Raw genomic sequence first — 144179 nt, 5'->3', positions numbered from 1 at the left:
CAGTACTATTAAATCAGGTCTTGTACAAATATAAATAACTAGCACAAAGAGAAAACCTAAAAATAACCATACGGAAACTACAAAGTTAAAGAATCACAAAATTTGACATGATATCGAAAAAGTCCCTAATCGAACAAGCCGAATCCCATATCATCATCACTCTCTTCTTCAGGTTCTTCCTATAAAATTTGGTCGACCGAAATTTGGCCGTATTTTTTTACCAGTATGTTTTTACCAGTATTACATGTATGTTTTTACCAGTATTACATAGGACCAGTATTGCTCCCCTCCTCCATTACAGGAGAGTCAAAACTTTTCATAAGGAACCCAGTCGGTCGGACTAAATCACTGTAGATCAGACTGGGTTAATAATCACTACAAATCATATTACTTCAGTTAAGATGAAGCAAAAACAGGAATCTTAACTCCTCATTTTATACTGCTTCAAAAAATTCAGTAGTTAGAATTCAGAACTATATCAAGAGACTTTCTCTCATTTGCAAAATTGAAGGAAATGTAGCTCAAATAGGTTCCCAAATACTCAGCTATGATGTCCTTTGTAATGAGACACTATCCAGAGAATCATCACCCTCATCTCCCATATCCACAAAATCGTCACCCTCATCTCCCAAATCAACATCAGAACCTATATCTGACGTCAAATCATCCTCTGCATCCTTATCCAGATCATTACCATCTTCCCCCTTAAAATCTTCACAAGCATCCTCCACATACGTCCTCGTTACCTGCCCCATTTCGTCCTCTAATCTGCTTCTCCTGTACCCAACCAACTCCTGATTAACCTTGGCTTTCCGAGGACTCAACAGCACAAGCTCAGCCAGCTTCCTCCGTGCCAAATACAACTCATTCGGCTCAATCAGCTCGCCTTTCCTATACGCCTCCCTAAGGAAAACAGTGTGAAGCTTCCCCTGATTCCCTCTGGTGGAGACATAGAAAATACCTTGGTGCTGGAGCAGGAAATCCTTCAACCTCTTGGGCAGGTTCATCGCCATCCGGAAATGTGCGATCCGCTCCAATGTAATCTTCTTCTCCACAGTCAACGACAACAACTCATGAATGGTGGCGACAGCTCTCTTCTCCGTCCTCTTCTGGGCCTCAATGGACCTCAAATCATACCCAGAAACATTCTCATAAGGGGACCAATAAGGAACCCTCTGCCACTTCCACATTGCAATCCTAAAATATTTACCTATCTTAAAACCAGGTGGAAAATCAATCACAAAAGAAAACCTAATATCCTCAGCATCACCACCTCTCTCTCTATACTCCCTCTCCCTAGCCTCCTCAATCGCACAAGTCCCTAACCTAGGGTCTCTCTCCACAACCTCAATGTACTTCATCCTAGTTTCATTGGCATCAATCAAACGGAAAAACTCAGGGTACCTCAGAACCACCGCGTTTTCGAAGTCGTCGGGAAGCCCTAAGGCGGCGCGTGCGATGCGTACGTGCTCGAGGCGGAGCCTGCCTTCATTCGACATCATGAGAAGCTTCCGAAGTCGCGTGACGGCGCGTGCTATCTGCTCCAAGAGCGCGTGGCGCTCCTGCTGGATCTGGAGGATGGCCTTGCGGGTGAGGCGGCAGAAGAGGATGCGCTGGACGGGGTGCTCAAAGATTTCGAAGACGTGTGGGAACTTGAGGATGAACGCACCCGCCTCGTAGCGCGTGAAGCCGAAGCGGCGCGCGAGGGTTTCGAGGCGCGAGATTGGGAGCGATTGGCTGGGCTCGGAGAGGATGATGCTCTGAAATTTGAGGACCTTGCGCGTTTTCTTCTCCACTTCCATGTAGTTGTCGTAGCCGTGGTCGCGAACCCTAAGTTGCTTTTTGGGGATTGCAGTGGATTGCGCGAATTCTCTGAAGAAGTTGAAATTGTATGGGAAATTCTCGAGATTGCGCTTGAAGAAGTTGGAGGTTCGAGAAGCGAAGACTCGCATTTTGGGGTTTAGGGTTTTGCTGGTTCGGCTATGGAGGATGAAGCAGTGAAGTGTGAAGAAGAAGGGGTAGGTTGGGAAAATAGCAACGTAGAGGGGTGATAATGGAATTATTGTATTTTTTTGGGTTTCTTTTTTCGAATGGGCTTATTAATTGGGCTTATTACCTGCAATTATAATTATTAATCAAATTAAGTGTACCGGTATGGGCGAGACGACCGAGAGGCCGAGAGACTAGAAGACTTGACCGAGAGGCCGAGACCTTGGAAGGCTTGGCCGAGACGGCCGAGGGGCCGAGAGGCCGATACCTTCGAAGGCTTGGCCGAGACGACCGAGAGGCCGAGACCTTAGAAGACTTTACCGAGAGGTCGAGACCTTGGAATGCTTGGCCGAGACGACCGAGAGGCCGAGACCTTAGAAGATTAAATAATGTGTACAATTAATCAATCTTCAAAATTCATTTTGTAGGGATAAATATGAGAGTACAATTATTTTTTATTCACAAACAATATTTATATGTATTTATTCCAACAAAGAGACACATTTTTATAGTTTTACCTTTAAACATAAATAGTTACTGTAGTTCAAATGTATAGAAAAATACATGAGTAATCTTCCTCTTGAATATCTTGTATAGAAAAACACATCAACACATTTTTATATGTATTTTATATTACTGTAATAGGGGTCGGTCGTCTCGGCCAAGCCTTCCAAGGTATCGGCCTCCCGACCAAGTCTTCTAAGGTCTCGGCCCCTCGGCCGTCTCGGCCATACCGGTACACTTATGATTTGATATTTAATGATTATGTAAGTGTTGATGATTTATCTATATTTTGTTTGATTTTTTAAAACACTTTAAAATCCACATTTTAGTTATTGTAATTGATTAAAAACATTTGTTTGATAGATTAAAGTGAAAAGATAAAAAACCAAACTTTGTTATCTCAAACAACCTTTATTTTATTTTTTTTTATTTTTTATTTTTTTACAAATCAGAACTACTTAAGGGTTGTAGTTTTAACAACTTTTATAAAATTAATTTGAAATCTAATAAGACAAAATCCTCCACGCATGATTTTAAATAACACGTCTATTCTTCTATTTTCTTAGTTTTTTTAATGAGAAAATGATCATTCCCTCTATAGTCACACAATTTTTATTAAAATTATCTTATGCTAATACATAAATAAGAACGAAAATTAGAAAATTAAAGAAGAGCAAAAACTATAAAACTAAAGAAAAGTGAAAAGAGTAACGAATCCAATAAAGTGTTCTAAGAGATGGTTCCAAACCCACAAAATACATTGTCGAAAGGAAAACTCACCACTAAACGCGTCAAAAGAAAAACACACCACTAAAAAGTAGGCAACAATTTAGGACGTGAGAAATAGGAAAAAAGTCAATGTTGAGAAATCAATTAGGACAAAAAGAGAGAGAAATACCAATTGGAAGTCCTAAAAATCTTTGTGTGCCAAAAAATAAAATAAAAAAAATCTGAATTTAGATTGAAAAAAAAAATGTGAAGAGTTGTTTTGAATTCTAAATAGATATGTTTTTTAGGCCTACATTAAAAGAAAATTTTCTGAAAAGGAATGTACTGTGCCTCCTAAACTCAATATATAAAAAACGCAAAAAGTGAAAAAATAAATTGGGAAATCAAAATACAAAAACTTTCGATAAGCATGTGGTAACGTCTAGTAAACCCATAAAAAAAATTAAAAAAATTACCACTAGAGACATATATTATCAATCTCACGTTTTAAATATACAACTATTTTATTAAAATAAACATATTATTATATTGGTTGATTCTTAAAAAACATCCTTGAAAACATATAAAAAAAACAAAACGCTACATACGTAAATATATACTGAATACGTCACTAAATGCATATAATAAATAGTTCATTAAATGCATCTAATAAATACAATATTTTAAATATTATTATTTTTCGTTTTTTTAAGTGTATTGAATTTTTTATTTTTTATTTCTATTAAACTGCTAAAAATTTGTAGAAGACCGCACATCAATTAGATATCATAATATATAAGTGAGTGCAAATTTTATCTTGTAAGAAAATTTTATAAGGTTGAGTTAGTCTTAAATTACACTTCTTAACATGCATCATAGTCATTTAGAGTCTATGGTAGCGAGTGTATGTTGGACCTATCATAACTCTGTTATTGGACCAGCCATAAATATATAGTCTTACGCACGAATTGACGGATCTCACATTTACTACAGATAGAGATTTTTCATAATATATAAATGGATACAAAATTTATTTTATAACTCGATTTTATAAGATTGAGTTACGTTTAAAGTTTATTTATTAATAATAATTATTTATTTTTTAATTTATTGTTATTATTTGGATTCTTGAGTTACATGTAGAGAATAATACAATGAACAATATAATAGGAAAGGGGTTTACAATAGAGTTATTTATTGATTAAAGTTTTTCCAATACAACAAATCATGGATATATTTTCTTGAAAAAACCATTTCTTCATTGCAATGTGTTATTTCTTCTTCTCACATTCTTGCAAACAATTTCAGGAAAAAACTATTTCGGGACAATTTTTCAGAAATTTTGTGCAAACCAAGGTTATCCTCTACCAAAACTTGTGAAATTTCGCCCTACTTTCCGCAATTTTATTCCGGGTCCGTATTGCGCTGAAAAAGTTCACACAAGTACTTTCATATGTTTTTTGCACCCAGGTAAGCAGGCACGTCCATAAAAAAATCACAATAGGAAGATACGGGGAAGAAAAGCCAGGACGTTTTGTTTTTGGAAAACCAGTTTTGTTTACTCTCGGTCTGGGACATACCACGCCTTACTCCTTGGGTATTTTGGTCTGAAATTTTTACCAGACGTTCGTCACTGTGTCGGCTAAGTTTTGGCTGAGATTTGAGCCCCAGATTCGTCCCACAAGATTGGCAATAAATTTTTTATTCATCACTGCCAGGGCTGAAAGGAAGGTTCGTTCGTGTGTGAAACTGTTTGATTTTTTTCGTGGGTGAATACTCATTTGTTCGACCTGACATCTGTCGCGTTTTGTCCCAAATTTAGTGGAGATTCATACGTGTATTTTCAGGAAAAAACTATTCCGGGACAATTTTTCAGAAATTTTGTGCAAACCAAGGCTATCCTCTACCAAAACTTGTGAAATTTCGCCCTACTTTCTGCAATTTTATTCCGGGTCCGTATTGCGCTGAATAAATTCACACAAGTACTTTCATATGTTGGTTGCACCCAGGTAAGGAGGCACGTCCATAAACAAATCACAGAAGGAAGATACGGGGAAGAAAAGCCAAGACGTTTTGTATTCGGAAAACCAGTTTTGTTCACTCTCGGTCTGGGACTTACCACACCTTACTCCTTGGGTATTTTTGTCTGAAATTTTTACTAGACGTTCGTCACTGTGTCTGCTGAGTTTTGGCTGAGATTTGAGTCCCAAATTCGTCCCACAAGATTGGCAATAAATTTTTTATTCATCACAGCCAGGGCTGAAAGGAAGGTTCGTTCCTGTGCGAAACTGTTTGATTTTTTTCGTGGGTGAATACTCATCCGTTTGACCTCAAATTTATCGCGTTTTGTCCCAAATTTAGTGGAGATTCTTACGTGGATTTTCAGGAAAAAACTATTCCAGGACAATTTTTCAGAAATTTTGTGCAAACCAAGGCTATCTCTACCAAAATTTGAGAAATTTCGCCCTACTTTTTGCAATTTTATTCCAGGTCCGTATTGCGCTGAAAAAATTCACACAACTACTTTCATATGTTGTTTGCACCCAGGTTATCAGGCACGTCCATAAAAAAATAACAATAGGAAGAGACGGGAAAGAAAAGCCAGGATGTTTTGTTTTCGGAAAACCAGTTTTGATCACTCTCGGTCTGGGACTTACCACGCCTTACTTCTTGGGTATTTGGGTCTGAAATTTTTACCAGACGTTCGTCACTGTGTCTGCTGAGTTTTGGCTGAGATTTGAGCCCCAGATTCATCCCACAAGATTGACAATAAATTTTTTATTCATCACTGCCAGGGCTGAAAGGAAGGTTCGTTCCTGTGCGAAACTGTTTGATATTTTTCGTGGGTGAATACTCATCCGTTTGACCTGAAATCTGTCGCATTTTGTCCCAAATTCAGTGGAGATTCTTACGTGGATTTTCAGGAAAAAACTATTCCGGGACAATTTTTCAGAAATTTTGTGCAAACCAAGGCTTTCCCCCACAAAAACTTGTGAAATTTCGCCCTACTTTCTGCAATTTTATTCTGGGTCCGTATTGCTCTGAAAAAATTCACACAAGTACTTTCATATGTTGGTTGCTCCCAGGTAAGGAGGCACGTCCATAAACAAATCACAAAACGAAGATACGGGGAAGGAAACCCATGACGTTTTGTTTTCGGAAAACCAGTTTTGTTCACTCTCGGTCTGGGACTTACCACGCCTTACTCCTTGGGTATTTTAGTCTGAAATTTTTACCAGAGGTTACTCACTGTGTCTGCGGAGTTTCGGCTGAGATTTGAGCCCCAGATTCGTAGCACAAGATTGGCAATAATTTTTTTATTCACCACTGCCAGTGCTGAAAGGAAGGTTCGTTCGTGTGCGAAACTGTTTGATTTTTTCGTGGGTGAATACTCATTCGTTTGACCTGAAATCTGTCGTGTTTTGTCCCAAATTCAATGGAGATTCTTACGTGGATTTTCAGGAAAAAACTATTCCGGGACAATTTTTCAGAAATTTTGTGCAAACCAAGGCTATCCTCTACCAAAACTTGTGAAATTTCGCCCTACTTTCTTCAATTTTATTCCGGGTCGTATTGCGCTGAAAAAATTCACCCAAGTACTTTCATATGTTGGTTGCACCCAGGTAAGGAGACACGTCCATAAACAAATCACAAAAGGAAGATACGGGGAAGAAAAGCCAAGACGTTTTGTTTTCGGAAAACAAGTTTTGTTCACTCTCGGTCTGGGACTTACCACGCCTTACTCCTTGGGTATTTCGGTCTGAAATTTTTATTAGACGCTCGTCACTGTGTCTGCTGAGTTTCTGCTGAGATTTGAGCCCCAGATTCGTCCCACAAGATTGGCAATAAATTCTTTATTCATCACAGCCAGGGCTGAAAGGAAGGTTCGTTCCTGTGCCCAACTGTTTGATTTTTTTCGTGGGTGAATACTCATCCGTTTGACCTGAATTCTGTCGCGTTTTGTCCCAAATTCAGTGGAGATTCTTACGTGGATTTTCAGGAAAAAACTATTCTGGGACAATTTTTCAGAAATTTTGTGCAAATCAAGGCTATCCTCCACCAAAACTTGTGAAATTTTGCCCTACTTTCTGCAATTTTATTCCGGGTCCGTATTGCGCTGAAAAAATTCACACAAGTACTTTCATATGTTGGTTGCACCCAGGTAAGGAGGCACGTCCATAAACAAATCACAAAACGAAGATACGGGGAAGGAAAGCCATGACGTTTTGTTTTCGGAAAACCAGTTTTGTTCACTCTCGGTCTGGACCATACCACGCCTTACTCCTTGGGTTTCAGTCTGAAATTTTTACCAGAGGTTCGTCACTGTGTCTGCTGAGTTTTGGCTGAGATTTGAGCCCCAGATTCGTCCCACAAGATTGGCAATAATTTTTTTATTCATCACTGCCAGTGCTGAAAGGAAGGTTCGTTCGTGTGCGAAACTGTTTGATTTTTTTCGTGGGTGAATACTCATTCGTTTGACCTGAAATCTTTCGCATTTTGTCCCAAATTTAGTGGAGATTCTTACGTGAATTTTCAGGAAAAATCTATTCCGGGACAATTTTTCAGAAATTTTGTGCAAACCAAGGCTATCCTCTACCAAAACTTGTGAAATTTCGCCCTACTTTATGCAATTTTATTCCGGGTCCTATTGCGCTGAAAAAATTCACACAAGTACTTTCATATGTTGGTTGCACCCAGGTAAGGAGGCACGTCCATAAACAAATCACAAAACGAAGATACGGGGAAGGAAACCCATGACGTTTTGTTTTCGGAAAACCAGTTTTGTTCACTCTCGGTCTGGAACTTACCACGCCTTACTCCTTGGGTATTTCGGTATGAAATTTTTACCAGACGCTCGTCACTGTGTCTGCTGAGTTTCTGCTGAGATTTCAGCCCCAGATTCGTCCCACAAGATTGACAATAAATTTTTTATTCATCACAGCCAGGGCTGAAAGGAAGGTTCGTTCCTGTGCCCAACTGTTTGATTTTTTTCGTGAGTGAATACTCATCCGTTTGACCTGAAATCTGCCGCGTTTTGTCCCAAATTCAGTGGAGATTCTTACGTGGATTTTCAGGAAAAAACTATTCCGGGACAATTTTTCAGAAATTTTGTGCAAATCAAGGCTATCCTCCACCAAAACTTGTGAAATTTTGCCCTACTTTCTGCAATTTTATTCCGGGTCTGTATTGCGCTGAAAAAATTCACACAAGTACTTTCATATGTTGGTTGCACCCAGGTAAGGAGACACGTCCATAAACAAATCACAAAAGGAAGATACGGGGAAGAAAAGCCAGGACGTTTTGTTTTCGGAAAACAAGTTTTGTTCACTCTCGGTCTGGGACTTACCACGCCTTACTCCTTGGGTATTTCGGTCTGAAATTTTTACCAGACGCTCGCCACTGTGTCTGCTGAGTTTCTGCTGAGATTTGAGCCCCAGATTCGTCCCACAAGATTGGCAATAAATTTTTTATTCATCACAGCCAGGCCTGAAAGGAAGGTTCGTTCCTGTGCCCAACTGTTTGATTTTTTTTGTGGGTGAGTACTCATCCGTTTGACCTGAAATCTGTCGCGTTTTGTCCCAAATTCAGTGGAGATTCTTACGTGGATTTTCAGGAAAAAACTATTCTGGGACAATTTTTCAGAAATTTTGTGCAAATCAAGGCTATCCTCCACCAAAACTTGTGAAATTTTGCCCTACTCTCTGCAATTTTATTCTGGGTCTTTATTGCGCTGAAAAAATTCACACAAGTACTTTCATATGTTGGTTGCACCCAGGTAAGGAGGCACGTCCATAAACAAATCACAAAACGAAGATACGGGGAAGGAAAGCCATGACGTTTTGTTTTTGGAAAACCAGTTTTGTTCACTCTCGGTCTGGAACTTACCACGCCTTACTCCTTGGGTTTCAGTCTGAAATTTTTACCAGAGGTTCGTCACTGTGTCTGCTGAGTTTTGGCTGAGATTTGAGCCCCAGATTCGTCCCACAAGATTGGCAATAATTTTTTTATTCATCACTGCCAGTGCTGAAAGGAAGGTTCGTTCGTGTGCGAAACTGTTTGATTTTTTTCGTCGGTGAATACTCATTCGTTTGACCTGAAATCTTTCGCATTTTGTCCCAAATTTAGTGGAGATTCTTACGTGAATTTTCAGGAAAAATCTATTCCGGGACAATTTTTCAGAAATTTTGTGCAAACCAAGGCTATCCTCTACCAAAACTTGTGAAATTTCGCCCTACTTTATGCAATTTTATTCCGGCTAGTATTGCGCTGAAAAAATTCACACAAGTACTTTCATATGTTGGTTGCACCCAGGTAAGGAGGCACGTCCATAAACAAATCACAAATTGAAGATACGGGGAAGAAAAGCCAAGACGTTTTGTTTTCGGAAAACAAGTTTTGTTCACTCTCGGTCTGGGACTTACCACGCCTTACTCCTTGGGTATTTCGGTCTGAAATTTTTACCAGACGCTCGTCACTGTGTCTGCTGAGTTTCTGCTGAGATTTCAGCCCCAGATTCGTCCCACAAGATTGACAATAAATTTTTTATTCATCACAGCCAGGGCTGAAAGGAAGGTTCGTTCCTGTGCCCAACTGTTTGATTTTTTTCGTGAGTGAATACTCATCCGTTTGACCTGAAATCTGCCGCGTTTTGTCCCAAATTCAGTGGAGATTCTTACGTGGATTTTCAGGAAAAAACTATTCCGGGACAATTTCTCAGAAATTTTGTGCAAACCAAGGCTATCCTCCACCAAAACTTGTGAAATTTCGCCCTACTTTCTGCAATTTTATCCCGGGTCCGTGTTGCGCTGAAAAACTTCACACAAGTACTTTCATATGTTGGTTGCACCCAGCTAAGGAGGCACGTCCATAAACAAATCACAAAACGAAGATACGGGGAAGGAAAGCCATGACGTTTTGTTTTCGGAAAACCAGTTTTGTTCACTCTCGGTCTGGAACTTACCACGCCTTACTCCTTGGGTATTTCAGTCTGAAATTTTTACCAGAGGTTCGTCACTGTGTCTGCTGAGTTGCGGATGAGATTTGAGCCCCAAACTCGTCCCACAAGATTGGCAATAAATTTTTTATTCATCACTGCCAGGGATGAAAGGAAGGTTCGTTTGTGTGCGAAACTGTTTGACTTTTTTCGTGGGTGAATACTCTTCCGTTTGACCTGAAATTTGTCGCCTTTTGTCCCAAATTCACTGGAGATTCTTCCGTGGATTTTCAGGAAAAAACTATTCCGGGACAATTTTTCAGAAATTTTGTGCAAACCAAGGCTATCCTCTACCAAAACTTGTGAAATTTCGCCCTACTTTATGCAATTTTATTCCGGGTCCTATTGCGCTGAAAAAATTCACACAAGTACTTTCATATGTTGGTTGCACCCAGGTAAGGAGGCACGTCCATAAACAAATCACAAAACGAAGATACGGGGAAGGAAACCCATGACGTTTTGTTTTCGGAAAACCAGTTTTGTTCACTCTCGGTCTGGAACTTACCACGCCTTACTCCTTGGGTATTTCGGTATGAAATTTTTACCAGACGTTCGTCACTGTGTCTGGTGAGTTTGGGCTGAGATTTGAGCCCTAAATTCGTCCCACAAGATTGGCAATAAAATTTTTATTCATCACTGCCAGGGCTGAAAGGAAGGTTCGTTCGTGTGCGAAACTGTTTGATTTTTTTCGTGGGTGAATACTCATCCGTTTGACCTGAAATTTGTCGCCTTTTGTCCCAAATTCGGTGGAGATTCTTACGTGGATTTTCAGGAAAAAACTATTCTGGGACAATTTTTCAAAAATTTTGTGCAAACCAAGGCTATCCTCTACCCAAACTTGTGAAATTTCGTCCTAGTTTCTGCAATTTTATTCTGGGTCCGTATTGCGCTGAAAAAATTCACACAAGTACTTTCATATGTTGGTTGCACCCAGGTAAGGAGGCACATCCATAAACAAATCACAAAACGAAGATACGGGGAAGGAAACCCATGACGTTTTGTTTTCGGAAAACCAGTTTTGTTCACTGTCGCTCTAGGACTTACCACGCCTTACTCCTTGGGTATTTCGGTCTGAAATTTTTACCAGACGTTCGTCACTGTGTCTGCTGAGTTTCTGCTAAGATTTGAGCCCCAGATTCGTCGCAGAAGATTGGCAATAAATTTTTTATTCATCATTGTCTTGGCTGAAAGGAAGGTTTGTTTGTGTGCGAAACTGTTTTATTTTTTTCGTGGGTGAATACTCATCCGTTTGATCTGAAATCTGTCGCGTTTTGTTCCAAATTCAGTTGAGATTCTTACGTGGATTTTCAGGAAAAAACTATTCCAGGACAATTTTTCAGAAATTTTGTGCAAACCAAGGCTATCCTCCACCAAAACTTGTGAAATTTCGCCATACTTTCTGCAATTTTATTCCGGGTCCGTATTGCGCTGAAAAAATTCACACAAGTACTTTCATATGTTGGTTGCACCCAGGTAAGGAGGCACGTCCATAAACAAATCACAAAAGGAATATACGGGGAAGGAAACCCATGACGTTTTGTTTTCGGAAAACCAGTTTTGTTCACTCTCGGTCTGGGACTTACCACGCCTTACTCCTTGGGTATTTCGGTCTGAAATTTTTACCAGACGTTCATCACTATGTCTGGTGAGTTTGGGCTGAGATTTGAGCCCCAGATTCGTCCCACAAGATTGGCAATAAATTTTTTATTCATCACTGCCAGTGCTGAAAGGAAGGTTCGTTCGTGTGTGAAACTGTTTGACTTTTTTCGTGGGTGAATACTCATCCGTTTGACCTGAAATCTGTCGCGTTTTGTCCCAAATTCAGTGGAGATTCTTTTGTGGATTTCAGGAAAAAAACTATTCCGGGACAATTTTTCAGAAATTTTGTGCAAAACAAGGCTATCATCTACTAAAACTTGTGAAATTTCGCCCTAGTTTCTGCAATTTTATTCCGGGTCCGTATTGCGCTGAAAAAATTCAAAAGAGTACTTTCATATGTGGGTTGCACCCAGTTAAGGAGGCACGTCCATAAACAAATCACAAAACGAAGATACGGGGAAGGAAAGCTATGACGTTTTGTTTTCGGAAAACCAGTTTTGTTCACTCTCGGTCTGGGACTTACCACGCCTTACTCCTTGGGTATTTCGGTCTGAAATTTTTACCAGAACTTCGTCACTGTGTCTGCTGAGCTTCGGCCGAGATTTGAGCCCCAGATTCGTCCCACAAGATTGGCACTAAATTTTGTATTCATCACTGCCAGGGCTGAAAGGAAGGTTCGTTCGTGTGCGAAACTGTTTGATTTTTTTCGTGGGTGAATACTCATCCGTTTGACCTGAAATCTGTCGCGTTTTGTCCCAAATTCGGTGGAGATTCTTACATGGATTTTTAGGAAAAAACTATTCCGGGACAATTTTTCAGAAATTTTGAGCAAACCAAGGCTATATCATCTACCAAAACTTGTGAAATTTCGCCATACTTTCCGCAATTTTATGCCGGGTCCATATTGCGCTGAAAAAATTCACACAAGTACTTTCATATGTTGGTTGCACCCAGGTAAGGAGGCACGTCCATAAACAAATCACAAAACGAAGATACGGGGAAGGAAAGCCATGACGTTTTGTTTTCGGAAAACTAGTTTTGTTCACTGTCGGTCTGGGACTTACCACGCCTTACTCCTTGGATATTTCGGTCTGAAATTTTTACCAGACGTTCGTCACTGTGTCTGCTGAGTTTCGGCTGAGATATGAGCCTCAGATTCGTCCCACAAGATTGGCAATAAATTTTTTATTCATCACTGCCCGGGCGGAAAGGAAGGTTCGTTCGTGTGCGAAACTGTTTGATTTTTTTCGTGGGTGAATACTCATCCGTTTGACCTTAAATCTATCGTGTTTTGTCCCAAATTCGGTGGAGATTCTTACGTGGATTTTCAGGAAAAAAACTATTTTTGGGACAATTTTTCAGAAATTTTGTGCAAACCAAGGCTATCGTCTACCAAAACTTGTGAAATTTCGCCCTACTTTCTGCAATTTCATTCCGGGTTCGTATTGCGCTGAAAAAATTCACACAAGTACTTTCATATGTTGGTTTCACCCAGGTAAGGAGACACTTCCATAAACAAATCACAAAACGAAGATACGGGGAAGGAAAGACATGGCGTTTTGTTTTCGGAAAACCAGTTTTGTTCACTCTCGTTCTGGGACTTACCACGCATTACTCCTTGGGTATTTCAGTCTGAAAGTTTTACCAGACGCTCGTCACTGTGTCTGCTGAGTTTCGGCTGAGATTTGAGCCTCAGATTCGTCCCACAAGATTGGCAATAAATTTTTTATTCATCACAGCCAGGCCTGAAAGGAAGGTTCGTTCCTGTGCCAAACTGTTTGATTTTTTTCGTGGGTGAATACTCATCCATTTGACCTGAAATCTGTCGCATTGTGTCCCAAATTCGGTGGAGATTCTTACGTGGATTTTCAGGAAAAAACTATTCCGGGACAATTTTTCAGAAATTTTGAGCAAACCAAGGTTATCATGTACCAAAACTTGTGAAATTTCGCCCTACTTTCTGCAATTTTATTCCGGGTCCGTATTGCGCTGAAAAAATTCACACAAGTACTTTCATATGTTTGTTGCACCCAGGTAAGGAGGCACGTCCATAAACAAATCACAAAACGAAGATACGGGGAAGGAAACCCATGACGTTTTGTTTTTGGAAAACCAGTTTTGTTTACTCTCGGTCTGGGATTTACCACGCCTTACTCCTTGGGTATTTTGGTCTGAAATTTTTACCAGACGTTCGTCACTGTGTCTGTTATGTTTTAGCTGAGATGTTAGCCCCAGATTTGTTCCACAAGATTGGCAATAAATTTTGTATTCATCACTGCCATGTCTGAAAGGAAGGTTCGTTTGTGTGCGAAACTGTTTGATTTTTTTTGTGGGTGAATACTCATCCGTTTTACCTTAAATTTGTCGCTTCTTTTTTCAATTTCATAGGAGATTCTTACGTAGATTTTAAGGAAAAAACTATTTCTGGAGAATTTTTCAGAATTTTTGTGCAAACCAAGGCTATCATTTACCAAAGCTTTTGAAATTTCGCCCTACTTTCTGCAATATTATTCTGGGTTCGTATTGCACTGAAAAAATTCACACAAGTATTGTCATATGTTGTTTGCACCCAGGTAAGGAGGCACGTCCATAAACAAATCACAAAAAGAAGATACGGTGAAAAAAAAACAGGACGTTTTGTTTTAGGAAAACTAGTTTTGTTGACTCTCTGTCTGGGACTTACCACACCTTACTCCTTGGGTATTTTGGTATGAAATTTTTACCAGACGTTCATCACTGTGTCTGTTGAGTTTTGGCTGGGATTTGAGCCCCGGATTTGTCCCATATGATTGGCAATAAATTTTTTATTCATCATTGTCTGGACTGAAAGGAAGGTTTGTTTGTGTGCGAAACTGTTTTATTTTTTTCGTGGGTGAATACTCATCCGTTTGACCTGAAATTTTTTGCGTTTTTCCCAAATTCAGTGGATATTATTACGTAAATTTTCAAGAAAAAACTATTTCGGGAGAATTTCTTAGAAATTTTTTGCAAACCAAGGCTACCAAAACTTGTGAAATTTCTCCCTACTTTCTGCAATATTATTCTGGGTCCGTATTGCGCTTAAAAAATTCACACAAGTACTTTCATATGTTGTTTGCACCCTGGTAAGGAGGCACGTCCATAAATAAATCACAAAAAGAAGATACGGGGAAGAAAAGTCATGACGTTTTGTTTTCGGAAAACCAGTGTTGTTCACTCTCGGTCTGGGACTTACCAAGCCTTACTCCTTGGGTATTTTGGTCTGAAATTTTTACGAGATGTTTGTGACTGTGTCTGTTAAGTTTTGGCTGAGATTTGAGCCCCAGATTCGTCCCACAAGAATGACAATAAATTTTTTATTCATCACTAGCAGGACGGAAAGGAAGGTTTATTTGTATGCGAAACTGTTTGATTTTTTTCGTGGGTGAATACTCATTCGTTTGACCTGAAATTTTTCGTGTTTTGTTCCAAATTCAATGGAGATTCTTACGTGGATTTTCAGGAAAAAACTATTTCGAAATTTTTTTTCAGAAATTTTATACAAACCAAAACTATCATCTACCAAAATTTATGAAATTTCGTCCTTTATTATTGAAGAAAGTTAGAAATAAGGTCACATACAACATAAAACAAATAATAAAGAATAATATATATACCACATAAATCATAAGAGAGACACATCACACATTCAACTAAGAATACATCGTACTCAATATTCTAAACTTTAAGATTGCCATTACTCTTCTCCATAACAATATTAACTTTCATGAGAAATATTTATAGTTTATACTAAACAAATATTGGTTGGTTTGAAAATGAGATATAAGATTTTTAATATCCAAAAATAATGTCCACAAATTTCAAACCTAGATTTTTACAGAGAGAGGAACACGAACATAGTCGTTTCGTTATCCACTTAAAATTCCGATACCAATTTTGTTTGTTTCATTTTGTCTTGATTACTGTAGAACCCTGTTTCTGCACGTATCTTACACTAATTTCGAATTGTATTCAATCAATTAAACTATAGAACCCTGATTTTTTTTATTTTAATTAAATTTTAAAAAGTCCTTTGAACAAATAAACACACCCCTAAATTTTAATTTGTTTATATATTGTTTTAAGAGGTGTTTAGATATTGTTATTCATAAATTTTTTTATTGATAAATAATGAAGTATAAAGTAAGAAAACATATTTAGTGTTAGTCAATTAAGTACATCTATTATAACTTGGACACTTTTTATTTGCTTAATCTGTTAAAAGTATATGATTAAATTGCATTCTTAATACCATCGATAAATAATATAATATAAAAGTGATCAAAGTGGCAAGGAAAGTGATGAAATTGCTTGTTTGTTTTGAAAAATGGAGTAAATTATTTAAGTGGGTGAAAGTGACATGGAAGTTGAAAGAAAAATAAAAGGAAAAAAATTACAAAAACTTTGAATAAAATGGTCCTTTTAGTTTTTGTCATGGAGAATCAAATTAAAGGGAAGAGACATTATTGAAAAAAGATATTATTAATAATTGTAGAATATAATATATATATATATATATATATATATATATAAACTAAATTAATGTTATTATAAACAAAAGAAAAGTTATACGTTTTGCGTACATCACACGAACACGTTATTAGTTTATTGTTAGGGGATAGTGTTAGCTGAGGAGTGCACTCCCAAATTTTAGAAAACGACGTCGTTGACACGTGTCAAAATTTCATTGGCCAAGCTGCTGTTAAATTTCCACCAATTCCATCTTCTCCCAATCCATTTCCCTTTGACTTCCCCATGGCTCGCTACACCCTCTGCGCTCTCCTCCTCTTCGCCGCCGTGGCCGCCGCCGCAGGTGGGGCCAGCACCGACGCCGACGACATCCTGATCCGTCAGGTGGTGCCGGAGGGCGAGGTGGAGGACCACCTGCTGAACGCGGAGCACCACTTCTCGACCTTCAAGGCGAAGTTCGGGAAAACCTACGCGACGAAGGAGGAGCACGATCATCGCTTCGGCGTATTCAAGTCAAACATGCGCAGGGCTAGGCTTCACGCGCAACTCGACCCCTCCGCCGTCCACGGCGTCACTAAATTCTCCGATCTCACTCCGGCGGAGTTCCACCGCAAGTTCCTCGGCCTGAAACCGCTCCGCTTGCCAGCGCACGCGCAGAAGGCCCCCATCCTCCCCACCAACAATCTCCCCAAAGATTTCGATTGGAGAGACAAAGGAGCCGTCACTAACGTCAAGGACCAAGTAATTATCATAACAATAATAATAATAAATTAGTTATTATTATTTGAAGCTTTTTTTTATTTTTATTTGGCGTGAAATTGAATTTGTTTTTGTCTTTAGGGTTCGTGTGGTTCGTGTTGGTCTTTCAGTACCACGGGGGCGTTGGAAGGAGCTCACTTTTTGGCTACTGGTGAGCTCGTGAGCCTTAGTGAGCAACAGCTTGTGGATTGCGACCACGTGGTTCGTTTCTCTCTCTTTATGCCTTTTTTTTTTTTTTTTAAGTTTAGCCCCTTTTGGATTTCGACCTTACCTTTTGGTTTTTGCAGTGTGATCGCATAGTGTTTGTAAGATTGATGGGGTTCAGATTAATTTTGAAAAGTGAGGTGTCTTGTGTTTGCAAGAAAATTTCTTCTAATTTAAAAAAAGTTGTCTGAGATTGTTTCAAGTCAAAATTAATTTTGGTCTTGAATGCATCAAACACTTGTGAACATTTAAAGTCGAGTTAACTGATATTTCAACGTGATTTTGTATAATTTAAATTGAATGCGAACATTGTTGTATGTGATTTAAGTGTGTTTATGATATGTTATTATAGAGTGTACGATTGGGAAGGTAAATCATAACTTATAGTAAATGATTGTTTTAAACTGTTTTTTATCACAGTAAGATAATCTGAATGCACATTAATACGATGAAGACATGATGTGCCGGACCGTAAGCTAACACACTTCGAAATAATATTCATATCCATGTTAGACATGATTCCAGATTGGACATTTCAGATAATTTATACTGTGTTTTGCTCTTTTACTTTACTTTCAACTGTTATATTAATACAAATGAAAATTCTATTATATTTATGTAATGGTGTTATCTGATGGAACATTGATGAATGTGATATGTATTCTAACCTTTCGAACATCGATATTCGTTTCTAGATTATGTTTTGTATTTTTTTTCTTGTTAATTTTACGGTGATTTTAGAACTTGTTATGTAACTATGTAACTATGCTATCCCCTTATACTCTACAATCTTAAAGTTTGTTGGAATCCTTTGTTTGTGTAATATGTCATTTGTGTCTAGATCATGTGTACCTTGTAGTTGACAAGACAGTAAAGTGCTATAATTAGCCACCAAACCACCCTGATATTTAACGATGATTTAATATGGCCATGAATCTCACAGTGTGATCCAGAAGAATACGGATCGTGTGACTCAGGCTGTAATGGCGGTTTGATGAACAACGCATTTGAGTACCTAATTGGGTCTGGGGGAGTACAGAGAGAAAAGGATTATCCGTACACTGGAAGAGATGGCACCTGCAAATTTGATAAAAGCAAAATTGCAGCTTCTGTATCTAATTACAGTGTGATTTCCCTTGACGAAGAACAAATTGCTGCAAATCTTGTGAAGAATGGCCCTCTTGCAGGTACCTTACTTGTCCCCTTCCCCCTCCACAAAAGGAATTATATAGAGATATCTGTTTGATCTTTCCTTTTTTGGTGAAAGAACTTTAGTGGTGAATTATATAAATACTGATCTTTGCTTTGCTTGGTACAGTTGCTATCAATGCAGTTTATATGCAGACATACGTAGGTGGTGTCTCTTGTCCATACATCTGTGGGAAGCATTTGGATCATGGGGTTCTTTTAGTGGGTTATGGTGAAGGTGCATATGCTCCCATTCGTTTTAAGGAAAAGCCTTACTGGATCATCAAGAACTCGTGGGGGGAGAACTGGGGAGAGAATGGATACTACAAGATCTGCAGAGGTCGAAATGTATGTGGAGTGGATTCCATGGTCTCAACTGTAGGTGCTATACATGCATCCACCCAATAAACACAAGGATATATCTCACTGTGGTTGTGTGATGTGATACTGAACTAGGATAGTTTGTATAAATATTTTATATTATGAATGAACTGTATCGTTTGGTACTGCTAAAATTATCTCCTTATAGGATCAGTAAACTTCTAAGATCATGTTGTTTATGTAGTATGTAATTCTGTATGTATGCTTGTCAGTGAAGTGCCTTTGTTCTTTGTTATGGCAACTGGCAGAGTAAATGAATTGGAAAAATACTTACTTCAGTGTAAAACTTTATTACTTTCTACTAATTTGCTGTGTATATTTGGACTGTGAAAACTAGCTGAAGACAGTAGTTGAGAATGAGATTATAAAATAATTTCTGGGTTAATCATATATGAGAGTAGAAACTAGTTGAAAGATTGAATGTGAGGTGCCTAAACCAACACCACCACCACCGTCAACCACCATTAACAACCACCAAACACAGAAATCACCACCACCAACCACCACACACACTACTAACCCTCCAAAGAAACACATTAGTACTCATCTCTCCACTTATTTCGAGAAGGGCAAAGTTATGATTTAAAATTATACAGGGGTACATGTTTAAAATATGGGGGTGGAGAATGCAGTTCCCTATAATACACTTCTAAAAGAAAAGGCCTTACTTGAAGGCCCATCTATAAAAGTCTGAACTGAAACATATCAAATGAGTGGTACTCTCTGTCAAAGAAAACATTAGCAAATCTTAATGAACTACACTGAATAAACTAATTAAATAGTAGCTCTTTTGTCAAAGAAAACACTGGACAAATCTTAACAAGCAATGAAAGAGGAAAAGGTGAAGTAGAAATTGCAAGTAAAGATGATGCATCTAGACAATGAATTTGTAGGAGGAAAGATATGACTTCAAGGCCCATCTATAAAAGTCAGAAAAACTTTTTGTAATACAAGTAGCACTTTGTCAAACAAAATATTTGACAAATATGAATGATGACTGAAACAAGCAAGAAATGTAGATAATCAATGCTAATGCTTGGAGGTAATCAACAAACACAATTCTTATGTCACTCAAAATTGAAAATTTGATTCTGAGTTGAAACAAATAAGTGATTTGTTTTTTTCCGTTGGATAAAAAAATGTATTGAATTTTATTATTTTTTTATAATTAAATCATTCTAATAATATAAACGCCATCACTTCAATATTAATATAAGTCTGGCTTAGCCATAAAATTAGGGGATACATAGATACATAGAGATTGCAATCCTATAAGAAGATATAGAACTTAACATTTTGGAGTTTTTAAACTCTATTATACAGTTTTGTCCTAAAAAGATGTCTCAATAAGTTAAAGAAGAAAAATATATTTAAAGTGTCATTGATCTCGATTCCTAAATGATGTGAGAGTATATTTTTGTCATACCCAAACACATACCATCTAAAACTTTCAACAAACATTAGAGACTACTCCCTCTATTTTTTAGGAGTAGTATTTTTTTAATTGTAATTTTATTTTATTTTTTAATTTTAAGACAACATTATTTACATTCTTATTTTTATCTAATCTTTAAATAATTTATATATGTATGCATTTATTGTAATCTAAAAATATAAACAAAATGTTATAATTATTTTATTAAAATCTAGAAAACTTACTGTTGTTTATCAGTTTCTACACAATAATCTTAAATTAGAGATAAAAAGTCAAAATAATGTTTCTGCCTGTGTAGACTTGATGAGTTGGCTTGTTAAAACATTTAATTAGAAATTCCACCGACAGAAAAGATTAAAATTTCATGTCCTAATGTCAACATGCCCTCACTAACACGCAAATAGATAATAATATGATCAAAGAAAAGCATGAGATTGTGAAAAAATATAGTGGAAAAATATTATATAGGTGAAAACAATAGTTATACATCATTAAGTGTAGTATATTTTAAAAAAATAACTAAATCTTCTTACAATATTATCTTCCTAATCCTCTTACTTTCTTTCTATTTTTTATATCTTCCTTTTTTTTATTAAAGATAAAAATAATTATTTTGCTATATTGATTAAATTATATATTATTTTATAAACTAAAAGATTACTAGTATTTAAAATAGTTTTTATCATCAATAAAAAATTATAAAATAATTTTTAAACTTATATTTAAGATTATCTACCAAATTTTTAATTACTTATTATTTTAAATACTAATTTAATATGTTTATATACCAAAACTACATTAATAATGTTAAATATTTTATTAATATTTGTATTCGAGTTATGATTTATATATAATAGCGACCACAAATAAGGATTTCTGAATGTAAAGTTAATTTTAAAAACTGTAGTAATATTTTTTAAAAATAGCTAAGAATATAAGTTAAAACATCTATATTAGAAAAAGTATAATTATATCTTATAGAGGTATTGAAGTTTTAATTAATTTTTTTAAAATTTATTCTCTTTACATAAATTATAATATTTTTTCTAGATTAAAAATATTTTTTTTATCATTTTAACGACATTGTTTCTGGGTATTTTTTCTTAGTCTCTTATTTGTTTTGATGAATTACTTTCATCTTCACTTCTGTATAAAAGTTTAATATTCTAGAAAAAATGAATTATCAATACCACGAACAGCCTTTAATTAAATTATTTTATGTAGCCTATTAACTGTGAACATATAATGATTGTTTATTTCTTTTATGAAATATTTATCTTTCTTTTGCAGTATTAATTATAAAATATTATTTCTTACTTTAAACAAATATTTAATTTGTCTTTTATGTTGAAGATATATATTTATATAGAGACAAACACACATTTTCATCCATTAGGTTCGAATGCGATATTTTCTTGAAACATTAATAGCATACAAAATGATATTTGTAATTTTAGTTTTTTTAAATAATTGTATTAGATATTTTTTGAATAATTTTAAAGCATACGTATTTATAAAAATATAATATAAAAGTAATGTTTATATATTTATTAGTTATATATTTTTATTGCTGACTCGTTCTATCGCCCATTAACAAAACTATTTTCTGTAACAGTTGAGTCAAAGTATAGTTTTTGCCAAACTCATCAGCGTGGGTGACAGATACCTAGCACTGTCCACTCCAATCACTCACCTATTCAAATAATAATAATAATAATAAATCAAGAAATATAGAAATATAAGAATGTAAAAGTGAGGAAATTGATTCTAAAATAATTTGTTATTGGATTATTAAATAGAAATGAGATTAAAAATAATTAGTTATTATATTGACTAAATTAAATACTATTTTAGAGACTAAAAAATTATTGATTTTTAAGTTAGTTTCTATTATTGATAAATGATTTTTACATTGGTATCTAATTAGCTACCAAAGTTTTAACTACTAATTATTTACATTCTAAATTTGGTTGTAAAAATCTTGATAACTAATTAAATACTAATTTAAAAACTATTTATCAATAATAAAAACTAATTTAGAAATCAATAATTTTTTTAGTCTCTAAAATAATATTTAATTTAATCAATAATTTTTTTAGTGTTTCTCCTATCATATTTGTGTCCGTATCTACACTACAAGAAAATCACTAAATAAAAACTAATTTTAGACACAAAAAATAATTAGTTGTTACAATGACTAAATTAGATATTATTTTAGAGACTAAAAAAATTATTGATTTCTAAATTAGTTTCAATTATTGATAAATAGTTTCTAAATTAATATCTCATTAACTACCAAGGTTTTAACTACCAATTATTTACATTCTAATTTTTTGTCTTTAAAATTAGTTTCTATTTAATGATTTTCTTATATTGATAGTTAGTCTTTTGAGTATATAGGTGTATGATTATTGTTGGTGGATGTGTATGGTATTTTGTGAATATATGATGATGTAAATGCAAAGTTTGAATAGGTAGGGGTATTGTTTTTCCAGAAGGAAGAAGGAGTTGTTGAAGATTTGCATCTCTCCCATATTCACATGTCACATGCAAGAAGCTTGGTGCAGTGTAGCTGAGTATGTGTTGGACCACTGTGTAGCTGAACAGATATCAAACAGAGGGAAAAACACCTCGCTGCTATGCCCCGCGCTATGACCTATATTCCCTTCTATTCATTGCACAAACCCTAGCCTGTGACCATCATATCAAACCCTAGCTACTTCTCTTCCTCTAAAATTCCACCACCAACACCAATAACCCTTCTTCTTCTTCTTCTTCTTCTTCTTCTTCTTCTTCTTCTTCTTCTTCTTCTTCTTCTTCTTCTTCTTCTTCCGACATGCATTCTCCTCCACATTCAAATCAAAATGCCCCGTGAACTATAATCATCTTTTTCTGAGGTGCTGAAATTAGCAACAACCTTAATTTGGCTTGTTCCTTTGCTCGGGTTGAATCTTGAATAAACCTTAATTCACGTCAACAGTGATTGATTTGTTTATCACTGCTAAGCGCAATCTTAGGACATATAATATCTATCATTTCTTGTCATTGCTGCATAATAATTAATATTCCCAACTGCATTTAAAAGTCAATTTCTTGTGGACAATGGTAGGTCGTGTCCTATCAAATAATTGTTCACCCCAACTCAAAGACAGCAAAGCACACATTCAAACAACTTAATCACATTCTTTCATTTCAAAACCACCCTCTTTCTCTGCATTGCAGATCCAACAAAAAAACTCAAAATAGTGTTATTTTTTTACCTTTATATTTCCCTTCTCCTTGTTAATTCTGGTTTTGTAATCTAGTAGATGTCTCGGTCAATTAGATATTAAAACATTTCATAGTATATAAGTGGATCAACGTCGATCAATTAGATATTAAAACATTTCATAGTATATAAGTGGATGAACGTTTATCGGATCATTGCGAGTTTATTGTTGAAAAAAATCAATTTTAGAAAGTATAAAGGGAGAATATGCATATATATGATTAAATTTCCTTTTTGGCCGTGATGAATAAGGAGTCACGAATTTCCTTTTACATAAATTAAATGAGGGTATAAAGCGTAGCAGGCATGGGGAACTATATTTTTCGAAGCACAGGATTTTGCACCCAAAAAAGAAAGGAATATACAATTGTATGACTAGGCATTTGACTCGACAGCATGTCGTCTAGCCATGAAAAGGTTCCTATTTATCACCGCAATCACAAACTAAATCTTTGCCCTAGCTACTCTCAGAACAATCAATAATCCTTTCATAACTATAAAACAATTTCCTAATAAAACATCATCTTCAATTATTTTATTTATCAACAAAAATAAATAAATATTACCCACTTAAAAATTATACAATCTTTCTATAAATATAAAAACTAACACTCCTCTCTCCAACCACAACAAACCTTTTGTATTCATTATTTTCCACACAATTAACACATCATATATATATTGTTTATTATACTTTCAATAACAAATACAAGTTAAATAAATAAACCCACCATGAATTAATGGACCACTCACTTGGTTGAAAATAAGTATGTATATATATAATAAGCATCAGTTCTATCTCTTCTAATTAGTTTAAATATAAAATCTTACCATGTTAAATACGTAAAACACACACTAGCTCATACCATTCTTGTCTCGCATATTGGCATATGCATTTATCGAGGAAAACTTCTTATGAAGAACTAAAATTAAAAATTGCATAACAATGTTTTGTTATTTACCAGATATAATGCATCATGGCACACTTAACATCATTCGGCTTTCTCTTAAATGTTTACAATGGAGTGAAGAAGTTTCTGAGACAGAAATGTTCTAACATCATAGCAACTACGAGATCTCAACACGCACAGAGATAGTAATAATAATAATAAATAACATGATGTTTTCACTCAGAATAAGTTGAAAAAGGCACGATCAAGCATTCTTGTTACTTGCTTGAGGAAATTAACAATCATCCAAATCAACAAACAACTATCATAAGCTTTTAATTGCATTACATAAACTGTTTCACTATTCAGTAACAACGATTTTGTTATTAAACTCATTCTCATCTTTCAGGTTATTAATTAGTTAGTGTTTTGAGAGGATTTATATATTTGGATGCTTCTTGCTATTGGATTGCGATCGAAAATACACTGTTTATACCATTTACCTTCACAAACATTGCAATTTAACAATTTTTGTATGATTTTCTTTCTCTTCTTCTTTGGGAGTGGTCACAAGAAATAAAGCTTAACTCTTTTTTATACCCTTTTGCTGTATGTCTCCTCAGAAAGTTATATGAGCAGAAGAGAACAAAAATTTGATTTGAATTCCCAGAAATGGAAGAAGGGGTGAGAAGAAGAGATGGGGAATAGATGAAGACGATGAAGAGTGATAAAAAGAATCTGGAAGGCATTGAAAGAAAGAGGTTGGTTATTATAAATACAAAAGAACAAAAGTGTAGATGAAGAAGAAAGAGACCGCTATGGTCTCAATCAGCTGAAGGTTGTGCAGCACATGTTATGGGTCAGTTATTACAAAACAAGGGAAATTTTCGTAAAGTTTTCTGGTTCTTCCTTATCAACTAAAACCAGCAGTCTACGGAAGTATCATTAACCCTATCATATCATATGTACCTTGACCTATATCATTGGTGGCAGTAGCCACTTGTATGCAATATGAACACACCTCACATGCACATACTTTGAGAAGCATTAAACATTTTGTGCCAAAGAAGAATGCTTTTCCATCTCTAGCATAAGGAATAGACGTCCATGGATGATGGATGTCTATTCCAGTGCCCAATTTTATTGTGTGTTCAGAGAAGTAGTTGGTGTAAATGCTACTTCTAATTCTCCATTTATACGTAATAATGCATTTACTCAACCAGATATATATATATAAATATAAGAGAAGAAAAAGGGTATAATAGAAAGAAAAAAAAAAGTGAGTGAACTGCATATCCGAGTGGTTTCACTTTTGGGACTGGTTTTCGAATGGCCAATGCATGGGAGACAAAGAAAAGACGCACCTGTTTCTCCCAGAAATCGTGCCAAGAGTTAAAAAGAATATATGCTTTTTAAATTCTATGCTTAACCAAACACGAAACCTATTTCGTTCCATTTTGATCCGGCAAACCAACGGATAAACGGGGGAAAAGAAAAGCAGCTTCGAGTTCAGCACCATCTACAAACCCTCACTCTTATTATTAATCCACACCAACAAAATACTATAAACAAATCAAATCAAATTAATCTCATATTAATAATAAGCAAGCACACATCCAAATGATGTTTGGTGTTACTAAAATGATTCTTATTTATATATTGTTAGAAAAACACATCCAAATAGAAATGCTGGCTGGCTGCTCGAAAGAAAACAAATAGTAGTATGTAATAGATTAGATTAGAGTGTATGATGTGCACAAGAATTGATCGAGAATGAGAAGTGAGTATTTCGATAACAACGAAACAACATGAAAATCTGAACTGAGATTCGGACAAAACTAAACAAAACAAACAGGTTCCCTTTAATTTCGTGAATCATCATCTTCGACGTAATCATTTGTGACGAACTCTTAACTAGCTAGCTAGTAGCAGCTACTTCAGCTGATGATGTTAAGAACTTAAGATCGATGCACATATAACACCCAACAACCTTAACCTTAATTATAAGAGTCCATGAAAAACAAATACCCGGTTTCAACTTTCAATCATTATTAGCTAGAGAGAAAGAGAAGAGAGAGAGAGAGAGAGAGAGAAGCGTCCTTAGGATCTTGGGGGTGGGAAGAATTGCGTACCAGCCATGAAAGCATTCATCGGAGCAGTGTAGAGTGATGCGTCAAAAGGGTTTCCAGCTGTTGTGGCGGTGGTTGTGGCGGCCATGAGAGTGAGTGCCCGAGCTTCACCGCCGCCACCGGAGGAACCCTCGCAACCTGCACTGGCGTAAGGACCGTCCATTCCTTGATCGTAGAGAATTCCCTTGAACACGTGCCCTCCTATGTTCACTGCTGTTTGGTACGCGTAACGCTCGTCCGGTGCATCCATTGCACTCACTTTCACACACCGGAACACCGCCGGAGAGTTTAGCTCCGGTGGAAATTGACCCACCTCCAACCCTAACCAAATCCATCAAAACCACAAATTAAATTAGACCATTCATGTAAATCAAAGAAGCTATCTGGCTAGCTACCTCCAATTTCTTCTCACATGGAATTAGATTAACTTGTTAACGGTAATGGAATGACAAAAAGAGAAAGCATGGTTGGATCACTGGTGAAATGATTCTATATTTATTTAACTTTTACTGCTGATTAAAAAAAAGCAAGGTGATGATGGGTAACTATGGAAGAGAATTTCATTTTAGATGTTAGGTATCAGACATAGAAGGCTACACTTCCTTGAGATCTCACTGTATCTTGATCTCTCTAGCAATAATATCTCATCTAATAGACTCGAATACCTATATAGTTGAACAATATGAAGAAGGATTCTCATTTTATGAACTTTTTTCAGTGTATGTCATGGTGTATATATGGTGCTTTGTCATAAATTTTCTTTCTTTTTTATACCTGTGGTGGTGATAGGAAGTGGAGCGCAAGCGAGAGAACCACCAGCTGCAGCACCTTCGATACTTTCTCTGTGTCTTTTAGAGTGATCTCCGCGAAACTGCGGTGGTTGATTTTGTTGCTGCAACGTAGCTAGTTGCTGCTGTCGTTCACGGCGCTTGGCGGCGGGAACCCAAGTGCTCTTAACGTGAGTTTGGCACTGAAACCCTCGACTCTTGCAGCAGGTTCTGCATCTGAGGTGCGAGCAGTCTTTCTTAGCTTGGTTCCCGCAGTCCTGACAGTTCATGCCGCCGCCTCCGCCGCCACCCACGCCGCCAGCGGACCTCATGACCGTGAAGCCGAAGCGGTTGGAGTCATCCGAGAAAGAGACAGAGACGTCGTCGTTTACGTTGTTGGAGGAGCTGTTGTTGGTGTTGGCGTTGTTCCTGCGACTAGGGCCCACTCCGAAGGAGTAGTAGTTGGTGAAGTTGTGGTGGTACGAGGATTGCGGCCATATCTCGAAGCCCTTGTTGGTGTTGTAGATCTCCTCGTTAACGTTTCTGAACAAAAATTGACTGTTGTTGTGGTTGGTGTTGTTGGTGTTGTTGTCCTCTCTCTGATCCTCCTCTTGTTCTGCTTTGTTATGCCTTCCTCCTAGAGAGAAGAACCCAGCCATGCTCTGTTGCACTCTACGATCCCCAATTCAGAGATAATATCCATATCAGAAAGAAGAAGCTTCGCGAATCTTGAAACAGTTCTTCAGAGGCTTATATATTATCAGACACACACCCCGCAACTGTAATACTAATATTTTTGGGTTACATATAAAGTGCATCTTTAATAAATTTTACTTATTAATTTTCCACCCACTCAAACCTTTTTTTTCTCTTTTTTCTTCTGTGGGTCTTGTTGACTCTCACTCTGTCACTGTGCCCAGACCGTGTGGGGGCGTCTCAACCATGATCTTCTGATCTCCTACCCTTTTTTTCTGACTAAATCAGAAATTAGGTATGTATCTCAATTTTCTAAATTCCCATTAATTCAGCAAAAATAACCACCTCCTCCTCTTAAATTTCGTTTCTTTTTCATGCTTTTCTTAACCCGCAACACACAACTAAAGTGACATGAAGCAGTAAACTTTAAATTATATGTTTATAGAATTGAAAACCCTTTTGAAAGAGAGAGTGAGTGATTAATAGGGTTGTGTGTTTGCAGGTTTTGAGGAAAAGTGTTATTGGTTGGTGTTTGTGTGGCGCAATTATGGCAGGGAATTAGAGTGACTGCTACGCCGCCATGAGAAGTGGAAGAATTAGAACAGAGAGTGGGTGGGTGTGGTGGGTGTTGTGGTTCGCAGACTCAGACTCAAACTGAGAGTGTTTGTGTTGTTGAGGTTGTGTGTTGTGTGTTGTGTGATGTGAGACGAGGGAACAACAAAATCTGCCACTGGCAAGTTCTGTGTTTGGAATTGGATAGATCTGCGTGAATTTTGAGGATCGGAGGGTGGAGGAGGGTCCACGTGTCGCGTCACTGGGTTTTGGTTATTCGTCCTTGCAGCGGAAAACCCGGTGGTACTTTGTCTGAGCGTGGCCATAATTAAGATTGTTTTCTTGCGATATTTATGGTGTGAAGCGACCACATATGATATTCTACACAGGACAGCAGAGGAAACCCAATACGCTGCGTCACGCACATGCACTTACCTTCCCTCACACGTCCCCATCACCGTTCAATTCTTCCCCATCAGACGCCTCTCCCACATCATATTCTTTTTCCAAAATCACCTCTCCTTCTCATCATTTCCTCAATTCATATCACTTTCCATCCTCCATAAATCTTTTTTCGATCCCTAATATTCCTTTTATCTTTCATCTCTAAACAAATTTCCCAATTATATTATATTACTCGGTTTTACACAATTAGTTTTTCATTCTAATGTACTTTTAAGGATTCATCTCTTTTATTAAGTTATAATGTTTATGGATTAATTCGTTTTTTATATATACACAATAATTAAATCAAAATTTTCATTTTTTCTGAAATAATATATTCACATTCATTGATCAAATTGATTATTTACATTTCATGGTATATTTGTGAAACATACAAAGAAAATCAATAAATAACAATTAATGTAGAAATAAACAATAATTAGTCATTATATTGATTGAGTTAAATATTATTTTATAAATTGAAAAATTATTGATATTTAAAATAATTTTTGTTACTAATACAAATTTAAAAACTATTTAGATACAAATATTTTTTTAGTTTGTAAAATAATTTTTAATTTAGTCAATATAGTAAATAATTAATTCTAAATTTTAAAATTAGTTGTTATTTAGCGATTTTCTTATAGGTATCTCGTTTAATTACTTAAAAAATTGTTTATTAATAACAAGATTTTAAAGAATTTCATAGCAAAGATATTACTACTTGCATTATGTGAATAAAATATTAAAAAATAATTTAATTTTAGAAATTAGAATATTATGCTTTGCATATGCTTATAGAAAAATTATATGAAAAGTTTATAACCAATTCATACCATTTTCATGAGTATAATTATAATTGTAATTACTTCACGTAATTTTTGAGTATTTTATGCCTTACACGTGTTTCTTAATTTTAGAAACTATCATATGTCTTTTTCTTTCTAATTTCAATGAATCACTAATTACAAGTGAATTAAGTGTTAAAATATATAATTAGTGAGTTAACTATAGTTTAAGTAATATGTTTACATTTAATTTTTCTAATAAACACTTGAGATGTGTCTTTTTCTCTTAAAAAATAGTGGAATACTTTTTAAGAAAAAAAGTCAACTCTCTTTTGAACTCATTTTTAAAGAGTATTGAAAAACTCTCTACTCTTATCTTGGTTCATATTTTAGAAGTTTTCTTAAGTGGTGAACTTCTTACCTTATCATTTGGGATTCATCACCTTATCATTTGGGATTCATCACAAAAGTGATGTGTTTTTTTTCATTTATAAATTTTAACTCATTTTCTATTAAAATCGTTGCAAGCTTTAACCATAAATGTCATAGCTTCCACCAATGATTTCTTATTTTCTCATAGTTGAATGGTACTTATATCTCCTAAGTTGATCAAAATCATTTCAACTTTTTAAGGTTCATATGAAAATTGGTGGCCAAAAACTTTAGTATGAACCCTAACTTCTTTAGGTTTCATACTTTTGGTGTTGTCTATGTTCCATGTTCCCTTGCACACTCTTCCTCTAACCATCTTTCATCTTTAATTTACATGAACCTAAAGAATTTGAACCTATTACCTTATTAGTTTTTTTCTCTTGTATAAACTTCAAAAACTCTCCTCCATTTGTGAAAAACTTTCCACAAATCATTTTCATCACATCGACCATTAAACCAAATGAAGAAAATGATAATATATCTTCTTTACCTTTTTAATAACTCCCTTTCCCATTTTTCTCTTTCCACACACTCTCTATCTCTTTCTTTCATCTCCATATTTTGGCCTCCACATTCGTGAAAATATGAAAATTAAATAATGATATTTTTTTTTTCAAAAATAAGTAATCAAGTGTTAAAATATAAAATTATTTTTTAATGCTGAATTTTCAACGAGTTTACTCTGTAAATTATTCGAATGTATAAATTAGTGACAATTTGTTATTTTAAGTAAGAAATTGTGACAATTGCATTCTACATTTAAGTTGAATAAAATCATTTTGTTATTAGTTGTAATATTTTATACTAAATTATATTGTCAATTTGATATTCAGGTATAAAGTTTAATGACCAATTTATATTTTTACACCATTTACTCAATATTTTTTAATTGACGCCGTCTAAAAATAAAATCATAACTATAATATTTAAGAGACAATATTATTATGTAGTAACTATTTTGGTTGTTGATAATAGATGAGACGTTGATGCACGATACCACCCACTTTTAATAAATTGCTTTTAACCTTTGTGAAATTGTGAATTTGATCACGTAAAGTAACATGCACCTGCGAATTTCTTCATGATAAAGTTGTCGGAATCCAAATAGGTAACAAGTTCATCCACCAAAACATTATTTCAGTTGAAAATTATGGTTATTAAATACAAATATTTAGCATTATAAGGAATGAAATCTCATATATAGTTAAAATATTGAGTCTAAAAGTAAATTAACTAAAAGCGTATTTGAATTGTATGAGATGATGTTGTTAGCCATATAAAAAGTTTTATAAGTAAAACAACAACTTTATGATCAATTAAGTCCCTGTTTTAAAGTTGGAAAAATAATTTTCTAATTTTCAATAATGTGTGTGCATATATAATTAATGAAATAAAATGAATTTAACATAAATTATAATTATATTCAACTATTCCAAGTCAATTATTTTGAATTTAAACTTAAGATGTAGTGAACCGGTCAAATTAAAGAGGTTTCGATTGATTTTATTTCCTTTAATTAGCTAAAAAAAATTATATAATTATTATAAATTTTATTTTGAAATGTAATTATCACTAAATTTCTTTCGCAAATTTTTTTGTCTGAATGATACTTGTAAAAGTTATTCCAACGCTTAAATAAAATTTCGATATTCTATGTAATTAATGTATGATGATGACCTACATTTTTTTTTAAAATTATGATTATTTATATGATTATTATAATTTTTTTTATTATTGAAGTAGATTAAATTTTCTAATCATAATTAAAAATATATTATCTAATGCTTAATCACTATTTAATCGTATTAATTTTCTTTATAAACTTTATTAATCTTCCATTTGAACTTCATAATTTTATACTCGTGTACCAAAACTTTGATGGTCATCTAATTCCAGCCAATATATAAGTAGACTAATTTTATTGAGTATGGAGCATTCTTTTCAAACTCAAATTTAAAAAATATAATTGCACTTTTTGTCTTAATTTAATATCTTTTGTGAATTTAATTTCCAATTTTTCCATGCATATTATCCCTCAGTTTTAAAATATCGCCAATTTTGTCCTTTTCATTATATCTCAAATATTAAAATTTGTCATACATGGTAAAAGTGTATGACAAAAACAACAATATATTAAAAACTAAGAGACAAATTAAAAGATAATTGGAAGAAAAAACGCAATGAGCCAAGGATTTAAAAGGGAATATTATCATTGACTTAAGTGAAAAATAAATAAAAAACTTTAAAAAGTTTATATGTGATGTCACTAATTTCTTGTGTACTTTTTTGTTTAAATTCTAAAACCAATTAATACCATAAAATAAAGAAAATTATTTCAAATCAAACCTCGTTTTCAACTCAAAATTCTTGGCGTAATCATGATATGATTGACGCTCAATTTCACACAATAATAATAATTCACGGCTTTCACACACATATTAAGAAAAAGCTAATTGATTAATTAAATTACTAAAATGTTCTCACATTTTACTTATAGAGATTTTGCGTTACATTTTTCTTTATTTTGTTATTCATAATAGTTGTGTCATTATTGAAGATATGATAACTACATTCTATAAATACACTTTTCACTGGATTTCTTTTTATAAATACATAAGATATTAATTAAGGGTTGTTTTCTCATTTAATTTAGTGGTTTGTAGCTTGCAATGTAAATGATTGTTGAACACTATTCTCTTCCACCTCATACGTTTGTAACCAATGTTGAAGTAGTTTAAATTAATATTTATTAAAAAATATTGAAATAAAATTATAATTATTGCATTTGAAAAATAAATGACAATTAATTTAAAAAATTATAAGAAAACTTAAATAACATATAATGTGAATTAAATACGTAGTTGTAAGTAAGGAGTTAGAAAATAGTTTTAATAATACTTATATATTTTATTAATAAAATAAAAATTGTATATATATAGAAAAATTAGTTATAAGTTTATTTTAAAATAATTATTACAATAAAATCATACAAACCAATTTTAGAAAAAAAATAGTTAATATAATAACTAAATTAAATATTATTTTAAAGACAAAAAAATTATTGACATTTAAATAGTTTATATTATCCATAAAATTTATAAATTAGTTTTTAAATTGATATCTAATTAGATATTAAGATTTTAGCTATTAATTACTTTATATTCTAAAATTTTGAAATTCTAAAGATTTTAGGGTTAATTATCATTTTTTTTTCTTTTTTCTTTTATATAATCTATATTTTAATACATTCTTTTACTAATAAAAAAGATGTTGTTTTTAAGTGAAAAATAATGTTAATATATCTATATAGGATAATTTAAGTTAAAATTACTAAAGATTCCACTTTTTTCAGTGTACTTTGGAAAACCTAATCTGCTTTAGTTAAACTGAGACTTCAATTATAGGCCTTCCATTGTGGAAGATGCATCACGCATAAACCTGGAACAATATGATTATATTTTTTTTTCAAGTTTGATGATTACCACATACATTGGACGGTGAATATATTTCTCCAAGACATTGTTTTTTCTTGTTTTGAGGAATCTCATTGACATTGTTGTTGCTTCCATCACTTCCACAACTCGGGTAAATTCATGGTTTTCCATTCCTATTTATTTGTCTTTTAAAGTATCACCCATGATCATTATGAGAGTGATGGATAGATGGAAACAAGAGTAACGTAACACATGCAATGGCTTTTTCAATGCTATCACACATCTTAAACAAACTTTAATGTGTTTAAATAATGCAGAATTTGTCATTTCATGTGGGTTGACATACATGCATCTAAGTAAATGCCAATAAAAGATTGCTAAACTCCTAGCTACCATAATTTCCTTTCCATTCTAAGACTCAGCTAAAGTTGTATGTCGTTGGCTGAACTCGATGTAATATATACACAGATCGTTTGTTAATTTTTTTTATATCGTATCAGCACATATAAGAGAATTATGAATTGTCAGATGTAAATGGGTAATGACATTTATTATTGAAAAAGACTGACAGCAAGAACCAGATACTTTTCGTCAGCCCTTTTAGCAGTGTCTCTGAGTTCTTTAGAGATCTACGTGTCTCTAACATTCACTTCATCATGTATAAGAGGAGATTTTAGTATATATCAGAGAAGACACGAGAAACAAAGATAGATTTACATCTGGTTAGGAATACACTTATTATTGACTATACTGGATGTTCCAAGACTGAAAGTTTACCAAATGTTTTGTCCGAAACAAAAATAAAAATAAAATCCATTTGCAACTGTTTGAAATTTATATTTTAACAATAATTGTGTCATTTCATGAGGGAAATTCTCTTTGACCTATTCCAAGACTCATTAATAGTTTGTTCAAGAATTCAAATTATGCAGTTTCATGTGCCAACTTTTCTGTGTTATTAGCAAAAGAACATAATGGGGAGAAAATTGTTGCGGACTTTCCCTTTTCCAATTGAACAGCATGAATTTGCATGGTGATGTGATGTGGCATGAGTCTTTGGTCACACACCCTACAGTGATCATAGCTGGTCACATATAGTTTCTCACCGAATTTCTAGAAAGAAATGGTGCAATAGTTGTAAAGCAAAGAAGGTAACAGAAAGATTGAGATGAAACAAAATTTGGAATTGGTCAATTTGTAAGGATGAAGCAGCTTCATGCTCAGCTACCTAAGCTAAGCTAGTTGTCATTTGCAGAAAGTGAGAGGCACTAACACCACAACACAACACAAAACAAAACATATTCACAATAACAGTTCAAAATCCATTGTTGTAGGGTTTTAATGTTGTGTGTTTTGTAAACGTAGAAACTATAGTAGAGTAGTTTTTTTTTTTAAAATTGTGCTGTTTTTTTTTAGAAACTTGTCTCTTGAATATAAGGAGATTTAGTTATGCTTTCTTGTTTAAGAGTTAAAGTATTTCTAAATTTTATTTTTCTGATAAAAAATAAAAATAACAGTTCAAAATGTGTGTTTATTAGAGAGAAAGGGAAGTAGCTAGAAGAGGAGGGATTAATTAATAGTAGCAGTAATTAACAGTGTGTGAGAGTTGTCCACGGTCTCAAAAATCAAATGAAAATTAAAATCCTCTTTCAAATGATTCACTAGCACGTGAACCACCCCAAAGTGTAATTAATTTAAGACCACTAATAATTGCATTCAATTATATAACATTATATAACTGGACTATGTAACAACAAAGGACAGTGTCTGCGTTGCACTGCCGTACGCTAATTCCTTTTCACATCAAATTTCAGTTTAAAATTAAACAATACATAAAACCTTATCATGTTCATCGTTATAAGATTCACTATTCATATTCAATGGCAGGGTTTTCGAACGTTGAAGAAGCTTAATTAGTGACAACACATCATTCCTTGGTGAAACATGCTAAACATGTAGAAGTTCGAACACACTTCTTCACGTTAACGTGTTTGTCTCAGACACACGTATCAAACATGTTAGCTCAAACACACTATTTGTGTCAAACACACGTATCAAACATGTTAATTCGAACACACTTCTTCACATTCACATGTTTGTATCGGACACACATATCAAATATGTTAGTTTGAACACACTTCTTCAAATTCACGTGTTTGTATCGGACACACTTATCATGTTAAAACACTAAGATGTGTACGACATTTAGTATTATATATGATTCCGAAAGCAAAGTTTGCATTATAAATTGAAATGTTATTAGGGGCCCGAGGAGAGAAATGATCTTTGTTTCACCAACTATTACTACTACCATTATTTGGCCGCCCCCTTTGTCCACTATGTCACATTCTCGCACTCTCAAGTAACTTTCTAGTGTTTCTTTCAACCATGATTGATTCATTTTTTTTTCCCTTTTTTCTTTTACTAACTTTTGGTTCTTTTGTTTTTGTTTCTTTCTTCTCTCTGCGGCATTAAAGACTCTTGAATCAATATAATTATGATTAGACCAATTAGTGGCCCAATTGAAAATGATGCTCTCAATCTTGATGGTGCATGAGTCTCAAACAGGTCAACAATACCTTTTTCGAAAGACCACATAATACTATGCAAAATCTACCCTCTAAACAAACTGCCTTAGCTCAACGCCTAGGCACCACTCACTTATCACACTTAATTAATCCCAATCACTCATACTAATATAATAAACTTATATCACATGACTCCCTCTAACTAATCTCTATTATTTCAATTGTTGGATTATAAAAACCAAACTATATAACTGTTGTTAAGTTTGCTGTGAGATAGTATAATTATAGTCAATTATCGTATTTGAAGTATTATTTGTTTTGGAGTTCAGAGTTTTGTTATAGTTTGTTCTGATTTTAAGTAAATTGAAAGGGTATTACCAAAGTCAATCATTGTATCTGAAATATTAATTATTTTGAAGCTCGAAACCCTATTACAATTTTTTTTTAAAAATATATAAAATCATTAGCGGACAATCTCAACAATATCTTAAAATATGATTATTGAAGTCAATGATACAATAATGTCAAAAACTTGAGTTCATAACAATAATGTATACAATAATTATATATTAAAATTAAATTATTATGATCACTAATAGTAATTGATATATATATATTGTTCATTTTAAAATTTGAAACTTTGTCCTAAGAGAATATCATGAAAAAATTATGAACTTCAAAAGAAACAATATCTACCCTAAACCCTAAAATATAGTGACTGAAATAACATTTCTAACAATGCATAAATTATATTTTATATATAATACATTTATTATTTTATTCTATAAGTGAATATTAAATCTTTCAAAGTTGGTTTTATAAAAATAAAATAAATTAAAATGTTTTGTAATATAATATCATATCTAAGAAAAGGAGATTTGTTAGATATATCTAACTCCCCGAAGGAGAGACATTACAAGTAAGTAGAAAAAGCAGATAAGATGTTTAAAGAATTGAAAAGACGTTTTTTTAGGGTTTCAAAATAGAGAGTGAAACTTTCCTCCTTTTTGTGTGTTGCAAATTTCCTCTTCCCGATTTAGTCTATATCATGATTGAATTATAGACCATTTTCAAGGTCGGTTTGGGCTGGCCCAACAAGATAACTTAAGATAACTTATTTAAGTACCCATCATTCTTCATGTCTTTTGTTCTTCATCATTCAACTTGGTTTAATTTTTAATTCAAAAATATATATAAACCAAATGCAGTTATATTTAGTTATATTTTGTTTAATAGAAAACCAAACTAATTTATTTTAATTCTGTTTGAATCAATTTCTATTATGATACAATCACTACACTTTTTTTAAAAATGTTAAATATTTTATAAAAAAAAATATGAAATAAAATAATAAATTTATTCTATTTTTTATAATTATTTTGATATTCATGATTTTAATTTTCTCTCATATTCATAAATAAAATCCATAATCTAATAGTTACAATTATAATACAAATATATTATCATGTGTTTTTGAAAAATGTAAATATTACTTAAACCTTTAAAAATTACATTCATATATATATTAAGTCCATATATAAACTTAAAATTCACTTCTTAATGTGGTATCCGAATATATTATAACAAGAGTTTGTTGGGTCTACTGTGTCATCCGTTATCGGTCGTTATCAGACCACCATAAATACATAGTCACACACACAAATTAGTAGTCTCGGCATAGTCTCGACGCAAAAAATATGTGTTGAAAATTTCACATTGACTAGATTTCATAGTATATAAATTAGTGTAAATATCACATTTTAAGTCGATTTTATAAGGTTGAATAAGATTTAAAATCTACTACTTAATACCAATTAAAGAAAAAAATTATAATTTTATTAGTGTTATTTCATTTTTTTTATTGGATGGTTTTATTTTTTTAAGAGGCATATATTTAACTTGTGAATTACTCATAAGGGATGACTATACCTAAAAGTCTAGTTACTCACCCTAGCTAGTTTCCTGTGTTTAGCATCTTAATTTTCATAAAGGGTTTTATTATCTCTTTCATTTGCTTATATGTCACTTTTTTCATTTATTTATTCTGAAAACTTTGTTGACAAAGAGTTGATAAAGCAATTGATCACATGGTCTATTAACGAAAAAATAAATAAAGCTCGAGTTTATATAGTGTTATATAATTGATCAAAAAATTTAAGGTAGTATTTTTCACTTTGTTATAGAATTTTTTACTTCAAGATATTACCGTTCGTCTATGTTATATAAAGTATAAAATATAAAATCTTTTAATATTTTTATTTTAATGATAGATTTAATCCTAATATTTTAAGTGAATTTTTTAGATGTTAAAATATTTATTTAATAGGAGAAAATTTTGAAATGTAATTTTTATTGTTATTTTAGAAATTTTGATTATTTTTTGTAGAAAAGCGTATTACCTATCGTGACTCTAATCAACATCTTATAAATAATAAGTAATAGATATTATTTTTAAGATCGACCATTAAATATGTTCTTAGTTAATTGTAATTATCACTTTAGTGTCTACATTGGAAAAAAATAATTATTTATTTAATAAATTAAAATTTTCATTAAATATTTTTTTTAAATATATAAGTTATATTGCAATTAAAATCTATATCAAATAAATATTTTTGAACATATGTATATATATACATATATTATATTTTAGATTACTGGTAAGTGATTTATATTTTAATTATTATTTGTCTACTTTAAATAATATTAAAATAAAAAATATTGAAATATGTAAACAGTTAAGTTCAATCGTTTAACTGATAATAAAAGTATTAGATGATATATCGTATGCGTGTTAGAAATAATGAATATAGAAGAAGAAAAAATGTGTTTTCCGAATCACTTTCTGATGTTTATTTAATTGCCTAGATAATATTAAAAATGCAAGAAACCATATAAGATGCATATTTAATTAGTAACATATTTGAATTTTTTAAATATAAAAATATATTTGAAGTAGGTTTTTTATATTCAGTTTCAATTTATTAACCAATTTAGTTGATATTAAAAATATAAGAAGATATATAAAGTGCATGTTAGGAAAATAAAATCTACTACCTTACAAAAAGAAAATATTTCAATGAAAGTGAATCTGCAGAAAATTGAAAAAAAAAGGAGGTTCGAGGAGACAAGTAGTTTTACAAGTGATATATATATATATATATATATATATATATATATATAACATTATCCAATATAATTAATTAATTGAAAAATATAAGCAATTAAATTAAGTAAAATTTCATACAAGATTAAAAAAATCATAATGACCAGTTAAATACAAAATAATTTGATAAAATTTTAAATATAAGCTGGAGATATTTTAATTTTAAAAGGTTTAACAAACATTTTTTAATCATAATATTCATAAATAATATATTTTTATATTTTAGTCTTTAAAATTTATTTTTTTACTTTTAATGACATCATATATTGACGTGGCATTTTTTCTATGGCAGTATTGTTGATTGGTTCACAATTTTATTAACATATCATATAAAATTGTCATGTTATTAGAGTTAATGTAATGAAGATAATTAACAACTAAAAACAAACTCAATAAAAAGGTAAATCAAACAAAAGAGTAAGATAAAGACTAAAACCAAAACATCATACATAAACTAAGCTATTTTTAAAACGTTTACAACTTTAAATTTAAAAAACTAAAAACAAAATTATTCTTGAAAAGAGTTTTCCAAACTAATTTTTTGACATTGTTTTATTGACGGCTTTGATCTATTTGAAATGAAAAAGTAATAAATAATTTTGTGTTTATTTTTCATTAATATTAGTATTTTGAAGTAGTAACGTTATCCTTACGATTTGTAGTAATGTTATCCTTTTGACGAATCCAAACGCGTCGCATCGCATCGCAGAATCCCGTTTTCCTCTCTCTCGAGCCTTGCGCTTATTTTCTTCCATTCAAACTTCAAATTCTATGCGCCAACTTTATTACATCCATGCATCACTCATATTTTATCACATGTTTTGCTTTTTTTTTTTTTTTATAAAAAAACTCATTTTAAAACGTGATCTGTTGGAGATTCCACATCGACTAGAGATTATGACATTTCATTCTATACAAGTGAGTGCAAACCTCATCTCATGAGTCGATTTTATGAGATTGAGTTAGACTTGAAGTTCACCTCGTAATATGGTATCAGAGTCATTTCGAGTCTTCCTAACAAGTATTTGTGAGGCTTATCAGGTCACCCGCTATCAGACCGTTATCGGACCACCTATAATATGTTATCCCACACACAAACTGTCATTGGATACAAACCTCATCTCATAAATCAGTCCGCTTAGTAATATGATCAAAAATAATCAAATTTACATAAACGTATAAACTTATAAGTTAAGAAAAGTAATTTTGATTTAATATATGTAATGTTATATAGAAATTTGACGTTGGATGGTCCCCATGTTGGAATAGATATAGTTATAGTTATGTTATAGGGTTGGTCCAAAATGCAAATGACCTTGCATGTGACTCAAATGATGGTACATGAGAACATAGATTATAGCAAAATTATTGTCACACACTAATTTTTTAGAGTAAATGAATAAATAATAGGATAATATTATGATGTGATGTGATGTAATTAAAGGGGAAAAAAGTGAAAGAAAAATAAGAATATTATTGAAAGTGTACGAGCGTTGGCCTCTCAGCCGTTAACTTGTCATCATGTCTCAACCAAGGTAACACAAAACTTTACTCACAATGTCTTTTCTCACTTTTTCCTTTTCCTTTTTTATATTTTTCAGTTAAAAATTCACAAAATAAATCTTTTCTTGTGTCTTCTTTACCTTATGATTTACGACAGAAGAAGAAAGAAGAATAAAATCAAATATTTTTTTTTCTCCCTTTTGATTTATGTTTAGGTGCTCTGCACACAAGTTACGAATTGGTATATATATATATATATATATATATATATATATATATTTTATTATCTAGGAAATTCAAATGTCTCCTATATATTTAATTTAAGTGGCTTGAACCATTTCAAAAGAAAATTGAAGAGATTTTAAGCCCATAGCCACACATGGATTTGTTGCCAATTTATCATTAACATAATAACATGAGTGAAGCTTTCCATGAACTAAAAGAGTAAAAAAAACAAATAAAAAGAGAATTTTGATGTCTCACAATGAACTAGTTTAAATCTTTCAAAAGATCAAAACTAGTTGGATTTAAAAGTCAATGAAATAATCAAAACAAGTCAACCCAAAATACTATAATTTCTTTTTTGTGGTGAATACAAATGAGAATTGATTTAATTGGAATTTCGAAATTTAACCATTTTTATTTGTTGTCTTTAGGAAAGCAACATATTAGATAATGTTATTTTATTTGCTTTATTATCTTTATTTATTTTTTAGTTTAAATTCTAAATGTAATTGTTTACACTACTCTTAGAAATTTCTTTATTTTTTTCCCACATGGGTTTGGTACAACATCCCTTGCTTTTTTTTTAATTTTATGTTATTTTTCATAAAAAAAAATGAAACAAGTGAAAAAAATTTATTAATTGGAAAGAAAATAAAAAAGAAAAACACTTTTTAGTTGAGGTTTATTCAAAACCAGATTAATTACTGAGTTTGGTAAGTGCCAAAAAAGTTTAGAGTTCTTGTAATTGGGCATGGTTGCAGAAAGCATGAGCATCTTCTGTAATTACTCACATTTGTCCAAAATTGAAGGTAACAAACACGTTTTGAATTTGTGGGTGATGGTCCTGCCATAACAAAGACCAATCTTTTGGACCTTACACACATATCAGAATTCACTAAATTTAGGGCCCAATCATGGGTGCTAACTATATTACAAAAAAAAATGTTCCTTAGTTAGTGATGTCCCAAGTTTATTTTCTGCATTACAAATTTAGCTTTGATACAAAAAAATTGCCCTCAATATATATCTCTACTTATCAAAATAATCTACACCTACAAATATAGCTTTAATCATTACCTTTATAAATTTGTCCTTAAATTTAAGGTTATCATTGCCTTAAACCATCCATAAGCCCTGATATAGCAAAGGAGATTTAAGTTGAAAGTTTATACAACAGTTATCATTTTTAACCAGTAATTATATCAAGACCCCACAAATGTAAGTATGAAACCCTAATCATAATGAGAAAACAGTGTAGGGTAGGGTGACCCTCCAATGATCTATCTATCTACTACATAAGGGTATGTATGGTGGGGAGAAGATTAGATATTTTCTTCACTGACCTTCATGCAAAAGCATGTCTTCCCATTCCTCCATCAAATGTATTATGAGAGTGTGCACTCAATGTTTTGAACCAATAAGTGCAAGGGCATAGTTAGAAAATAAAAATGTTTCGGTGATATATAAATCATAAACCCTAAACAATATAAATGCTGGTTTTTGTCATCAATTACTTCTACGTTTTAGTTTTTGCAGTTAAGTATATATGAAATAAAACTTCTTAGTAGTTAGTTATTCTTGTAGTTATAGTGAAACAAGGTTTTTGAGTAACGGTTCAAATGATGTTGGTTTTGAAATAAAGGGTATGTAGTTCTATTTTAGAATAAAGGGTACGTAGTTCTCTTTTAGAATAAAGGGTACATAGTTCTCTTGAGTTTTACAAATTTGGTTGAAAATCCTTTTCGTTGAACATTCTCTCTATATCACCGTTGAAACACTCTTAAATGTTTTCTTTAATAAATAAAATAAAATAAGATACTTCAAGAATGTTCAAACCCTTATAAAAAGAATTCAGACCAACTTTCATAACACTTAACCAATTGAGATTCCAACAAACCTTACAACGTAACAACCAGAATAAAATAGACATAACTATATTTATTTATTTATTTTTTGGATAACAAAATCCATGACTTTGAAGCTTTTATAGAACAAATCACATAATTTTAATGGTTAAAATGTCATGTAATGAATAGGAGAAAATGTGAACCCATGAAATAAAGATTCTGGATGAACCCGAACAATCCAAGTTGGTTTGTAGCTAATATTCCAATATGCAAGAGATGAAATTTGAAAGGGAAAGAAAAGTAAACCCCACCATTGAAGAAGGAATATTGAACTACTTGACCTTGCTCATTAACTAGGTATACTTCTTATTCAACTTCTTATTTTCATTTCACCACCTATTGATTATTGGTATATACAATCATTAGTTGTTGCTATCACAAAAATTTAAGAGGGATCATTTTCCTTAGTCAACCCTTTTTGTTTGTGCCAACCACTCAATTATTGCTAGACAAATTTGTGCCTTAAAGGGTTCAATTTCGGTAATCAAGAACAAAATCAACGATTGAAAGGAGAAGAGAATGATGCAAAAATATGTTAAAAAAATTTGTTACTCTAAGTAAAAAGATTATATTATAATTAAAAGTAATGGTGGTGGGTTTTTATAGTTAGTTTTTATGGAAAGTCTAAAAAGAGGATTATTTGAGAAGGCCTGAAGAGAGACACAGACACTGGCAAAGGTGGGCAAGTTGGGGGATGCTTTGTCTGAAGATAATAACCCTTTTTGTATATGTCGTAAAGTGTAAGAAAAAACATTATCCATGGCATAGTATAGTGTCTGATGTTTGAATTTTAAGATTGAAGAATGTACATAAACGATAGTGATGGAAGAACCAGAACAATGGAATTGGTATAAACTAGGAAGAACCTATTCATTCAACATTGCAACCACTGAAGAAGCTTGCTAGTCTAGTCCATTTCATCAAAGAATATTGTTTGTTTTATTATTCCTAAGTTAATCATTTTCTCATATATGTAGGTATGTAAGTTTATTTTTATGTTAATTATTATGCAACTTAACATCCTAATTAGACGGATATTTCGGAGTTTTTACTATGAGGTTATTTTTTTTGTTTTTTTTACCAAAATAGGATTTGTTTAAGAAAAAAATACAAATTTAGGCAAGTCGTATCAATTCGGCACGACTTCATATGCACAAATCGTCCCAATTATATATATATATATATATATATATATATAAAATTATGATAAAACTAGTGAACAAAGGTGAAGTAATCTAAAAATACATAATTAAAATAAATATGTACAATGAATCTAATTAAATAAAATAAAAACTAAAAATAAAACATACAAAAAGTACAATCATCATATAGTATAACTATAAATATTTGTACATATGTATCATGTTAACCAATTAAATAATAACTATATCTTGTGTCATTCTCACTCAAGTCAATTGAGGATTTAGTTCGTAATCAATTATAACACTTTTATAATCACCACCACTTGCCTATATTTGCAAAGTTACTTATCATGTAATTCTTCTTTTCACATCACAAATATTTAAACTTACAAAATCAACTTTATAATTTAAATTAATTAATAATTAAAATTTTAACAATTAACTAAATACCAATTTAAAAATTATTTTATAATTTTATTAATAATGAAAACTATTTTATATACCAATATTTTTTTTTTTAATTTCTAAAATAATATTTACTTAATATAATAATTAATTATTTTTTATTTAATGATTTTTTATTGTTATATTTTAATGTATATTTTTTATTAAATGATAATTTAATAGTAAAATATCATCTTATAATCATGTTTAATTTTTTATTTAGTTTATGTTACATGATAGTAAAATTATATTATAATCGTATTCAAATAATGGTTAAATATATTAAATAATAATTTGATATATAAAAAATAACATCTAATATAAGTAGTGTAGACTAAGCTACCTATAAAACTTTGTTAAAAATTGCTTTTAATAATAAAGTAGAGCAATAGAAGATTCTTTCAACTGCTTTGTTTATTATTAATAATTGCATATATAACACGTACGCATAATGTGGATCTTCAAACCTAACCCTAACTACGAAGGGATGAATTAAGACAAGGACGTGCCCTTAAGCCTCCGTCACTTCTATATAAACCATTCATTTACATGCTTTGGGGTATAAAGGAGAGAATATTCACAACACTTTTCTCTTTTTTTTCCTTTTTTTTTCTTTTTCTACACTCTTATTATGATTTTTTATATATATTTTAATGGGTTCTGTAAAAATATAAATTACAAAAATAATTGTTGCAATCATATCGGAATTGATAGAAATTGGTCCCAACAACAATAACGCTGAGTTTGGTTTAGAGTATTTATTTTGATAGAGCTAGGTTTACAAAATTTATTGGGTTGGTTTGGCAAAACTTAGAAAAAGAAAATTATGATATCAACATTCCTAATATTTGAACCATAGTGACACTACTTTTGTCTCAACATATTAATTACTTGATTTTTTCTTCCACAAAAGTTAAAAATTAATGTCTTAGTTTTTCAAATACAAGTAACATTTCCTACTAAAGGATCCCTTCATCTTCTTGAGAATCATGTAAAGATCCTAATATACTATTAATGATTATCACAATTTGATGATTATGATCATTTGATATGGTTTATGTTGTTTTAATTAACAAAAATTAACAATAAATAGAATATTTAAGGGATATTCTATTTTTTTATATAGAGAACTAAAAACAACACAAGACATATACATTTTAATAAATTTTTTAACATTTTTTTATCAGTAAGAAATAATAAATAAATATGAATTATTTAAGGGATGACCTAACTTTTATATAAAAAAAATGACTTTACTTTTCATTTTATCTCAAACTTTCAATAAAAACTACCCACGAATCCATACTCCATAAACAATCAAAGAGGTTTACCCTAATCAAGGTATAACATTACATCAAAAACTTCTATCCTTACATCAATATGTCTATTCCTACTCTCACTACCCATAGTATTGCACACATACTTGTTTTTATAACCCTATTGATACAGACCCACCAACTCCTTCAACAATAGAAATTTTCAACCAGTTTACACAAAAGACAAAACCTATCTCGAAAGAGATAAAACAAAGGCAAAGCAAATACATATACCTATTACCATGTTAGACAATCTATCTAATCTTCCTTCCCTCCTTCTAGAGAAACCCTTGCACGAGAAAATAACAAAGAGCCATAGCGGATCTTTAGGGGATTGTGTGTTTGCGCAAAACCAACTACAAGCTTGATGACTCCAACTATTCCATAACATAAACCTCCTTACTAGGTCGAATAGTTTGTCTAAAGGAAATTCCGCCTTCTCCAAATTTGAGAAGTTTAAGCTGAATATTCTTTGTTTAAGTCACTCATGGCTCAACCTAAGTATTCTTTGATCAAGTCACTTCTACCTAAATCTGAATATTATTTATCTTTAGTCACTCCTAACTTAACTGAGTATTCTTGACAATAGTCACTCTTAGCTCAACTGAATATTTTTTGCTTAAATCTCTCCTAATTAAATCTAAATTGTGTCTAGCTATAACTAAGTACTCTTTCATATTGGAGTTACTCCTAACTAACCTTCTCATCGCTCTTAGCTGACTATGAGTATTACTCTTAGCTGACTATGAGTATTACTAGCTAAACAACCATCTTAATTGAAATAATTGAAATAAGAAGGTTTACTTATTTATTAAGACTAAAAACCTGTTGACAAAAAAAAGTCATAATTCTTGTAGAATAGAGTTAAAGGGTCGCAAATGACAGCACATAAGAGAATAGTTCCAAGTTGAAGCTCGACATTATTGATAATCATAGACATTTTTGGGAAAGTCAAGGTGAACAGCTTGATAACATGAAAACAAAACGATCACTGAAATTCTACATTAATATAAAGCTAACCCACGTTCAGAAGGAAACATATCAAATGGGATTATGACAGCAAACCCAAATAATTATCATAGTGTACCTACCATTCACTGTGCTCATATTATTAAAAAGTTTAAGATCAAATTAAATAATACTAGTGCTAATTTGATTTGCCTCACGGATTTAGGAAAGTGAGGTGAAATTTTTATTTGAAACGTGACACTCATTGATTGGAGAGACAAGGATCGAGGATAAAAATTCCAATCTTAGACTGTTTAGGTGTCTAAAAATCAACAACACTCAAATCTTAAAAAACCATGATGTTATTTCCAACAAAAGTAGTGTTTTCTTTCTCTTTTGAGAAAAAAAATCATAAGCATGAAGAAGAAAGAAAAAGAAGATCTTGGACGGTGAGTGAATGAGTCCGAGAATCATATACAACTCTTCTTCAAGATAAATTTAAAAATAAATATATATAATAAAATATATTTTTAAAATGTTAAAGATTTGTATCGACTAGAAATTAGAGTTTTTCATTGTATATAAATGGGTGCAAACCTCACCTCATGAACCAGTTTTATGGGGTTGAGTTAAGCTTAAAGTTCACTTCGTAATATAGAATCAGAGTCATTTTCAAGTCTATTTTATCGATTGTTTGATGGGCTTATCAGATCACCCACTGTCATACCGTTATCGAATTATCCATAATATCGATGAGGGGTATTGGAGAATTATAAGATAATTGTAGAAAAATTGTGAGTTGTACATGTTTTGATCATTTTGACCATATTTATGCATCTCAATCACTTGGCACTTTTCATAACCATTACACAACTAAACCCCACGCTTCCTTTATTCTCCTTCTTCTCAAAACTTCACTTCCTTCTCACACAAAACCTTCAACTTCAAACCATGAAGATCCAATGCGACGTCTGTAACAAACACGATGCATCGGTCTTTTGCACCGCCGATGAAGCCGCCCTCTGTGACGGCTGCGACCACCGCATCCACCACGCCAACAAACTAGCCTCCAAACACCAACGATTCTCTCTTCTTCGGCCTAAACAACACCCTCTCTGCGATATTTGTCAGGTTAATTAGTAACTGATAGAAAAAACAAACTTTTTTCAGATATTTGAATTTGTTTTGAATCTGCTGAAGATGGATTCTTTTTTGTGTTGTAGGAGAGAAGAGCCTTCACGTTCTGTCAGCAAGACAGGGCGATTCTGTGCAGGGAGTGTGACGTGTCGATTCACTCTGCCAACGAACTCACCCTTAAGCATGATAGGTTCCTTCTCACTGGTCTCAAACTTTCTGCTTCTTCTTCATCACAAGAAACTACCTCCACTTCAAACTCAGCCCCTGATTCTCTTCTTCAAGTTTCGCATCAAAAAACAACACCTTTATCTTCTTCCACCCTGAGCAAGATTGGTGTTGAAGCAGCGCCTTCCACAAGTGCTAGCAGCATATCAGAGTATTTGATAGAGACTCTTCCTGGGTGGCAGGTTGAAGACTTTCTCGATTCATATTCTGTCCCCTTTGGTTTCTCCAAGGTTTGCACTTTCTTCTTTCAATCAATCATTGAAATCAATTGATTCTTCCATTCTTTCACATTGAAAACATAAAGATGGTAGATTTTCTATGGATCATCTGGGTAATTATCTAAATTCATAGTTGATCTTTGATGTGATATTGCATATGTTATCGGATGAAAAATTTCGATTCTGAAAGCATATCTAAAACTGTTATGCAGAATGAAACTAAGTAAACAGCAGTAAAAGCCCTTATGAAACTGCATGAAAAAATTTGTTTTTTTTGTGTTGTTTGTTGTTGGATCTGAGATTTGATGAGCTGCAGAGTGATGAAGTGTTGCCACGGTTTGATGGTGAGACGGAGGCTCATCTGGGGTCCTTCTCAACAGAGAACATGGGGATATGGGTTCCTCAAGCGCCACCACCTCTTCTGAGTTATTCACAGATGGATAAAGGAATTGGTCAAAGCGAGAGCAACATGAAAGGTAGCAGATCGAGGTTGAAGGATGATAATTTCACTGTGCCACAGATTAGTCCTCAGTCCAATTCCAAGAGAGGAAGGTTTCTATGGTAGAAACAAACAAGCCTCAGTTTCTTTTCATTTGTCCCTTCCTCTCTCTTTTTTTGTTACCTCTGTCGATGTTTTTAATGTAGTCCTGTTTTGTTTGACCTTTTTTTGTTGTCTCCTCCTCCTTCATCTTTCCCTGTTGGGCTTTGTTTTGATAAATTTGTGTACCTTTCTGCTACTGACTGTAAATATAAACTTTTCCAAATGAATGTTACTTTTGACACATGTTTAGAACAGAAAAAAAGTGTGTTATGCAGAGTATAAAAGACATCACTATCATACATTTCAAGACAATAGGTAAAAAAAGCTAATAAATTTGTTTTACCTACTACTGTATAATTAAATGACAATATACCAAATATTTGGAGAATCATAAATAGCCACTGAAGATATTTATAAGACAGTGGTAACTATCTTTGGAAAGTTGGTGGACATATTAGTTATTTGAGGGTTTTGTTGTTTGAAATGAGTGGCAATGAACAAGAGTGTCTTTTGAGTAGGGAAATTATGTTTTGAGCTATATAACACAGATATCAGTGTTGAAGATGATTGAAGGGATGAATTTGATGATGATGGTGATGGGTTTGGTGAAAAGGGTTTGAATGGAGGCACTTAACATATGAAATTTCAGTAGAGCAAGGTTGGAGATCTAAGTTGACTAGAGATTAGAGCCTTTCATTATATATAAGTGGGTACAAACCTCAACCTTATGAGTCAGTTTTATGGAGTTGAGTTAGGTTTAAAGTCCACTGTAACATCTCCAACCACCTTTCTTCTCACTTTCTATTCTCATTTTTTATTTTTACAAACCCAAAGTCAATGGAATTCAACTATTCATCTATAAATTATATATTTTTCTCTATTATAACATAAAATTTTAATTTTTTTTAATTTAAATTTTAAATCAGAGGTACTTGGAATAAAGAAATTATTAAAATGAATTCTTATCATAATTTTTTCATACTGAAAATTTATTTGTGATAAAAAGAATATGACAAAATCACATTTTAATAATTTTTTTATTATACAAACATGTATAAAGTGTAGAGTTTGGAAAAATTAATTTCGTATAAAAATAATTGGAAAAAAATAATTTTATGTGAAAATAGAGGAACAAACTTATTAAAAAAAATCAGATTAGTTCTGTTTGATTATCAAATTATTAAAAACATAAACAGATCTGAGCATCTTAATTTATAATATTTTTATCAATCTTTAAATCTAACTTTCATGCTTTAGTTCAATCTATTTATTTTCTCTATTTTCTGTTTGAAATTTCACAGATAGTTCTTTTTATACTATTTTAATAATAAATCTTATTACCCGATCCAAACTGTTTGATCAAAGTTAGAATAATTCTCTTTGGATTAAAACATAGTTCTATCCATATAGAGAAAAAAATAAAGCAGAATAAGAAAAAAAAAGTATTATTTTTATAAATAATGAACATATATAATACAATCAATTAAGATGTGACTCTCATCTAATTAGAGATCATTGTATATTAAATGCTTAAATAGTTTCAATATTCAAAGGCTGTGTAGGGTTTATTTTTGTGATAATAAATAAAAAAAGTGTTATGAGTTATATTTTTTTTCTAAAAATATTTGAGAAGATTAAAATCCCTGCAAGTGGACACAGTGTGAGTTATTGTATCTGCTGTGCTCCTACCATCAGGACAATCATTACTCTATGCTCAGTGCCCAAACCAAATTTATCAACTTTTATTAATTCACAACTTCTCTTTTAATTAATATTAATTAGTAGTGCTCAAACAATATATGTTCTAGATTTTTAAACTTCAATAATACTCACTTTCTTATAAGTTATCAAACACATCACATAAAATAACAATTTATTTAATAAACTGTATAAGGGTAAAATCCATAATAACAAACATTGTTGATTGACAAGAATGGAAAATGCAACAAACAATGAAATGTGAGTAGTACAAACCACACTCCCTTACAAATGCAATGCATATACTTCTAATCTTCATCAACATCATTCAACAAATTACAAATGAGGAATTAGCTTTCAAGAGGAACTAACTATGGGGTAATCTTAGATCATGTGCTCCAAAATAATCTCTACCTCACATATACTCAAATTTTATCATTGAATATATATGTAATGTGGGAGAGATACAACATCTACAAAATTGTTATATATATAGAAATGATATATTGACAACTCACAACAATTTATAATTCAATTTTTCTGTTTAAAACTTTCACTAATTTATGAAATGACGAAAATAAACTTTCTTCGTATTATCAATCAGAAATTGTATATTGAAGCAGGTTGTCAAAATATCATTATTGAAATATTGTAGATTGGAGCAGATTGTAAAAGTATCGTATATGTACATGTATCAAGGTCGACGACAATGAGACTTGCACATATGAAGGCAATCATAAAAACAAGGTCCACCACAATGAAGAGGACAATCCAACCTCATGCCATGGCATCTTGTTCTTGCCATGCATTGTGCAAACTCCCCTATTCTATACTCTTCCTTGTTGGATGTGTGATGGTGTCTATGTTTCCCTTTACCATGTCTTGCTTCCCCTCCACAACCCCATTTCCACCATCCACCTCCTCCACCACCCCACCCCCATCCACTCCCTCCTCCTCCTCCACCACCACCACCTCCCCCACCACCCCATCCCCATCTAAACCCTCCACCACCACCACCTCCACCTCCTCCTCCTCCTCCACCTCCACCCCCACCTTTATAATACCAACTATCCTTGCTTGTGTTGAACAAAACTTCATTCGAGGAAGCGTTGTGTTTTCCTTTTAGTTCATGGTTCTCACCTTGATGTGAGAGAGTTGCTAAAGTGGCATTGCCTTGCGTATGATGAGAAGTGCCATTTTTTACCTCTTCACCTCTATGACCAACCATTGTCACCACAAAGAGTAAGAAGAGAACCCCAAAACTTCTCAAGTTTGTTGCCATCTTTTCTTTTGACACGATGTAGAGAAAGAAAAGGGAACGTTATATGAATTTGTAGTAGTTGTCACCATTCAATATATGTTGTGCCATCAAAAGTTCCCCACTCCCCCACTTGCAACTATAAAAAAAAACATATTTTAATATTTTTCATATTATTTAATTATAAATTTATCTTTTATTATATATATTTATATATAAATCAGTTATAACAAGAATAAATTGTATCCAACTCTCGAGTTCTAAAATCATTATTTTCCTTCGAAAACACTTTAGGTAGTAAAAATTGAGATGACTTAGGCTTCACTTTGTCCCCACTGCTAAATATGGTAGCATTGAGTTGTTCAAAAACTTGGTCTCTTTGCTTGGGCTTGTTTCTCTAATCATATTCTGCCACCTTTGCCCCATTCTCCAATGGAGTAGACATATTTCGAATTCCCTCAAAAGTTGCACTGCAAAATGCTTAACATATCTTTGTTAACAGCTTTAAGAAGGCACTTTTGAAAGTTTGGTCAAATGTATAATAACAAAAACTTCACAGTAATAATTGTAGCCGTTTAGATTTTCTAAAACTAGTGCAATTATTATCAGGAAAAAGAATACCTGACAGAGAAGGGGCATGCAGAACTAGATTGTTCGTTTCGTTAGCATAATTCTGCAGTAATACTGTGAAAACGATCTTTCTGGTTTAATAAAAAGGGAAGTTCAAAATTAAAATAAAGTGGCACCTTTAGCATACTGTTGTTACTTTTCCTTTTTACAAATTGTGCCCTTTGATGGTAAAGTTTCCTTCCAATGATCAAAATTATACTGCAAGAATTTATCGGTTACTCCAAAAGACTTCAATAGAGAATGTTCCAAAATCATTATTCAGTTCATTCAACCAAATAATTTAATGGGATATGTGTGATGATAAAGAAGTAATGGAACCAAAAACATAAATTGATTCTCAGTCTTGCCAATCTGAACCATATAAATTAAAAAAATATTAATTTCACTATTACAAATTAAGACACCAATTTATAATTATAATTTAATTAATATAATTTCAATATTATGAGTTTTATTATAAATTGAAAGATACCAATTTATAATTATAATTTAATTAATACAATTTTAATATCATTATGAATTTTACTAATGTATGTTTGAATGTGATTCTGTCTTGTCTTGGTTAGTGATGCAGACGGCTAGGATTAAGAGATAATATCCTTACATCTATTTTACTTTTAGAATTTTTTATGTTTTTTATGAATATGTATAAACTACCTAAGTATCGTTTTTGTTAATATATGAATTTTGTTTTAATCTTTTCATATTTTATGTATTTTTTAATAATATTTTTTTATGTAATCACAATTTGGTGTAACCTAAATGAGTTGTCTAATAATGTTTAAGATATGAAACTTTTTATATAATTGTCCATGCATTAAGGAATATAATTTGGCAAATAGAAGAATCGAGAGGCATGCATAATGTGCAAAAAGCATTTGGATAACAATGGAGCAAACAATGGACCCTCTCATCAGCATATCATGCACCATTAACATACGTCCTACTGCTATTGCTTATGCTTTAAGTCTACGACTCCGAGAACGTATATTAAAAGATATTGTGCATATACCATACTTCAACATTATTACAAAATACATGCTTCATGCCTCCCACCATCCACGTGATATGTATTATTATATCAAGCCAACCAACTACATCATCAATTCTTTTTGCTACAAAGAACTATATCACTCACACTCCTTATAATCTGCCGTTAAAAAGAGCGATTAAGAAGATAAAGAAAAGTAATCGTTGATGATTGATATCTTAAGAAGATACAATTTCATAACGTAGTGGCTACATATCATGACTCTACATCCTATCTTTGAGAATTCAAAAAATAACTATAAAAGATAAGTATTATAGTATCAACATATGTTAACCATTTTCTATTTTTATTTTCTTTTGGGACTCTTTAGACATAACCTATTATTAGTTAAAAGAAGTTTCAGTAGAGCATTAAGTCTCACTTCTACTTTACAGAATAATGAAAATTTAATAATACTCTTTTCCTTTTTCACATTCTAATATCTTATTAACACAAATCATAACAAAGTTATCGTGTACCAGACTGAATAATCCATCTAAAAGAACATAAAATAATATGCGTAAATATATGTTTACTTGTATCCCCACTTTGTTCATTTAGGAATCTTAAGATATCCTAGATGAATTATTTGCACCACTCGTGATTAAAACATTACCTTCCAGCACACTCTTAACGAAGGAAATAGCAGTTGCAGACAAGCTCGTCATAACAGTTTGCTTGCTGATGCAATAGGCACATGTTCCTTTGTTAATTTTTATTTTTTCCATGTATAAAAAAATATTGGTTTATTTTAATTTCAAGTATGAATTGAAGTCACTATCTCGCAAAGTCAAATTGTAACTAGTGATTAAAAAGTATAAGGCTTGGTTTAATTATTGTTACATTCATAAATTAATTCCAGGACCCATAAAATATAAAATCAAACATCCAGATGGTTTTTGAGTGTTAAGGATTACAGTTTTTCTTTTGTGAAGTTACACATTTGTCCAAGTTCGTTTTTGTCCAACATTCGTTCAAGCTCTCGAGTAATTATCGATTGACATAGTGAGTAAGGAACTGAAATGATAGGAGCTAATGTAAAATTTGAATGAAATTAGATACTAAAGTGATTCATTTCAATCTCAAGCTTTAGATTTATTCAATTCCTAATTATCTAAACATGAACATAAGACAGTTTCCTTTTTCATTTCATCATCCGTTTCCAAACAAATGCAAGTAAAACGTAAACGTAGTGGATAAAGGGTGATCGATTGAAATTGAAGTGTGATTACCTGATAGATATACAAACGAGTTACACAAGAATAATATACTTACGACTCAAGGACAGATCCTTCAACAATTTTCCATCCTGGATCTGAAAAAGACATCTCATATCTTGTTGTGTAGGTTCTGCTGTTAGAAGCATCATGTTGTGGATGGCCTACGGCATTTAGGTGAGTAGACTCTGTGAGAGTTGTTTCCACCACTGCACGCTGCCCATTCTGTGATATGGTCACACTATCGATGTTGAGGTCCTCCAAGATGTAGTCATAGGACCACCCACGCTCTGCAATCTCAGCTGCACGATCAGTCCATACCTTCAACATCTCACCGTCCAAAACCTGTCAGCTCATAACTTTCAGCAAAACTTCATACACAAAAAATATAATTGCCTCAAGACTGTTGCTAGCAACAAAATCAACAGAAGCTTTTTACTGGTCCAGGAAAAAGAAAATCCTACAAATAATAAAGTACATTCTGAAGTTTCCTCTCAATATCCCATAACATGGGACTTTGCCAAAATGTACTGATGATCCGCTTAATCGCGTCTAAGGGTTCATGTTGTAGTTAATGGTATTTGACCTGATTTGGATTTTCTAATCTGAAATAAAAATTAATTAGGTTCCTCTCTCAAAGATTAAAATGATGGAAATGCAATAACCATAAAGATCAGTGTGATGGATGGATGGATAGCAAAGGGAGTAGATTTTGAAGGGAAAATAAATTGTTTGTTGGGTTTGTATAAGGTGCTCTGCTCATAAACAGCCATCAGTGAACCAAGCAACCCAGTCCGTTCAAAAACATAAAAATAAATATTAAAAGTTTAAATGCACTTACCTATATTAACAATAATAGGTCTATGGACAACCGGGTGGTCCAAAAATCATTTAGACCAGTCGACAATAACCCTAGTTTATAACTTTAGGGGACTTTTCAGTGGAGGGGGATGGAGGCCCTATCATGTGATGGAGGAGTTGGTTTATTATAAACATTGTGTAGTTATCAGTTTTTAATATCTGTAAAACAAAATATAAAGTGGTTCCTGCTCTCAAAATCCCAGTCCAGTTTTTCAATCTATGAGCCCAACCATTCCCATGCTTTTCAGAACTCCAAAAGCATGGCCTACATGATATTGCATAATACCAGATACTGGATCCATTGAAAATACAGTAAACAAGCTAAAGATGCATAATTGCACACAGGTGTGATTGCATAATTGCCAGTTTACAAAGATCATACCCTCACTTAAATATGCAGATCAGTCACAATATTATACCTCATGCAATCTTCCTAGGCAATGGTCAGGTCCAAAAGCTTGGGATTTTATACTTTGCCACTTGCGAACTAGAGCTTCTGCAACCCTTGCATCCATTTTTGGTAACTGAACTCCTTTTTCATCATCTCCCAATGAATCTGTGCAATAATAAGCAATCAATGCATGAAGCCATGAAGTTTACTCTATGCTAGTTTTGGATATGCAGCAATTAAATCATTCATGTATTAATCTTCCAAATTGCAGTTGTCTCCAAATATCATACCTAAGTTGATAGTATCCGATGCCATTGCTGAACCAGTTATTTTATGAAGCATGGGCGAGCCATTCCTAGTAGGTAAAAACTTCAAGCCAACCAAAGTTACAAGTCCAATTACAACACCAGCACACATGATCTGCACACTTGCATTTTTAATTTCATCCGTAATAAATTCACCTTCACTAGCCTCAGCAGTATCTTTTATTCCAGAAACATCAACATTGACTGAAGAATCCCCTTCTGATAATATCAGAGGATTCTCACTTTCAGAAAAGCTAAAATTATCTTTCTCACCGCTTTCTAGATGTTTCACAATTTGATCTTCAGAACCTACAGGAAAAACCTTTTTCAAAGCATTTATTACACTAGCCTGAACCTGGGTAATGACAGCAGTGGCCTCAGCTCCGATTTTTACTATGGCTGCAGCAGCAGCTAAGGGTGAATGGCCAACACCCTCCAGCCTTTCTAGATATCTCAGCACTGTAGGGTCATCATAATAATCTCCAAGCTTGAAACTTGTTTCTTTTGTATCTCTAAACCTAGGAAAAACCACCTCCATCAGCCATGTTTCCAACAATTTACAGAGTCCAGGAAGATCACTGTCTTCATCCCCCTTTGCATTTTCCATGATAAATTCTATAATAGATGGGTTTCTATAAGGAGAGTTATCGGTATCTAGTCCCAACCATGACCGACATTCATCAAGCTCCCCAACAAGCAGTGCACAAAGACCCCTTTCTAAAGCAAAATCAATCTCTCTCTTCTCGCTGGGAGTATAAACAGAGGGAGCATTCCTCAAAGTTGTAACCTTAGTCTGTTGAAGTTGTTGGAACAAATTATCAGCATCTTGGATAAGATGCGGCTTTTTACCCACAAAGGCTTGTGCTACAAGTGCAAGTGCCACTCCGTAAGCTTCAAAACTTTCAGCTGGAATATTACTTGGTGTGGCAACAAAAAGTTCAACCTTCAAAAGAAGATTTCAGGGTAAGAAAAAGATAAATGTAAATTCTTTACAAGTAAACAAAGAAAATTAGAAATAAAAGTTCAAAAATTTATTTAGGAAAACCTGTTCAGCTGCTGTCATGTGTAAGAATGCCTCATTCATGAAGTCTTCACGGGTGTAACCCCCAGCAATGGCTGCTGCACCCCCTCCTCCAACTGCCCACAAAATGTTACGCACACCAAGAAGACCTTCCTCTCTCCGTGTTAGATGTTCATCATCAAGTGGCAAGGCTAAAAGTTCCAAAACACAATGTGGGGTTATCTCTTCTAGCGTCTCATCTATTTGAGTTTGCAAATCAGGTGCTAGGCTAGTTGCCCCTTCTTCCTACATGATCCGAGAGGTTATTGTGCAGTATATAGCAATGCAACTACAACATAGAAATCTTCAAGATACATTAGTATATGCAAATTATGTTATAGCACATTAAATACAAGAAATTTTATAAATGTAATATTACAAAGCTTCAAGAGAAATTATATACTTAATGCTTTTCATTCACACATTTCAACATCGAAGACCATTATTGTCTATACAAAAGCAGAGTGACTTGCTTTGATATGACAAGCAATCTATGAATGCATCAACTTGACAAAAGTTTTTTATATTGGAGGTTCAAAATTGTATTGGAAGAATAAACAAGAGACACAGTAGATGACGCTCCAGATAGTGGTGCCTTGAAGGGTGGATGTACAAGAACTAAGTCTTGCCACCACTAGAGTCTATTTCTGAACCACAAGTGAACCTTACCATTGGACATTTGCAACAACACTTGCTCTCATAAAGTTATGATGAAAGAATGGACCAAATTTAAAATGCACATGCTCTATAGCTAGCTAACATTCCTCTAGAACTTAATGTGTTACTCCCCTCCATTCCTTTTTCATCGTCATTTTGGAAAATGATTTTTGTTCTTATTTGTCTGTCATTTTCAAAGTCAAGTATAATATTAACAAATATTTTGTCTATTATACCCTTCATTAATCTAATTCTTGAATAATTTATACAATTGCAGTAAATGAGAAAAAAATGATGGAGAAAACGCTAACATAACTAACGAGAGAGAAATAAATTAACTAGAGGATATATGGAATTTAAAACACAATTTCAATGGTGAATATAAGTTATCATTGCCTTATAGTGTCATATCAAGAAGCTAAATTGCAACAGAGTTGGTGATTCGATAGATACCATATATACAAGACAATTTGTGATTCAAAAACAGTGCGAAGAACCTTTATACCATCAGTGCATGTGTTATTTATTCTATGAGAGTGAATCACCTGCAAAAGCTTCAATGCCCTCTCAAGCATCTCACAAGCTGCAATGAAATCCGGTTGGGGCAAAGCCATGGCATCCCTTGAGAAGTCAACAAAAGCGAGCGCCATAGCCAACACAACATCCTGCTTAAACGTCTTCGGCAACCTCTCCCTAAGCAAACCCTGCCCAATCTCAAGCACAAGCTCTTGCTCTCCAGCTTCCTGCAACACGCACAACGCTCCAGGAACCTACCAACCAACCATTTCACTGTCAGTGAACCAACCAAAAATCAAACTACATTACGTTAAAAAAAAGAAGCCTTGGTTACAGTATTGGTCCCTGCAATAGACATGTTATTTTTTCTTCGCCTTGCACAAGTTCAATTGTACAATTTTACATTCAACGGAAACACTCATCAGAAACTCCATGCATCGCCAAATCAACATTTCTCTTAACGACACAAATTCCACAATTAAAATAGTAATATTAAATTCGCTGAAGAGAAAAACAAAACGGAGGCATCAAATTCACGAAAAATGACTATAGCATGACAATCAAAATTTCAACTAAGCTAAATAGAGTGAATTACTTTGTCGAAAGGGATTTGAGTGAGAATGGCGGCGTCTTCGTCGTCGACGAGGCCTTGATTGTACTCTCTTCTGGAAGTAGGATCCGCTAGGGTTTCGCACGCGGCTTGGAGGATTTGACGGCGGCTAATTAACGCGTCGTTGCTGAATGCGTACTGAGGAGGCTTCGAGAACTTCGTTTCGTAGGCTCTGCGAATGCCGTCGCCGAGAAAATGCGACTCCGCGCCGAGAACGCGGTACAGGTCGAGCGGGATGGACACGTAGCGCTCGGGAGGGTCCAGTAGCGGAGGGACGGAGGAGGGGCTCAGAGTGGCGGTGGCGCTCGATGAGGCGTCGCCGAGGAATTGGAAATCGGCAATGAGGCGCTCCGCCCATCTGCTGGTGGCGCAGGTGGCGGAGAGGGAACCTCCGCCGCGGCCGGTGACGGAGGAGGAGGAACGGAGCTTGTTAGGTTTTGTAAAACGGTTAATCGTTGGGTGCGGAGTGCCGAGAGCGAGGCCAACGCGAGGGAGCAGCGTTTCCATTATTGAACTTAAAACCCTGTTGTTGCTACACTCTAGTCTCTACCGTATCGCATGTGACAATGAAAAAGGTTTTCAACTATTTTATATTTTTACACAAATTGCAAATTTAATAAAATAAATGTGAATGGGATTAGATAAAAAAAAGTGGCCAATTTGACCTATTCCATTCTCCTTTATTTTTCAACAATGTTGCCTTATAATATGCACGTATTAATAAAATATTGTTTTTTCATAATATATAATTGAGTTGTTTAAGCATTTTTTTTAAAATGTTTAGTATTTGCATAAAATGTAAGAGAGAAATGTAAAATATTGAAGAAATTGAGACATTTATAATTTAAGAAAATTTACATTAATAGAATATTTTAGCGGATTGAATTGTTTATAGGAAAATTATTGGATATGTGTAATTAGATTTGTTTATTACTGTGTAAAACTGTTTAAGTTATTTATTTAATACTAAGATTTCAAATTGGATGCTTAATTTAATTTTAAGGATCCTAATCTCACAATTAATATTTAATTTTTAATTCAATCATATAAGTTATATTAAGAAATGTTGCTTATCTTAAGTCACATTTATAACATAAAAGATGAACTTAATGTTCTAAAATGGGTTAAACCCTCCTTCCGTATGAAGGTAAAAAGTGCAGGAAAAAGCTTGACTAATATTCTTTTGTATATTAATTAAAAAGTTGTATCAATGTGTTGGGGGTAATCACCAATATTTGATCCTTAATTAAAAAAAAATCAACCAAGATAATACATTCCTGATTATTTTAACTGATTCAAGACACTTTTTTTTTTCATTTGGAACACTTCAAAGGGAAGAAAAACGGGGGCAAATGTGTTGCCTCTTCAAAACAGCCAAGAAAAGTCTGAAAGAGAAGAGATACAAATATTCTCTTCACTCAAATATATTACATTATCTAAATTTAAACGTCATTTTTTTTCTTATTCTTCAACCAAACAATTGAGATTATAAGAAGAAATAATTGTATATATGTAAACAGAGATCGTATTTACATTATAGTTGTAGACTTGTAGTTGATTATGAATTTTCATTCACAACACAATAAATAAACAACCTAATAACAAACTATAATGAACACATTTTAGTAATGAAATTTATATTACAGAGCATTATTTTTTAAAATGCCCTTGCAAATGAAAATTCCATTTAAGCATGAACAGGCATGGCTTGAATAAATTAAGGAATTTAATTTGTAAAATAGTAAATAATCATAGACAGCACTGCACAGGAACAAGATTATACCCTATGCTGTGGTTAGCCATTGAGGAAGGGATTCACTGTCTGGATCAGAACTTAGAAACCTTCGGCAAGCGTAAACCACAGCTGAATGGAAGCCACTTGGGTTGTCAATGAACACAAAGTGCCCAGCCTGTTACCATTGAATGAAGTTTGTTAATCCAAATAAATAAGATTGAAGAAATTTCACTATTTGGGAATATGGAGAAAGTGAGATACCTGAGGAACCCTAAGGATTTCACAGGGAACCTTCATATGTTTGCGAGCTTCTTGGGCCCCTTCATAATTCATCCAGTCCTGAAAACCATATATGAAAGTGGTGGGCACCTTCCACTCTGATGCCCTGTGAAACAAGAGAAATGGAGGTTAAGAACATCACACATGCCGCGAAAACATGTAGTACATCAGGTATAAGTGGAGTGGCTAATTTGATGCAATAGTGTAATAAAGTTGACACAACCTCGGCTAAAGCCAATGGTCATATGGCACAGCAGTAGAAACCTATGGAAATTCACAGGATTTTTAAACCATAGAAAGCTTCAATTTGTCTCAGTCTCGTTTCATAGGATAAAGTAACTAGCATCTGGAATCTGAATAACATTGTTTTACTAATAACAACCATTCAATTGAAGACATTGTATTCTGATGTAGAAATGCAGAAATGAAATGCTAATTCAATAATCAATATAACAGGAGGAGGATCATCAAACCTCTCAAGAAGAGGCGACCTCGGCAGTGCTCCAAATGAAAATAGATATTTTAAGCACAGCTCGCCACTAGCTTTGGCTGCTAAAGTATGGTAAACATAATCTGCAATAGCAAAATAACACCACATAGAAATATACTCTTATATGAGTACTCCAAAAAAGAAGGGAAAAGAAAAGATATATACTCTCACAACTAAACCATGTATTGATGGTTATCTATATGTCAGCATACCTGTCAGTAATCTTGATTCAGATTCTGTCAGCATTTCCCCAGTTGTATTTGTAACAAACCTGGCACTGGTATACTTGCGGACCATATCAGGACCCCAAGGACCTAAACCCCTGCCAAAAAATATGAGAAAAAAAAATATTAAGCAGAGATAACACTATACAAACAAATGTTAACACATGAAAAGAAAAAACATAAAAAAAAAAAACACGGTCACACATTCTTTTCTTAAGAACTCTTGAAAAGTTATATATTTCTATATATCATTTGTATTCCTATCATCAATACTTAACTTTTTCTTTAATCAACCCCTTTCATCTACAACCAACTCTCAATATATTTGATAGGAATATTATGATGCAACAATTTGCTACACCAGAAGTTAGGTTCCATATGACAGACTAGACCAAGCAAAAAATGTTCTAGAAGTATTTACGGATTATATTTCACGCCACCAATCACTCAATAAAGAGACAATGTGAATTTAAATCCATATATTTGTCTACTTCAGTAATAATGCCATTAGAAAAGATAACAAAGAATCAGAAAAAGTACTGACGTGAAAATGTGGATAAATATATGGTGCATACTATCATCAGATATAAAATTCAATTTCAATAACAACTTATTTGAAAATATTTTAAAGATTTTCGTGTCCATGCATGCAACTAGTTATCACCACATTATTATAATTAAATTTCAGACGCAGTAATTAAACAAACAATTGAAACCCAATCAGTAAGCATGCAGTACACCACCAAGGTGAAAAAGAACTGAAATAATAAAGGAGTGACTTTTATTTCTAGTGTCTATATTTTACATTTTCTGAATGATATTTCCTTCATAGCTATAGATTAATAAAAATGATAAAGTATACATAGAATAGTATGAAAAAAACAGGGACCTAGTAATTCTACCTGATGATTTTCTGAGGCGTAAAATTAGATTCCCATATTTGATTCAGGATTGATCCCTTCCATGTAGATATGAACTTTGTAATTCTCTCTGATTCCGACGAAAATCCAGCAGGTCCCACCAGAATCAAGTGTTTTACATGTTCGGGGTGCTATATATAAGTTAATATATATATATATATATATATATATATATATATATCAGAACAACAATCTAAAAAGAAGAAAACCAAACAACCCACTTTAATGCAATGTAGAAAGAAACTCACCTTAAGTGCGTATTTGGAAGCAACATAACCACCAAAAGAATGCCCTAGTAGTATAAAATTGCTCAGGTTTTTGGCTTTTCTCCATTCCTCAAAAGAATCAATGAACCACGCCTCGGTTTCTGTTGTATCAAGAAGTTTAGCATTTTGTCACAGTAACTTTCAAATTAAACAACAGCATTAAACATTCCCAATTCCAAATCAACTCTAGCACTGACCTTCAGTGCTTCTGCATGAAAAGTCAGGCCTGCTAGAACCACCCCAACTGCAAAAAAATGTGACTAATTGAATAATCAGGTAGCAAAGAACACTATTTTGGAGTCATGGATGATGAAGTAAAGCCAAAGCTGACCCAAGTTGATCGATAGCAATAACTCTGAAACGAGTGGCAAGTGCATCAAAATTACGAAAAAAGAAACCCTGTGACGCCGCATATCCATGAACCATCACCAACGTAGGAGAATCATCCTTACTGTCAAACGTGACGGTGTTAATAAACCGTGGTTCATTGCTCGATGAACGGAACCATCTAACTCTGGAATCTGGTGGACCAGAACCTATATTAATCTGTTCTTGAACATATGGTGTCCTGCCAAAAACCAAAACAAAAACATCACAATCCTAGATATATACAACTTAAATTCACAATTTCGGACAAAACACCCTCTATTGTAACTGTTACACGAGGAGTAAAAGAATCAAGCTCATCTTGCTGATGCCCCAGCAGTTATTTAAGATGAAGTTACCATAGTTATTTAGTTAGTTAAACTTAGAGCTACCTATCTCATGTAGAAGAAATTGCTGTATGATCCGGAACCATCCTATGTCCATGGTTCCCACCTATCTCCAAGTTACAACCAGAATCATTCAATTCACAGAAAAGAATCAATAAAAACTCTGCTACATACATGCCGCATGGAGATTGGTCAGGACTACCAAAACAACAAATATAACAATAGGAGTGATAACAAAATATTTCTTCCAACACAACATATTCTTTCTTATTAGTTAAAATTAATTGAAAATCACAAAAATCACGAGTGAGATTAATTAGATAAGTAAAACCCATAAGTTTTTGTGATTTCTAAATTCTAATAAGCTTTGACCAGGGTTTGTTTCATAAAATCGTACTTAAGAATATGTTGTTAGTATTTCTCTATTAATCCAATAAGAAGCATCCTGATTTCTACAATTGTATCACGAATAACAATATTCAGAGATTTAAAAAAAAAAACACAGAAACAAGTTACATCCATCGTCCGAAGAGGAAAACAGAAGTAAACAATCAGTTCATCAAAAAATCGTCAACGATGAGTAAAACAGGTAGCAATTGCAGAAAGAGAAAAGAATAATTTAGGTTTAGTGAAAAACTTACTTGACAAGAGAGAGAAGGCGCTTCTCGGCATTGATGATGTGGTCGGTGGAGGTGGGAATCCACCGTAAGACGGAAGGCCAGAAGCCTCGCGACGTCGTTGTCGAAGCAGAAGAAGCAGCTGCAGAGGATTCGAGGTTGCTCTTTCCGATGTTTTCTGCCATTCTCATGAACCAACGAGAACGAATTGCGTTCATCAAACAACAAAAACACTAACTGAAACGGTGACTCTGTTTGGTATCAGAGTAGTTGAAAAGTGAGATATGATTGTGAAAAAATTGAGGAAGATTTGAAGCAGAAGAGAAGAAGAAGAAGAAGAAGAAGAAGAAGAAGAAAAGGGTTTTGAGCAGAAAAAGAAGAGAAGAACAGTGAAATTACTGATACTGAAAGGAACAAACGGAGCAGAGATAAAAGAAAAACGAGAAGATGCGAGAAAACGCTTACGCGCGCAATGACGCATAAGGACCTCAAATTTTACTTTTCTTTTCATAATAACGATAAAATAATTTATTAATTACTGACAAGAAAAATGTTAGTATTTTTTAAAATTTTAAACAGTAAATTTAAATTGAGTCATTATTAAATTTTATAATTATGTATTATACCTATTTAGGTCAGTTAATTATTTGATTTAATATTGAAATAATTAAATTGGTTCAGAAAGAATATTTATTCGAACAGATCAAGCCGAATTTCCACAAATATCTTCTTCGAGAAAAACGCTTAAACGAAAATATAAGGAATAACCGTTTCAATAGAATTCTTTGATTTTAGGGATTTTTGCGATGGGGGTTATTATTTAAAGTAAAAAAATAATAATTAAATATTTTATATGTAAAGCAAATTTTCCAAAATATAGTTGTAATTTAATTAATATTTATATGTTTAATTATTGTTTATGTGATCTACTGTGTAATCTTTTTTTGGCATGTGATAAATAATCTACTCACTGAGAAGTGGTTTGTTGTTATGAATATCTAGATTTTAGTATAAATGATAGAAAATAAACCAAGAGAAATATTAATTTTGCCACTGTAATGTAACTTACTTAAATTAGTATGTTATTAATACTTTTATATTAGATGTCATTGTGTTTATTTAATCGGTAATATATAGTTTTTACTTATTAGAAATAATATTAAGAGGATAATAAAGATATTTATATTTGTGTATATTTTTTAATATATAATGTCAATAGTTATTTTTGGATAATATTAGTTTCACAAAGATGATAATATGTATAAAGGAAATTTTAATTTAATAAAGAGTATTAAGTCAAGTAATAGTATCTTTGGAGGATAAACGTAACTATTTTTATATAGAATTTCAAATATTTTATAAAACTATATATTATTTGGATAAATAATTTTAAGAAAATAAAATTTTAATCATGAGAATAATTTATTTACTTCTGAGATTTTAATCAGAAATACTTCTAGTATTTTTTAACTTTTTAGACATTTTAGAAATTTCTATAATTCTTAAGCAAATAGCAATAAGAAACAAATAATTTGCACTGAAATAAAAAAATTTATTGCTGCAATATACATATATTGGTTAGAAAAAATACTTTACTATAATAAATGTATAAATAATATCATACAAAAACTATACATTTAATATTAATTTTTTTACTTTGTTTAAAAATTAAAACGTGGAAGTTCTGTTTTAAAAAAATTCATTGGTATAAATTCTGAACCAAGGGTGACTTGCCCCGCACACAAAGGCTCCATGTGAGTCATAAAGTCGTTCGTTAATTTGACTTTTCATTCATTTTAAATTATTTTGGCTGCTAATGATAAGAAACATATTTCAACTTTATAGAGTTTTAATTAAAAAAATATTCGAATACTATTTTAATTTAATTTTATAAGCATAGTAATAATATATTCAAATTTGATTTATAATAATAATGTTGTTAACAAAATGAATTATATATGTTATTTTAAAGTTAATGCCATATGAAATACATTATTTTTAATTGATTGTTTAGAAAGAGGGAGCGTTATTTTATTTAACGTGATGACAAGTTTTAATGAAGCAATTGATATTAGGAAATTTAATTATTAGAATTTAATTCAAATTTACTTTTAGTGAAATATTTACGAAATATTGACATTAGGGGTTTCAAAGTGGTATTCATTTGTGGCAACTTAATAGAATGGCATTTTAATATTATTTCAGGAATTCATTTTAGACCAGAATTTTCAAAAAAAGAAAGTAAATTGATATAAAAATACAATTTTAGAATACTAAGGTGATTTTCATTTTATACTATCTTAATTTACATTTTATGAATTTTACTATACAACGTTAATTTCTATTAGACTTGAACGCTAATATTTCATTTACTTATTGAAAAAAAATATTTTTCAAGATAAAAAATAATTTATTTTGAGCAAACTTAGATTTTAAATTTTCATTATATGAACACATTTCAGTACTTACAAAACTCAGGTTTTAAACTTATGATCTTATGTATAACCAATTTAATGGAGATACTCTTAAGTAGTTTGTATCACCATGTGATTAGTAATTTCATCACTATGACTAATTTTTGTTGCTTTAAATCTTAACTTTCTAAAACCAAAACACCTAAATTTTTATATAATTCTTTTCTCAAATATTAATTACTTATACTCAAATTTTTGCTAAGAGTTTATACGCTAATTAAAACTTTAAACTAACTCGTTTGATTAACAGTGTTTGATAATGTTAGTTGTTAAACTAAGAAAACATATATGAAGAATATATTATACAAACCTTTGGAAGATAATGATTGGTAATTCATTCATTCAGCATAAAAAAATCTAGTATTCAAAAACAGATGGAAACCCTAAAGTTAAAGCAAATACCCTAAAAATATATAGTATTCAAAAACAGATGCCATAGTTTCATATAGATTTCAAAGCACCACAACCTGCACTTGGCCGATGCAAAACTATTATCTGGAGTGTGATCTCAACGTGCAATGGTTTGCAATCCAACTAAATATGAAAACAAATAAATTGCAATAAACTTGCGATTCGTCTATAAGAGTAATTAGAGACACAGCACTAATGATTAAGAGATATCAGAAGCAGGGAAGCACAGAGATCAGTACTGAGAACGTAATATTTTTTACACAAGCAACTCCAAAGATAAAGTATGCTGCCATCTATGCATTATACTGTATTGTAGCTTTTTTATCATATTTTTTGTGACCTCTGTAGAATGAGAATTCAAAATCCAACATCAAACCTAGAAACATAAAGCCAAAATGGTTAACAAGATCATACAACAAAAATGTGTATTATACAATACTGTGCCCAGCAAATGGCACAGTTTTAAACGACACCGAATCATACCAGAAATGCGTTCAAAATCAAAGTCTGAGGATAAATTTTCCATTGGGGTATGCAGCCAAATGAAAATGAAAATGAAACTAGATATTAGGGTCATTCCCTTAGTGAAAAAAAAAGTACAACCAAGCAAACATCATAGATATTCTTGGCAACCAATGTTCATAATAGGTGCAACCAATATGAGGAGAATTCACAGGTTTGACCTATTGAGACGGGGGAGGAGGGGGAGACTGCTGCAATGCAAAGACAGAAATGTACTCACCCCTAGATACACCCAGTGGAATTTAATTTCCCCAGCAACGACATTTTTTAATCCAATATCACATACTGGTGGCTTGAAGATAGTCTGCAGCAGAAAGAAAAGCAATAGAATCATAACAAGGCCATCCACCTCAACATTTACAATGATACATACAGTTAAGAAAACAGAAGAGACCTGAAAATTGGTTCTGAAGAAGGTAATAAATCCAAAATATGTATAAATCGAAGGAAAATACAGAATACCTAGTTCCTCCCATTAGTGATTGATATCTTTCTCGGCCTAGAAACCATAGGAAGAGCTGTAAGCATAATTAGTACAGGAGAACGACCATGATAGAACAGCAGCCCAATAATTACACACATAGTACAAAACCATATAAAAGACTTGGGCTGCTGGGCATCCCATGGCGCAGTCCCTTTGAATCATAATTATAGTTAGATTGACGAGCTTGTTTTGCAAGGAGGCGATGTATCTATTTAATTATGTTAACCACACATGAGGAGGCTGACTAAATTATAAGTAAACAGGGTATTCGCACATGTGCAACACAGACGTACAAGAAATGAGACAAAGGAAGAAGAAGAATTGGAGTAACCAAGTATCTTACAAAAGTTGGAATAATTCTTTCCCCACTTTGGAGAATAAAGAAAAAAAGTTAGTAATTGATGTTAAACTTAAATAAGAAAAATGTTTCTAGTAGGACATAGAAAATGGATATGCATGCTTGTCATCACTAGAACAATGCTAAGCTGTACAAATTAAAGAAATTGATAAGGTCATTTAATGTCTTGCCCTTCAGAAACCCCTTCAATAAAAATGGGGTCTAGGTTTTCAATCCTCGAAGGTATAAACCTCAATGAAAGATGATATTAATCAACAGATGAATGCAACCTGCCGTCATCTTCAAACCTGCCAATGCCCACCACCCTGAACATCCAACTGATATTTGCAATGGGTCTGCTTGGGTAGAGAAGTCTTTTACTGGCAATCTACCAGCAGTATTTGGTATGCCGTTCAAGGTTTTGCTAGGAAGGAATTCCACATAACCCACTTGATTTGAATCGATCAAGTTGTGTCGTTTTAATTATACCTTCTAGATCATTTACATAGGCAGACTGAGATGCTCATATGAGATCATGCCCATGGCCATCAAAACTGTGAAAACTGAAGTAGGAAGAAGAACCAGACTTTGGCAACTGTTACAAAGACGTACAACAAAGTACAAACAATTCCCATCCAAAGAACATTAAGATTTCATATCTGATTTCATTGTCATGTGCCTCTCAATCAATATATCCACAAAGGAGCGAATCTGCATGTTAGGCATCCAATGAAAGTCAGTGAGAAAGAATATACTTAAAGGGGGATGTCAGAAGTGCATACAAATTAAAAAGTAAAATAAGAAAATAAAAAATGATTATGGGCATATTTGAAAAACTTTTTACAACAGTAGTTTTAGAAAAAATATATTAAAAAGTTTTTTTTTCAGATTTTAAAATAAAAAAATCAGAACATCTTGTTTAGGTTTACTACTATTAGTTTTCTATTACTCATATTCTACCTTAAACATCTTCCTCCACTTCCACACTCTAAACAATAGTTTTCTAAAATAGATTTTAAAAACTCAAAAACAAAAATGCAATCAAACACACCATAACGCAGCTAACCCAATCCCACTCCACCCCTCAAGAAGCTGGAGTCCAATCAGTAAATCATGCCAACATAAGTAACATAAATAACATTTTCTAGAGAAACGAGTATTCTGCAGAAGTATGGAATGATTAGTACTAGAAGATAAAACTATGACAGAGGAAGTAACAAAAAATTACCTTATTCTTTCGCTTAAAATCTAGAAACTCACGAACAGTCATGGCTTTTTCTGCATCTGTGGCTTGCTCCATTACCTGAAACTTGTACCCCCAAAGTTAGAAAAAGGATAAAGAGGAGCGTATTTCACTGAAGATAATATTCTAGATCAATTAATCCCTATAACCTCCTAGCAACCACATCACAGTAACATTTGCTTAATTTAGCAAATAAACAGTTAGAATATATGGAAATATTCAAAAATACCTTTTTCATATCTCACCAAACCTTAGTTTATCCTCCATCCAGTTACATTCTCTTACGATTAATTACCACATTTCTTAACCTATCATGACTTGTTTTCTTAATTATGAATCTATCAAACATATCAATACATACATTGTAATACATCTCACTTAATATCAAATAGCATTTCAACTCTTTTACCTCTCTGGCTCCGTCTATACTTAAACAACATAATTTCAACAGAAAGAATCAAAATGTCGGTTAAAATTACCTTTGTTGCACTTTTCTTCATTATAGCCTTGTATCCATCCTTGTCTAGTTTTCTTGCCTTATAAAGGGGCATAAGCAGTGATGCAACATAGTCCACAACAGCCTGTTTAATATGATCTGCTGCGCGGGAATGACTCTTTAGGGCATCCTTATTTACAGTAACCTGTGAAATAGAGCTCTCATTTGCAACACCATCACGCTTCCAACTCGGTAGCTTTGAACAGGCATTTGAGTCCTCCTCGTCCTTCAAGTGAATAGTTGGGTTAGAAAAATAAGAATCAGCTGCAGCTGCTTGAGATTGCCATCTCTCTATGGCATGATGATCTTTAATTGCAACACCACCAGCTGTGTCAATCCAAGCTTTTGTATATATACTGCTGTCCCCAGCAACACTTTCTCCTGAGTGCTCTCTGAAATTCAAATGGCTGGCAATCTCATTTGAATGACTCCTCTGTGAAAGGTTATCAACAGGCATTCTGGAATTATCAAGATTGACACAAGCAGCGGAGAAATCAACAGACCAATCCCTAACTCTGCAATTCCTAGAATCAATCTCTGAAATACAATCTTGCCTTCCAAAAACACCACCTGACCATCTTTTTTTACTATCACACTCATCATTTTGTGAAGACTGCTCACGTCTAGCAAATTTGTGGAATGAGGGTATCTTAGGAAGCTGTAACAGCGAATTGCATCTGGCTTCTGCAGAGGCATATGCCTGCAAAGAAGAACCATAGATTTTTTCAGCAAATATGACAACCACGGGATCTATCAAGAGGTATTACAATAATCATTGGATATTTTGTAGTACCCGATGCACTTCCCGGAAAACAAATATTTCAGACAAAAAATATAATCCTGGAAAATGACAACTTCTTAGTTAAAGACCTAGGCAAAATCCACATTTTTCCAATTATCCTATCTGCTTAAAAATAAGGGGGCATCAGGCACATATTATAATTTTGCACCTAAAAACTCATCATATTATAAAATATAACCAATTTAGCTTGAAACTATCAACTGATCTTCAGAATAAGCACTATAACAATAGACTCGTGACATTAAAACTAAAGCTCCAAGAGAAACAAACCTCAGCAGCAGCAAGAGCTTTAGCACGGGCAGCCTCTGCAGCAGCTATAGCAGCCTGTTCTTCTTCAGATATAGCACAGTGGCTATCCTCCTTCTCTGTAGCTACTCTGTCTATTGAACCTTTAGATTTGGAAGAACTGACTTCATGCCTTGAGTCATATGCTGCTGGTTGTCTTCCTTGTTTGCTTTGCAATTTCTTCATATGGGCATGGGAAGGTGAATTGCTTCCAGCAGAGGTAGGATTTAGCAAGCCTCCTTTATTCTCAATGGTACCATGATATGTGCCCAGAGGTGGTTTTCCCAAAGCTGAATCTTTTGCAGATTTTCTCTTAGATAAATCTAAGACAGTTGTTTGTTTTGGTAACTTCAATCCACCATTAGAAGCTTTTTCCTTGCGAAAAACTTCAAGCCATACATTGACCAACTGGCTTGCTATAGCACGAATATCACGGCTAGTATGCACACAAACTTTTTCCTTCACTGTTTTTCCCATTCCTACACCCAATAATAAAAAATAAATAAACACAAATACAGGGGAAACAGCAGACAATGTATTTCCATGTGACTTCATCCAACCAGAATCATCTACAGGACCATAAATATATCTTCCACTATAATTCCTAGTTTCATTAGGATGATTACTAGATAGGAATCGATAATAGTAAGTAAAGACACAAACTAGGTTTGACATCAATCTAAACGTATATCTCATAATATGGTACAAGAAAAATTATTTTCGTCTCACCCAAACCAAGTTCAAACCACTTGGCAACTATTTCTCCCTCAAAAGTAGTATAGAAAGGTATAGCACATAAGTAAATAAAGAAACCCACATGCAAAGACTACCGTAAATTAATGAAAGAAATAAATAACTACCTGATAATCGTACAGCAAGAAGATCAGTTGAAACACGGACAAGAAGTCGCAAACAGTGCCTCAAGAGTTGGGTCCCATCCTTTCCCATTGAGTCCTGCATTGAGATTTGAAGCCCATAAGCTAAGAAATTTCATAACCATAAGATCAATAGCATGTTAAGTCTAGCTTATTTTTAGGGAATAAACAGCTAGTTTTTTCAAAAACCCTCACAAAACTGACCAGAAATAAGTTACTATTTCTTCAAAATAAGCTGAACCAAACACACTAACAAGTTTTACTTGTAATAATGAAAATTGGATGTACTGTCAATCAAAAATAGATTACAACGAAGTCTGAAAATTGCAAGTGATATAATAATACCAGTATCCATGAATTGAGAATGGCTAGCCCCTCTTTACTTCCAGCAAAAGACTTCAAGTTTCCAACAGAAAGAGTTAACAATTGTTTGGCTACATGCAAGCGTCCACCAGTGGTTTTCGTATTAAAGAACATTTCCCTTAACAAAGCTTCCCGGGTTAAAATTTGAGCACCATCTAAAGAGTTCTTGTACATTATGTTAGAAAGTTCTACTGCATCAAGTCTCTTTATTATATCCCTCACTTCATCCCTTTCAGGATCTAACTGTCCCCGTGCAGCTTCTAATGCCTCCACCTCGGCAATATAATCATTTCCAGTGCTCAATATGTCAATTATGCGAACAGACTCTCTTAGGCCACTCATCATTGCACCACCAACAGTATCTGGGTGCTCTTTGCAGGTAGCTTCACCAGCAAAAAACAAGCAGTTATCAACTGGTCTCCCTAATATATCATAGTCTTCTCCTGAGGCTCCAACCTTAACGTAAGAATAAGCACCATAGCTAAAAGGATCCCTACCCCAATCAGTCACAACATAGGCAACGGGATCTGGAACTGAATCCTGCCCAAAAAGTTTTCGGAGAACCTTCAATGCATGTTTAACATGATCGGAAGAGCTCAAGCTTTGACCATCTATGGCTGCCTTACCAACCACTAATGCAATAAGGACAGGAGCCCCTACTGTTTTCCTGACATTCCAGAACATAAAGCAGTGACCTCTACTGTTTCTCTCTTCAGCTGTTGCTCCAAAGTAGTCCACAGCATCATCCCAAAATACACTAGGAAATTCCAAAGCCACTTTATTTAGAACTCCATAACCAAGACGCTGAACAGAAGAACATTTCCACTGTGGCAAAGGTGGGGAGAATTGTATAGTTTCAGCCTTCAAACAGCCAAGTGGAACAGTAACAAGGACAGCATCACCAAAGAACTCATTGCCATTTGATGTAGAAACTTTGACTTTATAACTCTGACCAGGCTCCCTGATCCCATATGACACATTTGTTACAACATGATTCAAGTGAATTGTATTTCCTTCTCCCAGAGACTCAACAACAGAACTGTAACCCCCTTTAATCATACAATGAGCTCCCCCAAAACCTCCATACACGTCATCTTGATTCCAGTAGGGAAGAGAAACATCATTAAGTGAAGCAGCACAACCATATTCCAAATGAGCAAAGTGCCAATCCATAACCCTTCTCTCCTGAGGACTCAAAATCTCCTCATCAAGCTTTTTTTCAACAGAACTGTCCCTTTTGGAATCAAATGGTCTATCTGCAGAATTATTTTGTTCAGTTTCTTCACTGCTTTCAGAGCGTGCCATACGCCGAATCTTGAGGGCATATTCTAAACCATCTTCAAGAGACATTCTCATTGCTTGTTCACCTTTCTGAGCGACAACCAATACCATGTCATCTATAAGGGTATTATATTCAGCTTCAAGTGCTTCATCCATATCTGCAGGAACTTTTTGTTCTGTCACTATGTCATAAAGAGGGCAATCACTGTTCAACACCGTCAACTCAAGGCCCAACTGAGCACAAATCAACGAGGAAGGATCTGGTCTTCTCTCAGTGGCCACATCAGCCTCAACACCAGTTATAATGCTAGCACCAAGATCAACAGGGACAGAAAGTGAGGAGTGATCAGTAAACACACGACCTCCTATCCTACCCCTAGCCTCAAGAACAGTTACAGGAAATCCCTGACGTTGCAAGTGGCGAGCAGCAGTTAGCCCGGCAGGCCCAGCTCCAATCACAATTACTCTCTTTCTAGGATCTAAATCAGACTGCAGATTGTCACCTACCTGACCACCCCAGACAGATTTAATGCAGGTAGAGTCATTGCTTTTCTCTTTAGCTACCAGAGACGTTAATCTGCAATCAGCAAAGTTGGAAGAAGGAACGGAACTGTCAATAGTTCCATCCTGAAACCCATCATTTTCCTGGTAATCAATTTTTTTTCCTTCTGCCTGTTGTGATATGTTTGGTAAATCCAACTTCACTTCATTACTGTGCCCCATGCCTTCTGTAGCTTCAGTTGTTAGGTCATTGCAATCCTTAGGTAGACCATTGTTAATCTCATTGAAAGTATCTGACATTTTCGTCTGCCCAACAAGAAAGGAAACTCCATCTTCAGAGTCAGCCATTGAAGCTGCGAGACTTTCCTCAAAACCTTTTTCTTTTACCAGTTTATAACAGTGCCTGGCACTACTTCCAACATTCTCCTTCTGGGAGGCAATTCCAACATTTATATAACCCTGCCAAAATGATATTACCATGTTTAAGTTTCAATTACCAGAAAATAAACACCAATATGCTGTAATTTTCAGCCAAAAAAAGCATTTAAAAGAAAAGGCTCAATTAGCCTATGTTTGGTAACAAACTACTTTCATAAACTAACCATTTTTTCTTTCAAAACCTCTCAAAAAGATAGCCAAATAGAAGTAAGTATTTCACTAAAAGCTGAAGCAAACAAAATAAATATCCATCCATATATTCTTCTAGTGAAGAAGCAAAGGAAACAAAACTGAAGGCCAACCAAAACAACGAACAAACTTACATATTGATCGAGAAATGCATAGACCTCCCTAATAAGAGAAGAACGAGGACTTCCATCCTCATAATCAGTATCACTAACTCCACATTCAGCAAGAGGCAATATCCGTGTGACATCTCGGCTCCAAAGACTTAAAATTTGATTTCTGCGATGAATAAAAATGAGGTGAAACTCATTACAACAGGTTACCTAGTTCAAAATAAGCGTCAAAGAGACGTTGAACAGTCCCAGATTACTCCTCTCAGCATGATATTCAATGAGAAGTTTAGAGTACTCGTCTATGACAAGGTGCTTCTACAGATCAAATATCATATGCTACTTGAATAAAGGAAATCCAAGATTATATAATCATAAAAAATATCTCAAGTGTTTACACTTAATATTTAATGACCCAGCCCAGCATTACCAAACACCCTCAAAAGTTATTCCTATTCTCAGCAGGAATAAGATAATCCCAAACAGAATAAAATACCTACACAACAAAAATTAGTTACAAAAAAAATCCAGATAAACAAAATTAAATACCATAAATAAAATAATGAAACTAAACAGTTCAATCTATATCACACACCAATCTAGTTTGAGCCAAAACCTGTTTAGAAGCAACCCCAATAAACAGCATAATCCTAATTCAAAAAGTAAAGTAAATATAACCTAATAAGCTGCTGCAATATGCTCATTCGAGTTTACAAGACCACTTTACAGATTTTTGAAAGAGATTCCAAATCCTAAAACAATAGGGATAAAAAACTAAATCCCGTGATTCCCATCAGTTAAAAACGAAATCAGTACAAGGCATTTTATCAAAGAAATAGATTGATGATGATAGCATTATATTGTACAACTAGTAAAATATTAAACAAAATAATAGAAAACTTCTGAATATAATAAATTAACCGTAGTTAAGGTTAGCAGAATGTGTATGTGTAACAACAGAAGTATTCCCAACTCACCACTAGCAAATCATGTTGAAAATGTAGAAGACAAGTAGTTATGAAAACATATACTTAAATCTGTCTATGAAAAGATATTGCAAATAAACTTTTAAAAGAGATAGAAGAGGAGAGAAGGAGGGTGATGTTATGACCAATAAGCAATAAATATATTATAAAGAGGAACACACAACCACAGAATATACAACTAAACATGAATTTCCACATAAACGGAAAAAAGAGGGAGGGAAATTCCGTAGAATATAGGAAGTAGGCATGGTAAACTTTTCCTGTTCCAGCAAATACAGGAGGAAGGCCTTTCTTAACCAGACACAAACAAATATCAAATCAGAAACAATGGCCAACAAGGAGAACAAAATTGAACCAACAAACAGGCATCTCACCAAATTTACGAGTTTCTTTGTAAATGTTCACTAAAAAGTTGTTCACCTCCCAACCCAACTAACTATACATGTGAATCATTAACCAGAAACATAGCCACATACAGCAAGAGTTCAATATCCAAATTTCATGCTTAAGCAGCTAAAATGAACAACACGTTCAATCATCACTCATGACAGTTAATTTTCATGTTTAAGTAACTAAAACAAATAACACAATTGATCATCAGTCACAAAGAATGAAAAAGTATTCTCTGTATTTCAAGCACAGGACAACAAAAACCCAAAAATATTGAAGAAAGAACAACTGTGCTGAAAAAGGAAAACTGCAAACTTTCTGAACACTAGGAAAAAACAATTGCAAGCAAAGCAAATGAAAAAGACCTGTTTGAAAACTTAATTACCTGCAATCCAAATATTCCTTGAGACCACCTTTTCGCTTCAAGATCTCTTTAAACTTTATTTTCTCGATTGGACCTGCTTTACGGGCTTTCAGCCCAGCTGATACCGCTACTACTGCAACGTTTTCAGATTCTTCACCGGTATTCAAAGAGGTATCATGCTTCATTCTTGTCCTAAGAGTGCGGTCAACATCTGTCATAACTTGACTTTCATTTAGAGTTTGATCATTAATTAAAACCTCCCAATCAGCATCCCCCTCATATGTCATGTCTCCATGCTTACGCATTTTGGTCTTTCGCACCACCCGTGTAATGCCTGATATCTTACCATCGTTATCAACAAAATCAGAGACAGAGGTATGGTATTCTGCAGAGTTCCCATTTTCATCTGGAATTGAAGATTGAAGAGAGGATCCATCCGAATGAACTGGATCTAAAACTGAGCTACATTTCAGAATTGAAACAGTGGGGCCTTTTGGAATATTGCAAGCTTCTATAGGTTTCTCTGGGTGATTTGAGCGAGCATCCAATTCAGCTTCATTCGACACCATAGAAGAACCACTGACAGTTACATCATTTCTCTTAGGTGAAAAACCTAGAACAAAATCTTGCACTTCAGCTTTTGTATCTAAATTACTATAATCACATAAATTTCCATCAGAAACAAACTCGGTTTCTGATTTTCCACCTCCATCTACTTCCAAGTGGCATCCAGATAACTTTAGAGCTCCATTCCTTGAGGATTCCTGAAAACCTTTTCCAGAAACCATATCATCATTCTCTTTCAATACATTTTCTGTTGATTTAATCAAGGGTTCAGTGTGCCAAGATGTCAAGACATTTCCTTTTCCAGCAGAAGTAGAAACATCATGTTCTGAAGCACTGTTGCATGCCTGTACTAGTTCATCAGTCAATCTATTCTCAGGCTCTCCGACCTCTGTAAGTTGGCTTTCCCCTTCCCCCACTTTTGAGAGATAGGCAGTATCAACTATTTCATCGAGTAACATGGAAGATAACTTATGTAAACCACCACTGATAACAACGCTTTCCTGCAATGCAACCTTCTGGTCAGAATCACAAGAAATATCTTCAGCTTTTAGAGCACAAGAAAATTGCTTCCCATCATCATGATAGACATCTTTTGGCTGATTCAATCCATCTGGAATGTCCAAATCACATTCACCCTTCGCAATTTCCTCTTGAAAACAGTCATTAACACACTTCTGATCCTCCACCACAGATGTTACAACCGGTTCAGACGCTTGAGGTAAAGCATCATCAGACATGGCATTCCCCCCAACCAATTTCGAGCCAGAAGCAGATCCGGATCTACTTTCAACCACAGAATCCACAGCTTCCACAAAACCACCAGGGCTCAACCCACCATCCACCTTCTGAATCCCCCTTTTCTGTCTCGAACCCACACGAGATTTCCTAGCAGAACTAGACTGTGCCTTGTGAAAAATCGCAGACAACGAATCCTCCATGTGTTGATCAGAAGAATCCTGCATCTGCATCTGCATGTCCACACCACCAGGCACCAAGGCCACCCCTTTCTCATCCTTACCCTTAGCTCCCAATCCAACCAAATCTTCATCAGACACATGCAAAGCAGAACTTGGTCCTCTTGCAACCCCAGATCCCTGATCTCTCTTAGGACCCTTCAATCTCTTCCTAAAGCTAGCCAAGGTATCATTATCATCCATACCCCCCAAATCCTCCTTCTCCCTAACAGCCTCACCACTGCCACTACCCTTCCTCTTGGCCCTCTTCAGCTTGAAGATTGACCCAATGGGCTCGTCGTCGTCAGAGTCAAAACCAATTTCCTTCTTGGATCGCTTCTTCCTGGTCCCAGACCTAACATCCTCTCCCTCCATTCGCAACCCTAGGTTTTCCAAACAACAATTTCAGAACGATTCCTTTACGCCGTCGCTTTCCTCCACTTCTCCATCACCAGATTAACACCCCTCGCGCTTCAATGAACATAATCCAAATCCTAATTGAAGAAAATCGAGCAATATAATAACATAGATAGATAGTGAAGAAACAGAAGCTGAATAAAAAAAATTAAGAAAAATCACACAGCACACTTAAATGGATAGGGAAAGGTAAATGCATATAAATGTATAAAAATAAAAAAGAGGTAAAATAGTGAGGTTCTCGCACCTGTGTTCTGCAATTGCTATTATCTTACGTTCTCTCTTCAATCGTAGACAGAGAAAGAGACTATGGTGTCTCTCTGTGAACTGCGCACGGTAACAGAGTAACGGCTTCTCACGGCAAGGGAAAAACGTTCATGACCTTAACCGTGACCACTGAGCAGAAGAATAATAATAATAATAATAATAATAATATTATTATTATTATTTAAGATTGGCACAAATACTTCGAAAATTATGCCTTTTTATTTCAAATATTAAAAAGCATTTGTCAAAATAAACTACGTTTGATAACAAAAAATAAAAGAATAATTATTAGGTTTATTAAGAGAATATTAGTTTGGTAGGGTTCATATATTTAGATTTAGCATCTTCACTCTAATGATTTTATGTTTAAAAATTATAAATAAAAAATTGTAACAAATGGTTAGTAATATAAAAATCTGTCTTTGGCTACAAATTATGAAATACTAAAATATCAAATTGCACAATGATTTTATTATAATTTAATATTTGAGATTTACATCTAGTTATCTCAAGAACATGAGCTTTTCATTATAATTCAAATTTTGATTTTGGATTTAGGGTTTAGGATTATTTTCACTGTCTTGTTTAATTGTTTGCAAATTGATTTTGTTTATTTGTAAGAAATTATAATTTTGAGCTAATGAGATAAAATAACACATTTCAACAAATTCTACATAACTAGAAATTTCAACGAAAAAAATTGTCTTCTTCGGCTTAAAATTGTAGTCATTATTCCTATTCCCGAACAGTGTTTCATTATTCCTATTCCTAATTCTTAATCTAACTTAGATACAACTATCCCTAAAAAATAAGTTAAACCCAAAATGGCATTGGGCTTGAGCTTCACAAGTTGAGCAAACGAGCTAAAGCCCAATCACTTGCAAAACAGAGAGCCTTTTTGCTTCCTTCACCCCCATAAATACTACATGCAATCCCATGAATTTTAAAATGACTATTCTACCATTCATGGTTTATTTCATCCAACTAGACATAACATTCTTTTGGAATACCTATTCCAAAAAATTTGCAGAAGAAGTTTTTCAAAATATATATATATATATATATATATATATATATATATTACATTATTTAGGAATAATCATCTGAAAAAAAATGTTTTGGAATTACCGATACAAAACATTGTCAAAGCACTCAGCTTCCAATGAATCATGTAATTCAAAAACATTGCAGAATCTAAAAAGTTAAAAAAAAAACAAATTACCTCCAAAAGTGATTTGATGGTTGTAAAAGAGAAGAGAAAAGAGACCTAGAATAGAGATAGGAAAGAAATAGATTTGGAGATTAAATTATATCTCTAGGATAATTCAGTCTTTATGTTGTTAGTACAAAAGTGCAAGTACTGATTATGAAGGTGCAAGAAGCAAAAGCTGAGAAGAAAAATGACAATTTCTTCCTCCACTTTCATACCTTTTAGTTGCACCTCCATAGTTTTTTTTAATTTCAACAATACCTTTCTGAATATAGTGGAGAGTATGATGTATTATTCTTCATTTTTAAGTGGTTGTGGTTGTCTATGATTGTTGGTGATAAACATTTATGGTTGAATTAAGTTTTGTGGTGTTTTTAACGATTGTGACTAATGGTGGATATAAGTACTTGAAGTAAGTTTTGTAGTGTTTTTATTGATGGTGATTATGTTTTTACTCTCTTTTTTATTTCATTTTTTAGAATGCACAAATTCCAAAAAATTACTAGCGAGATGCAAAAATTGAGTACAAAACTCAAGAAAAAATATATATATATATATTGAAAGATATCAAATACAACAAAATTTTCTCATCAACCCTTTGCAAATGACGAAACTACTATCTCAACTCTATAACTATCTAAAAATTAAAATATTACTACTAAAAAAATGGGATGCAGTTAATTTTTTTTTATCAGCAATAAAATAAATTAAATTAAATGGAATACTTCAGGGGTATCCCAACCCGTATACATCAACCACATTGTTACTTCTCCAAAAAGCTTAGAGAAAACACCCAATATGTGGCTTAACCTACAAAAACTCACCCAAAAAAGACTAAAACACACAAAAACTGCAAAGAACAGAAAAAGAACTGAAAAAACTGAAACTGAATAATAACAGCACTTAGTTGGCACCTAGTCCCAGGGGCATAAGGCCATAAGATAGAACAAGGAATAGCAAGCAAAAGTACATCAATCATGACGAGAGAACTAAACCAATTTTGGTAGGACCCAAAAAGAAAAACAGCAACCGTGTCAGGAATTCTTTTCTACGTCACTTTAAGGCCAACAGAAACTCCTCCAGCATTCCAACAATAATCACACCTATCCCTTGGCTTCCATAATCGCTAAACAAACTTAGGCTTCCCCTGCATCCAAGTACCTAACCCACGCCAACACCCTATTGTTCATTCCTTTCACCTTAATATCGTGACATTTTCGTATTTGTGCCTCCAATCTTCTCTCATATCCAACACTTTATGTTGGTCCAAGGATTAATGCAGGTTTTGTTATAAAGTGAACTTGGCTAGCAACATGGCAAGCTGTCAAAGCTTGGTCACCAGTAAACAATCACTGGCTAACACAATACTTCACTTGGTGAGCTCCTGAAACAGTTAGTCAGTGTATGTGCCTAAGTCTTTAATAGCAGCATCCTACAGGTGCACCTTTGGCACGGATTGTGGCAGCCACCAATTTAGCAGCTAGGTTGCCTAACAACTCCTTATACTAGCATTACCAATACCCTACATACTCAATGGGCTTACAATAAACTCTGCACCAATCTATATTCTCACCTCTGCAGCACTCTGCTGAAAAGACTACCAAATTCAGTGTTCTAATGCTCTAAACTCGTAACAGACCTCTTCAAAATTCCTATCGCCACTCATTATTACTATTCTGAACGTGTTGTGTAGGTGCTCCTGCTACATAACTGGACAAGCCCAACACCAGCTGCATAGTAGGATTGGAACTTGCCTCACTTAGTATTGCATTGGACCAAGCATATTCTAACCCTTCTTTGACATATTCCGAGGCAAACCCTCCATTTCAACTCTTGGTAAGCCACATTATGATTGTTATTTATACTCAGTAGGAAGAAACCTCTACTGGCATAAGCATTCACTGCCATTCTAACCCTTGTAACTGATAACTTTTCCACTACTTTAACCCGCTGCCATTGCTTTTCCAACCCTGAATCTACCTTCCCCGTGATCCTTTTGCTAACATAGAAGCCTTCATTAGAGATTGTATTGTGTAACACTTGTATCCCTTAAATCCCCCCTGTATCAACAAACCGAAAACCAGAAACCAATAACACGAAGCAGCATGGCACCTTTGCAGCATGAAGAAGTGATATATCAGCTAACAGCAGTAAGGCACGGGATGGGATTCAAAAGCCAGTCGGAAAAAGCATATGAGAATCCAAGTGCCTTGTGTTTTAACCACAGCCATGACAGTAACTGAGCATTTTGGAAAGCTTCATCTGCATCGGGGACCCCTCCTTTAAAGACAACTTGGTTTCGTTGCTCCCACATACATCTAATAATTGTTGTCCATAAACCTCTCCACACCTGATTTTGCGCACTTGATAAGTGGATTAAGTAAAAATTTTCCAAGTGATTCCTAATGTATTTGTTGTGGACCCCCAAAATACCAATCCAGCGATAACAGCGGGACCAAACACGTTGCGCATGTTCGCATTCAAGGAAGAGATGTTGAGATGATTCCTCAAACAATCTGCACATAACACATAAAGGTGAGTCCACGAAAACTACTCTTCTTATGAGATTGTCAGTGGTTGGGAGTCTGTCAAGAAGGACTCTACAGGCAGTGATAAGTACTTTGGGCATGGCTTTCAGCTGCCATAGAATCCCAAAAACATTATCCTCTGCTCCAATGGTTTGATGATGGCTCAAGGTGGAGTATGTTGATTTCATCGAGAACACCCCTTTTGGGTCTCCCCTCCATACAAGGTTATCTTGAGCATCCTGGCGTATGATACCTGTTGTCAAGCTTGATAATAACTCTTCTTCCATGTTCACCTCCCATACAAATCTTTCTCTTTTCCAGTTTAACCGCCACCGCCATATATCACCCTCCCATCTTCCAACCTCTCCCACCATTTTACCTTGATCTAATGACACAACGTATAGTCTAGGATATAAATTTTTGAGGCAAATATTTTGAAGCCACACGTCCTCCCAGAATCTAGTTATGCCCCCATCCCCTACTTTCCACTCAACAGCTTTTTGGAACCATCCCTCATGTTCACTCTCGCCACATACTTTGATTAGATCCCTCCACCACCACGATTGATATTTCAGCCCCAACTGTCGACCTCCTGTTCCTACGACATATTTTGATTTAAGTATGTCTTTCCATTTCCCTTCCTCTTTACTCATAAACCGCCATTTCCACTTTGCCAGTAGAGCAGTATTAAAACTTCTGATCTCTTTGATCCCTAACCCACCTTCCTCAGGGGGCTTGCAAACGTTGTCCCAACTTACCCAAGAAATCATTTTGTTCTCTCTTCCCCACGTCCAGAGAAATCTTCTTTGTATACTCTTTATCCTGTTGCATACTGCTAGTGGGGCTTTAAAAATGGATAGATAGAAAAGTGGTATGGTAGTGAATACCGATTTTAGCAGGCATATTCTACCTGCCATAGATAGAAATCTTCTTTTCCAGGAGCTAAGTTTAGCTTCTAATTTTGTCACAACCGGCTCCCATAATTGCTTCTTCCTCGGATTACCACCAACTTCTACCCCCAAGTATTGGAATGGTAATCTCAATGTGTGGCAGTTGAGCGTCTTCGCATAGATATTCAGGACGAAGCTGTCAACCCTTATACCAACCAACTTTGATTTATGGAAATTAACTTTCAAGCCTGATACTATTTCATAGCATCGCAGGATGGCCTTAATAGCGAAGATATTGTTGAAAGAGTCCTCACACAGAAAAAGTGTGTCATCAGCAAACTGTAATAAGCAACACTCAATGCCATTTCTCCCTACCTTGATGCCCCTAAGCACCTCCATACTCAATGCTTACCTCACCAGCCCTGCTAGTCCTTCAGCTACCACCAGGAACAGGAATGGAGCCAAAGGATCTCCCTGTCTTAACCCCCTAGACGGTCTGAATTCCTCCGTAGGACTCCCATTGACCAAAACGGATACTGAAGACGAAGCCAAACATCCTTTCACCCACAGAATCCATTTTTCATGAAAACCCAACCTCTGAAGCATATCAAATAGAAAACTCCATCTAACTGAGTCATATGCCTTTTCAAAGTCCACCTTAAAGCATACTCCACTCCTATGATTCCTCGTACACTCTTCCAGCGCTTCATTGGCCATAACGACACTATCCAAAAGACCTCTGTTACTAAGGAAAGCTGATTGACAATCATCAATGACATCAAACATAACTTCCTTCATACGGAGTGACAACACCTTTGTAATGATCTTGTAAACAGCACCTACGAGAGATATGGATTTGAAATTAATATTATTTAAAAAAAGTAACATTATACTTTATTTATACTTATTTAAGATTTCTAAAAAACTTAAAACCAATTTTTCATTAATATGGAAGTATAGAGAGAATGTATGAGACTAGAGTGAGAAATTTCTAGAAAAAACTGAATCATGGAAACTGTCCAAACTTGATTGATTTATAAGAAGAAAAAAAATATTTTATTAAAACACATATATATGTTAAAATTTTGAAAAAATTATTTCACACTATTTTTTCTCTTACTTCCACTTTACATCTTCTTTTAACAATAAAATATTATGTTTTTTAATAAAATAATAATATATTTAATTATCAAGTTAACATTGTAATCTTAATGTCAAACTATTATTATTTTAAAACTTATCTGTCAAACTATTAAATCTAAATTTAAAATTAATTTAAGTTATATTCTTAAAAAATAAGTATGTTTTCATTTTAAATCTGTTCTTATTTTTTATTCCCTTTTAAATTAAATCAAAATAATCCTTTAGTTCGATACAATGTTAAGTCAAAAAAAAATTATCCATTTAAAACATTTAGCAGAAAAGTATAAACAGTTTTTGAATTCAGTGTGCAGCATGTAAAATATTCCATTTTTGCATTCTGTGTGAGGACCAGGTTCCAACAGAAAAGTGTGGAAAGTATCTACGGTATGTGAGAATTGAGATGTGGCTGCTATAATCAAAGTACAAATGCAAACAAAGAACAGAGTGGAAGACATTAATAAGAGAAGCTCTATGATTGAACAGGTGGACCAAGATGAAGTTGGTGATGGAGACTGCCCATGCCACATGCGTGCAAGTTTTCATTTCAATAATACTTTTTTAAATATTTTTTTACTATTATAAAATTATTATCAAACATCCATGATTAGTCTTTAAGAGATTATTGGTAGTTTACCGCATTCGAGTTATTATTTGTTTTTAAGTTGGTATTTTGTCACAGTTTTCTTCTTAAGAAAACATCTTGGTACTGTTCTCGAACTAGTTTTGGAGACTGGGAGGACTATTGACTTCAGGCGCTACTCGGTCGGTTTAGCCACGTCCAACGCTTCTCCTTCCAACTTTCTCACCAAACGGCTCCCCAGATTGGCGGGGTACCTGCAGATGACATTCCAACGCTCAAGTCAGTGGGGTATCGTATTCGACTGTCAGAATACTGTTGATAATGACGTACCTTTTTTCTTGGAATACGTGATATTTATATTACCTTGATGGGCCCTTGCTGTTGGGCCGGATTAGGGGTTGCTTAGCGATTAGGGTTGGATTAGGTCGTTCCCTAACCATGGGTTAGCCTTTGCTAATCGGGTCAACTTTTTACTTGAGCATCTTATGTCGGTCAGCCACATATGCCACGTGGTCGACCTCGTAGCTTAAGGTGGGGTCTAGTTGCGTAGGTTGACCGGGTCAACAGTCTCAGTCGGTCATCCCATACTGGTATGTTTAAAGATAAAGAGTGTATAAATTGTTCTTAACTTAAACTTCTGAGCAATGTGAAACTATATTGAACATAATTTATTTTTTTAAAACAAAAAATCCAAAATATAGTTTTTTTTAAATTTAAAGTAAAAAATAAAACAAATAATCTCACTATAAGGTCAAGTGAACCCTTTTAAAATTTAGTTACTTATTTTTGTTCTCCTTAACATATGTTGGAGCTCATGGCCTCTATAAGAGTTATCAATAAAGATGGTGTGCCTTAGAAGATCTCAAGTAAATACTTATGGACTCAAATAAATGGATGTGTAATAATATAAGTGGTAAATATATCATGGATGTGTACTATTATTTTAAAGTAATCCTCTTATTACACATATTATAATCTTAATACACATACTATAAACTTGAATTTATTAGAATTTATTGCAATGAATTTGAAAAAATAATTATTTATCCAGATGTTATTGGATTCGAAAATAATAAATTTAGATATTTACAATTTGTCCGCCATAGGTAAAAAATAATGTTTAATACAAATTTGTTGTTTATTAGAATAATTTTTAAAAAAAATATTATAAAAAACATTTTCTCTCATAAAAAAGCTTGTCTAAAGTTTTTATTAAAAAAAAACGTGACGTGCGTACGCTATTTGAAACGTACAAGCAAGAGTATATAATATATTTGTCTTATATGCATTTTATTTTTCTTTCAACTCACTACCCACATAAGATATCACCTCTACTTTATTTCTGTGTAAATACCTAAAATTATAATAAAAAAAGTAAAATAGCTAACATTCAATAGCATGAAAAAAAAACAATTTTTTTCTTTATTTTCCACTCATTATAAACAGTAAGAAGATAAGAAAAATAAAGAAATAAAAATATTAAAAGAAAAATAAGTACGGAGATATTTTTCAATCTGTGTGTATTAAAAATTAAAAATATTTCCAAACAAAAATATATTTTTACTTTAATATTGCTTTATTTCTTTTGTTGTTTCTCGTTATTTACTTTTATTCCAAAATATAAAAATAAATGAAATTACAATGTCCACAAAACACAAGTGACAAAAATATGAATTATGGTCCTTACATATACTTCCTCTTTCATCTATTCTTCATGCCATTTTCCCCACATTTTCCTTCACCACTTTCAAATTTTTTCTTTATTTTCTCATTTTATCTCTATCTTTTTCTTACTATCTTATACAACACAGGACCATAAACTCTATTCCAGATACAGCAGTTTTATTTTATTATTTTCCTTCAAAATAAAGTAAAAATTAAATAAAAGTGTTGTGAATAGGATTAAAATCATTGATTTTCTTATCGATTAAGTCCGTTTTTCTTTTTCTCCTCTCAAACTATATTTTTGCTCTTTTCTTCTCTCACCACTTTTCGATATCGTGAATCCCAAATTCGAAAGGTACCTGCAAAAGGTATATTGATGTTCAAGTGAGTATTCAGTATTTATACTCGATGCTATTAGTACTAAATTATGACATACCTGATTCTTGAAATTTGTGGTTATATTTTTAAAATTTGTGTTTATTTATATGATTATGATGTATTCATTGTTATTTGTTCGAATTAGAATTTTGAATTAGGATTAAGAATGTATTAACTAAATCTTAATTATTGATTACTCTCCTTAATTTTTATTTGTGATGATTTTGATCCTATCGAGCTTTCAGGTATAGTAACGTTAAAAAAGTGTTTAAAATCATAAAAGAAAACCACATATTTGTTTTCCGAATGAACAGCATATGTCTGAAAAAGAGGATAAAGAAAAAACATGAGGTGTAGACTGAATGTTTCTACTGTTAGAATGCTGAAAAACCACATCTCATATCTCACTTCAATCATCATCATTCTTCTTCATTCACCATTCATGATCGTGATTCTTCCTCCTTATTATCTCACCATTACACTACTTATTCTCACTTTACCACAACTCTTTCTTCACTCATCCTCCCACGTAAACAAAATGAAACTAACTTTTTCTATCCTCATCACAACTCTCCTCCTCGCCGTCAAACTCCCGCCGCCGTATTCCGTCGTCGCCAGCGCCGCCGGTCAGTGGCAGCTTCTCCACAAAACCATCGGCATTGTCGCCATGCACATGCAGCTCCTCCACACCGACACCGTCGTCATCTTCGACCGCACCGACTTCGGCCTCTCCAATCTCTCCCTCGCCGGCGGCCGCTGCCGCCACGACCCAGATGAAAAGGTCGTCAAAACAGACTGCACCGCCCACTCCGTCGAGTACGACGTCGCCTCAAACACCTTCCGCCCCCTCTTCCTCCAAACCAACATATGGTGCTCCTCCGCCGCCGTCGCCGCCGACGGCACGCTGGTCCAAACCGGCGGCTTCAATGACGGCGAAAGAACTGTGCGCACATTCTTACCGTGCGCCACCTGCGACTGGCGAGAATTCCCCGACGGCCTCGCCGTTCGCCGCTGGTACGCCACAAACCAAAAACTCCCGGACGGCCGCCAAATCATCATCGGCGGGAGAAGACAATTCAACTACGAGTTTTACCCTAAAAGCGACGCCACAGCCAAAAACACCTACTCATTACCCTTCCTCGTTCAAACGAATGATCCTTCCGAAGAAAACAACCTCTATCCCTTCGTTTTCCTCAACGTCGATGGCACCCTCTTCATCTTCGCCAACAACAGAGCCATTCTCTTAGACTACACCAAAAACGCCGTCGTTAAAACGTTCCCCAACATTCCCGGCAACGACCCCAGGTGTTACCCCAGCACCGGTTCCGCCGTTCTCTTGCCCTTACGTAGTAAAAACCCAAACTTTTTTTCTCCAGAAGCTGAGGTTTTAATCTGTGGCGGAGCCCCGAGAGGGGCTTATACACAAGCCAAAAAGGGTACATTTATCGGAGCTTTGAGAACCTGTGCCCGGATTAAAATAACCGACCCGAATCCCACCTGGGTCATGGAGACAATGCCCGGAGGCAAAGGCAGACTCATGAGCGACATGATTCTTCTTCCGAACGGCAACGTTTTGATTGTTAACGGTGCGGGTTCAGGGAGCGCGGGCTGGGAATTCGGGCGCGACCCGGTTCTGGCTCCGTTTGTGTATAACCCGGATAAGGAATTCGGGTCGAGGTTCGAGATTCTTAACGCCACGAATACTCCTCGAATGTACCACTCAAGTGCGGTTTTGGTTCGTGACGGGAGGGTTCTGGTGGCGGGGAGTAACCCTCACGTGGGGTACAATTTCTCGCACGTGACTTTCCCCACCGACCTCAGCGTGGAAGCGTTTTCGCCGCCGTATTTGGAAGCGGCGTTTCGTAACGTGCGTCCGAGGATCGTTGGTCCGGAGTCAGGCACGAGGGTCGCGTATGGGCAGAAGGTGAAGGTTCGGGTCGACGTGGCGGCTGCTTTGGTTCGGAGTTTGGTTCGGGTGACGGTGCTGGCGCCGCCTTTTGCCACGCATTCGTTTTCGATGAATCAGAGGATGCTGGTTCTGGAACCTAGCCACGTCACGAACGTGGATGGACCAACAACGTTCGAACTTGAGGTTACAGCACCGGGTTCGCCCATTCTTGCACCACCCGGTTTTTATCTTCTGTTTGTGGTCCACCAAGAGATTCCAAGCGAGGGTATTTGGATCCAAATACTTTAATCTTTATCTAAACAAAACCCTGATTTAAATAAATGTGTAAAAAATAACAACGTATATAACTAGTTATTCTTAATCAGTATTGGGTTGGAGTATAGATGCATGGCAACATCAATTGTAGAAAATATTGCATGTGTATAGTTTCTTATAATATAACTATAACCTCCTAGTTGCATGTGAATACAGGGATTTGGTGTACTCATTGGAATGTCCGTGACTAAATATAAAGATTCTCTTTAAATTTCAGTCTAATCACTAAATATTAAAGTATTCTTGTTTTTAATGTACTCTTATTATTTGAGGGTTTCAAATTATATAAGCCATTCAGATAATAACTGTTATTTAACCATTCATCTTCTTCTTTCTAATATTCGGGTTTCAATTATCTAATCTGAAAGAATACTATTACATATCACTACAAGCAAATCAAATCATAAAATAGAAACTAATTTATAAAAATTAAAATAATTAGTTGTAATAGTAACTAAGTTAGAGACCAATTTAGAAACTAAAAAAAATTTGGTTTCTAAATTAGTTTCTATTATTTTCTATTATTGTTAAATAGTTTTTAATTGGTATCTAATTAGCAACCAAAGTTTTTGCTACCAAATTTATAAACTAAATAATTGGTAGTTAAAACCTTAGTTGCTAATTAAATACCAATTTAGAAACTATTTAACAATAATAGAAAATAATAGAAACTAATTTAGAAACCAATTTTTTTTTTTAAGTTTCTAAAATGGTCTCTATTTTAGTTCCTATTGTAATTATTTTGGTTTCTAAAAATTGGTTTCTATTTCATGATTTTCTTGTAGTGTCAATCATCAATACTATAGACACAGATTCAAATAATCAAATACGTCATTATTTAGTACCAAATACATTGCATACAAGATACTAAAATTTTACTTGAGTGTCAGAATATCTTTGTAAGTACTATCCGAATCCAAAATTTACAGAAACGAGAAATAGTAGATCGACTAAGAAGAAAAACAATAATTTTCTTGCTTTTAATCCCATTCGAAAACAAAATATTTTAATAATAATATATTTTATCTCTTATGTTTATTAATATAATTATGATAAGTCTCATTAGCGTTGAAATTATCATATATATACATGATTATAAATGTATTATTTAATTATGTATACGTAATTATTATTTTTTTCACGAGGCCATAAAACCCACTTAATAGAATTAAAGTGCAGTATTGTGGTATTTTAAAAGACAAAAATATTACATTACCTATGACCTGTGCATGATGCACATAGAAGATCACGCCAAGTACGTTTTAGTATGAACAAAAACAATTTGAGTCATGTGATGGTGTCAACAGAAACTTTAAAAGCGACACGACCAAAGTTGTTAGAAGCATATGTTGCAATAATAGGGAATTATCAACATAATAGCAATACGAATTTCTTCACGTAAATGCACCTAACTTTGAGGTTCTTAACTTTACAAAACATTTAGTAGTTGCTTAATAAAAACACTATTATTCAATGCATGGAATATCATACATGTAAAGTCCAAATGAAAAAAAAATTCTATGCTTTGGTGCATGTTGGCTTATGATACATTATTTTCTCTAAGTTTTTCTAACAGTTGATTAAAATCCATAAGAAATTATCAATTTGAATACATCAATTTTTCATTTAATAACTCTTTTTCTTAATTTATAAATAAGTTAACTTTTTTTCTTAATTTATAAGTGAGATTTACTAAAATTGATATTTTTTATTTACATGTGTTCCATAATTGTCAATTTTTGTGTGTATTTAATTGTGCAAATAAAATTTAAATTCTCATACAACAAGAGCAATTGTATGTTGATTGTAGTTTCTATTCATAGTATCCAGTTTTTTCACTGTTAGGCCTTGATTAAAGCACGTATCGTTAATTATCGATAATACATACTTTAGTAAATACATCTAAATTTGTATTATTCGACCGGATCAATATTGAACATTGAATCTGTACAAGAGTCCTTCGGTCTGACAGTACAATTTTAGTTTTTTTTTTTATATATTCTCATTAAATACTATACATGAGAGTATTTATGTTTAATAGTAATAAATATTAACAATGAAAGTTAATTTTGCACGTTGATGCCATCTTTTGAAAAATATAACTATTTTTTTTTATAATTGTATTAAAAGTATCTTATAATAAAGAGTGTATTAAAATTAGGTTTAACATATTTTAAGTCCTAAACATCACCATTGTGCTATTTCAATAATACACCACGAAAAAAGTGAAACTGATCTCTTATTCAAGTTTATGAAAATGTATTTTATTAATATTGGGAAAGTTTTGCTGCCTATAATAATTATCTTTTATCTAAATAAACTAGACCAATTGGACTTGTATTTTGGATTTTGTGATATAAAGAGGCTTAATTTGATTAAATCAAAATTAAATAGCCAAACTGAATGAGGAAAATGTACAAAATCCTCTTTGTTCTTACACTGAAAATGTTATTAATTTTAATTTACAATAACCACGTCTAATAAATTCAAATATGTTTATTTAGTAATTTTGGTTAATCAAAATTGTCTTTTATTATTTCTCATATATCCAACTACGAAAGAGCCACATACACCAATTAATGACAATTTGTGATAAACTTGTTATAGTTCAATCTTTCAAGCATATTATTCAGTGCGATTTATAATGAAATTTTGAGTAAAGAAATGATTTAATCCTTTGAATATATTAGTGTCTAAAGAGACACTTAATCAAATAGCTAAGCTTACAATGTTTTATAAATCTATGAAAAAATTATGAAATTCATAAAATAATTAATATAAACCAATTTTAATTCGATCTTTCATTTTATAATCTATCCCAAAAGTTCATGTACAACTATGGAGAAGGAAAAGTCTAATTTAACTTTATAAAAATAGTTTATAAGGAGATATTTGCACATATGATTATATATTTATGGATAATCCGATAACAATCCAATGGCGGGTGATCTCATAAGTTCAATTTTTTTTTGTTAGGATAGACTCTACATGACTTATACCATATTAAGAAGTACTTAACCTCATAAAACGAATTTATACGATAATATTTACACACACTTATTATTACGAAAGTGGACTTTAAGCCTAACTCAACCCACTTATATACAATCAAAGGCTCTAATCTCTAGTCGATGTGGGACTATATATTATGGGTGGTCCGATAGCGGCCCGATAGCGGGTGGCACGATAGGCCCAACACAAACACTCGCTAGGATAGGCTCGAAATGGCTCTGATACCATATTACGAAAGTGTGGACTTTAAGCCTAACTCAACCCCATAAAACCGGTTCAATGAGATGAGGTTTGCTAGGCTCTAATCTCTAATCGATGTGAGATCTCCAACACTTATCTACTGTGAAAAATCTCTATGTTTAGTTCAGATAAGATCATGAATAAAAAGTACACAAAGTCCCTTATACACTTGATGGAAGTTTCTTTGTTTCCAAACGTAAAATAAAAGTGGTATCATATATTATATGGTTTGTAAAAGTGTATGAATCCTTTATACTTTTGCTTAAAATATGTAAATTCCAAACCATCTATCTCCAAATACTATATGTTTGCGTTTGTTTTGGCATTATCACAGCATCAATAATTAGAAAACCTTATCTCACTGCATGGAGTTTGTGAGAAAATCAATTCCAAATTCCAAAAAAACAGACACTGCCACCACCAAATTTCATAGATAGCTCAGTACACAATTCAATAAATAAAATAGTGCCACACTCATTTGTCTTTGTACAAATAAAGTTCCACAATATAATATCATAAATGTTACAAGGATTGTCTTTTAATTAAGTTTAAGTTCGACTTTATTTAGATTGGATGATGGAAAACAAGAGGGTGGAAAAAAATAACTAAATGGAGAAAATTATAGTAGAAAATATCATTATAGGTATTAGGTAAAAAAATAGTATAAAACAAACATTTATAAAGTTTATAAATGTATGCTATTGATTCGAAAAAGAAAAAAAAAATCACTAGTTACCCTTTTAGAAATTTCTACATAAAAATTCAAGACAATTAAAACATTTAATTGTGCAGAAAATTTGAAATTCAAAATTTCTTTTTACCCATAAAAATTGGTTAAAAATTTAATAAGAAATATATATTTAAAAGTCTTCTTTAGCTCCTACGATATGTGAAAGTATTATAATTAGAATTGGAATTGAAAAATAGAGTGTGTGGCTTTTGGGTGATTATGTCTGAAATTTGATTCACGGGTGTCTCATATAAACACTGATTCACTTCACGGGTCACTTTTTGTTAGATTCACATTTCATTCACGGGTGTAGCTATTTTCTCTCTTTTTATTATGTAAAAACTCTTATTCTTTTTCTGTTTCAAAATTAAATAGAATAAAAGAATATTAATATAGGATTTTCAATGGTATTGTTTAAATCCTGAATTTTAGATTAAGAAAGGTAAATGTGTTTCTTTAACACTAATTAATAGTTGTTCATATGAAAGATAAAATGGTTCAAAAGAATTAGGAATATAAGGGATTTAAAGAGTTTGACTACAAGGAGATTTTCACTGAATGATAATCTTTTTCATGATAATGATGATTTCCGAAAGTTAAATTAGATTTGGTCCATAGGAAAAATAGTAAGAATATTCACAAAACAAGTGCGTTTTCTTTCGAAAAAACATATTATAATTTAGACGAAAAAATTATTATAATAACAATTTTTGAAATATACTTTTTTTGTTATATAAGTAATTTTTTAATATTGAGTGATTATTTGAAATTAAGAAAATAGTCAGATAATTTTTAAAAAAATTGTGTAGAAGGAAAAATCTTTACTAGTAATGTGTTTTAGAAACTAACTCTAATTTGGAAAATATTTAATAATAGTAATAGAACTTCAGCTTAGTAAATTTTCATTTTAATGAAAAATGAAGACTTTTACACTTCATGTAAAAATATGTTTATAAAAAAGTTGACCAAAAGCAAAGCATTAGGATAAACTTTTGGATTTTGAGTGGAAATAACAAAGTCAATAAGATTATAATTAATTAAGTAGTAGGTATTGAAAAGGATAAAACACCGTTTAAATAAAAATATTTGTAGGTTAAATTGGTCATGGGATTTTAAATGAAATGAATCAGGCATTATTTGTTTGGTTAAAGGTTTAGGGTTGAATAAAAACCAACATTAACACCGATTTAATTTTCTAAATTCATTCTACAACTAAAAAAATAATTGTTTTATTAAAAAAAACAGTTGCAAAGTTGGAGAATTTTTTTTCATCTACAAAATTTCTTTCAACAAAAAATGACAGAAGAACTAGAATGTGAAGAATACTAGGTAAACAAAAATAAAGCAAAAGATGAAATGCAGAAAACAAGAAAAAAGCATAAGAAATAATGAAATGGATTTAGTTTATGTAAACATTTGCAAACACTTTATTTTCATCCAAACTTTCAAAATATTATGTTTTCCCTTAAGCAACACGCGAAAACAGACAGCTTTATGTTATCTTAAGATTACATGACAATAATTATAACCCTAAATGATAACCCGTACATAATTACAATTACATTGTTATAATTTTACTAAACTTTACCCATAAATTTCTATTAGTAATCACGAAGTTCAAATTTAAAAGTAACCAAAAGACATCTTTTAAGCTCCACCAAAAATATGGTCTAAACTAATCAAAATAATGTCCAAATCACTATAAAATTAGATTCCCAAACTTCAAAAACTCGTGTAATAAGATTCCCAAACTAGTTACTATCTATCAACATAATATAGTATTATGGGATTGTAAAACAAGATAAAACAAATTACAATTATATAAATTTAGAAACAAATATATATAATAAAAAACATTTTTAATTAAATAATATTATTGAGATTATATTATAAAGTAAACTTTAAACTAAATATTAAACTAAACATTAAAATAATATTATAGGGATTATATTATAAAGTACAAATTATATTATAAAGTAAACTTTAAACAAAAAGGTTGAAAGACTCTACACTCTAGTAGATCTCGCTAGGATAACCTCTATAGAGGGAGGTGGTAGGTTGAAAGACTCTATAGAATATCCAACAAATTATAATAAGACTGTGTAGAGTGTAGATGGAGAATCTCCAACAAATTATAATAAGACTGTGTAAAAAGAGTGGGTTGCTAATCACTCTTCTCTCTAAACTCTTATACAAGTGCATCACCCCAATTCAAACAACTACCTAAAAAACGATTCCATTACGATAAAAATCTGGAATTTGCTTGAAAAATAATACAATCAATAAGATTATAATAAAAATGATAAATAATTTACATAGTACGTATTATGGATTAGGGTTGGTAAAAAAACGAAAATGAGCACACAAGTTGATCATCGAGTTCAATCAACAGAGTTTTTCCGGCATTATTTACATACACGTTACCAAAAAACAATGAGCCGAAAGAGTTTAATTTCAATCTCCACACAGAAGATAAAGAATACGTTATGATATGAAATGAAAATCTACTCAATTTTCACAACAGAGATTTATAATAGCTACAATCTATTTATTCAAATATTAGTCTTTTCCGATTTAGAAAAGAAAAACTGGTCCATATATCTATCTTCTGTACAACAGAAAACAAACTCAAAGAGAACTAAAACCCTAAAAGCAAGAAAAATATTGCGAAACAAATAGGTAAATGAGATCATGGAATTGGCCTAAGCACGTTCTCCACGGATCCGGCGAGCGAGTTGAATATCTTTGGGCATGATGGTAACCCTCTTGGCGTGGATCGCACACAAATTGGTATCTTCAAACAAACCAACCAAATAGGCCTCAGCAGCTTCCTGAAGGGCAAGAACAGCGTGACTCTGGAACCTCAAATCAGTCTGCAACACACAAACAAAATATTCAATACAACGAATATAGAAGCAAAAGGGGATAGGTAAACACAATTAGGGTTTTCGAATTTCAACACACCTTGAAATCTTGGGCGATTTCACGAACAAGACGCTGGAAGGGAAGCTTGCGGATCAGAAGCTCAGTACTTTTCTGGTATTTACGGATCTCACTGAAAATAAACGGAAAAAAAAAATCAATACTGAGAGAATGAGAGATAACGAGGAGAAACACAACAAATTCGGATTAAAGAAAAAAGAATTACCGAAGAGCAACGGTTCCAGGGCGATAACGATGGGGCTTCTTCACTCCACCGGTTGTGGGTGCAGATTTTCTCGCAGCCTACAGATAAACCATGAATTAAACAATAATTAGCTTCAAAATAGGTAATTGGAAAAACAAATTGTAGAAAACCCAATGTCTATCAACAAGAATATGCAATTGAAACCAAAAAACGTCATGATCAGGAAACTAAGCATGAGAAAACCCTAAATTACAAACGAATTTCATAATCTCTTTGTAAATAAAAAAGAATATGCAATTCACTTTCAAAAACGTCATAATCAGAAACCCTAGCACAAGAAAACCCTAATATACAATTGAATTTTAAAATCCAATAGTCAATCAACAAATATTAGCAATTGACTTCGAAAAAGGTCCTAATCAGAAACCCTAGCATAGGAAAACCCAAACATGCAATTGAATTTAAAAAGCCCTTTGTAGATTAACAACAACATGCAATTGACTTCGAAAAACGTCGTAATCAGAAACCCTAGCATCATAAGAAAACCCTAAATCGAGTACCTTGGTGGCGAGCTGCTTCCTCGGGGCCTTTCCGCCGGTGGATTTGCGAGCGGTTTGCTTGGTACGAGCCATGGAAGAAGATTGTTCAAAAGAGAGAAAATTGATATTTCAAATACGCAAATGAAAAATGTTTGAGATGCGAACTAGAGAAAACAGATTTAGGTATTTATATAAGCGTGTGTAATACAAGGGTTAGGTCGGTCTAATTAGAGATAAACGAGCGTGGACTTTGAATATTTCACTATTAATGATAGCGATCCGTGTGCTTGTTTCTTATTGGCCAGGGCGAGGAGAAGGATTGCCAGCATGGACCATTTGTGTTTCTTTTGTTAAAAACCTCACTTCTCCTACACCACCAACTAAATCTATTGGGCCCCATATCGTTTTATGTTTGTAACCTTTACACTAAAAAAACAGAAACTATAACACAATATAAAAAATAAAATATTACGTAAATTTTATTATATAAAAAAATTATATTTTCTATAAAAAATATACTATTATATAAATACAATTTTAAATTTTTTAACAGTCTGTTTATTTTTTTCTAAGTCGTATATACGTTTCTAATTAAGATATGTGAAATTATTTAAACTGGCTTGTCTAAAAGGTACTGAATAAATTTATTTTATAAAAAAAAAATTGTCTATTTAACTTAGATTATAATATATTTTAAAAAATAGGATCAAATTAAAACTTAAAAAGTACCCAACAATTATTAATAATGATAAAAAAATTAATTATAATTATGAAATTGAAAATAAATAATAATAAAATGAAAATAAATAAAGAAATATATTAAAATATAAAGATGACAAAAAATATATTAAAATATTACAAATTTATGAAAATATTTTAATTTGCACTCATTAAATTAGTTACTGCAAACAAAATGACTTCTCTATATAAAAAATACATATATAACTTTTAAAAAAGAAATATAAACACTCAAAAGTTTAATAAAAAACTAATTACTTTAAAAAGGTCTAAAATTATACATAGATAATAATGTATTTTTATTTAAAAAAACATAAATTTATTTATATAGTAAAATTTATGTATTGTAATTTTTTATGCTATTTTATATTTTTCATCTACCATACGAGCTAGTTGTACCAAACATTTTTAGTTTAATAAATTAGTTTGTGAAATCTAAACTTATAAACTTGTAAGTTTCAAACTGATTTATTAACAAAAAATAACTTCTATATTACTTTTTGACAAACACACTTATGAATTTTGAATTATACATTAAACTATTATACAGTAATAATAATAATAATAATAATAATAATAATAATAATAAGTACTCCTATTCCTATAAATATTTCCATAAATTAAATCAAATGTGATATTTAAAATTGCCACTTGATCATTATATATATATATATATCCTTTTTTTCAACACAGTTATCATTTGGCAATTGCTTCCTGCACCATATTACTGCACCCGATTCCAGCGAAAAAGATGAAACTGTCTTTAAAATTTTTTTCAAAAATATGTGTTTTGGATTTTTTTTTCCGAAACAAAATTTTATATTATGGATTTTTTTATCCATAATGGGTTTTTCAATTTTTGTTTCTGGATTTTCATTTCCGAAATACAATAATTTATTTTCCAGATTTTTTTTTCAAAATGTATTATTTTTTAATTCTGGAATTTTTTTCCGAAATAGAATTTTAATTTTTGTTTTCGAATTTTTATTTCTGAAACTCAATAATCACATTCCGAATTTATTTTTCCAGAATATATTATTTTCAATTCTGGATTTTTATTTCTGAAATTAAGAGCATTTTTGGAAATTAAAAAATATGTTGGGTGCAAGTTAAAAATATTGGGTGTAGGAAGCATTTGCCTTGTCATTTTTATAAAAAGAAATCATTTTAAATTAAGCCCATTTAAAATGCAAGTAAGTTTTCACATTTATACCAGTGGATACTATTACTGGTGAAAAGACTAACGGCCCATTATCCATATTCCTTCTGCATATTTATTTTATTCAAATGATAAAAAGTTTTTTTCGTGCTTAAAAAACAAGAGATGTAATTACTTTTATTCAACTACAAATTAATGTCTTGTCTTGCAATATGTTATTTTTTTATATAATGAAACATATATGTAAGAATAAATATTAAGTTAAATGGAGAAAGGATAATTTAAGTTAAGTTAAATACATTTTTATTTTTTCAATATTTTATTTATCTAAACCTTAGACATCTCACTTTTTTTTCTATACTTATAAGATTTTTATATTGTTTGTTAAGCTCGTAGACACTATTAAGCTTTTAACAATATATTGAGGTATTATACAATATATTAACTATTAGATATTACACAGTTTAATTACAAAAATATCATATGTAAAAATTATGTCTGTATATTTTAATGATAAAAAACTAATTACATTTGTGTACTTATTTTTAATGTTCTAAACAATGTTTCTATAGTTACCCTATTCAATATCTTGAATGTTGTACACTGCTGAAAATTCTTAATATCAGAATAAGTTAGTAAGGTTTAATTGGTTCTTTCTTTCCTATATTAAAAAAGTCAAAACTCAATTTCGGTCCTTAATTTTTTAAATGTTTATTCTGATTTCAAATGTTTTTTTATATATACTTTAAGAAGTTCTAAAATTGTAAGAAAAATTGTATATGTTGACGTATACATGTACCAACCAGATTGTTTTAGGATTAACTTTTTTATTTTTAAAGAAATCTTTACAACATGCACAATTTCCTTCCAATTTTTAATTAAATAATAAATATACTTTAAATTTGTGAGGTGATACAATACTCATTTCTTAATAAAAATAAATCAACACCACACTATTCCACTTATAATTATCCATCATACGGTTTAATCTTCTCTCAAAGATTCTTCATCGCAATTATCAACTATTTTTCAAATATAAGATTATGCTAGCTTCTCTCACCACAATTTTTATGTTTTTCAAAATAATTTAAAGGATTTATGATTAAAAATCAAGAAAATCAACAAAAGTCAAAACTACAAAACAAAAAAACAATTGATTCAATGAACTTAGTGTAGAAAGACAAAAGGTGAGACATGTATAAATGATGGGCCGTTCGTCTTTTCTACAGTATAGTATCCATTGGTATAAATGCCAAAAACTTACTTGCATTTTAAGTGGGTGTAAATTAAATTTATTTTTTATACTTCTGATAATTGTATTTAAAAAATATGTAGGTGTACTTAATATTATTACTATCACTGTATAATAGTTTAATATGTAATCCATAAGTGTTTATCAAAAGTAATAAAGTTTATGTTGTTAAATCAGTTTGAAAATAAGAAGTTCATAGTTTACAAGTTTATATTGGACAAACCTATTTATCAAAAATAAAAATTGCACAATATAAATAAATTGTTATTTAATTAAAAAAATATTATTATGTATTTTAAATTTTAGACATTTTAAAAAGTAATTAATATTTAGTTAAACTTCAGAGTTCATAAAATAATTCTAAAAGTCATTTAATATTTTATGTGGAAAAGTCATTTTATTTAAGTAACTATTGTAACGACTACTAATTAAATTATTTTGATAAATTTTTAACAATATAATATTGTTTTTGGTCATATTTGTAATTCAAATTTTTTTCTTTTATTCATTTTATAATTTAAGATTACATTTTATTTTCAATTTCATAAAAATCACTAATTTTGAATTAATAATACTCGTTATATTATTAATTCAAGTTACTTGTATTTCATTGTATAAAATTATGAAAAGTTTGCCATAATGAAAATTGTAAAAAGGAGCTCGAAAACAATAATTTAAATAGACAAATAAAAACAATAAACATAATACAAATTTAATGAGAAATTAATCAATTGGTAAAACGTTTAATTATAATTATATAATAGTGTAATTATAAATTGTGACAAATTGGCACAATCTAAACATTCAACTAATTTCACACGTGTAAGCAATTAAGATGTAAGGGTAAAAAATTGTAATTACATTATGATCGCGTGATCGAAAGATCAATTTTGCCTCTTCTTTTTTATCTGCCTCACAACAATCTTCTTCCATGGATCGTAGCGAGCATATAGTCCACCAGCAGAAAGGCCCCTAGGAAGCAACTTGCCACCAAATCTTGTTCATGATGGACAATTTCTAATGACATATTTCAATTCATTTTACAACAAACTCTAGAAGATTCAAGGCTTTGAAACATTAAAACGATCTTCTACGCATTTAAATCGAAATAAACATTCATACTCACATACGTTTAGGTACCAATAATAACCAAAAACGAAGGCTTAAAAAAATTGTAATCAGGAACAAATATGTGAATTACTAGTATGGAAACAAATACGCTGCGTCAGATTACAAATTTTCATCACCTGCTGTATCAGCCAGGGATAACTGTAAAATTTATATCTCATCATCCACATGACTGCTCAGTCAGTTCAAACGTATCAACATTGACATAACCAGTAACAGATAATTGGAACGATAAACTTCTGAAACAAAAAATTCAATTAAAAAATAGAAAACAATATTTTAAATCAGATTCAGTAGCCTCAGACCGTCCTAGTTCAAAATTTTCAACAAAAATACGAATAATCGCATTTCAGCTAATAGTATTAGCATCATTGGCCACTGCACCAATTAATCGAATACAAAGTTTGCATATTCTGAAAATGGAAAAAACAATGATTCACAACATTTCAAACAGAAATTAAGAAATGGAAGAAGCTTGCAGAAGCGATATACTTGATATCTACGATGCTAGAATATATTAAAAAGAAGCGGCAAGAAAAATTGAAAATGTATGAATGCGGCATCAGATCTTCCTATTCAATGAAAAGTATTCATCGCACTCAAATCGTAGTTTGAGTACTCAACATTTCGAAAGATTCATCAATTGGCGTCTGATAAAAAAAAAAGATTGAGAGAGAAAGAAAAAAAATAGAGGAAGTTGGAAGAAAGAGGAAGCCAGAATGAGAACTAGGGTTTTACAGACACAAGGGGAAGCAGCTTCACTTTATAGGATGGGACGGGCACGCTGATACGGAAACCTAATTGATTGCTGTGAGTATTTGCAATTTTGCAAGCTCTGGGAGAATTTATGGGCCAGTTAATGAGCATCCAGCCCAATAGAAAGGATTTGGGCTAGAAAGGCCTCTCCTAAATTGGGCCTAACTTCATGCACCAGATATTTTGAATTTGGCAATTTCTCCTTCCACCATATCATTTTGGATCCGCACCCAACAGAACATTTAAAATTCCGTTTTGCTCCTGTCATTGACTCCAAATATACAAATTCGTAAGTAAATTGGATTTCCAGTTTAAACTTCACATATCCGTAAAGTGAAATTTCAGTTCTAGATAACTTTATCATAAAGTAGCATTTGAGTTTTGGATATGAATATTCGGAATGGTTATATGTGTTATGGATTTCTTCATTGGGAAGACTTTTTTAAGACTTATGGATATTAATATCCAGAAGGTAACTGATTTGTTGTTTTTTTAGCATTGTCAATGGATACACCAGACTCATACGTAGCAATTTCAGGGGAGATTGAAGTGTGGGATGGATTAGATGATTTTGATCTTGAGCAGTCAATAACTTATAATGCATTAGATAATAAACATATGACACGAGTGTAGTAAGGCGTTTACTACAAATGAGTGTTAGGCATGTGAATTATAGTTTATGAATTATTTTACAATTTGGCATATGTTATTGTAGGTATTTCGTAATCAAGATGAGTTGTTAGATTGGGCGAGAAATGTTGGCTATAGTTATGAGTTTGTTATTGTTATATTAAGGTCAGATACATGAACGAGGAAACGAGGAAGGATGACGTACGTATTATTAGGTTGTGAGAGAAAAAGTAAATACATTAAGTATAAAAAAGACGTTATAGTGTTATATGTAACTTATATTTATAACTTTCAAAGGTGAAGTTGGAAGATGGTTGTCCAATTCCACCTACATATATATTGTGGGCATCACATTGTTATCCTACGATCCAATCTTGCTCAACATATTACATTAGCCTAATACAAGTTTGTACACAAATAATGTCAATTAGATGACAATTCTAGTCTTAACATTTGTAATAGATACTTAATCTTAACATTTCTAATGCATATATGTACTTACGGGTGCCAAGATCCTTCACTATCATGTATAATTACTGATGGGAAAATCCAAAATTCACAATTTGTTTATGGATATTATAGCTGAAATTGAAGTGGTTGCTTCCAGATATGGAAGACCGGAATTCAAGTCTTTGGTTTTGGAAATGGAAGTTTGAAAGTCAAATCCTTGCTTATGGATATGAAAGTCATCCTTGCTTATGGATATGGAAGAGTGATTAAGGGTTTTGAAGAGTCCAAATTCAAGTGTTTGATGCAAGGCTGGAGTTGCTGTTGTGTTTAGGGTGGGATCTGGGTAGTTTAAAAATGTAATCCACTATTTGTTGAATCTAAAGCTAATGTGTTTTAAAAACCTTTTTAAATTTAAGTATTGTTCAAACTAAGTGAAAAAACAACCTATTGTTTTGTCGAAACAACCCATTGTTTTACTCTTAGGTGTTTTTGAAAAGGTTGAAAACTGTTTTGGTTGGTTGACTTGTTGTCAAATCAAAACAATCGGTTGTTTCGTGGTTTCAACCGATTGTTTCTTTAAAAATCCTAACAAAATTTGTTTTGATGGTTGAATGTGCTTTAAATGATTTCCAACTGAATACGCTTCTCTATTAAATGTTTTGACCAATCTTTGTAAAGTATAAATGATTTGTTTATATTTTAAAACAAACAAGTGAAACAAAATTGAGTTATTAGTTGTGAGAAAGATTGCTTTCAAGTTTTTGAACATTCAATCAAGCTTTGGGTTTTCTCAAGAAAGAGTGAAATAAGATTGCATCTGTATTGATTTCAGATTGTTTTGTAAACAAGTGTAATTCTTTCTTAATCTTTTGTATTTTCTGGTGTTGTTGCCAAGGAGTGTTTTGTGTTCTTGAGGTGGTCAAGATCAATACTCTTGGTGTGTGTTGTGCCAAAGTGAGTGTGTTTCTTGAAGGTTTCAAAGTCACTACTTTAGTGGTTTGTGTGTAATCTGTTTTGATTGCTCAGTGGATTACCCAATGACTTTTGGGGACTGGATGTAGCTCTTGGTTTAAGAGTGAACCAGTATAAACTGTTGGTGTATCTGTTTCTTTCCTTAAACTCTTTTAATTTCAGTTGTTATTGCTTTACTGGTATAAACAAGTGATTGTTTCGCAAAAACAATTGATTGTTTTTATGGTGTTTTGCTATTTTGTGCTTAAATTCTTGGCTAATTGAAATTTTGATATGATTGACACAAAAGATTTTGTTCAAGCTGAAAAAGTTTTCAAAAATCTCTCTTAAACAATTCACCATCCTTTTGTTTAAGGTCATATATTCTAACATATATGTACTTACGGATGTCAAGATCCTTCACTATCATGGATAATTACGGATGGGAAAATCCAAAATTCACAATTTGTTTATGGATATTAGATACAAAATTGAAGTGGTTGCTTCCATATATGGAAGACCAGAATTCAGTCTTTGATTTCTTCTTTACGAATATTTTTATCCAAAATTCTCATTGTTCATTCCGAACATCAACATGCGAAAGGGTGCTTGATTGTTGGGTTGGATGCACGTGTAACTTAATTTTTACTTCATTAAGTGTGTTTTGGTCTTTTCACTACAACACGGTGAGTGGCACTCCAAATTGATATGGTGTAGGAGAACTTGCCTTTGAATTTTAAGGGGATGTAGATGAAAGTTATGGGGTGCAAAGAAAAAAGTTGCAAAAAAAAACCCCTTTGTTAATTAACAATATTATGTAATTGAATTTGAAAAATATTAAAATCAGAAACCCTAACATAAAAAAAACCCTGAATTGAATATATTTTTAATATAATACATATATTTTTGTGGATATTACTATAAATATGTAAACAAAATTAAGAGATCAGGTTAATGTTGAAAAATATGAAATAAAGTTATTACACTGGTGCAATTGTGTATACAAGGTGATGGTGTTTTAATAAAAATTAACTTAATAAACTTTGTTTATAAAGAAAAAAAATATTAAGTAGGAAATATTTTGAATATGTACACAAAATTAAAATTAGCTTTAAAAAATAAGTAGAAAATGTATTTTTAATCACATAGATACGTTAAATGGAAAACAAAAGAGAAGTGGATTTATTTGATCAATTGAAAGATTTTTTTAATATATTTTCTATTTATAATTAATAATTTAAATAAGATTATAGTTATAATATACTGATAAGATACCTATGAGACTAATATTTTATTTTAAACACAACATAATATCAAATAGTATATAACATTAGGTGGGATATTGAAAGTCTGACTCCAACAAGTTGAATAAAACGATTTTAAGTTTTGGATCAAAATTGTTGTTACGTGTGACAATGATGAAGTAGAAACCACTTACTTAAAAAGGTTGGAGATCCTCGTCGACTAGAGATTAGAGTATATAAGTGGGTGCAAACCTTATCTTATAATCGATTTTATGAGATTAAGTTAAGTTTAAAGTTCATTTCATAAATGATATCAGAGTCATTTCGATCATATCCTAATAAGTATTTGTTTATATAAGTGGGTGCAAACCTCACTCCACCATGTTAATCGAGATAAAATACAAAAATAAAATATTTAAAAAATATAATTGGTAAATCATAATTTTTCTGATTTCTTTAATCATGAAAGTAGAAAATAAGAACATAAAAGTATAACGTAAAGGAAAAGAAACAGAAATGAAATTTTCCAATGAACCCCTACATAAGAATTGAGTTTTTCTAATTACTTACCAATTAAAAGTGCAACAATTATAAGTATAGCTTTTTATAGATGAATATGCATCACATATGTGTAACTTACATTATGAGTCATCACATAAAAGGCTCTGCCAAACTTTGGAAAACCACGTGTGCCATCAATGGGTCCACCAACTCTATTTATTGTCAAAAGTTATGATCAGAAAAATTAAACACCAACAGTAACTATATAAATATCCCCTATCAACCTGCAAATAAAGAAGCTCTCAAATTACCCATACAATTAAATTTGTAACAGTGTGCACTTTTCATAAAACAGAAAAAAAAAAATCACCATTTTTCACGAACCCAATACCAACCAATATCTCACACAACAACATACAAAATAATCTATGGATGAAACTTTTAAAAATAATACTAATCTTGTTTTGTTTTGATAACCACTTGTTATTAATCCAAAATTTTATCATTTAAGTATTTTTTATAAATACTAATTGTACGGTTGAGTGTCAGATAGACCAGACATATTTGTCATCTATAGCGTCAAAAGTCTAACACAAGCATTATAAATAGATGATCATTCTACGGTTAGAGGTAACAAAATTCTAATCGTGGTACTCTCACTCGAACCCAAACTAACTTGAGTGTTAGAGTGTAATTGAGATATCCTCTCTAGAGAATCGAAATATCAAAGATTGAAAAAAATCAAAGACCTTGAACTAGGAGTGAGCACAATAAAAAGAAATTCAACCTAAGTCTAACTCAACCTTATAAAATCGGTTTGTAAGGTGAGGTTTGCACTCACTTATATACTATGAAATGTTCTGGTCTTTAGTCGTTGAGAGAATTCAAACACCTCTCCTCATGTCGAAAATATCAACTAGTGCGTGAGACTATATATTATGGGTGATCCGATAACGACTTATATTTGGTGATTTGATAAGTTCAACAAATAATCGTTAGAAATAAATTTTAAATTTAACTCAACTTTATAAAACCGATTTATAAGATGATATTTTCAAGTAGCAAAGTTATGAAAATTCAATAATTTTATTTTCTCTTTCGGGCAAAGTTATGAAAACTCAATATTTTTATTTTCTCCTTTCGTGATGCTTAGGATTTTGAAAAGTAAGTAAAATAAAGACATAAACACATACCACGAGTAGCAAAAAGAAATCGTCATAGTTACTGTGAGAAGCTCAACATCTACAATGATGATTAAGAGAGGAGGGTTCCATCAATATCAACTATTAAAATAGAAACTGTAAATTATAGATGTTTTTTCTGATGGGAAAATAATCCACAAGTGTAGCCACAACCTTAAGCTTTATTCCATGTGACAGGAAAACATTTCAACAACTCTTGACATGATATGTTTAAGACACATTACCTAATACAACTTTATTTTAATTTCAACACCATGTATTGAACCATTGAAATGGCTAACTCAACCAACTCTTAAGTATGAACTAAAATCTTATGATTAAATTCATGCAAGTGCCCAACTAATCAATCAAGAGTTGCATTAAGTTTTCTTTTTGTGAAAAAATTATAAAAGTTGTAATTCAAATATATGTGTAATCATTCGAAATCACACTTCTTTTCTTTCTATATTTTTTTTAATGATAATATTTTCATCTTTATCCTTTCAAAGTGTACTTGTCTTCTTCTAAAATATTTAATTTCAGTCAACTTCAATAAAAATAAACTCAATGATTAATGATCACATTTAGAATTTGGTATTTCATTTGTATTTATTGTAATTTTTTTTTAAATATTTTTTTATGATTAGTAGTGTTGATGGTACTGTGAGAGATGACTAGAAAATCATTCTTTTTTAATTGTTTTAATGAACCAGAGAGAAATTAAATGATTTCTTTTAAAAGTTTTTTTAATTATTTTATTCTCTTTTGAATTTGTAAAGGGATTATAATTTTTTTCTATTTAGTTAAATTCTATTAATTGATTAAGTACTATGATAATGGATTTTAAAAAGATGTTTTTTTGTCCTTTTTTCTTACAATTATCTGTTTTTCTTTTTTCTCTCTTAACTTCTACATTCTTCATTCTTATCTTCTTTGTTACCACTCCTAAATTCCATTACCTACATTCCTTATAATAAAGGACTTAAGCCTCAAATCCATAGAAACAAAATCCTCATATAAAACATCCACAAAGTTACTTTATTTAAAAGCGATGTAGAAGTTACTTAGTGTGATTATTTTCTGAGAGATAATTTTGTAAAATACAAGAAAAAATGAAGCAAGAAAAATTAATAAATCTCTCACATTTTTAATTATTTGTCTTATTGCCACAAGCGAGTAAAAAATTAAATTAGAAATCTAATATCTGAACTTTGATTTAATAGACTTTTGAGTAATTAAATTTAGGTTGAGAAGAAAAGGAAACTCTCAATTTAAGTCTTGCATGTAATTTAAATTCATTAAAATTTAACATACACTTAAATTGCCATTTGTTTTAAAATACAAACAATGACAAAAAAAAACACTTAAATATACTTGAAATAAATATGAAACTTTTTATTGTACTAACAAGTTATTTTTTCTATTGTAATTTTTTTTTTCTTCTAAATTTTTTTTTCAGTGTTCGATCTCAACTCTCGGTCGAAAGTTACCTACAACAAATTATTTGACGTTTAAGTAAATGTTCGGTATAAGAATGAAATATATGTTATAACATTTGCTTTCGTTGTTGTGTTTATTTAGATTGTATTGTTAAACTAAGATTAAAATTTATAAAATAATTAAGATTATATTATATTATTTTTCATACGATTTATGTTAAACTGAGATTAATATTATCATAATTAAAATTATATCACCTATTTTGTTATAAAATTTAACATATATTAATATACTTTAATTTTAACAAGTTATTACAAATATATTTGAAGGAAAAATAGATAAAGAATCCAAGTAAACGGAGTTATTTGATGAAATGAATTCTAGAAATCAATAATCACAAGCAATTGTCACATGGCAACTAAAGTGGCAGAATTTTAAAACTACTATAATTGGTATTTTCTTGTTTTTGGTATTTTTATTTTATTTGTAATATCACATTAAGTCAACATTTTACGTCCCATCGATTCAATACATCTTTACTTGACCGTTTGTTTTGACTATAAAATAAAAAAAATACAAATTTATTTGTTTTTAATATTATTAATATAATTGATCTTTTATACACACTTTTATTTGTAAATTTGATTTTGAATTGGTCCTTTGGTATTTGGGTTAAAAGGAAATAAAATAGCAAAGTTTGTAAAAGAAAATCATAAAATTAATTCAACCATTGAAGAAAACGCGTATGTTGTGTCTACATCAAACCAAGATGTAAAGTTGTTAAGCATATTGACTAATGGGGAGTTTCCTATTACGTATAGATTTCGAATCATTTAGATAACAAATAAATAATAGTCTACACTTCTATACACCACCATCACCTACTAATAAATTCGAATAAAAACCAAACCACAATCTTGTCCTCTTTTCTATATATATAATTTTTTTTCAAATTAATTTTAACTAATTATATACACAATGTTTTAATATGTTAAAGATTTTATATATCTTACTATTCGGGTTAATTTAAGTTTAAATACATCTTATTTCTGTTTTATTGAGATATTTTTTAAAGACAAAACCGTGATAAAGTTCAAAATAATTAAGAAAATGTATATTTAAAAGGTGGAGTGGTTATTATTTTGAACTTGAGTGTCTTCTAAAGTTCCTTCGTTAGGTTTCTTCTTTTTTGATTGATGTCTTGAACCTTTGGTATCTATGTTTTCGATTAAAAGTTTGTGATTGATTTAAGGTCTTTTTTGTGTTTGAGAAATGTGCCGTATACCCTCCAGTATGTTATATATATGGAAAACCTTATTTTGACACCCACTTTGTGCATTGCTCCAAATTACACATTTCAAATGACAGAGGTTATGAAGTGTAAAAAGATTTTTATCATTTAAAGAGGTGTAATTTGGAGCAAGTCAAATTATCATTGCTATATATATAGATTGATGTAGCTAAAGTGAGTTTTATTTATTTATTTTTTTCTTGTTGATAAAAAAATATAATATTTTTTTAATTAAAATATAGAGTTAAAGAAATTGTAATCTAAAAAGAAAAAACGGAATCCGGAAATGAAGGGAAAATAAACAATATCCGCGTTACAGCGAAGTTGACACGCGCATGCCATTTATTTCACGACCGGAGTAGAAAAAAGAGACTCACAAATTTACCTTCTAACACACACAACACAACCACATCGTCATCTTCGTCCTCCGACACTTCAACTTCTCGTGTTCTTCCTCTGGAGACCTCTTCCGCACCACCGTGGAATTTTCCTGCTTCTGTGACACAAAACACACTCTGCTTGTCATATAACTTACTCTTGTCCCTGTCACCATGCCGTTTACAAGATAGGGTTTGCACTTTTTAATCAGCTCTAGCTATGACCAGGTACACAAAGTACTGTGTTAGTTAGAACTTTCTTCAATTATTAGCAAAATTTTCAGTAGACTAGCCTTGGTGAACTGTGTGTGAGGATTTTTTAAGCTTCGGTCGTTTTTATGTGTGTTGATTGGTGAGTATTGTTGAAGGTTGTGATTTTTTGGTAGAAGGGTCGAGTCAATGGAAGGTGTTGATCAGAGTAATATGAAACGAAATGGTTGTGTATTTGGTTCGTCATCGGGTGCAAATCTCAGACCCCCAAATCGATTGAATAATGCTGTGGCTATTAGTCAAATGGGTGTTGCTGAGAATCAGAAACCCTATGGTATACCACCCTCTTACCCTAACACAAATATTTCACCTTCTTCACCCTATCCTCAGTTTTTTGGCTCTCAATCCCATTCCAATTCGGTTTCTCAGCGTTTGGGTTCTCCCAATTTGAGTTCTGCTTCATCCCATTCCAGGTCTTTGTCTCAGCCCCCTTTTTTCTCTCTGGATTCCTTGCCCCCATTGAGTCCTTCTCCTTATAGAGAGCCCTCCCTTTCTGACCCAATTTCAACAGATGTGTCTGCTGAGGAAAGCTTGGTTAACCCACATGCCCCTTTGCCTAATCGTGGTCCTGCACTTCAGCTTGGCCATTCTCTTCCACCTCGGAAAGGACACAGGCGATCCAGCAGTGATTCCCCTTTGGGAATCTCTGATTTTATTCAGTCTGCCCCTCAGTTGGTTCCCTCCAGGACTTGGAGTGATCGTGATGGTTCTAGGGGAGGGAACTCGGGTTATGAGAAACCGATTCAGCTGGTGTTGAAGGAACCGATTAAGGATATGGACCGTGCTGATGGTTTTGGTGTGGAACCTATGGTTGGGAGGAAAGAGGATGATGCACTGGATGATTTGTTCAGTGCATACATGAATTTGGACAACATTGATGGTCTGAATTTTTCTGGTATGGAAGATAAGGATTTGGATAGCAGAACCAGTGGTTCCAAGACTGTTGAAAGCAGTGACAACGAAGTTGAGAGTCATGCAAATGGGAAAACAACCGGTGCTCAAGGGGCTAGTTCAAGCTGTTCAGAGGAGAGAAGGGAAGGAGTGAAGAGGAGCTCTGATGGAGACATTGCACCTGGTTCCCGACACCGGAGAAGTTTCTCATTGGACAGCTCCATTGGAAATTTCCACATTGGAGATGAATCACCTAAGCTTCCTCCTTTGCAAAACCGAGGTGGTCAACACTCTCCTAGCAATTCGATGGATGGTAAGACATCTGAAACAAGCATCGAGTTTGGAAATGGTGAGTTCAGCTCAGAGGAGCTAAAGAAAATAAAGGAGAATGATAAACTTGCTGAAATTGCCATGGCTGATCCTAAACGTGCAAAAAGGTAACAATAGTCTTCTCTTTGACTGTTTTTTTATGTTCTTTTCTCTTTTGCTGTAAAAAAACTAAGGCTGTAAAATATTTGTCTAGGATTTTGGCGAATCGGTTATCTGCTGCTCGCTCAAAAGAGCGGAAGATGCGATACATTTCTGAATTGGAGCTGAAAGTCCAAACACTTCAGACAGAGACAACCACATTGTCTACTCAATTTACCAAATTACAGGTGCGTGCCTTCTGAGTTGAGCAGATATTCCATTTTCTTCAAGTTGTCATCTATATTACTGTGATAAATAAAATGTTTCCTTTATCTTTTTCTCCCCTTTTCTTTTGCTGTGCTTGTCTGCAGATGGATAATTCTGAGCTTAAAAGTGAGAATAATGAGTACAAATTGAGGATTCAAGCCTTCGAGCAGCAGTCCCAACTGAAAGATGGTATGGATATACATTTTCCTTCTACTTAATGTATTACCTGAAATCTGCTTTAGCTTATTCGAACCTTTAATGTGTGAACTTTGTTGTTTTTGTACACAAATCACTTGTTTATATGATCAGGTTCAATGATGTCTGCTTTTCATTTAGAAAAGGGATTTTATGTGCTAACAAGGTTTACTATATGACAATTTTTGAATGTGTATAGACAAGTTATTCAAATTTGTGCTGGTTCTCAACATGTAAATGGCTGGTGTTAATTAACTAAAACTCGAGTGATTTACTATCCAATTATTTCAGGGTATCTGCACACTTCACCTTTGAAATCTACCTGTCTAGCTGGAATTTAATTTCATTTTCACAAATGCTTGTAAAGTACATTTTGCACTAGCTAGCACCACGATTTTTCTGAACTTCTCGCTTGTTTCACGCCCGCTTTAAAACTGCATATCTAAAAATATCAGGGTCATTTTGCCCACATATTGCTGTCACTAAAACACCCTTAATGCCAAATAGAAAGAAGATAGAGAGAAAGAGAGACTTGGAAGGAAAGGGAACTCAGATAGTCAAGGCTCAAATGTTCTTTTTCTTGTATATACTAAGTTTGATGCTTTGATACTTAATACTAATAGTCAGAAACTGCACTAACCATGATTATTACCCCAACTTCTGTTGTGTTCATGCCTAATGACTGTATCAGCTATGACTTCTTTTCTAAATCTTTCATGATTAATGCAGTTATGGTGTAAACTTTATCTCTTAAGACCAAAGCAATATTTTTTTAGCATCTTGAACTTGTAATTCAGAAATATGCATCTCCATTTCATCATCCTCTCCCTTCTTCAAATGCACTGTTACTGCCTTGTTTTTGTGGTGGATATGAATACTTTAGCTGTGCAATAAAACATCTTATGCATGCTTATTTTGGCAGCTCTGAATGAGACATTGGATGCTGAAGTGCGGCGTTTAAGACGCATGGTTGCAGAACTTGGCGGAGAGACCCTCCTCTCGAGTCGCATGGCTCAACAGCTTGCTATTAGCCAACAAATGTTCCCATTACAGCAGCACCAGCAGCACCCTAACCAGCTTAGACATGCTCAACTGCACAATAACCATTCTCAGGAACAGACACAGACTCAGTCACAGCGCCAGAATGGCAAAGCAACAGCCTACTGATCATCATCTTCATTGCACAACAAAACTCTGCAACCATGTATACTCAATGCTTGTGATGTGAATCAGAGCATACTTTATGACCAAGTTCAAGTAAAAAAAAGACTCCACTCAGAATCAAAATAAAGTTTAGAATTGTTGATTTTACCGCCCAAGTTTTTAGTTATTATCTGTAAATTTTATGATGATTTCAGATTATTTCATTAGGATTTATGATTGATTTTATTAAGATTTGTTTTATTTACTTTTAAAAATTTCTTTCTTCTATTATGGTGAAGATTCTATCATTAATTGCGATTTGTTTTCTATTTTTTTTCTTACATATTTAAATTTAACTGAAAATGATTGAGTATAAATGAAATATAAGCGTTCGCATTGCTTATGTAATTTAAATAGAAGCTTGTTACTTAGACCATGTTAGTGTATAAAAATTCATTGTATTTTATTGTTCAAAGTGCCGGGGATTTAAGTTGAATGTTTCATGCCAAAAAAACGTAATGAATATTTGTTTTTAAGTGCGTGTTGTATGTTACATGTTGTGTTGTTGTCTGAAAAGAAGCATGTAGTTGAAATTAATTAATTTGAAAATATGTTACATTGAAAATAATTTTAGAAGAACTTGTTAAACTTAAAAGTTATAATAGTTATTATCACAAAGTTAAAATTTTAAGTTAACATAGGCTTTTGAAAATCGACTCAATGTAGAATTAACTAAGTTAACTTTAGGTCTATAGTATTTTGTCTCTAAATTTTAAATTAATTTTAATTTTCAAGATTATTGTCATGACAGTACTTAATCTTATATAATTAAAATATGTTAACTAATTGCAATTAAGTCATGTATAATATACTTAGATTTATACATTAGTTATTTTATACTCTATGCTAAATATAATATAACAGTAATTGTTAACTAACATGTTGCACTACAACACGTTTATGTGTATCTTCTTTGTTAGAAAAGGTTGAATTCAAGATAAAAAAAAATTCTATATTGGAGAGAAACTTCTATTTGGTAAAAAGAAAAGTGATGAGAAACATTTAAGTACGAGGATATATAATAAAATGGAAAATGAAAATTATGATTTCAATCTGTGCAAATTAGGCTCACATGAATCAAAACATTTCCTCATATTTAAATGTAAATTTTTTTTATTAAGATTTATCTGCGATTTCTATTATATGTTACGGAAACACAAATTATAAAACTACAATCGACTTAACTGATACTAACTTAAATATAGATTTAAAAAAATTATATTAATATTAGTTAGATTCACATTAACTTAAATGAATATTAAAAATAAATAAAATTAATCTCAGTAAAAATAAATCTAACTTAAACACACAAAAATATAAAAAAATAAGAATAAATTACATTACTTTAGGAAATATTAAAAATAAATTACATAAACATCATCTTATAATTGTACCAACTTAAATAAATAATAATAAATAATTTAAATAAATAGAAATATTAAAATTAAATAATATCAAATTCTACCATATTAAAAATCATGAATTAGATTAATATATTAACTTAAATAAATAGAAATATTAAAATGAAATAATATCAACTTCTACCATATTAGAAATCAATTAGATTAACATTAATCTAGTTAACACTGATTTTAATAAATATTAAAAAATAAGTAGATTAATATTAATTTAAATAAATATAAATATTTATATTAAAGTTTGATTCAATATAGATATACATTATAAACATAAAAGTCCCGAGGCAAAGCGGTGGAACTTTTTCCAGAATATTTTCTATATATACTACTTTCTTCTTATCTTACACTACTTTTCTCATGTTCTTCTATATCTCTCTCTTTATTTTTTCTTCATTATCACGAAGTTCTCTTTTATATATAGCGTTGAAAACAAGGACTGTTGACACAACAATTTTCTGCTTTCCTGAGAACTAAGAACAACAAAAGCTTCTTTGCCACATTACACTCAGAAAATTGCAGAATATGCATAAAATATCTCTTGATAAATGAAAATATTGAACAAATAAACTAAAAAAAAATTGTACAAATATATACTATTGTACTGGTATAGCGTATATGCTGATGTGACTTGGTCTCCCTGACCGAGTTAATCGAGACACCCTCGGATGATCAGATTGACCGACACGTTCAATATTAATGTTTAAGGTCAATGTAACTAAACTACCATTAAGAATTAGGTAATACAACTATAAATGTGATTCATTCCACTAATCAGAACCAATGAGATAAACTTATTAAAATAATATAAATAACACACATTATAAAGAATAAAGTACGTCATTATTACTATACACATCCAGAGTGTCGAATATTCTTTTTTACTGACTTGAGTGTCGGAGTGTCTTTTGTAAGTACATCCTTCATTTAGCATTTACCCGAAACTGATAATCGAAGGAATAGCACAAAGACAAGAAGAATCTCAATAAAACCTTAAAAAGCTGGCCCAAAAAATGAGTAAAGTAAAGACTTCAAGTTTTCTAGTTGCATGAACTATATTTAACAACACCAAATATTTGATTCATCATAACACACGTAAGTGGTATTACCCTGTCTCTGATGGCAACAGTTCCAACAGCAAATACAATTTTTTTTCCAAAATATTATACATATAATAAAGTGCAAAATGACAGAATTGATGGCACGGAAATCTCCGTGCAAAGGATCATGCATACATCCATTAAAGGTCATTATCAATTGATATAATATTAAAATAACACAAATTTAAGTAATATTTGAGGTGCTGATCTATTATTATTATTATTATTATTATTATTATTATTATTGTGGTGATGAATATTGAATGGAGCAACATGTGCTAAGTTGTCCTCTTCTTGCAAACTAGGTAAAGGTCACTTTTCTTGTGCATCGTTATTCCTGGTTTCACTTCCGTGTCCAACATCTCCTCTCTGTCAAACCCTGCGCCCACTTCCCAGTCAAAACTGTGGACCAGATTCGCAAGACCAAGCTCAACGTTCACCATGCCCATGTGCTTCGCCGGACACATTCTCCGGCCGCTCCCAAACGGAAGCACCTCAAACTCCTTCCCCTTCAGCTCCATCTCGCTCCCAATAAACCTCTCGGGCCAAAACTCCTCGGGCTTTTCCCAGTTCTCGGGGTCCCTTGCTATGGCCCACGCGTTAACGTACACCACAGTTTTGGCTTCGATTTCGTACCCATCGATGCTGCAACGCTCCGTCGCTTCCCTTGGCAAGAGAAGCGGCGAAGGTGGGAACAGTCTCAGCGTCTCCTTCACCACTGCTTTCAGATATGGAAGCCTTTCAATGTCGTCTTCGTTTATGAAATCTTTGTCCCCGAATAAACTTCTCGCTTCTCCTTGAACCATGCTCATCACTTCCGGATCCTTCAACAGTGCTGTCATCGCCCACACTATCGTCGCCGAAGAAGGGTCCGTTCCCGCTATAAAGATGTTCTGCATGCATATGTGAACTTATAAACACGAACACTCATTTGAATATGAGAAGATTGAGTTAGGAAGTTACCATGAGAAGGGCTTTTATGTGGTCAAGAGTGAGATGAAACGAGAGTGAAGGATTAGGAAGAAGCTGAAGAAGGATATCGATGATATCTTTCACTTCTTTCTCATCATCATCATCACCATTTTTAGCCATGTGCTCAAAGATCACTCGTTCGTAGAACGCATCCAACTCCTTGAACGTTTTCTCAAGCCGCCACGTTTTTCCGGTCACTCTATCAACCCAACCCATCATCGGAAAATAATCCGAAACGAAAAACTCAGCCAGTAACGCTTGCGCCTCGTTCAGCAGAACCTGCAACCGGCTCCTCCGCTTTTTCTTCTCCACAACTTCCTCCAGCTCACCGACGTAGCTTTTCCCCAAAGCGATTCTGCATATCAGAGAGCTCGTGAAAGACATCAGCATTTCGGTCAGGTTCACGACAGTGCCCGAAGCTGCCCGTTCCGAGAGCTTCCGAACCATTTGCGCAACCTCGTCTTCTCGGACGGAGCGAAAGGACTGAACGCGGTGCGCGCTGAAGAGGTGAACCATGGAGAGTTTCTTCAACTCTCGCCAGCATGGGCCGTAGGGCGCGAAGCCCAGGTCGAGGCCGTTGTAAGAGAGCTTTGCGGGGCCCACGAAGGCGGGTCTGTTTGCGAAGTTGAGGTCGTGGGTTTTGAGGATTTGTTCGGCGTGTCGGGCCGAGGAAACGACGACGGTTTGTAGGGTGGCGAGACGCAGCGACATGAGAGGGCCGTGGCGTTTGGCGAGTTGCCATAGAGAGCGATGTGGGGATGAGTGATCGAGTTGGTGAAGGTTGCCGATGAGAGGAAGCGACGGAGGAGACGGTGGTGCTGCAAGCTTTGTTCTGTGTGAGAGAATACGGAAGAGGAAGAAGATGAAGATAAAGACAGAAGGTAAAGAGAGAAGAACAAACACATCCATTTTCAACTATAGATTTTTCTGAAGTCATATATGTGTTAATAAATATATTTATATTTGTTAAATTATAACATGAGTAAAAGTTATATTATTTAAATAGAAAATATAAATGATCTATTAAAGTAAAGTAGCCTTCTTAATTCTATGTAAAAGCGTGTTATTTATAATTTATAAAAAAAAATTATATAAATAAACTAATGTAGTTTAATATGACATATTAATAGTATATGATTTATAATAAGATTGAATAGATTGTAATAACTTCACAAATGCAAATATTTTGTTTTAAAAAAATTCTTACTATAACGAATATATGAAATTATTTTGTGGGAAAGTAGTGAATGAATAAGAAAAAATATATTATTATATGAATTTGAACAATTAAAAGAATTTAGAAAGTAATTATATATTATAAATATAAATTCTTTATCTTCTGAGAAGGGAATTTAGAAATGAATTCTCTTTTTCCTAAATTTGTAAGTTAATTTTTATTTATTATTACTATGAAATCTCATTCCATGAACTAAATTTGCAATGATTAACCTAAAATGAAGAATATAATCTATATGAATAAAATAAGTGATTGTCATCATCTAAAATTGTTATACTTTGTTATCAACTGGCCTAACTAATGATATTGGTCAATTATTTTACAAATTCAGTTCCTTATATATATGCAATATAAATGTATTAATAATTACATAAGTAAATATCTGAATTGCAAGATATCCATTATGCACAATACAATACAAAAGAATAAAATTACAAGATTTTGTTATTTACCAAAAGATAAAAAGAACATAGAAAACATTTAACATAATGAAATATTACGGATTGTGTTTGTTTTAGATTCTTAGGATTATTATTTCACTCTCCTTTTTCATCATTTGTATTAAAAAAAAAAAATTCTATTTTTTAATCAAATTTAAATTTTTAGTTTAAAATTTAAAACTTGTGTTTTCTTTTTTTCTTTCAATTTAAATTTATTATATTTTCAAATCATAAAGAATAAAATTTAAAAAAAAATTGTACATGGAAAAAAAATAAAAGAATCCTGTTTATAAATATAAATATATATATATATATAGAGAGAACCATAAATAATAATAATAATAATAATATATGAAATTAAGTTATTTAATTAGATAGAAGAAACCAATCATTCTCAGACCCAAATTATTTAAATTAACTACCAAAATTAAAAATCAGGGAATAGAAACCGTTATATATTTTGTCCAATACCAATTAGAATAGTTAAAATATAAATTAAATTATTAAATATGAAAATATAAAATAAATTGTAAAATGAGAGGGAAATTCTGTAGTCTCAACAAATCATATTTAATATAAATGGTTAGAAATATTCGAAAAAAATATAGAAACATAGGAATAACATAATCTTTGGACATGGAAAGACTGATATAGAAGAAGTTTGGTATGGACACAACAAAAATCATGACTATGGATTAAACATAAGCATATAAATGTAAACATAAGCATGATTATTGATATTATTCAATACATATGAATGTAGTATTAATTAGAGCTTTTATTGCATTTATTAAATACGTGTAAATGGCATAATGATAATATATTAAATGCAAGTAAATAAATATACTATCTACTCCCTATTTTTTTTATCAATTTAAAAATCACTTTGTAATTTTATTAATAATAAAACCTATTTTAAATACCAAATTTTTTTTAGTTTATAAACTAATATCTAACTTAGTCAATATACACTAAAAAAATCATTAAATAAAAATCAATTTTAGAAACAAAAAATAATTAGTTTCGACTAAATTAATTACTATGTTGGAGACTACAAAATTGTTGTATTTAAATTAGTTTCTATTTTTGATAAATACTTCCTAAATTCATATCTAATTAGCTACCAAAGTTTTAACTACCAAATTTATAAACTAAGAAATTAGTACCTAATGTTAAATATCAATTTAGAAACGATTTTATAATTTTTAATATAAAAACTCATTAGATATAAATATTTTTTTTATTTTATAAGATAGTATCTAACTTAGTTAATCCAATATTTTTTTTCTCTAAATTAGTTTATATTTAATAATTTTGTTTGTGGTGTGTGGAGGGTTTAGGAGGAAGTAACAAATTCATGCATAATTAAATATATAAAGTAAATACACATTATACAATAAATACATTTAGTAAATAAATAAATAAATGTATACTAGTATTCAATATATGAATGTATTAAAAAATACATATATATTAGAGCATTTATTACATTTACTAAATATGTGTAATTGGCATAGTGATAATACATATGATAAATACAATATATTAAATGTAAGTAATAAATATCTATCTATACCCTTTTTTTCTTACCAATTTATCACTTTATAAATTTTTGTTAATAATGAAAAATATTTTTTATATCAATATTTTTATAATTTATAAAATAATATTTAACTTCGTCAATATTAAAAGAAAATAATATCAATTTTATAAATAAAAAATAATTAGTTGTTATATTAACTAAATTATAAACTATTTTATACATTAAAATAATTATTGGTATCTAAATTAGTTTTTATTATTGATAAATAATTGTTAAATTGATAGGTAAGGTTTTATCTACCAACTTTAGAATTTAAATAATTAGTAGCTAAAACTTAATTAACTAATTAGATATCGATTATCAGTAATAAAAACTAATTTATATATCAATAATTTTTTTAGTCTCTAAATTAGTATATAATTTTCAGATAATATAATTACTATTTTTTTAAATTAGTTTTTATTTAAGAATTTTCTAATAATATCAAACTATTTTAAAAAAATGTGTATGTATGATAAACTTATCATGATATATAAAGAAAAATAACATCAATTTATAAACATGAAATAATAAATGTAATATAGTTTTGACTATAGACACAAATTGTTCATCAAACTATTCAAAAAAATCCCCGTTAAATGAATTTAACCAGATTTCTTTTATATATAAATATATGTATATATCTATTGTTATAATAAATTAACTAAAACAATAAGAAAAGAAAATATACATGTTTTTATAAGGGTTGAAAAGTTCTTGATAGGTTTTTGGTCCTTGATTTTCACTCGTCGGGTTTGGGATACTTATGAAATGTACTATGACGTAAAGTTAGCTTCCAGAATTTAGAGATTGAATTGGTTAATGCTATTAAAAATACATATCATAGTTCAAATAAGGTCAACTTATTTTTAGGGATGAACTGAAACTACAAGGATGGTTTCTTCTTGTTTCTTCCTGCACCTCCGTATGTTTTTCTTTCACCTTCATAAATTTTTATATTTATAAAAATATCCATTTGTAATATTCTGGATTACATAATAATTTTTTTTTTTCAATTTCGTAATTAGCTTCTAAATTACATAATCCGAAATCTTTTTTTCATATGTATGATTAGTTTATGGAAGTTTTTTTCAGCTTCCAGATTATGTAATCCAGAAGCTAATCTATGAGATGACACAAGGAATAAAAAAGTATTTTCACGTTTTGTATGTAGTGACAGAAGAACATATAGAGGGTGCAGGAAGAAAGAGTCACCTAGAAGTTGTTGGACTCTATTAGTAGAGATGTAGTGCTAATAATTTTTATTAGTCTAACGTGATTGAGGATGTTATATATCTAAAGGGTGTTTAATCATGTACATTACAATATAAAATAAATATATAGAAAAATACTATTAGGATAATATTTAAAAAATAAGAATACTTCATTTAAAAACTGATAACTTCGTTCAATTGATATTTTTAAAAATTATTATAATTATAACTATAAAAAAGTCATTAAATATAAATTAATTTAGAAAAAAAAATCATTAATATGAAATAGTTTTTATTATTAATAAAAAATTATAAAATATTTTATAAATTAGTATCGTTACTAATGCAAACCATTTAAAAATAATATATAAATTTATATTAATAATATAAATTACTTTAAATATCAATAATTTTTTAATTCATCAAATATTATTTAATTTAATTAATATAATAATTAATTTTTTATTTTTTTTATAAATTAATTGATATTTAATATTTTTTTTTAGTGTGTAGAAGTTTGAGAGGAAATAACAAAATACATGTATAATTAATATATAAATTAAATACATATTATACAATAAATACGCGTAGTAAATACATATATACCAGCATTCAATACATATAAATGTAGTATTAAATATTTATATTAAAGCATTTATTACATTTATTAAATACGTGTAAATGCCATAAGATAATACATATGATAAATGCAATATATTAAATGCAATTAATGAATATACGGTCTACCCCTCTCTTTTTTTAGTTTCGTTTAAGATTTTGTAAAAATTACATAACTTTTATATTTTATTAAATATGTTTGTCATGGCTTATACATGCGAAATTAATTTTTGTCTCTAATTCAAATTTTAGACCTTCTAAATGTTTGTAGTAAGAAAATTATTGAAATTGATTCTTAATAATATTTTTGTTTTACATAACAAATAAATTTTCAGCATGAAATATATATTATAATTTTATAACACCCACATTATTTAATAAATATTAAATATTTTAACATTCTAGTCCACATTAGAAATTCCTTTACCATGTCAAAAACGTTGGTAAAAACTTATTTCAATAGTTTTCTTATTACAAGTATCCAAAAGATTTAAAATTTAAACAATGAAAAAAATTAATCATATTTAATCATATTTAATATAAATACTTAATGCTTATTTTATACAGGTTAAAGTTATTCTACATATGTTAGTGTGTTTTTTTCTTCTATAAATTGGTGTTTAGTTTGCATAACATACCACAACAAGAATAAACATATACACACAAAATTTTGGGATAATTTGTAAAAATTCCAAAAAGAGTTATGGTAATGAATGAGATGAAAATAATGGGAGTTGCGATTTTAGCTATGATTGTGTTGGGTGTTGCACAAGTTGATCACAAACCACAGAAGTTGAGTCAAATGTTGGATGTAAAGTTAAATGTGCATTCAAATGTGAAGTTTATTTACCAGAACCACCAATTTATTCAAAATGTCTCACTGATTGTCGCAAAAAATGTGATCAAATATTCAATGATTTGGTTAATGATTGTATCACTAGTTGCGGATTTTTCAAGTATAGTAATTCTTGCTTAGAACAGTGCAAGAACAAATAACAATTCATTTCAATAATGTTCAGCAAAAAAAATTGTTCAGTAAAACAATATCATAATAAATTTTAGCATATGGCTAACTTCTTCCCTTTATTTTTCATTGTTTCTTCTTATGTTCCTTTCTTATATATATGGTTGTAATGAAAACGATGAAAGAATTATACAGATAGTGTTATCTTCAAATTTTATTAAGAACCCATTAGAAGAAAAAAAAATGTATTTAATAATTAATAATAATTTTTTAGCTTATTTATTTATGTGGATTTTAACATCCTTAAAGAAAGTTATAGTATAATGTGTACAAATGCTAAAAAGTAGACTCTGTTTAAATAATACGTAATTGTTTATTCTCATTGTTTGTATTATTCATCATTATAACTAAGCACATTTGAAGGTAAAAAACAATGAAAGTTAATATATGTTACACTATTAATATTTTATCTAGTTGAAAATTACAAAACAACTAAAAATAAGATATAAGGTTTATTTTATGTCAATTTTAATAATATGATATTGAAGTTTGTCATATCATGATTTGCTAAGTGTATTATGCTATCTTAATCAAATTTGTAGCAATTTTGTGTCTATAAATTGATGTGTGTCTTTTTCTTGAAACATTATAGTTGGTGGAGGCTTAGACAAGAATTGAAACAAAGATTAATGAAAACTATGAGAGGTTTAATGATGATGTTGATGATTGTGTTGGGTTTGATAGGAAGTGATTTCAATGTTTCATTTGCTCAAGTTGAGTCAAATAGACTCAGTTGCAATGGGAAATGTGTATTTGAGTGTTTTCCTTTGGTAACATTTACTACTTTATATTTATTATGTATTCAAGATTGCAGCAAAAAATGTGAAAAAGGATTCACTTTTGCTGCTGTTGGTGTGCCAGATTGCAATTCTAGCTGTGGCTTGATCAACACTGGTATTTTATTTCTTTACAAATTCATTTTTTTTTATGATTTCTTAGTTATTATGTGAATTTGGGTCAAATTATGATTCTAAATGTTCTTTGTGATGAACTTCAATTGCAGATAATGGTGATGTTATGGCTTCTGTGGTGGATTCTTGTTTGCAAGAATGTGAAAGAAGAAATAACACATTAAAGTGAAACAAATATATTCATGCTTTGCTGTAATGGAAAAACTTTAATCAATAAATAACTCTTTGTAAACTCCTTTTCTATTATTTTGTTATTTCTATTATTTTTTCCATTGTTGCAACAGAAGAAACCACATAATTAACAACAACAACAAAAAAAAATCACTAATGTTTTTATTAAATTAAAAATACAAATAAATTTTAAGTATCTCAATCCTATTTAACGTTATAATGTCTCAAAAATATAATTTTTCATTACATTTAGTATCATTCTCGATAGATATAATTGAAGATAATTAAGTCAATATATATTTATTTATTGTATATAAAACAGTAATGTTGGTATTTATGCTATTGTTTTTAATAAGTGTAGAAATAGTATATTTTAAGTAGTGTTTTTGTTTTTTATAAAATTGTGAATATCGCAAAATCATATTTTTCTAAATGTTATTTACTCAATACATAAATTATTGGCGCGGTATTTAACTGTGTATTTAATAAATTTAATAAATATTTGTAATAACTGATAAAATAGTGATTAATATTATTTTAAACTTTAAAAATATTAGTTGAATAGAAAAAAAAATGCAAGACACGTGAAAAGAAACGGGAAAAATATATTTAAATATTACATTTATTAGATGCATTAAATGAAGTATTTATTATATGCATTTAGTGACGTATTCAATATATTATATTTACGCATATACCCTTTTGGTTTTTTATATGTTTTCAAGGATATTTTTTAAGAATCAACAAATATAATAAATATTTTATTTTAATAAAATAATTGTATAATTTCATATTTTATCAATTTATTTTTTCATGTAACATAATAAACACATCGTCATATTTTTACAATATATTAAAAGTTAAATGTATAATTGAAAATAAATATTATATTCAAATTCTCTCTCTATATATATATATGCTTACATATGGAATTCAAATATTAAAAAAATATTGTTTGATAAAATTGAGTAAAGATAAATATTAAAGAATTTGAATTCTACATATACTTATTATATATAATTTTTTTTAAATATATATGTAGCATTTCCGATAAATATAGTTGTGTTTTCGAATTGTATTTTTCTAGTGATAGTTGTGTTATTAAAAAAATAGAGGTTGTTTCATGAAAGATGATGTTTTTTTATGCAAAACAAACTTGTTCAAGCAAAATGAGCTCATTCAAGCAAGACGAACTCACTCAAATGATAACATGCTATATTAATGACAATGTTTGGTCACGTTTGAGGTTATTTATTCATATTGACAAGATATATAAATTGAGATTGATAATATATGCTATTGGTTGATATAATTGATGTTAAGATACATGATATGGTGTGTATGCATAACATGTGCCTTTTTGTGTGGTTCTTCGTGGATGATTGATCCTAGTTGGATATATTTTTTTAAGAATCAACAAATATAATATGATATATTAAAAAACAACATATTATACTAATGACAATGTTTTGTCATGCTTGAGGTTGTTTATTCATATTGTGACGTATGTTTTTATAAATGTTTATGATGATGATAAGATATATAAATTATGAGATTGATAATATATTCTTCTCGTAGATATATAATTCATGTTAAGATGTATGTATGACATGTGCCTTTTTAGGTATCCCTTCGTGGATGATGGGTCCTAATTGAATTACTTATACACATGTATATGAAGTGATATATATATATATATATATATATATATATATGCGTATAAGGTTTGACCTAAATAAGGTGACCTTGAAGCAGTGGTATATCACCCTTTATGGTTAGTGTAGGATACTCAGGATGATATAAAATTTTGAACAACAGTAATAAATGTGACACTCGCGTAACAAAAATATCTTGAGATCACTTTTGTTCAGTCACATATATAAAATTCTAAATGGTAAGAAGTTAAAAGAGACTTGAGACTTAGCTTGGTGGTGTATGTATACCTAATTAAAAAAAATGAAAGTTAAATATGTTACATTATAAATAATGATTTATTAATATTTTATCTAGTAAAAAATTACAAAACAACTAAAAATAAGATATAAATGTTATTTTATGAGTTAAATTAGATCTAAAGTTTACATTTTAATAAGATGATATTAAAGTTTATCATAATTTTTTTTTTTAAAATAAAAGCTTTCATGTTAGGTATCACTATGCCACTTAAGATCTCAGCTAGGCTGACACCTCAAGTAACAACAATCATTTACCATCACATGAAAAAAATATTATTAAACAAAAGAAAAAAAAAAATACAAAAATACGGGGGGACTAGACCAAAACCCATATGTTAACAAAAACGATACATAGGTAGACTATACCTATTCATAAAGAATTCTAAGAACAGACAAGGTGGAAGCCTATTATACCAAAGAAAAGGTTCTCTATGAAAAAATCCTAAATTAGCCAACTTATTAGCACACGCATTTCCTTCACGAAAAATATGAGTAACTGTAAACCTAATTTTCCCACAGTAATTAAGACAGGCATTCCATCGATTACGAAGCATCCAAGGAACATTTGTCCTAGCAGTAAACGCAGCACAAACCAAAGCAGAATCACATTCCAGCCAGACATTAGTAAGCCCCATCTTTTGAGCTTCCTCCATAGCATGTATAACCCCATAAAACTCAGCAACCAGAGCAGTCTGAACTTCAAGGAACGCAGAAAAAGCTCCAATAAATTCCCCCATACTCCCATGAAAAATACCTCCGCAAGTAGCAAGACCAGGATATCCCATAGCAGCCCCATCAGTGTTAATTTTTACCCAGCCAGGTGAAGGAAACTCCCATCTAATAGGAAGAGGACGTAGAACTTTACCAGTACGAGTGTTAATACCAAAAAACTTCAGCACATTGAAATCAAATATCATTCTTCATTGAAGCTTTAGACGAATTACCCACTAGACAAGTTAAGTCTTTAATAACCAAAATAGCCCTAGAAACCTCAATCTTATCCTGAAAGCGAGCGTAATTCCTCATACGCCATATCATCCAAATAGAAAAAGTTATCACAGCTAGCTTAATTAATTTAACCAACGGACTACCATCACTCTTAATAAAAGAAAGAAGATCATCCTTATTAGAGAAATGATAAGTATGAAAAATGTGTTGAACCCAACTCCAAATACGCAAAGCATTAGCACATTCAAAAAATAAATGTTGAATAGATTTCTCGTGTTTTTCACAAAGCGTACACATATAACAAATATGCAAACCTTTATTTTGAATATGCTGATCTGTAGGAAGCCGCCCATGAAAAACTTTCCAAAGGACAAGAGTTTTGGAAGGCGGAATATATGAAGACCAAATAAATTTACCCCAACCACAGGAAACCCCTGGATCCAAGAAAAAAGTCCTAGGTGATTTAAGAGTGAGATGACCAGACTCATCTAGAATCCAATTAGGAATATCCTGTACCGCCCTAACCATGATATGACTAAAAAGATGAGGCATCTGCTGTAAAGACAATGGAATATTCCAATCACTACCTGTCAAAAACTGAGAGACTGTATCCAGAATACTAGCACCATCAGATAATCCTGCAATATTTGCTAAAGAAGTAGTAGCACACCATTTATCATTCCAAAAATTAATAAGAGAACCTGTACCAACAGTCCAAGAAGTATAATCAAGTATAGTAGAATAAAATTGCTTAATTCCAGGCCAAAGAGATGACGATCTATAAACCATTCGAAACTCATATTTTGATTTAAGGACCCTAGCTTTCAAGAGCAGAGACCAAAGCTTGTTGCTATAAGCAAAGTTCCAAGCAAGCTTAAGAAGATATGCATTATTTTCATGGTGAAGGTTAATAATTTTCAAACCTCTATTCTCAAGGGGAGAACAAATCGTATCCCAATTAACAGTAGCTATACCTTTTTTCAGAATATCACCAGTCCAGATAAAATTTCGACACCACTGTTCAACTTGCTTAAGAAGAGAAACAGGCCATTTATACAAATTAAAACTATAAGCTAGAAGACCCGTAATCACCGTATTGACCAACTGAACTCGACCCATCATGCTAAGAGATTTACCTTTCCAAGAAGCTAACTTCAATTTGACTTTATCAGCCAAAGGTTGAAGAAAACGACCCCTTGGAGCACCAACAAAGATAGGCACTCCTAAATAAGTGAAAGGCAAACAACCATGACTACAATAATTTGCTAAGTGTTATATTATGTTAATTAAATTGTGTTGTGACTATAAATTGATGTGTCTTTTTTCTTGAAAGTTATAGTTGATGGAGGCTTAGAAAAGAACTTAAACAAAGATTAAGATGAAAAGTATGAGAGTTTTAATGATGATGATGATTATGTTGGGTTTCATAAGAGGTGATTACAGTGTTTCATTTGCTCAAGTTGAGTCAAATAATATCAGTTGCAGGGCAAAATGTGTATTCGAGTGTGCACCTTTGATATCATCTCCTACTTTATATCAATTATGTATGAGAGATTGCATGAAATATTGTGAAGATGAGTCCACTTTTGCTGTTGTTGCTGTGCCAGATTGCAATTCTAGTTGTGGCTTAATCAACACTGGTATTTTATTTATTTAGAAAATCATTTTTCTTATGATTTCATAGTTATTATGTGAAATTGGGTCAAATTATGATTTTAATGGTTTTTTGTGATGAACTCCATTTGCAGATAATGGTGATGTTATTGCTTCTGTGGTGAAATTTTGTTTGCAAGAATGTGAGAAGAAGAAATAACACATTGCAATGAAGAAAAGGTTTTTTCAAGAAAATATATCCATGATTTGCTGTATTGGAAAAACTTTAATCAATAAATAACTCTTTTGTAAACTCCTTTCCTATTATCTTGTTCATTGTATTATTCTTTACATGTAACTCAACAACTCAAATAATAACAATAAATTCAAAAACTAAATAATTATTATTAAGAAATAAACTTTAAACGTAACTCAATCTTATAAAATCGAGTTATAAAATGAATTTTGCATCCATTTATATATTATGAAAAGTCTTTATCTCTAGTTAATGTGAGATCTTTAACACACTTCATCGCTGAGACCTGTCAACTCATGTGTAAGACTATATATTTATGGATGGTCCAATAGCAGAATTCTGATAGGTCCAACATACACTCGTTACCATAGACTCTAAATGACTATGACACATGTTAAGAAGTGTAATTTAAGACTAACTCAACTTTATAAATTTTTTTCATAAGATAAAATTTACATCCACTTATATACTATGATATCCCGTTGATGTGGGGTCTTCTACAAATTTTCAGCGGTTTAATAGAAATAAAAAATTAAAAATTCAAGACACTTAAAAAAAGAAAAATAATCAGATTTAAAATATTATATTTATTAGATTCATTTAATGAACTATTTATTATATGCATTCAGTGACGTATTCAATATATATTTACGCATGTACCGTTTTGTTTTTTTTATATGTTTTCAAGGATGTTTTTTAATAATCAACCAATACAATAATATGTTTATTTTAATAAAATAGTTGTATATTTAAAATGTGAGATTGATAATATATGTCTTTAGTAGTAATTTTTAAAAAAATAAAATTATGAGGTTTACTAAAGGTTACCTGATGACTTTTTACGGCAAGTGCACCGCGTTTGTCAGAAGTAATAATTGTCCCTAAGGACGGATATCGATCCCACAAAGAACAGTGAATCATCGAGTACAATATTCGCTAAATATAACAACAGAACAATAAAAAAGAGTGTGAAGTGATTATGTTGGCACTGATCAATAAGAAAACAAACAAAGAATTAGTTGCTTCAATTGGAAAAATTGGGATTAAGTTTCATCTCTCTCACTCTCATGTATTTTGATTAGCATGTTAATATTAAGTTCTTTAATTGAAATTGATGCCCGTATAAAAATCATTTATATCGATTCCTCGCATATAAAATCCTTAAGAATGTTCCCTAACTATCGATCCCTCGCATACTTATAAGAACAACTTAGAACGAAGCTCAGACGTTTAATAGCAATTAACATTTCAAGTTTATTCCTAGCACTCAAATATGTTAAGTATTGTTGTTTAGGTCCGAACCCTAAAAATACCTCCCGGTCAGATTTAAGACTCTCAATTTGTCACGGAGAATTAAAAGTAAAACAACAATACCAATAATCAATCAAGAACTGAATATTAATATATAAAATATCACCTCAATACATAAGAGTTTGAGCAGATTACTCCCAATCCCAAAGGTAGAATTAGCCATGCATACTTCTATCACCTTCCATTCTCCCAATTGGGTTACAATTCACTCTATGGTGTTTTCCTCTCAATCTGGCACCTTAAGGTTGAGCCTCTAGCCCTCTATTTATCCTAATTTTCTAGGGTTAGGTTGTTTCCTATGTCGCGCTAATGGGCTAAATGATAAAACATAAAAAAGGCCCAATCTTTCTTTGCATCTTTTTCCATTCTGAGACCTTCTATCTTTTATCTTTTTAACTCAAATCATTCATCTTTCATCCAAATCTCCAATCTTCCTTAGAAATCTGCAATTAACACTAAATTTGGGAATAAAATACTCTTATTCAAATAAAGATCATAAAAAATGTAAAAAGGTATAAATTCATAAATTATGGATTATTTATATGTAAATTAGCAATAAATCCTCATAAGTGCCTATATTTTAATATGAAATATTACTGAAATTAGACACTTATCACTCTCCCCAACTTGGAATCTTGCTTGTCCTCAAGCAAAGTAAATGAATATATATTGAATTTAAATATCAAACAACTTAATTCACTAAACAACATATCAAATTAGAAACTTATGATGCTTCCAAATTCAAATATAGAAAATTATAGACACAATCAATTTCCAGGATCAAATCAAAACAAATAAATGAAAATTCATCAAGGAATATCTTCTCATATGCTCACGGGTAAGTGTTTCTCTCTATTTTCACTGAATCATAACAAATCACAGTTGCTTTTTATTTCATCTTCAAATCACAAACATATTAGAAACATGAATCTTGAGGTCTTTTACAGGGTTGTAATGAGGCTGGGCTTCCAAAAAATATTGGTTTTTCTTAGATAACAAAATGCACATCTTAAAGAAGAAGAACATACCTACAATTCAATTATAGAGAACATATATGTTATCTAATTACCACTTTCTTTCGATGTCATCTTTTTCCTCATTTTCTTTCTTTTAGTGATTTTCATGAAATTTTTTTCTATCTTTCTTTTTTTTTATTTCTTTTTCTTCTTCTGTTTCTGTTTTTTTTTTCAATAATAGGAAAAGATTCTTCCTATTTTCAACTTTTTGAACTTTCAAAATCAGAACCAACCATTCCCTTTTCTATATGTATTGCATCTATGTTCTCCTTCCTTAGACATGCTAAAGGGTAAAAAATTATATCAATAAAGGTTAAGGTGCAATATTAACAAAAAATTTCTTAGCCCAAAGGGGATATAAAAAAAATGGAAGTCTAATATAAAGGTTGGCTTTTTGGCCCTGGCTCCTAATTAACACAAACAAATGCCTCAATCATCTTCATGCTCTTTTATGATGCAACAAAAATAAAAATTAAGCAACCACAACTGTCAATTCATCAGTAAAACCCTCAAAATTGTTTAAGGTTCACACACTCACTTGGTTTCAATGGTCTCATTCCTTTTTTTCTTGTCATTATTTGTCCTAATCAATCATCCTGTTAAATTTGCATGTATCATAATTTTAACTACATTTGAATAGGGATTCAATCATATTTTCTTTTCTAACCTGTGTCTAATTCATCTCACTATTTAATATTTAAACTCAAATTCTTTTTTCCACAATTCAAAATTAATATTCTAGTTCTTTTTTATTTGAAAAAAAAAAATAAACTAGAAAACAAACAAATTAAAACTGAAATTTAGTCAAGAAAGATAATTCAAGACTTAAAATTACCAAACTAACAAAACATGAAATTTATTCAAAATAAGCAATAAAAACAAACTAACAAATAAGCAAATAAACAAAAAAACAAAATAACCGAAAAATAAAATAAATAAAATAAGACAAAATTCAAATAATTGAAAAGAAAAGATAATTAGAAAGATAAAACCATATTTTTGCTCAATCCTCTATTCTTAAGAAGTCATCCAGCTTTTTGTTAAAACTTCATTTGCTGGATCTGCCCCCTGAATAATAGAACCTGTCCCCAGGTCAAAAATACATAACCTGCAAATGATTAGGTGTGGACTGGGTTGCCTCCCAGTAAGCGCTCGTTTAACGTCATCTAGCTTGACGCCTGTTTATTTCAAGATGGACAACTTTCTTTGTTGCATCATGTTGTATGCATTCTTCCTCGTTACAAAAACAACTTCAACCACACCATAAGGATCTTTGATGGATCTTTTTGCCAACTGCATCTTGGTGGGTTGAACCTCCAAATCGCCTAAATACAGTGCAGCCTTGTCCACAAATAAAGAAACTATAGACACGGGAAGATTAAAACTTCCTACGTTCTTGGTATTTTGAAGCAAGTCCCTTTGAGTCATGACACTGCATCTAGCCTCCATCTCTCTATTTCTCTCTTCAATATAGCTCCTATTCTTTAGAAATCTTTCAAATGTTGAATCTTGCTTCAGATTTCCTGCAAAATAATTCCTAGGGAGCAATTTGTCAAAGAATTTTATGTCCTTCTCTATTTTTGAAGGAGGATGAGGATATGATAAATCTTTTTCAAGAACACTTCTTTCCTTATTTTTATTTTGTTCTTCCTCACTTTGTTTCATTTCTCTCTCTAACTCTTCAGTCTCATCTTCTTTTTCAGCTATTACCTTATTGCAATGCTCTTTTGGGTTGGTTTGGTTGTCAACTGAAGACTGACCACTTTGTATTTCTTCAAATTGTTTGGCCACTTTTCCCATTTGGATCTCTATATTTCTGATCGTTGCCATGCTATTTTCTTCCATTATCACAAGCTTTGTTAGGGCTTCTTCAACTTTACTCATTCTTTCAAGCATGAATGGATCCTCAACTTCAGGTGAATTGTTTAGATAAGAACAGTGACCATTAGGATGATAACCTCCACAAAAATCACACATGATTGATTGACTATGGCTTTGAGATGAATGCACAACATATAACTGTTGGGGTAATTTAGCCATTTGCGCGATTAGTTGCCCAATCTGCTGTGTCAGAATTTTATTTTGAGCCAAGAGTGCATCTTCTAACGACCCTTCCTTCTGAGTATTTTGTCTATCATGTTGGGCTTGATAATCAAGAGTCGTCATTGTGCCGCCAGCTGCAACATCTAGGAGCATCTTTGTGTCAGATCTGAGACCGGTGAGAAATATGCTCAGTTGAGCAATATCTTCAAACCCATGATTTGGGCATTTTCTAAGCATCATTTTAAATCTTTCCCATGTCTCACCAAATGATTCATCTTCTCCCTGTCTGAACAGAGAAATTTCAGACTTTGCTTTGATGTAGCGAGAAATTGGAAAAAATCTTTGTAGAAATTTTTCCTCTACATCCTTCCAACTAGTGAGACTCTGATTTGGAAGTGATCACCTGATTGAAAGCCCATTGTTCCCACCAATTCATAAAATGTAGACAAATGTGAACATGGATCCTCATGATCCATTGCTTTGAATTGATGGGTAATGATGAGAGTGAGAAAATTGGGATTTATTTTCAAGGTCTTAGCGGTAGCAGGTATTGCGATACTAGAATAATGCCTTGGTCCTTGGTACATGACATAATCTCCAAGTGTCCTCTTAGGAGGTGGTGTTTGTTCTTCTGTCATGTTGCTTTCACCCTAAAACATATTAGTGAAGAAAAAAAAAAGAGTATATTTTTTCTTTTTAAAAAAAAAAATATCAAAATAAAAACGAAAATAAATTTGAAGATAAAAATAAAAACAAATTAAAATAAATCTGCAAAAGAAAATAAAAATAACACAAACAAAATAAAATAAAACACTAAAATAACCCTAAGAGAAAAATAACAAAAACATACAGAAAAAAATAAATAAAAACTTACATAAAATAAAAACTAAAAAAAAAAGAGAAAAGAAAATGAATAAATAAAAAATATAAAACAAAAATAAATAAAAACTTAAAAAATACAATATACTAACGTACTTAAAATAACAAATAAATAATATGAATAAAATAAAAATAAAATAAAATAAAACAAAATAAAATAGAAGATTATAATTGTAAAAAACTAACAAACTTATTTAAAAGATACTACCTAACGTAAAAATAAAAACTAAAACTAGAAATGATAAATAATTAAAACAAATAAATAAAAACTACCTAAACCTAAATAAAACTACGTAACTAAACCTAAAAAGAACTAAAATAAAAGAAATTCAAAAGAAAAATTAAAATAAAATAAAAATAAGATAAAAATAAAAATAAAAACAAACTAAAACAAATAACGTAAAGAAAATAAACAAATAAAAACAACAACTTTCTTTTTAAAAAAGCAAATCTATTAAAATAAAATCAAATCTAAAATAAACAAAATCAAAACAAATCAAAACAATTAAAATATTTACAATATTTAGGAAATTATACTCAACAATTCAAACCTGTTCCCCGGCAACAATTAAAAATAGGTCTCTTTGTTGGAATAAGTACATATAAATATTGTCTGTGAATAAAATATAATTGTACTCTCATATTTATCCCTACAAAATGAAATTTGAAGATTGATTAATTGTACACATTATTTAAATGAGTGAGGATATGTGAGGTTGTTTGGATTGAAGGATGATAGAGTGAATTTGTAAGGATGGTTTATTGTAAGTTTACAAATTTGTCCTTGTTATTAAAATAATGAATTATGATTCTTTTTGTGTGTAGGTTTGAATTAATTAATTTTTTAATATATAATATTCATAATTACTTATATTTTATAATAAATATAATAAAAATTATTTTTGTGTTAAATTGAAATAAAATTATTAAATATATTAAAATTTATGAAAATAATATTTATTATTATATTCATTTATTATTTTATATAACTATATATATTTTGTTAATATTATAATTTTTTGTATTTTTATTATTTATAATTGTATGTTGTTATTAATAGTATAATTAAATATTTTTGAAATTATAAATAAATTTATGTAATATTTAATTTTGATATTTTAATAAAATGCATGTCTAAGGGTATTTTGGTAAAATACAACTATCCTACTTAATCTCCACAAATTTCTTCATTTTGTGAAGAATGAAAAAAAGCACTTACCCTCTCCCCCACCCTCAAAACCCTTGAAACAAACACAAAAAACACCCCTCCCTCCTCCCTCTTCTCCCATGGAAACAAACACACCCTAATCCATTATTTTATTCATAAACGCCTACATTTTTTTTTTCACTTGTTTTTCTTTTCATCTTATTTTCATTCGAATGAATGCTTCTTTTGCATTAGGTTAGTTCTGGTTTATACCTTCGAATCCAATCGTCCCTGTAACTAGGTCTCTGCGAAATCCAGCAATCGACGAGGAACAAGGTTTTTCGTGCTCTGAGAAGATACTACCCACTTCAATCGCGCTTCATTCGTCTCCACGCGAAGCCCACGCGCCCCTGTTTTTCCATTCAGCAGGTACATACACTGTCACGTGCTTATGAACCCTACGTTTTTCATCGTAATCAATTTTGTTTCTGTGAAAGAGACTTAGCCTTCGTTTCAGCGTTTGTTTGTTTTGAACTCAAGGAATTTTGACGAGTGTTTTTTTTTTTTTTTCTTTTAATTAGGGTTTCGATAGATGGCGGTAGATAATCCTGAGGATGGATTGAAGAAGCTGGAATACTTGTCGCTTGTGTCGAAGGTGTGCACCGAGTTGGAGTCCCACACCGGCACCGGCGACAAAGTTCTAGCGGAGTTCATCACTGAGTTGGGTCGATCGTCGGAGAATGTTGAGGATTTTGACGCGAAGTTGAAGGAGAATGGTGCGGAGATGCCGGATTACTTTGTCCGAACGCTCCTCACTATTATTCACGCGATTCTCCCTCCGAAGCCGAAGGATTTGAAGAAGGAGAAAGAGAGTAGCAACGGCAAGACCAAGTTCAAGGCTCTGGCCATCGCAGACGATAGGGACCGGGCCAAGGAGCTTCGGAAGGAGATGGAATCTGAGGCCAAGGAGAAGCTGAGTGAGCAAATTGAGGAAGATGATGGGTACAGAGACAGAGATCGAAGAGATAGGCGCAGAGATAGGTATGAGGAAGATGATAGAAGGGATCACCGCAGAAGAGGAAGAGACAGAGATGATGAAGATGATAGAAGGGATTACAGCAGAAGAGGTAGAGATAGAGACGATGAAGATGATAGGAGGGATTACAGCAGAAGAGGAAGAGATAAGTATGATAAAGATAGAGATAGAGATAAAGATGGTGATAAGTATGAGAGGCGCAGGAGAGATGATTATGAAGAGAATGGGCGCGGAAGGGAGAATGGGGATAGAGAGGGGAACAGAAAGGGTACACGGCAAGTTTCTGGTGAACCTGAATTATATGCCGTTTACAAAGGGAGGGTGTCCAGGGTAATGGAGACTGGATGCTTTGTCCAGTTAGAAGACATAAGAGGGAAGGAGGGGTTGGTCCATGTGTCACAGATGGCCACTCGGAGGATCACAAATGCCAAAGACGTCATTAAGCGCGACCAGGAGGTTTATGTAAAGGTGATCTCAGTTTCGGGACAGAAGTTGTCTCTTTCCATGAGGGACGTTGATCAGCACACAGGTAAGGATCTCCTTCCGTTGAAGAAGAGCTCCGAGGATGATACCTTGAGGATGAATCCGCAGGGTTTAAGGGATGGGCCGGTTTCCAGGACAGGGCTTTCAGGTATCAGGATTGTAGAAGAAGATGATGTTGGTTCTTCGCGGAGACCTCTGAAGAGAATGAGCTCACCGGAGAAATGGGAAGCAAAACAGTTGATTGCGTCAGGTGTGATGGGTGTTTCAGAGTACCCAACTTATGATGAAGAGGGAGATGGATTGCTGTACCAAGAGGAAGGTGCTGAGGAGGAGCTTGAGATTGAGTTGAATGAGGATGAACCCGCATTCTTGCAAGGGCAGAGCAGATACTCAATGGATATGTCTCCTGTTAAGATTTTTAAGAATCCTGAAGGTTCTCTGGGTCGAGCTGCTGCACTCCAGTCTGCACTTATAAAGGAGCGGAGGGAAGTGCGAGAACAACAACAACGGACAATGCTTGATTCAATTCCGAAGGATCTCAATCGGCCTTGGGAAGACCCTATGCCAGAGTCAGGTGAAAGGCATCTTGCCCAGGAGCTTAGAGGTGTTGGCTTATCAGCCTATGATATGCCAGAATGGAAGAAGGATGCATATGGGAAAACAATTACCTTTGGGCAAAGGTCAAAGCTTTCTATTCAGGAGCAGAGGCAGAGTTTGCCAATTTACAAGTTAAAAAAAGAATTGATTCAGGCTGTGCATGATAATCAGGTGTTGGTAGTTATTGGAGAAACTGGTTCAGGTAAGACTACTCAGGTTACACAGTATCTTGCCGAAGCTGGTTATACCACTAGAGGAAAAATTGGATGTACTCAACCTCGTAGGGTGGCTGCAATGTCAGTTGCGAAGAGGGTAGCCGAAGAGTTTGGTTGTAGATTGGGAGAAGAAGTAGGTTATGCCATTCGGTTTGAGGATTGCACTGGACCAGATACTGTTATCAAGTACATGACAGATGGTATGCTTCTTAGGGAGATATTGGTCGATGAGAATCTGTCACAGTATTCTGTTATAATGCTTGACGAAGCCCATGAAAGAACTATTCATACTGATGTTCTTTTTGGACTGCTCAAGCAGCTAGTGAAGCGAAGACCTGAATTGCGATTGATTGTCACCTCTGCTACACTGGACGCTGAGAAATTTTCAGGATATTTCTTTAACTGTAACATCTTTACAATTCCCGGTAGAACTTTTCCTGTAGAGATACTTTATACTAAACAGCCCGAAAGTGATTATTTAGATGCATCTTTAATAACTGTCCTTCAGATCCACTTGACGGAGCCCGAGGGAGACGTTCTTCTCTTTTTGACTGGGCAAGAGGAGATTGATTTTGCTTGCCAATCTCTATATGAGAGAATGAAAGGATTAGGTAAGAATGTTCCAGAGCTGATCATTTTACCGGTTTATAGTGCCCTTCCTAGTGAAATGCAGTCTAGGATATTTGACCCTGCCCCTCCCGGGAAAAGGAAAGTGGTTGTGGCTACTAACATTGCTGAGGCTTCTTTGACTATTGATGGGATATTTTATGTTATTGATCCTGGATTTGCTAAGCAAAATGTTTATAACCCAAAGCAAGGTCTTGATTCTTTGGTGATAACTCCAATTTCACAAGCATCAGCCAAACAAAGAGCTGGACGGGCAGGGCGTACTGGACCTGGGAAGTGTTATCGCCTTTATACCGAGAGTGCATATAGGAATGAGATGTCTCCAACTACAATTCCTGAGATTCAAAGGATAAATCTGGGGATGACTACACTTAATATGAAAGCTATGGGGATAAATGATCTACTGTCCTTTGATTTTATGGATCCACCATCACCTCAAGCACTGATTTCTGCCATGGAGCAGCTTTATAGTCTTGGAGCATTGGATGAAGAGGGCCTTTTGACCAAATTGGGGAGGAAAATGGCAGAATTTCCTTTGGATCCACCTTTGTCCAAGATGTTGCTTGCCAGTGTGGACCTTGGATGCAGTGATGAAATTTTGACCATAATTGCCATGATCCAGACCGGTAATATATTTTACAGGCCAAGGGAAAAGCAAGCTCAAGCAGATCAGAAGAGGGCAAAGTTTTTCCAGCCAGAGGGTGATCATCTTACACTACTTGCTGTTTATGAGGCTTGGAAAGCCAAGAATTTTTCTGGGCCTTGGTGTTTTGAGAATTTCGTGCAATCCAGATCATTGAGAAGAGCACAGGATGTCAGGAAACAACTTCTCACCATTATGGATAAGTATGATATCTATCTATTCTTTTAACTATTTTGTTTGCTTGCTATGTTGCTTTATGTTACTATGCAGAATTATTCAGGTTCCCAATGGTTTTATAAATGTTATTGTCTTTTAGTTTAAGATTCTTTTTATAGTGAAAATTGCAAATTCTTCTCTTTATTTATATAAGGGATTCCCCCGAGTATTTTGACTTCAGGCTTCATGTTTTTCTTGTAAGCAACATTTTGTTGTGGTTGATAGTTGTTGTGTTGACTAGAGTTCTTTGCTTTATTATTTAATAATCATATTAAATTGCATTCTAAATCACTTGTATGGATATTCAGGTACAAATTGGATGTTGTAAGTGCTGGAAAAAACTTCACCAAAGTAAGGAAGGCTATCACTGCTGGATTCTTTTTTCATGCTGCCAGAAAGGATCCCCAAGAAGGGTACAGAACCCTAGTTGAGAACCAACCTGTGTATATCCATCCAAGTTCTGCTTTGTTCCAGAGGCAGCCAGACTGGGTCATATACCATGAGCTTGTGATGACAACTAAGGAGTATATGCGTGAGGTCACTGTCATAGACCCCAAATGGCTTGTTGAATTGGCTCCAAGATTTTTCAAAGTGGCAGATCCTACAAAGATGAGCAAGCGGAAGCGTCAAGAGCGAATTGAACCACTCTATGATAGATACCACGAGCCAAATTCATGGCGTTTGAGTAAGCGCCGTGCATGATATGTAATTCATTCATTTCTTCTCAATGCAATGTCTTGGATACTGTCATATGTTAATGTATATTTTCTCCTTAGACGATGAATTAAATGAAAATTTAGACATATTGTCATTTTTGTTACTTAGGAAGGCTTAAATTTTAAGAATTCTAGGTTCATTGGTAGGAGTGTATAGTTCTAGACTTATTTCTGACTTCTAGATTCCTAATCACTAATTTCTGTATTTATTTATGTTCCCGATATATTACTAACAATATACCATATAGAATAGAACTACCGAGTCCTCTCTCTCTGGTTGCTTAAAATTATCTATAAGAGTCTGTATCTTGATTGATTAGGTTAGTTCTGCTGAAACTTCACTTGATAGAATGCTATAAATTGCCAGAGGCACAAAATCTATTTGTTTTTTATGTTCAAAGATATGAGTAATCATGACTGCTTTAGTTCCATTGGGTAATGAAAATATTTATAAGGAATTATATTTTGAACGTATTTGATAATTGGTCCAGCTTTAGTTATTTATTTTCTTTGTCCTTTAATATCTGTTAAATTAGAAAGACTACTACTTGGGTTGTTAATATGTTTTCTAAATGTTGATATCTATTCCTTTTATGTGATCGTAGTGTAAACTAACAGCACAGTATTTGCTGATGGTGGTTTGATAAAAATAATGATGAAAAATTAAACTACAAGTTTGTAACGTATAAAAGTAAGGTTATCAAAATTAACTCGGAAATCCTTACGAGTCTAAAGTGATGAGTTGACTCGTGAATAGACTCGTTTTTTAGTAAACAGTAGATTCGATCAAACTCTATGAATTTTGGTGCAAACTTTCGAGTTTGAGGCCGAGTCAGGTGCGCTGCGCGCTGCCTGTGCCACAGCAGGTTTGTTGTAGTTGTTGCTGTGGGTTTTTGTTGGGCTTTTTTAGGGTTGGGAAATGGCAAATGCTTCCTACACCCAATCATTTTTAACCTGCACCCAACATATTTTTTTAATTTCCAAAAATACCCTTAGTTCTGGAAATAAAAATCCAGAATTGAAAATAATATATTCCGAAAAATAAATTCGGAAGTGATTATTGAGTTCTGAAAATAAAAATTCGGAAACAAAAATTAAAATTCTATTTTGGATAAAAAAATCTGGAATTGAAAATATACATTCCGAAAAAAAAAATCCAGAAAAGAAATTATTGTGTTTCAGAAATGAAAATCAAAAAAATCCAGAAAAGAAATTATTGTGTTTCAGAAATGAAAATCTGGAAACAAAAATGAAAAACTCATTCTGGATTTTTTCCGTAATATAAAATTTCGTTTCGGAAAAAAAAATCTGAAACACATATTTTGGAAATTTTTTTAAGGACAATTTCGTCTTTTTCGCTGAGATCGGGTGTAGTGATATAGTGTAGGAAGCAATTGCCTTGGGAAATTTGGACATATTGGGTTTAGAATTAGGGATTTTTAAATTGGGTTGGGCCTTTTTAGCTGATTGGGTTTGGAGATTTTTGGACAGATTGGAGATTTTTGGTAAATTGGGGATTTTTAAATTTGATAACATTTGTATTGTCTTAGTTATTTAATTATCTTATTTGTGTTATCTTATTTGTGTTATCTTATTAGTTTGAAAATTAATAGTTTGTTGCTTATGAACTTGTTATTTCAATATTATGAAATTGGTAGAAGAATTAATTTTTTATTAAATTTTTCTGCATAGACTCTTCGAGTCTACGAGATAGGTTTTTAAGTAGTTTCTCGAGTCCGATAAACTTGAAGGCTATGTATTGGAACTTGGAAGAGCTATAAAATATCACGGGCTAAAAAATGGCCTATTTAGGTACACGCTGTGACAATGTTATATTTAATAATAATTAGTAAGATTATTAATGAAAAGCTTTAGACTTGGACGTGATGACAAGAAACAATAATTTCAACATCACTTTTCAATTTAAAGTATTATTGAAAAACAATAATCAAAGTGTGTTCATAGTTCGGGACACGATGGAGGTACACATTGTAGAAGAAAACTGTGGCCTAATTCTATTGGAACTGTTTCGTCAACTTAACTCCATTGAATGATGATTATTACTTGCATATCAAACAAAATGTAATTATGTTTGACTCTTAACAAAGCATTCTCTCTCATGCACATCATCAATAATTGATCCTCATAGAAATAAAAATAAATTATATAATTTTCATATACTTTGTAATGAGAATTCTTCATATCTCAAATTTGATTTCTTGATGGCATAAAAAAATATTTTGGTGCTTGTTAATAATTATCAACATTTAGTACTGATGTTTCTTTGTTTTGCTGCATTATTTTTTTTTTTTCTATTCTGCTGTTTATAATCTATTACTTTTGTGGAAGCGTCTGTTAATGTTTAAATCTGGTGCAAATCAACTTCCACTTCTCGTATTGTGTTTAAAAGTGGATGTGTTGCTATAATTGTTATATAAATTAGCTTGTCAAATTAATTATTTAGAACTAAATTTATAAATAAATTAATTAAAAATATAACTTGTTTTGATGGTACATATTTATACTGGAAATTAGTACATTCTTATATTAAACTTGGTAAATATAGATTTGAATTCAAATATACTGTAAACTCAACTTCGATAAAAAAAAAGGTGAATTACTACTATGTGATTTAAAGTTTTAGTTTTTTTTCCCAAAGGTTGATAAGATAATTTTTTTTAATAACACTAATTTAAAAAATTATAGTTTATTACTTCATGATGCTCTTTAGTAAATAAAGTCAACTGAACCCATATTTTAAATTCTCCAGTTAATCGTTTTTAAACACAATTAATTACTCATAATAAAAAAAATACCTATGATAAAATTTTAAAATTATTTATTTTATAATTAATTTTTATGACTTTTTTTTTTATAAATTTAATAATATTATTTTATTTTGAAATTGTTGTAAGAAATGATTTTTTATTTATTTTTCGTAATGTTTTAGTTTGGTGAATTAAAAATGATAAATAAAGTATTCAGATACTCTTGATACCAACTACCACAGAAATACCATTCCCAAATAACCTTTCAAAATATAAAGAAAATCAATGGTAATTTCTCCCTACAACATATCTTGTAAGACATCCTTAACACAAAATTTAAAATTGATCATTGCTCTTCGTTTTATATTTAATTGTGGATGCAGAAATCTCGAAATGATTGTTATATACTCCAAATTTCGATATCTGGAAGGTCATTTTTATATTTTATTTAAGTTTTTGGATGACTGCATTCGAGTCATGAGTTATGAATTTTCATATCCAGAATGATGTGTTGTAAATGGTGTTGAGAATCGAAATTCGAAACTTATTTATGTTTGTTTATGGATCTTGATATCCGGAAGGTTATTTATGTTGTCCACATAAGGTTTTGGATGACAAAATCCAAAAATGAAATATTAGTTTTAGACTTGTATATAAGAAGTTTGTGATTTGATTTAGGAATATGAATATTCAGAAGATAATTTTTTTTAAATTATTAAAGATAAAAGGGACATTTTTACGTCCTTGATTGCGTTGCAGGGGAGAATCAAGTCAAAATCAACACATAAAGCCTATTGGGTAAACATAGTACAGCAGGCCCAGTCAAGGCCTCAGAAGGAGCATTTGACAGTGCTCAAAAGGCCCATCATACCAATTATGAAATTTGGCAATTACTTCCCCCACCCGAGGAATTGTGACTTGCACCTACTTTTACCCAATTTTACATAATGACAAAAATATTCTTAAATAAAGAGAAATATTTTAGAATCCCTTATCAGAATTTGAATATCTGTTCTGAATTTCAGAATTTCTCCATGGAATAAGTTTGTACTTTTTGTTTTTGAAACTTATATTTTGTATTCTACTATGTTTTTCTAGAATTATATTTTTATTTTTCAATACTACTTTAGAATTTCATTTCTAGAAAAAAAATATTTTTCAAAATAATTGTTTATATTCCAAATTTTCAATTCTAGAAGGAGAATTTCAAAATTCTAAATCATTTGTAGGTCACAATTTTCAGTTTGCCTCCAAACAGTAATTAGAAAAA

At 32.2% G+C, this 144179-nt stretch overlaps 15 protein-coding genes, 2 long non-coding RNA genes and 3 other non-coding genes across 23 annotated transcripts in view; 7 read left to right on the top strand and 13 right to left on the bottom strand.

Moving 5' to 3' along the window:
• Positions 1 to 2610, bottom strand: part of LOC137816367 (protein ROOT PRIMORDIUM DEFECTIVE 1-like) — a 2675-nt gene extending 65 nt beyond the window's left edge. The window contains exon 1 of the mRNA XM_068619471.1: positions 1 to 2610. This exon is cut by the window's left edge and continues 65 nt beyond it. Within this exon, the coding sequence (XP_068475572.1) occupies positions 546 to 1952 (1407 nt within the window). The 5' untranslated portion in view covers positions 1953 to 2610 and the 3' untranslated portion in view covers positions 1 to 545.
• A 13745-nt stretch (positions 2611 to 16355) lies between these two features.
• On the top strand, positions 16356 to 19100 carry LOC137816366 (cysteine proteinase 15A-like). The gene is made up of 4 exons (XM_068619470.1): positions 16356 to 17023; positions 17123 to 17242; positions 18189 to 18432; positions 18564 to 19100. The coding sequence occupies exons 1-4, from the start codon at positions 16568 to 16570 to the stop codon at positions 18839 to 18841; spliced, it is 1098 nt and encodes a 365-aa protein (XP_068475571.1). The 5' UTR covers positions 16356 to 16567; the 3' UTR covers positions 18842 to 19100.
• Positions 19101 to 26033: 6933 nt separating this feature from the next.
• Positions 26034 to 28877, bottom strand: LOC137816365 (protein EXPRESSION OF TERPENOIDS 1-like). Its single transcript, XM_068619469.1, has 2 exons — positions 27311 to 28877; positions 26034 to 26857 (listed from the first exon to the last, which is right to left on the bottom strand). The coding sequence occupies exons 1-2, from the start codon at positions 27960 to 27962 to the stop codon at positions 26508 to 26510; spliced, it is 1002 nt and encodes a 333-aa protein (XP_068475570.1). The 5' UTR covers positions 27963 to 28877; the 3' UTR covers positions 26034 to 26507.
• An 18816-nt stretch (positions 28878 to 47693) lies between these two features.
• Positions 47694 to 49068, top strand: LOC137816358 (B-box zinc finger protein 21-like). Its single transcript, XM_068619461.1, has 3 exons — positions 47694 to 47959; positions 48052 to 48420; positions 48725 to 49068. The coding sequence occupies exons 1-3, from the start codon at positions 47780 to 47782 to the stop codon at positions 48971 to 48973; spliced, it is 798 nt and encodes a 265-aa protein (XP_068475562.1). The 5' UTR covers positions 47694 to 47779; the 3' UTR covers positions 48974 to 49068.
• Positions 49069 to 50807: 1739 nt separating this feature from the next.
• On the bottom strand, positions 50808 to 51956 carry LOC137815400 (uncharacterized). Its single transcript, XM_068618541.1, has one exon. It carries the CDS (start codon positions 51927 to 51929, stop codon positions 51342 to 51344), a length of 588 nt encoding a protein of 195 aa, XP_068474642.1. The 5' UTR covers positions 51930 to 51956; the 3' UTR covers positions 50808 to 51341.
• Positions 51957 to 54755: 2799 nt separating this feature from the next.
• Positions 54756 to 59761, bottom strand: LOC137816360 (protein ACCUMULATION AND REPLICATION OF CHLOROPLASTS 6, chloroplastic). The gene is made up of 6 exons (XM_068619463.1): positions 59168 to 59761; positions 58602 to 58826; positions 57385 to 57645; positions 56325 to 57282; positions 56063 to 56199; positions 54756 to 55127 (listed from the first exon to the last, which is right to left on the bottom strand). The coding sequence occupies exons 1-6, from the start codon at positions 59687 to 59689 to the stop codon at positions 54837 to 54839; spliced, it is 2394 nt and encodes a 797-aa protein (XP_068475564.1). The 5' UTR covers positions 59690 to 59761; the 3' UTR covers positions 54756 to 54836.
• Positions 59762 to 60668: 907 nt separating this feature from the next.
• LOC137816361 (probable 1-acylglycerol-3-phosphate O-acyltransferase) lies at positions 60669 to 64907 on the bottom strand. The gene is made up of 9 exons (XM_068619465.1): positions 64451 to 64907; positions 63428 to 63664; positions 63294 to 63340; positions 63079 to 63197; positions 62813 to 62961; positions 61899 to 62008; positions 61670 to 61769; positions 61179 to 61302; positions 60669 to 61092 (listed from the first exon to the last, which is right to left on the bottom strand). Exons 1-9 carry the CDS (start codon positions 64642 to 64644, stop codon positions 60967 to 60969), a joined length of 1206 nt encoding a protein of 401 aa, XP_068475566.1. The 5' UTR covers positions 64645 to 64907; the 3' UTR covers positions 60669 to 60966.
• Positions 64908 to 67296: 2389 nt separating this feature from the next.
• Positions 67297 to 68436, bottom strand: LOC137816356 (uncharacterized). The gene is made up of 3 exons (XR_011081791.1): positions 68296 to 68436; positions 68054 to 68137; positions 67297 to 67687 (listed from the first exon to the last, which is right to left on the bottom strand). It is a non-coding gene; the product is annotated as an uncharacterized lncRNA (long non-coding RNA).
• A 180-nt stretch (positions 68437 to 68616) lies between these two features.
• Positions 68617 to 79308, bottom strand: LOC137816355 (lysine-specific histone demethylase 1 homolog 3). 2 transcript variants are annotated; one of them, XM_068619459.1, is made up of 9 exons: positions 79159 to 79308; positions 76996 to 78988; positions 75262 to 75403; positions 72701 to 74959; positions 72341 to 72434; positions 71466 to 71959; positions 70377 to 71093; positions 69883 to 69963; positions 68617 to 69365 (listed from the first exon to the last, which is right to left on the bottom strand). In XM_068619459.1, the coding sequence occupies exons 2-9, from the start codon at positions 78867 to 78869 to the stop codon at positions 69300 to 69302; spliced, it is 5727 nt and encodes a 1908-aa protein (XP_068475560.1). In that variant the 5' UTR covers positions 78870 to 78988; positions 79159 to 79308; the 3' UTR covers positions 68617 to 69299. The 2 variants fall into 2 exon arrangements, with proteins under 2 accessions (XP_068475560.1, XP_068475561.1); XM_068619460.1 differs by having other exon boundaries at positions 69883 to 69957.
• A 4906-nt stretch (positions 79309 to 84214) lies between these two features.
• LOC137815337 (secreted RxLR effector protein 78-like) lies at positions 84215 to 84604 on the bottom strand. Its single transcript, XM_068618482.1, has one exon. It carries the CDS (start codon positions 84602 to 84604, stop codon positions 84215 to 84217), a length of 390 nt encoding a protein of 129 aa, XP_068474583.1.
• A 3243-nt stretch (positions 84605 to 87847) lies between these two features.
• On the top strand, positions 87848 to 90049 carry LOC137816354 (aldehyde oxidase GLOX-like). The gene has a single exon (XM_068619458.1). The coding sequence runs from the start codon at positions 87919 to 87921 to the stop codon at positions 89767 to 89769; it is 1851 nt and encodes a 616-aa protein (XP_068475559.1). The 5' UTR covers positions 87848 to 87918; the 3' UTR covers positions 89770 to 90049.
• Positions 90050 to 96305: 6256 nt separating this feature from the next.
• Positions 96306 to 97659, bottom strand: LOC137816359 (histone H3.3). The gene is made up of 4 exons (XM_068619462.1): positions 97466 to 97659; positions 96927 to 97003; positions 96743 to 96833; positions 96306 to 96651 (listed from the first exon to the last, which is right to left on the bottom strand). The coding sequence occupies exons 1-4, from the start codon at positions 97535 to 97537 to the stop codon at positions 96481 to 96483; spliced, it is 411 nt and encodes a 136-aa protein (XP_068475563.1). The 5' UTR covers positions 97538 to 97659; the 3' UTR covers positions 96306 to 96480.
• A 4152-nt stretch (positions 97660 to 101811) lies between these two features.
• LOC137816811 (small nucleolar RNA R38) lies at positions 101812 to 101893 on the bottom strand. Its single transcript, XR_011081895.1, has one exon. It is a non-coding gene; the product is annotated as a small nucleolar RNA R38 (small nucleolar RNA).
• Positions 101894 to 102017: 124 nt separating this feature from the next.
• Positions 102018 to 102097, bottom strand: LOC137816758 (small nucleolar RNA snoR20a). Its single transcript, XR_011081872.1, has one exon. It is a non-coding gene; the product is annotated as a small nucleolar RNA snoR20a (small nucleolar RNA).
• A 183-nt stretch (positions 102098 to 102280) lies between these two features.
• Positions 102281 to 102360, bottom strand: LOC137816757 (small nucleolar RNA snoR64a). Its single transcript, XR_011081871.1, has one exon. It is a non-coding gene; the product is annotated as a small nucleolar RNA snoR64a (small nucleolar RNA).
• An 8083-nt stretch (positions 102361 to 110443) lies between these two features.
• On the top strand, positions 110444 to 114028 carry LOC137816353 (bZIP transcription factor 29-like). 3 transcript variants are annotated; one of them, XM_068619457.1, is made up of 5 exons: positions 110444 to 110770; positions 110911 to 112140; positions 112227 to 112359; positions 112483 to 112567; positions 113496 to 114028. In XM_068619457.1, the coding sequence occupies exons 2-5, from the start codon at positions 110942 to 110944 to the stop codon at positions 113738 to 113740; spliced, it is 1662 nt and encodes a 553-aa protein (XP_068475558.1). In that variant the 5' UTR covers positions 110444 to 110770; positions 110911 to 110941; the 3' UTR covers positions 113741 to 114028. The 3 variants fall into 3 exon arrangements, with proteins under 3 accessions (XP_068475558.1, XP_068475557.1, XP_068475556.1); XM_068619456.1 differs by having other exon boundaries at positions 110492 to 110770; positions 110932 to 112140; XM_068619455.1 differs by having other exon boundaries at positions 110497 to 110770; positions 110929 to 112140.
• A 2221-nt stretch (positions 114029 to 116249) lies between these two features.
• LOC137816352 (cytochrome P450 71A1-like) lies at positions 116250 to 118268 on the bottom strand. Its single transcript, XM_068619454.1, has 2 exons — positions 117255 to 118268; positions 116250 to 117184 (listed from the first exon to the last, which is right to left on the bottom strand). Exons 1-2 carry the CDS (start codon positions 118170 to 118172, stop codon positions 116570 to 116572), a joined length of 1533 nt encoding a protein of 510 aa, XP_068475555.1. The 5' UTR covers positions 118173 to 118268; the 3' UTR covers positions 116250 to 116569.
• Positions 118269 to 123963: 5695 nt separating this feature from the next.
• LOC137815399 (uncharacterized) lies at positions 123964 to 124530 on the top strand. Its single transcript, XR_011081730.1, has 2 exons — positions 123964 to 124272; positions 124382 to 124530. It is a non-coding gene; the product is annotated as an uncharacterized lncRNA (long non-coding RNA).
• An 11123-nt stretch (positions 124531 to 135653) lies between these two features.
• LOC137816364 (probable pre-mRNA-splicing factor ATP-dependent RNA helicase DEAH5) lies at positions 135654 to 140245 on the top strand. Its single transcript, XM_068619468.1, has 3 exons — positions 135654 to 136037; positions 136190 to 139412; positions 139734 to 140245. The coding sequence occupies exons 2-3, from the start codon at positions 136201 to 136203 to the stop codon at positions 140125 to 140127; spliced, it is 3606 nt and encodes a 1201-aa protein (XP_068475569.1). The 5' UTR covers positions 135654 to 136037; positions 136190 to 136200; the 3' UTR covers positions 140128 to 140245.
• Positions 140246 to 144110: 3865 nt separating this feature from the next.
• Positions 144111 to 144179, top strand: part of LOC137816363 (large ribosomal subunit protein P1y-like) — a 1134-nt gene continuing 1065 nt past the window's right edge. Inside the window, exon 1 of the mRNA XM_068619467.1 lies at positions 144111 to 144179. This exon is cut by the window's right edge and continues 188 nt beyond it. The gene's annotated coding sequence lies outside the window, so the exon portion shown is untranslated.

This window comes from Phaseolus vulgaris, chromosome 1, assembly GCF_000499845.2.
Source record: "Phaseolus vulgaris cultivar G19833 chromosome 1, P. vulgaris v2.0, whole genome shotgun sequence".
Taxonomy (NCBI): domain Eukaryota; kingdom Viridiplantae; phylum Streptophyta; class Magnoliopsida; order Fabales; family Fabaceae; genus Phaseolus; species Phaseolus vulgaris.
Note: the sequence above shows the minus strand (reverse complement) of the source record. Positions and strands in the feature narration are given on the sequence as shown.

Bases quoted from the DNA above. Each gene is read 5' to 3' on its own strand.
- LOC137816366 (XM_068619470.1), top strand. From the start codon at position 16,568: ATGGCTCGCTACACCCTCTGCGCTCTCCTCCTCTTCGCCGCCGTGGCC. The intron at 17,024-17,122 runs GTAATTATCATA...TTTTGTCTTTAG, and splicing joins TCACTAACGTCAAGGACCAA to GGTTCGTGTGGTTCGTGTTG. The intron at 17,243-18,188 runs GTTCGTTTCTCT...TGAATCTCACAG, and splicing joins TTGTGGATTGCGACCACGTG to TGTGATCCAGAAGAATACGG.
- LOC137816365 (XM_068619469.1), bottom strand. From the start codon at position 27,962: ATGGCTGGGTTCTTCTCTCTAGGAGGAAGGCATAACAAAGCAGAACAA. The intron at 26,858-27,310 runs GTATAAAAAAGA...GGATTTGGTTAG, and splicing joins ACTTCCTATCACCACCACAG to GGTTGGAGGTGGGTCAATTT.
- LOC137816358 (XM_068619461.1), top strand. From the start codon at position 47,780: ATGAAGATCCAATGCGACGTCTGTAACAAACACGATGCATCGGTCTTT. The intron at 47,960-48,051 runs GTTAATTAGTAA...TTTGTGTTGTAG, and splicing joins CTCTCTGCGATATTTGTCAG to GAGAGAAGAGCCTTCACGTT. The intron at 48,421-48,724 runs GTTTGCACTTTC...GATGAGCTGCAG, and splicing joins TCCCCTTTGGTTTCTCCAAG to AGTGATGAAGTGTTGCCACG.
- LOC137815400 (XM_068618541.1), bottom strand. From the start codon at position 51,929: ATGGCAACAAACTTGAGAAGTTTTGGGGTTCTCTTCTTACTCTTTGTG.
- LOC137816360 (XM_068619463.1), bottom strand. From the start codon at position 59,689: ATGGAAACGCTGCTCCCTCGCGTTGGCCTCGCTCTCGGCACTCCGCAC. The intron at 56,200-56,324 runs GTATGATATTTG...ATTATTGCACAG, and splicing joins ATCGGATACTATCAACTTAG to ATTCATTGGGAGATGATGAA. The intron at 55,128-56,062 runs GTATAATATTGT...ATGAGCTGACAG, and splicing joins GCCTAGGAAGATTGCATGAG to GTTTTGGACGGTGAGATGTT.
- LOC137816361 (XM_068619465.1), bottom strand. From the start codon at position 64,644: ATGAACGCAATTCGTTCTCGTTGGTTCATGAGAATGGCAGAAAACATC. The intron at 63,665-64,450 runs GTAAGTTTTTCA...GGTTTTTGGCAG, and splicing joins CGCCTTCTCTCTCTTGTCAA to GACACCATATGTTCAAGAAC. The intron at 61,770-61,898 runs GTATGCTGACAT...TTGCTATTGCAG, and splicing joins TGAATCAAGATTACTGACAG to ATTATGTTTACCATACTTTA.
- LOC137816355 (XM_068619459.1), bottom strand. From the start codon at position 78,869: ATGGAGGGAGAGGATGTTAGGTCTGGGACCAGGAAGAAGCGATCCAAG. The intron at 74,960-75,261 runs GTAAGTTTGTTC...TCATTTTGGCAG, and splicing joins ATGCATTTCTCGATCAATAT to GGTTATATAAATGTTGGAAT. The intron at 69,366-69,882 runs GTAATTTTTTGT...CCTAACATGCAG, and splicing joins ATTTTAAGCGAAAGAATAAG to ATTCGCTCCTTTGTGGATAT.
- LOC137815337 (XM_068618482.1), bottom strand. From the start codon at position 84,604: ATGAAGGAAGTTATGTTTGATGTCATTGATGATTGTCAATCAGCTTTC.
- LOC137816354 (XM_068619458.1), top strand. From the start codon at position 87,919: ATGAGGTGTAGACTGAATGTTTCTACTGTTAGAATGCTGAAAAACCAC.
- LOC137816359 (XM_068619462.1), bottom strand. From the start codon at position 97,537: ATGGCTCGTACCAAGCAAACCGCTCGCAAATCCACCGGCGGAAAGGCC. The intron at 97,004-97,465 runs GTACTCGATTTA...GTTTATCTGTAG, and splicing joins GGAAGCAGCTCGCCACCAAG to GCTGCGAGAAAATCTGCACC. The intron at 96,834-96,926 runs GTAATTCTTTTT...GTTTATTTTCAG, and splicing joins CCTGGAACCGTTGCTCTTCG to TGAGATCCGTAAATACCAGA.
- LOC137816353 (XM_068619455.1), top strand. The intron at 112,141-112,226 runs GTAACAATAGTC...ATATTTGTCTAG, and splicing joins GATCCTAAACGTGCAAAAAG to GATTTTGGCGAATCGGTTAT. The intron at 112,360-112,482 runs GTGCGTGCCTTC...GCTTGTCTGCAG, and splicing joins CTCAATTTACCAAATTACAG to ATGGATAATTCTGAGCTTAA.
- LOC137816352 (XM_068619454.1), bottom strand. From the start codon at position 118,172: ATGGATGTGTTTGTTCTTCTCTCTTTACCTTCTGTCTTTATCTTCATC. The intron at 117,185-117,254 runs GTAACTTCCTAA...ATATGCATGCAG, and splicing joins ACATAAAAGCCCTTCTCATG to AACATCTTTATAGCGGGAAC.
- LOC137816364 (XM_068619468.1), top strand. From the start codon at position 136,201: ATGGCGGTAGATAATCCTGAGGATGGATTGAAGAAGCTGGAATACTTG. The intron at 139,413-139,733 runs GTATGATATCTA...ATGGATATTCAG, and splicing joins CTTCTCACCATTATGGATAA to GTACAAATTGGATGTTGTAA.